The sequence below is a fragment of the Pleurodeles waltl genome, chromosome 10, assembly GCF_031143425.1.
Source record: "Pleurodeles waltl isolate 20211129_DDA chromosome 10, aPleWal1.hap1.20221129, whole genome shotgun sequence".
In the NCBI taxonomy this organism is placed as follows: Eukaryota; Metazoa; Chordata; class Amphibia; order Caudata; family Salamandridae; genus Pleurodeles; species Pleurodeles waltl.
In genome coordinates, this window is record NC_090449.1 from 890,759,935 (window position 1) to 890,904,113 (window position 144,179).

Sequence of the window (144,179 nt, forward strand, 5' to 3'; positions counted from 1 at the left end):
TAGGGAGTTGCCATCAACAACTGTGCACCTCTACTTATATTATTTATCTTTTCTTTCTTGTTACTCCCCCACATTGCAGCTTCAGGGTGGCATCTGTCCCAGAACCAGAGTCCATTGTGGCACTCCAGGGTGAGCAGTTAGCTAACAAGCTCCTCGTCCTCAAATATCTCTGGCTTCACCTCATTATGTAGTTTCACAACTTGCAATCACCACTCGCACCCATATAATCATCTGGCACTTGTCCAACAAGCAAGAGTTATTCTGTGGCGAGCAGTGGGCAAGAAACTCACATCTTTTCCAGGCAACAGCAGAGCAACAAGGTCCATGTTTTAAAGTAAGATTAGTCAGTTTAGTTGAAGAAAACTAGATACGACGATTTTAATGAAGAAGTGGTGAGGGACAACTTACTGCACATACTGACAAAAATATGGAGATTAACTATTCCAAAGGGGTGGAAATTAAAAGCCTACAGAGCATAGTTCATTCATCAAAGCAAGGTCTGTTTCAGTGATGTTCATGAAGGGTGTGTGATTACTAGACGAAGATACTTCAGGAAATATTGTGCCAGAGTTGCTGTTCATAGTCCTATTTTGCTGCACTGTAAGATTTTGGAGATTACTCCTGCATCGGTTGGACGTCATCCTAAGATCTTTAGGGCAATTGAACCATAAAGTCTATTTCCTAAGGACATTTGGTCTAGTTGATTGTTCAATAGTAGAATGCTTCCAAGGTCAATTGCAAACGAGTTGTCAATGGTAATTAATCCAGGGTTTTTCTGATGCCTCCAATTACGTTGGTCTAAATGTTGTACATAAAAAAATACTATTTTATTCTTTGTGCAATACACAGATTTTAATTACAGTAGATTAGCACTCTACAATTTGAATGGGTCTGCAAAATGTAGTTTTGAATAAATGTGCACACAGAAAATTGGGCAGGGGTTTTTCCTTTTCATGTGTCGTCAGGGTGCAGCAAAAGCATCATTCTGTTACTGTACCACATTGTCTAAAATATGTTCAAATAACTGAAACCCTTTCTGATCACATGCAGTGGTGTTAATGGGCTTTGAAATGTGCAATATATTTAATGCACAACGTTAGGAGAATCCAATTTAGCTCACACATAGGGTGTTTTCTTTCTTATGACAGCTAGAGTGCCACTTTGTTGAATGATGTAGAAGTTCATGAATTAAATAAACTAGTCTAGGAGGGAGTGATTGGTCCAATAGAATTTTCTGAATGCCTTGTCCTAATAGCATTGGTCAACAAAGCTGGAGATAGAATGATTTGTCTAGGTGTCAAACTTAGGGATCTCAACTCCTGCTTCTGGGTGTGTCACCAGCATATTTAAAAAAAAGTTAGTTGCTCAGCCTAGTTAGAACTGAAAGTTGTTTTAATGTGATTGATGTGTCACCTGTGTACCACAAGGTTTAGCTTCATCTTGAATTTAAGCCACTCACTTGATTTGTTACACTTCAGGAGGTATACATTTTCCTCTGCATGCTTTTGTTATTTATTTCTTAATGCCTTCAGCCTACCAGGTATTTCATGTTTTAAGATGATATTTTAATTCATGAGTAGTTTGTTTCTGAACTAGATAACATATTGAGAAAAGTGCTAGACAGAATGTATGAGGCAGGGACAGCAGTGAAGAAAATTAAATGCCAGACTGTATTTGGGACAGTTACATGTTTAGGGCATACTCTGTCTAAAGATGGTGTAAAAACAAAAATGATCTAGTGGAAGCAGTTAAAAAGGTCTCAGAGCCTAAAGATAAGGAAGAGAGAAAGTAAAGTCATTTTTAGGGTTGACTGAATACTATTGGGAATCCATAAATCTATAATCATCATTGTTGATCCACTAAGGCCTGTCTTAAAAACAAGTCAGAAGGTAGTCATACAAATATGGGAGAAGCTGAGGATGCTTCAACCCTCTAATGTTTTAAGGTTGGAAGGAAAACCTCCAAGAAGACCACCACAGAAATCACAAAAGGCCTTGGGGGTCACATTAACTTAAATTGTAAATAACGAAGAATGTGAAGTGGTATTTACCTCAAGTTTATTGCAGGGATATGAAAGTAATTACTCTGCTGTGGAACATAAGGCATTTGCCTGTTACGTGTCTATGTGGTTCACTTTTTTTTGTGTTGTAATTCTTTATTTAAAAAAAACAATGAAACATTACATACAGCATAACACGTAGTAAAATACGCAATCCTGGCGGTACAGACACAGCTAAACAGACATAGTTGGACATAATGGCAAGTTAGAGTGGACAGGAATACATTATATGTCCTGTATCAAGTCGAGGAACCTGATAGAACATCAAATGCTGTTGACTATATCATTGTGCGTCTGCCAGCAGGCTACCATGCCTTTAGGAAAAGTTGAATGCAAGGCCATAAGAAGGCCTAGGGGAAATGTATCCAACCTCCCCTCCAATTACCCACACAGAACTACATGGATTGTTGGTGATGTCTAGGTAGTAGGGGCAGATCCAGGACAAGGTGATAAATAGATAAAGTTCTCCGCCATTCCTGGATACCCGGAGTCACCGGATGGGGGAAGAAGGGAGAGGTGGGGGCAATAGTATACTTCTATAAGGAGTGATGTAGGGCCATGGGACCGCGAGAGGTGGGGTCTGAGACCTGGGGCGGGTAGGATAAACCAGGACTAGATAAAGGAAAGGTAGATAAGTGAACAAGAGAGAAAGAGAAGTAGAAGAAGAAGTAATGGTCGACAGGATATGAGCAGAAGAAAAAGAAGAGAGCGAGGAAGGGCGGAGGTGGAGGGGGTGCATCTAGTATGATAGAAAGCCGGAGTGGGTCCTGGGAAGTAGAGCGAGAATGAGTACTAACTACAAAGACAAACACAGCGGTGGCTACGTTATGAACCATACTTATGCTCATAAGGAGGACACAGTATTGGCCGACGATAGGGGAAGAAAGAAAGAGGGGTGGGGATAGCCAAGAGCAAAGAAAACAGCAAGAATCTTAAGTGCAGGCATAGGTGCAAACGGGAATAGGGAATGATCGAGTGGGGGAAATGGGGGGAAGGGTTAGAAGTGTTCGACATGAGTGGGAGGACAGAAGTAAGGGGGAGGGAGGGAGTAGAGGGAGGATCCTCCAATGAGATTGTAGAATCGATCCTGATCGTGGTTATGTGTGCATTCATGAGCAGCAGGGGATTTGGGCAGTGCGTGCATGTGTGGCCATTATGCAGGAGGGTAACCGTAGTGTGCCCCTTATCAGAGAACAAAGTGAGCATTCGATCCTCCAGGACAGAGAGGAAAGTGGCCTACGTCCAGAGGAATGTGTCCATCTTATCCTGGAGGCTGTAAATAATTTGTTCATGGGAAGCGGTTTGGTACATTGCAGTGATCCATTCATCATGGGAAGGGGCTGTCGCTGCGCGCCAGTGTCTTAGAATACACAATTTGGCCGTGGCCAGTGCTGTGTGTAGTAGGAGTAGTTGTGGGCGGAGAAGACCGTGCATATTGTTTGTATTATGTAGCAATAGAAGGGAGGGGGTAAGAGAGGGTGGCAGAGGTAGCGTTTCTCTGAGGGTGCACCCCACCGACTGCCAGTAAGGTTGAATGGAAGGGCAATTGTGCAGGATGTGGAGTAGGTCGCAGCAAAGGTGGGGGCAGCGCCAGCAGGAGGCATGAGACAGTAATACTGCAGACCGTAGTTTCTGGGGAGTCCAGTACCAGTCATGTAGTGTCTTGAAAAGATTGAATTTCAAGCGAGCCTCCCAAGCCTCATGATCCCTTACCTCAATTAGGTCAGCCCAATCCTCCATCTCATATTCTATCTGTAGTTGCGCCTGCCATTTAACTTTGAGAGAGACCAAGAGGGGGAGGAAAAACAAGTGGCAGTTCAGCAAGGTATGCATACCAGATATGACTCCTAGAAAAAGACCCCAGGTTTCTAAGTAGTGAAGTACTGGGGAGCGGGAGAGCTGCCAGGGACATGCCTCCATGCGGCGTCTAAGGCAGTTCTGGAGCTGTAGAAAACACCACGAGTGATGGGCGGGTAGATCGAATTTCTCCCAAAGATCAGTGAACGGTTTCAGTTGGCCATTGGTTAAAAATTCATCAATACGCAGAAGGCCTTTCGATCGCCACTCCTCCCAGTCTATAGCATTCCCCCCTATTGTGAATCCTGCATTGCCCCAAAGCGGAGCCGTGTCATGTAACAAGGGATCCACTCCCAGTAAGCGATGCTCCAGGAGTTCTGCATGGCTTGGATCATGGGGTTGATTGGCCGAGTTAGGGTATTCCCTGCACTGTAGAGCAGATTGAGTCCCGATAGGGAATGAAAGAGCGTTCGTTCCACCTTCTATCAAATGCCTTCTTGGCATCTATGGAGAGAGCAAAGGCCTCCTCCTGGGAGTCCCGTGCTGTCCAGAGGGCATGAAGAAGGGTACGTAGATTGTTCCTAGAAGAGTAGCCGGGGACGAAACCCACTTGCGTGTGGTGAATGAGAGGTGGGATTACTTTTTTGAGGTGCGCCGCTAGGATTCCTGCCAGGATTTTGATGTCCCCATTGAGGAGGGAGATGGGGCGGTAACTGCCGCAAAGGAGAGGGTCCTTCCCTGGTTTGGGTAAGACTACTGTGGAAGCTTTGTTGGAGAGTGGGTGCAAGGAGCCTGTTTGACCCGCCATGCGAATGCTTCGCATAGAGAATCCACTGTGTCTGCTCCCGTCCATTTATAGAATTCTGCCAAAAATCCCTCTTCCCCAGGGGCCTTATGATAAAGGAGTTTAGCTATTGCTTGTTCTATCTCTTCTTTACTGATATCCCCCTCCAAAAAAGCCCTACCTGCCTCCGAGAGGCTATGTATCAAAGAATGTGGCCAGTTTATCATGGTCTTCTACAGTTTGGGGAGGATAGAGGGTCTGATAAAAGTGACCAAACTCGTCCGCTATCGCCTGGGGATGTAGTGTGGTTAGTTTTACGTATTCATTGCGCTTTAGCTTCAGGCTTTAGGCCTTTGTGCACTTTGCCCTGAATATATTTTATTCATTTGCTGACAGCTTAGAGCCTCTGTGCACTTTGCTCTACATGCTTTTTATTAGGCTTCGTACTGTTATTTTTCAAATAGCCAGTTCTACGGTGTTGTTTTTTATTCATATCACACTGTTTTGCCTACTTCAGCACTGGAGTTCTCCATAACATATTTACTCTGTGCTTCAGTCAAGGATACAGTCTGGTACATTGCCGATAGACGTGGTAGGAGTTTAGACTTGGCATTCCTGCGTAGGGACATTTTGTGATCACAATGACATGTTAGTTATAAAATCACTTCCTTGTCCTAATACACGCAAGAGGGAGATTCCGACCAGGGAACCACAACTAGATGCTGACTGCCTCGTTGCAGATGCTGAACCAAGATCACAGGTCTTTGCTCAGGTATGAGGGCTGATGTCTCTACAGTGATTCTAATAGGCAAGCTAGAAGCTTAACATGCTGTGCTCTAAATAGAACAAGCAGAGGGAGAGTAGAAACTGTTAGACAATATGATAGCTTTGTTCTTATGTTTTACTCTCCTGGTGACTATTTCAATCCTACTGTGTTGTATTGTTCTGGTTATTGCGGCTCACGCCTTAATATCTAAAATACAGTCGTTTTATTAAAAACACTATATAAAACTTATACTGTCTTTGTCATTTGTATATGAGATCATATTGGAAATAAGAGAGTTGGTTTGGATCTGAGTAACCACGACTTCCCTGAGAAGTTCCAAAGATGTCATGCGCTCGGCTGCCAAATCATTCCTTCCACATGGGAGAAATGAGGCACTGCTAGTTAGCCGGAGCAAAAACCGAATTTAGGGTGACAGAGTTCTTTACACGTGGGTCAGACTCAGTCCCCCACACCGTTATCGATCCTGCTGCCTAGAAATCCAGTAGTCTCATTTAGAATAATGAGAGCCCACGCGACATGGCGCCGCCAACGTTTGGTCTGGCTCTAATGATTAGGTCCGACTGACTCTCTTGGTCTCATATATATTTTGACTCCTCGGTTCCGTATACGGAGACGTCCGTGGGGCTGAGGGTTTCCGCCGCCACGGCATAGGTGCTTCCTATTGCTTAGTGGTTGGTTGTTCAAGCTTGAACTTTGAAAGGAAAACCCCGATATTGGTGTGCCTTCTCTGACCTGGAGCTATTTTTTATAAAATGGCGAATCCTAATGTAGTGAATATAGCAATTAATATGCGTCACCCGCTCACGGGACATCTGTTGACACATGGACTGACAGTCCAGGGGGGTCCAGTCACTTTTGTGGTGGACGCCCATGCAGCCTATAGAACAGAACTTTTTTATTCTTGGGTCGGATTTCCAGCAGTGGACGGGGGAACAAATACTTTTCACGAATACACTGTTGCGAATGTCCCTGGACAATACAGGGCTTACGCTTATTTAGAAATACCTCTATCTTATCAAGAACACCATCATTGGCTTGATGGCGCCCTCCCACACACAGTAGCACAAGTTAGGTTAGGTCCGCTGAGTAATGATGGTCCTACCTGGCCTTTACTTGCTACATATACACCTCATCCTGCAGTTGCTCAATTGGCAGTGGTTGAAGTTCGTCGTTTATATACGGAATTAACGGCTACATATAGACGATTAGTTCAGTTTGTAATGCAGACACTAAATACGAATGCAGCGCGTGCTGCTCCAGCGCACCCACAGGCAGTGGTTCCGGTTATTAATCCGGCCACTGTACACTCTGTTATGGGTAAAGTACCGGCTAAACGAGAGGAGACTCCATTTTGGCTGGCGCAAAAAATGAATACGCTGGAAGCAGTATTTCCCCATACGGGACCTCAGGATAAACATAGAATTTTGACGATGTGTTTGCCGTATGGGATGGTTCCTCCGGTGGACCTTTGTAATACCTGGGGCACGGTGTTTGCCGCGCTCTACACTAAGGCACACGGTACACCGACATTAGCTAATTTACCGGATGTGCTTAAACAGATTCAGGATGAATATGGGGCTGCCCCTGCCTTAGATTTGGGCATGCAGTTGCTGGGCAATTTTTCCACAGTTTCTTCTATTATTTTGAGTAATCTCAAAGGAGAGGCAGTAGCACTAGCAGTGCGAATGCGTCTTTGGGATGTTCCGCTGCTTAATCAGGAGCGGGAGCTTCCGAGAATAATAGCGGAAACATATTCTAGTATTGGTTGTGATAGCCTAGGGGCTAGACCACAAAAACCCCAGTTACAGGGTAAAAATAATAAAGATAATGCTAAACAGCAACAACCTGAGGGTTCAAAAAAGCGCTGGGAAAAGAAACAGCAAACACCTAAAAAAGATGGTGGGCAGTCTCCGCAACCGGAGACCCCACAGAATAAGTATAATCTCAGGAATAGGGATACTTTGAAGACGCCTGATAGATATCAATATACTGATACACGGCAATCTCGTTCCTTTCAGGACTCCTCGGAAAAGAGAAATGAGAGAGGTGGGCGGTCAGAGCGGAGGACGGAGTACGTGAAACCGAGACAGGATTCACAACGCTCGGCGGAGGTTTCTATTAAACATGAAGAGAAACCGCTGCAACAAAAACAGCAATTTAAAAAGAAGAAAGTGGCAGCAGTCTCAGTTAGACATGCCGCTCAAGAAGAGAGTTCTCTTGACGAACAAGACATGGGCGTTAGCACTGTTAGACAGCGCGGCAGAGGTCACAATAGTTCGCCGGAGTCTTCTAGAGCATCTGGAGGTGAAAGCAACTGATGACTTCATACAAGTCGAGACGGCGGATATGCGAGTCTCTGATCCTGATAGAGTATATGAAGTGACTCTGCGATTGGAAGGGGACATTGACCGTATTATAAACGCCATTTTTTGGGACCATGTGGTAAAATCATGTGATGTTCTGCTGGCCGAACAGGATTGGCCTCCTGACTTTGTTTGCGACTGTCCGGTTGGGGAGGAGGTTATTACACCTTCCTTCTCACCACTTGCTCCGAGAGAACTAGCGGAGTCCTATAGTAAATCATGGGCTCTAGCACAGGCTCCCGCCTTGTATAGAAATAACGTGGGGTGGGACAGACAATCACCTTATCATGTAATTCCGATAAAGGGCGAACCTCAGCGACAACCGCAGTATCCTATCAAATTTGAAGCAAGGGCATCGGTTAGAAAAATTCTTACACAATTGGAGTATCAGGGTGTAATTGAGCCCTGTGTCTCGCCGATGAATAATCCCTTATTTCCGGTTGCTAAACCGGACCATTCATATAGGATCGTGGTGGATTATAGACATTTGAATAGTCATACACGCACATATGCAATACAGAATTCACACAGCGCAGCGCTTATGAATAATATAGTGCGTAAAAAATACAAGACAACATTAGATATCTCGAATTGATTTTTCTGCCAGAATATAGCGCCCGAGAGTCGGGACTATACCTGTTTCAGTGCGTTTGGCTCTCAGAATTTTTTTTGTCGTTTGCCTCAGGGGTATAAGAATAGCCCAGGACTGTTTTCGGCTCGTGTAACTGAAATGCTGCATGAGTTCGACCCTGAAGCGTTATCACATTTTGATGACATATATCTGACAGACGATGAGATTCTGCAACATCTAAGGCGTGTATCGCGCATTGTTGTGGGGTTTGCTGATATTGGCTATAAGTTTAATTTTAAGAAATCGAAGATTGCCTTCCTCAGCGTCATTTTCCTGGGATATGAGTTGTCGAGTGAGGGCAAGAGATTAGCGCTACATTTTTGGGAGAAATGTGCTTTATTGCAGCCTACTAATACGGTTCCGAAGCTCCAGTCATTTTTGGGGTTTCTGAATTTTGGCAGAACTTACATTCCTGATTATGCGACTCGTATAAAACCCTTATACGAGTTGATTCGCCCAAATTTTTCGAGTAGATTTTGGACGATTGAACATACACACATACTACGAGAATTACAAAGTGATCTCTTAGCAGTTAAACACTTACACACACGGGACAATAAGACACATTTAGTCATCAGGGTGATATCTGGGGCTGTTGGGTTTACTTATGTCACCTTTAATGAGGGGGAGACAGTCCCGATTGCATACAAGTCTCACTTGTATTCTGCTGCAGAACAACGTTTTGCACAGACTGAGAAAATTCTCACAGCAGTACAGATGGCTGTTATTAAAGAAAGACCGCTGGCCCAGGGTCAACGCATCGTTGTCGTTTCCCCAATTTCGGCCTTAGAGGCAGTTACAAAAGCGAGTGTTCCAAATTCGAAAGCTTTACACCTGCGATGGATACATTGGGCTACGTCTTTGACAGCCACTGATGTAGATTATGTATTTGACCCTAAACTGCAGACTCAAGAATTTCTTCAATATGAAATGGAATACCCTGTTCCTGCTGGTACATTGCCTATTGACCAATATCAGGTGGTCATGTATACCGATGGCTCTGCGCAACCAGCGGTTGGGACTAAACAACAGTATTCTGCTGCATGTGCGGTGGTGAGCGGCACTATAGAGGGGGACGTGTTCTGCCCCCGACATACTTATACTAAAACCTTGGGAGATTGCACGGCACAGCTGGCTGAGCTCAAAGCTCTATTGTTAGCATTGGAGCACGCGGATCCGGCAACTTTAACCTTGCTGGTCTGTGACTCCTACTACTGTGTTCAGTCTTTCAATGAATATCTACACTATTGGAAGATGAATGGGTTCAGAGATTCTAAAGGCAACACCATTAAACATAAAATGTTGTGGGGTAAGGTTGCGGATCTGAAGGAAACGCTTCCTAAAGTCCATGTTGTGCATACACTTGGACACCAGTGCGTTGGAATACACGTTGCTGGGAATACTTTGGCTGATGAAGCCGCGAAATCGGCAGTGGCTGTCGCCACTGTGGCCGCAGTGACTCGTTCGAGTACCAAACCAGACACAGAAATTTCGTCTGCCATAAAGGCTACGGTTGATGGCACGCCCTTTCCTAAAGGATTTCCTTCAAAATATAGTTACTGCTTGAATGGTGCGCTGAATGCTACTGTTACAATTCCAGGCATTGGTGTACGTGAAATTCCCAATAAAATTGAGAGACCTCGATTGATTTCTGCAGCACATGAGGGGGTGGCTTCTGCACATGCTGGGGTGGCTGCCACGATTTCACTTTTACAGGCTCGTTACTGGTGGCCTGGTCTCTATAAAGAGACGAAGCAATATGTCCTTTGTTGTGACGTTTGTCAACAAATTAAAGCATCGTCGGCTAGACGCCCGCAGCAGACGCCCCTTCTGATTTGAAATAGACCATTACAGTGTGTTTACTTGGATCATTGTGGTCCGCTGACACCAGATAGTGCATACAAATATATATTGGTTGCTGTAGATTCGTGCTCCAGATTTGTGTGGGTCTGGCCACAACGCTCGGCTGACGCTCGAACTGTTATTAAAGATTTGCGCATCTTTGTCGATATATTTGCAGTTGCGGCTTTTCATTCGGACCAGGGCCCTGCTTTTGCCTCTAAGGCATTCAGGGACACCATGGCTTCGTTGGGGGTCCAACTCCAATTCTCGTCTCCATTTCATCCCGAGGGAAATTCTTTCGTGGAGCGTTTAAATCGTGATTTAAAGCAGTCCTTAACGGCCAGAGTTATAGGTATGGGTCGTGGTTGGCTAGCCCACCTATATGGAGTACAGAGAGCACTTAATAACTTGCCTAGAAGGTCACTGGGGGGTCGTATTTCATATGAGTGCCTGTTTGGAACACGAATGTATGTTCCTGATCTAGATGGTTCTGGTGTGGAGGCGGCAGATACGCCCTTTGACATAAATGATCGTGTCACTGTTTTGCAGGATTTACAACAATTCCGTGAAGATAACTCTTCTGCCAGTGCTGCCTCCTCAGGAATTAAGGATGAGCCAGTAACACCTACTGGTTGGATACCCAGGATTGGGGATCTAGTGCGTGAAAAGGTCGCAGTTAAAAAAGAATTTGGTCCTTCTTATCGAGAACCTGTCCCTGTGTTGGGGGTGAGCGGCACGAGAACTGTGATTTTACCGCCGCTGCAAGGGGCCAAAGGAAATCGCTTTGTTTCCATTGATAATGTCAAGTTACAACATGTGGCCGATTCTGCACAGCAGACCAAGAGGGACACCCAGTAGTTCCGGAATCCCTCTCACTACTGGGGAAGAAGTCCCGCTGCAGGTGATTTTCACCGACACTGTTTCCTCTCCGAGCTTGGGGAGGGTGGATGATGATCTTGCGATTGTTCCACCGACGGCGATTAATATGGAATCTTTTGATCAAATTGCTGTACGTTCTACTGATGTTTCTGAACATGTGGTTTATAGTGTGCCACGGCGAGAGCCTCCATCTGCTTCTTTGTTCACAGTTGCACCTTTTGCTAGAACTGCTTCTGGCTGCTTCAACTACGCTGATAATGATGTGTCCGGCTCCTCGTCCTCGATGTCTTCTGTCCACGGTCCACGACGGCTGCTGGGTTGGCTTAAACGCACATATTTTGTTTTTCCTTGGAACTATTTTTGGCTGTTTTTGGCCGTGATGACTCTTTTATTATGGTTGGGATTTGTGGTTACTTTTTTTCTGATAATACATGGTCATTTTCTTCCTGATCGATCTGACATTGAGCACGTGGAGACTGTGTTAAAACCGCATTTTTCGTCTCATATGGTTCGAAGAGACTTGTCCACTGTAAACATTTCTGCAATACCAGTTCCGGATGGAATTGTGTGGGATAAAGTAATGTTTGATATATATGGTCCCACTGAATTGATTCAAATACCGTATGTCCTCAAATTATCAATGAATGATATTGTTATACCTGGCATTGTTTCTGATGATTGGGATGTGAAGACAGTAGATTCTATGCTAACGGATTTGCAATATTATACTGTCTATGACGATGATGATGCTTACCAGTTTAGAGATAATCATGGTGACATGTTTTGTTACACCTATTATGGCACCACTTTATTCATAGAGCTAGTAGCCCTAAGCCCATGTTTAATTATGTGCAATGGGAACATTGCTTGACTCCTCCACAAGGGAGTTCGAAAACGTATTATGATAAATTTGCATATTTTTCTGGGCATGATCAACGTAATGCTAAGTCCTACTATTTTAAAGTTGCACCGTATTCTAATAAGCAAATGTTATTGACCGATACTAAATTACTGTATTCCAATTTGTTTGTATCTAAACTTTCGGTCGAGGGATATGAATACTGGTTTAAAACTGTTGACTTGGAAAGTTTTTGGGGTTCGAAAAATTGGAAAATGCAAGGCAGGGACACGTTATTTAGAGCATGTATTATCCCTGTGCAGATGATTTTCCTCAATGACACAGGACAACAGACTAGCTGTTTGGGCTTAGCGACAATTAGGGAGTTGACTTTGCCTAGTATACCTGTCCCTTCTAAATAAAAAAATTGGCAGCACTATGTGAATGCTACTTTTAATGACTTTACACATTGGGTCCAGAATGGTACGCTTAACACTTCATCGTTACATCCAGGCGGGTGGTTATTATGGCCTGTAGACACTAATGTGTGTCATCAACGTTTTGTCACCTCTTCAGGGGGGTTCAGGACTAGTAGGGCAGACCCTCGTTACGTATCACCAGAACATGCTGATATTATAACTACATACAGTGTGGGGAAGCTTTGTCAGCAATGGTTGAAGTCATCCACGCTGGATGCAGTTAAGTCACATCTCACGTTACTGTCTAATGATACTGATTTACAAGATTTTTTGTCAGGTCCCAAAGTACCACGGAAGAAAAGGTTCTTATACGAGGTTTATAATGAGATTTAGAAGCTTTCACAACAAGAGGCTGCAGCCCGGTTGAGGCAGATTGATCAGGAAAATCTGATGCAGACTTTGTCTGTTGTTGATAATGGCATGCATACCCTTTCTGACCGTGTTTACACGATTGACAGCATTGTTTCCTCTGCCATTGACATTATTAAATCGGACATGTCTTCTTTATATCATGGGCAGAGTCAGACGCGGTCCATCATGCAGCTGGGTTGGACTCTTCAGACCTTGAAGGCGGGTCGCGTTCCATGGCAGCACGTTCGTGCCAGAGAGATCTTTATCTCTTTTAATTTGACTCGTCAACAACAACCGATGGCTAAAAAGGAAGCGACATATGTTATGTTAAATATTGAGAAATTAGAGAAACTGCCTTTCACGGTAGCTGAGATTCCGTCAGCTGAATGGTTGATACATGGGGTTATTAATTTGCCTATCTCTACTTTGCAATTTACTTCTTGTTTGAAGCACATTCCGTTGGGTAGATATGAACTATTGGGAGACAGTTACATACACGAGGTGTGGGACCTTCCCTTTCAGTACAGATGTGTTAATGGTTTGAAGGAGGTTTTTCTTAGCGGCAGCGAATGCGAAGCTTCTGTCAGCCATTCAATGGTTTGTAAACAGCTGTCCTTGCACGGGGCGTGTAACGCTTCGATTGCTAACTTAGCTTGTTCTCTGAAGGGAGTTCCAGTCCCGGTTTTTAAAAACACTTTCCAGGTGCTTTCTAACGGCAGTTACATTGTTCTTAACAGCGAACGCTGCTGTGGCATGCGTGCCGGAATAGTTTACATCGTCGTTGTCAACAAGGCCGTTACGTGCTGCGGGAATGTGTTGTTTCCCCCCACTCAATTTAGGGAGGTAGCGGACATCTGGCCTCATATTGCTACTTCCAAGGTTGATTTCGACAAGTTGAGTCGGCTAAAAGCTTTATTGTTTCAAAAGCATGTGGCCCTTACATCTGCTAGCGAGATCTACGCACTTCAAGTGGCAAGGTCATCGGCGGAGATACAGTCCCTTTTGAATACTAACTTTCCAAATCACTTCGGTGAACTTGTGGGACGTATATTTAATGCATCCAGCACTGCTGGTATTGCACATTTTTTCAAAGTCGTTGGTGTTGGTTTTGCCCATACCTTCTCTTCCATATTCGGTTTGATACCTTCGGCTATACATTCTATTTTCGGAAGCATTTTTGGGGGTTTCCTGATTACTTTGGCTTTATTGGCTGGAGTCTTGCTGTTGTTGCTATTTTTTCGCAATGGCTGTCCTGTCACGACGAGATCCTGTATTGCTGTTGTGAACGCATGATGCAGCATTTTGGAGCGACACTCCTGGGACATTTGGAGTGCGACTGGTCTCTGTCATTCAGACCGGTTTTGGATTGTGTGCAACCCGTGTTTCGATGCCTTTGGTGCTCGTTTGAACATGCACTGGCTCTCTGTCTCTCATTGCAGCGCCCTCCAGTGGTCGATACTGATCTGTTGATGTTCCCGATTAGGGCTCATTCCCAGACTTGTGTACTACGGATGCGCTTGCTTCGTGAGGCAGTTTATGAGATTCCCTTCCTGGAGGAAGATGGTATTGTCTCTTTCATAGGCCCTGCACGGGGTGCCGCCCTGAATGGTTTTGGGGCTTTGGATCACACCTGCTACATGGTACTTTGTGGCGTGGATCTTCCGATATTGACATATATCGAAGTGGAGGAACTCCTGCGTTCTATTGCTTCTATCTGACGATTGGATTTTTACGAAATTGACACTATATTGAATTTGGCTTTATGGTTACATGTTACCTAAATTTATGACTTTGTTGTCTTCTCACCTTGTCGAAATAATTGTTTTAGGTATTGTTTATATTTGGGGCATCCTTTTATATTATTGGAACCACTTGCTACCGACAAGGGGAGGGTGTAGTGTGGTTAGTTTTACGTATTCATTGCGCTTTAGCTTCAGGCTTTAGGCCTTTGTGCACTTTGCCCTGAATATATTTTATTCATTTGCTGACAGCTTAGAGCCTCTGTGCACTTTGCTCTACATGCTTTTTATTAGGCTTCGTACTGTTATTTTTCAAATAGCCAGTTCTACGGTGTTGTTTTTTATTCATATCACACTGTTTTGCCTACTTCAGCACTGGAGTTCTCCATAACATATTTACTCTGTGCTTCAGTCAAGGATACAGTCTGGTACATTGCCGATAGACGTGGTAGGAGTTTAGACTTGGCATTCCTGCGTAGGGACATTTTGTGACCACGATGACATGTTAGTTATAAAATCACTTCCATGTCCCAATACACGCAAGAGGGAGATTCCGACCAGGGAACCACAACTAGACGCTGACTGCCTCGTTGCAGATGCTGAACCAAGATCACAGGTCTTTGCTCAGGTATGAGGGCTGATGTCTCCACAGTGATTCTAATAGGCAAGCTAGAAGCTTAACATGCTGTGCTCTAAATAGAACAAGCAGAGGGAGAGTAGAAACTGTTAGACAATATGATAGCTTTGTTCTTATGTTTTACTCTCCTGGTGACTATTTCAATCCTACTGTGTTGTATTGTTCTGGTTATTGCGGCTCACGCCTTAATATCTAAAATACAGTCGTTTTATTAAAAACATTGTATAAAACTTATACTGTCTTTGTCATTTGTATATGAGATCATATTGGAAATAAGAGAGTTGGTTTGGATCTGAGTAACCACGACTTCCCTGAGAAGTTCCAAAGATGTCATGCGCTCGGCTGCCAAATCATTCCTTCCACATGGGAGAAATGAGGCACTGCTAGTTAGCCGGAGCAAAAACCGGATTTAGGGTGACAGAGTTCTTTACACGTGGGTCAGACTCAGTCCCCCACACCGTTATCGATCCTGCTGCCTAGAAATCCAGTAGCCTCATTTAGAATAATGAGAGCCCACGCGACAGGGAGGTGGGGGGGCGGCAATCGTGCCATCAGGGCCACGCAAGGCCAGAATGGCCAGCGTCACCTCCCTTTGGCAGAGTTGAGCAGCAAATAAGCGCCCGGCCTTCTCTCCATGCTCGTAGTGGCGACCTTTCAACCACTGAAAAGTGTATTCTGCTTGTGAGGTAACGAGAGCATTAAGCTCCATTTTGGCCTGTTCAAGGCTACGTCGGGTGGAAGGAGAGGGGGCTAAGGTATATTTGCGGGTAGTCTGGGCTATGCAGTCTTCCAGAGCTTGCTGCCTGTCACGCCTCTGGGTATTGGCAATGGCAGCATCCTTCATGAGTTGGCCCCTTATCGTCGCCTTCGCCGCAGCCCATAACAAGGAGACCAGGCCCTTGTTATTTAGTAGGTAAGTAGCGATGTGGGAACTGAGTTGTTCCTTCCCCCTTGGCGTTCGTTATCGGGACGTCTGTAGACGCCATGGCTTACGCCCTGGTGAGCCAGCATAACCAGAGAGTGGTCAGACAACACAGCCGGTAAGATCTGGGACTCCCTGATCGTATGAAGCAGTTGGTGGGTGATGAGGAAATAATCCAGTCTGGATTGGGTCCGTTGACCAGTGAGACATAAGTGTATTCACAGTCTGATGGGTGGAAAAGGCGCCATGATCCATAAGCCCATGATCCAAAAGGACGTCTCCAAAGAGTGCCCATTCCACATTATTGCCTACATCGAGGCCGCCCGTACGATCCAGGATAGCGTCTCGCGCTAGGTTCCAATCCCCACCAAATAAGTGCCAATGATCCATCAGTCCATGATCCAAAAGGACGTCTCCAAAGAGTGCCCATTCCACGTTATTGCCTACATCGAGGCCGCCCATACAATCCAGGATAGCATCTTGCGCTAGGTTCCAATCCCCACCACGTAAGTACTAGGAAGCTCCGATCTCTGTCAGCAACCGATTTAAAGAGAGGAAGAAAAGGCGTTTGGAGCCCGTGGGGACGTAGATAGAGCCAACACTTATCGTAGAGGCGCCCAATTTGAGCTTGGCGAGGACGTATCGTCCTTCTGGGTCAGACCACGTTTTGAGGAGTCTGAACTGTAAAGATCGATGGATTAGAATCGCTACCCCACATTTTCTCCCGGAGCCGTTGCCTTCAGAGCGCACGGACGGAGCTCCGCTGAAGAGCACTTTCCCTACCCAATCTCTGCGCAGCTTCTCTGATTCCGAGAGATGTGTTTCCTATAGAAGAACGATGTCTGCCCTCCTGGATCGCAAGTAGGATAAGACTTTTTGTCTCTTGATGTAGTGCGTTAGGCCGTGAATGTTCTATGAAAGGACCGTCAACTGAACCGTTGTCCCCATACTAAGGCTGAGTCTGTTGGGTCCTGGTGGACGTTTGGTCCCCTTTACTCTAGTATCCCAAAATTGAGAGGCCCTTTATTAGTGACAATTCCAGGGTGGGGGGGCAACAGGAGGAGAGGAGGGGGCTTCGGTGGGGACCCTCGGTCAATGAAAAGGAGAGGGGTAAGTGAGCCAGTCAGGAAGACAAAGAGGGAGAGACAGGAAAGAATGCGTGGGGGAGGTAGGATCGGGACAGGCAAATTCAGAATAGAATAGAATAAAAGAGAGTAGAGTAGAAGGCTAGAGAGGGTAGGGTGGAAAAAGGGGAGTAAGAGTGAATAGATGCAAGAGATGATATATGTAGCCGGGGTCCAATGGGAACCGAAGTAAGCACCTTGCTACGGTGAGTCCTATTAAACTGCGGGTCGGAACCTGCGTGTCCTGCACACCAGATGAGCACAAAGTGGGGGGGGAGACTGGAAGGGCCGTCGACAAACAGCCAGTGGCAGTCAGTGCCAGGTGGAATGTTCGGAACATTGCAGGGGTTACGGGGGCGTAGTGTGTTGGGGGCAGGAGGGGAAACAAGGAGGGAACTGGAGGTAGTCCCGCAATGGACGGGTCTCAGCAGGTTGCAGGTATGAAGGAAGGGGGCGTATATCGTGCAGGGGCCAAAAGCACCGGAGAGAAACCTATGAGGTCCCTGTGTCCAGACAATTAGCCTGTACTGGAAGCAACCCTGAAGGGGAAAGGTAACGAGATAGCTTTGAGCCGGGTCTACGCATGGGGTGCAGAGGATAGACATTTTGGGGTCCCAGGGTTTAGGAGATGGGGAGAGACACAGGGCGATGCCAGAGGGCCATCCCAGAATAATAGACGGGCATATGGGGGGGTGTGGGGTGGGGTCATGCGGACTCCTGGGCTGGACTCCATGGGGTGTTATCCAGTGGGCTACGACCGGGAGGAGTCACGGACAATCATGACAGGTGGAGGAGCCTTGTCAGAATGGATGCAACCAATAAAAGGGTCTATACCCAACGTCATAAACCTAACCATGATTCCAAAATATCTCGGGGAGTGCAGTGAACAGTGAACAGCCTAACCGAGGCAATCTTTAACCAGAAACACATAAGGCATAGAGCATATGCTATACCGCAGTGCCCTGCACAAGGACAGGTCTCAGAAATGGCGGAGTACGTCCAGTGAGTCATGTGTCGTAACAGCCCTATACGCAGAGGTAAACAATATCAGCAGTAGTGGTAAGAGCAATAACAACAGAGCCAACAACTTCCGTCATGACAGAGGTAGACATATATGGGAGAGATGGACAAGGTACTTAGCTGTCCAGTGGGTAAGTACTCGCTCCGGGCTATTGGATGAGAGATCCTGGCTACTTCAGAAGTTCATCATTGCGGTCGATCCGTAGGAGGTGTTGGTTTCAAGGGAGATCAGGATTCGTCTCTGCCTTGATCCTGGGTGAGAGCAATCACAGCCTGGAGAGCATGTTCTCGGCCCTTCTGTGATTTCAGCGATCGATCATAGGTCCTCCCCCCTCTTCTGCAAAGCACAGACCTACAGTAGGTGCTAGCCGGTCACGCAGGTGGGGGTGCTTCTCCAGATGCGTGTGTTAGAGTGCGCCTCCAGGAGATTTCCCCACTATGGAAAGGGGGTCGTGAGCCCAAAACCTTTGTGGCGCGGACCAGCAAACCATAAGACCCGAGCTAGCCCTATAATGTCACCACGGAAGCTCTGCCAGCTGCTTCCTGAGAAGGGATCTTCTGCCGGACCCAGCTGCTCCAGGGGTAACTGGCTGTAGTGTATATATTGTCTATGGGTCCAAGCTGAACTGGGGGGGTGCAGTTGAGGCAATATGCTGTAGAAGCGCACCCCCACTAGCATGTTGGGGACTCTTCCCGTTGCGAAGGACACCCTCCGGCGGACTGGAGATAGCGGCTGCTCGCTACTTGAAGCCGTAAGCCTACCTGGGAGTAGGGGAGGAAAAGGCAGGCACCTCCCTCCAATCCATTCTCCTACCTCCGTGAGCCTCCTGTGAGCTTGGGGGAGCTTCAGCTGGGCCCCTGGGGGTTTGATATGTGAGGGCGGGTCCGGCCCACCGATGCGCAGCCAAGCGCCATCCGCCTCAGCAGCCTCTCCCACCTTGTGCCTTTCCCACGCAAGAGAGTAATACAGGCCGCAGCTCCTCACATAGCAGAGGGCCACGGTACTCTTGAAGCCCCTCTGCTACCCGTGGGTGGGTAATGGGCCCCCCTGAACACTCACCGCCTGTGCAGGGTAGACAGCGCGTGGCAGGGGAGACACCCCATGCGATCGGTGGCCCCTCTGTGACCCCGGGCTCAATCCAGCGCGTGGAGCTCTCGATTCAGGCAGCAGTTTCTCTCTGAGGCCAGACCCCCCCCATGTGGTTCACTTTAAATTGTACACACTGACTACAAGCTTCACATCCAGGATGTCTAGATATTGGTTTTGATTAGAGGGTTACAATTTCTTAACAGAGAATGCTCTGGTACCTGAATATAGTTGCTGACTGATTGTCTTGCTTACCCCTCAAAAGAGAGGAGGTGGAGCAGGAGGTTTTTAATGATGTGATCTGAGCTGAAATTGTGAATAGCAGTGGGGAAGAGTGCAATCGAAGAGAAAAAGAAGAGAAAACTGACCACAAATCCAGAAAAGTCCAGAGATTTTTTGAAGTAAAGTCTTTATACATTACATATTCTACACTGTAATTTTTGTAAATTTTGGCATTAATCTGAAGAGATGTGTTGTAATGCTTTGCGTATTATGTACTAATTCTTGGTAAATCTATTTCCTAGTCTTCCTTGTCCCCATTGGCTTTCATTCCATTTCCATCATACCTGTCTATCCCTGTAGCATATTTTCCTTTCAGAATGTTGAAGTCTCAACCTCCTGAAAATCTATCACATCTGAAGCTATACTAATGGGACTGTTTGATGGTGTTATCTCAAATATTAAACCTTGATTTGAAAACTAATACCGGCACACATCTAAGGCCAGATCACAGGCCGTTTTTGGCTGGTGCTGTTACATGTCCTTGTGGTAAATATGTTAGTGCCTATTGTGCAAACATCTTTTACAACTGTATGATGAAAGCAGATTTGTATAGGTAGTAATGTATGAGCCACAACTATTTGTGCCTGTTTGTTGTGTTTTAGTTTGTTTTGGTAGAGATGTGCGTTGTTGTTTTTGTGTTACGCTTTGTGCTGTATTATTGAATTCTGGTGTACCATGCTCATTGTGTTGTGTTCTTTAATGACTATTTTGTTATGTTGTGCCCTATTATATTATAGCTGCTTTGTTATTTTACTTTGTGTTCACAAATGGGCCCAAAAAATCAGGATTTCACCTTTCTTCACAGAAAGAACTCAACTGATGCCAGCCAAGGGTCCATGATCTGGGAAGGCACCTCTTGAGGAACACAAACTCACTCTGGCAGAGGCCAGAAGAGTTCAGGCATGCCTAGTTGCAGATCCAGTACAGCAGGTCAGCTGGGCAGTTGCAGGGAGGCATCTGGAATTTGTTGTATCCCTGTGGCTCAGGCAGGTCAGCTAATTGACTCAATGGAGTCACTAAGGTTAGCCTGGGATGAAGGAGCAGATCCAGTCTTTCTTTTGAGATAATAAGGCAGTTCTCAAGCAGTACAGCAGTCCTCTGAGCAGCAGGGCAGTCCTCTCGGGGTGCAAGGCAGTCCTTGTTCTGTATTTTCCAAAGGTCCAGGAGTGTACTGATGAGTGGCTCTGGAGGTCCAACATTTATACTTGGTAACAGCCTTTGAATTAGGGGATTGCCTATACTACCCTCCATCTGGTTTTGGAAAGTTCTTCCCTTCATCTGTTAAGGCTCCAAGAAGTTTGGGGGAACAAACGACTAGTCTCAGGTTCCTTTGTGTGTGCTGGAGGCAAGCCCTTTGAAGTGTAAGTGGGGCAAAGCACAGCTCCACCACCAGTGATCCTCGTAAGATGGCCCATCCTGTCCACATCTAATCCTCCTCTGCATCACTGTCTTAAAGGAATGCACAAAGCCCAACAATAGAGCCATTGGTAGTCATGTGACCCAGAATACTCACAAAAGGAACAAATGGTTAGGACAGGAAACACTCTCGCTCATAAAAGTAAAAAAAGGACCATAAATCCATTCATTAAACAAAAAACATCTTCATCAGCCATTGTTGAAAGAGATGCTTTGACACCGCCCACTGTACAAAGGCTGCAAGCCCTTTCCTTGCTGTGCCCACTCCTTCCCAGAATTCCTGCCAACAGGTTTATAAAAAAGACTTCACAATCACGCAGGAATCAAAACACCATGCTTGTCTGCAACCAAGGGAGGAGGTAACACAGTCCCTGATCATAAACTGACTGCCAGCTAATGTAGATTTTTCAAGTATTTTATGATGGAAAGTCTTAATTCTATTAAAGACACGGAGGCGAGTATTATGCTTTCTTTTCCTGCTTTATTAAAACAGCAACCAAGAGAAACAGACCAATCCCAGGGCCTGCGAGCACGCAGCCAATGGGATTTAAGAGAACTAACATTAACCAATCAGTACACTATATTACGTGAGATATACCAATCCTGACTGCAGGCAGCCCTCTTTTCAGATTCGAGACAGTCAAGAAAAGGATTTAAATAAAGGTACAATACAACCAATTAAACAGATTGCCATGATTAGAGCAAAAAAGTCTTGAATTCTGTCCAGGTTAGGAGAAAGGGATGGATTGATAGTCTGATGAAGGCAGAAGTCCGAGTTCAATGGAAATTGCGGTGAGAGGACACTGTGAGGAGAAACAGCCTTAGTTGAATTAGGTTGCAGCGGATGCTGGAGCGTTGGTAGTAACTAGATGGGGTGGGAAAGAACAACGTTAGTGCAAGCGGTGGGATAATACTCGCCTCCGTGTCTTTAATAAAATTAAGACTTTCCGTCATAAAATACTTGGAAAATCTACATTTTTTGACAAGACGGGAGGCTCCTATTATGCTTGTTTAAAGCATGTTAACTACTACAGAAGATGCTGTACTAACAGGTTTACAATAAAAAGTACGAAAGGTAGCATCATTTGACCAATCTGCCGATCTTAGAATATCTTCCAAGCGTGATCCAGCCCAGAAGGCTTTTGACGCCATGGCGCCTCTAGCAGAATGGGCACCAAATTTTGAAGTATCAATGCCCGCTAGGGACATCACCCATTTGACCCAACGAGCTGAGGTAGGGGAAGATACAGGTTTATGGGGTTTTCTGAAGGAAATCAACAGTTGGGAAGCGGAAGATGTTCTAAGATCGGCCGTTTTTTGTTCATAAACTTTTAAACAGTTTCCCACACAAAGTTTCGGGTGATTTGGAAAGAAGGGATAGAAAACAGAAGTAATATTAGTTTTTGTACGACGAGAGACATTGAACATAACACCAGTAGGAGTGAAGTGACGAGCCGAAATATCTAGAGCTTTGACGTCAGAAAGACGTTTGATAGACACAAGACAAAGTAACATTGTTAGTTTGGCTGAAAGCATTTTCAAAGATAAGAAGTCGTTATCGTGCCATGAAACAAACATTTGCAAAACGAGATTCACATCCCATAAAGTGGAATACTTGGGAATTGGGGGATTGGAGAATTTTACTCCTTTTAATAGATGACAAATAACAGGATGTTCATCTACAGGTTTTCCGTTTATAAACGGGTGGTGTAGGGATACAGCTGATCTATAAAGATTGATGGTTCTGTATGATTTGCTGGCGCTAGCTTGGGAAGCAAGAAAGTTAGCTATTAGGGTTAGATCTGCTGAAAAGGGATCGCGTGATTTTCCCAAACACCAGCTAGACCAGATGGACCAAGCTGATTTGTAAGCCTTGGAAGTGCCTGGAGCCCAGGAATTGTTGATATAGGTTGAAGCCTCGAGTGAAATTCCTGGGTAAGATGAGGAAGACCTGAAACCTTCCAGGCGGATAGGAGAAGAGTTTTGTTGGGAATGAGGTCGTTCAGAAGGAGGGAGGGAAAGGAGGGTAGAAGTACTGGGAAGTTGATGGCTAAATCTAGGAGAGTGGGGTACCACACTTGGGCTTGCCACAATGGGACTACTAGAACTAGTGTGGCTCTTTGACGGCGAAGTTGGTTGAGGACTCTGTTTATCATGATAAAAGGAGGGAATGCAAAGTTTATTGCATGATTTCATTGTTGGAGAAATGCATCGGTCGCCAGGGCGTGCGGATCGGGTCTCCAGCTGAAGAAGCGAGGAAGTTGAGCATTCAAGTGGGAAGCGAAGAGATCTATCTGAAATGTTCCCATTTGCGGTGGATAGAGGTGAAAACTGAGGAGTGAAGCTTCCAGTCGCTGTAATCGGAAAGATGGCGAGAATACCATTCTGCAACTGAGTTGAGAGAACCTGGTAAGTATTCTGCTTGAACTGAAATTGTTTGATGAAGGCAAAATTCCCAAAAGCTTTTTGCTAGATCTGCAAGGGGCTTGGACTTGGTACCGCCGAGATGATTGATGTATTTTACAGCTGTAAGATTGTCCATACGAAGAAGAACGGAACAAGAGACTCTGTTTTTGGTGAAAGTTTTTATTGCAAAGGAGCCTGCAAGCATCTCTAAATAGTTGATGTGCAATAAAGACTCCTGTCGAGACCATGTGCCTCCAGTCGATATCTGTCCACACCTTGCGCCCCACCCTGCATCGGATTCTAATACAAGATCTGGGGCTGAGGCAAAGATGGTCCTGCCGTTCCAGGCTTCTAGGTGATCGAGCCACCATTGGAGTTCTGTACGGGATTCGAGGTCGAGGGGAATGAAATCTGAATAAGCAAGACCTTTGCGCAAGTGTCGGATTTTTAATCTTTGGAGCGCTCGGTAGTGCAGGGGACCTAGGAAGATTGCTTGAATCGAAGAAGAAAGAAGACCTACAATCCTTGCAAGAGACCTGAGGGAGAGAGAAGTCTGCTGTAAAGATAGGGTTATCTCTGATTTGATATTTTTTATTTTTGAGGCCGGGAGTTGTAGGAGGCCTTGAGAGGAATTGATTAGAAAACCTAGGAATTCCGTTGTTTGTGATGGGATAAACATTGATTTCTCGTTGTTGATTAAGAAGCCTAGATCTGATAGTAGTGAGATTGTGAAAGAGAGTTGGGACCGGAGTGTCAAAATATCTTGGTGCATAAGAAGGATATCGTCCAGATAGATTATGAGTCTGAAACCCTGAGATCGGAGAAGAGCTACAATAGGTTTCATTAACTTGGTGAAACACCAAGGGGCCGAGGAAAGACCGAAGGGTAGGCAAGTGAACTGATAGGTGCGATATTTCCATTGGAATTGGAGAAACTTTCTGTGGGAATGATGAATAGGAACTGTTAAATAAGCGTCTTGGAGGTCTAGACGAACCATCCAGTCGTTGAGGAGAAGCGAATCCCTTAAATGGAGAATCGTTTCCATTTTGAAGTGTCTGTAGACGACAAACTGATTGAATTGCCTGAGGTTGATGACCGGTCTTATTTTCTTGTTTTTTCTGATTACTAGAAAGAGGGGGCTTATGAAGCCTGAGTGGAGTGGACGAGCTGGTTGGATAGCACGTTTTTGAAGCAGATCTTGGATTTCTGAATCGATAAGATTTGACATTTCTTCTGAAAATCTGAGGGGAAGAAGAGGGGACGGTTGGAAGGGAGTTTCGTAAAGTTCTATTAAGTAGCCTTTGATAGTGTTGAGAACCCAGGGATCTGATGTAATTTCTTTCCATTTGTGGAGACATTTTTTTAGACTACCCCCTATAGAAAGATGGCCAGAATGTTGGCTTACCTGAGTTATTGTAGGACCTGAGATGGTTCCTTCCTCTGTACCCTCTGGCACGCTGGGGATAAAATTGTGGACGAAAGTCCTGTTGCTGTTGTTGTTGTTGGTAACTATAGGAGCCTCGGAAGCCTTGGTTCCTGAAGGACCGGCCTGTGGAGCGGCTTCTTCCTCTACCGGCCCTGGCAAAAACCTGTGAGTTAAAAACTTTTTGGATTGACTGTTGGGCTTTGTCTAATGAAGCAAAGGTGGTGATGTATTTGCTGAGTTCTTTGATAAAATTATCTCCGAAGAGTAAACCATCAGCTTTAGCTCCTGGGTCCATAGCTGCTAAGTTAGCCAGTTTAGGATCTAGTTTGAGCAGTAGTCCTTTACGACGCTCGTGCGTCATGGCTGCGTTCGCGTTTCCAAGCAAACAAAAGGCTCTCTGGATCCAGAGGGAGAGTTCTTCGGGGTCGATGGATTCATCATTCATTCTAGCAGATTCAGCGAGGCCGAAAATACGGGATAAGGGACCGACCAAATCAAGGACTTTGTCCTGGCACAGGGCCCAGGCTCTGTCCAACCCTTTACGGGGGTCTTTCCCAAATTTGGAGAAAAAAGTTAGAAGGGACGGATCTATAGACGGGGTGGCAGTAATGTGTAAGGGGAGGGAGGGCCTGGGACATTCTGAGCGAAGCTTGGCTTGTACTTGTTTGTCTAGAGGAAGGCGTAGTTTAGCAAGAATGTAATTTGCAACGTGGTCGGAAGGTAACCATTCGGTTGAGTTTGGGTGGTGAATTAGACCGGGGTCGAACATGGGGTTACCATCTGAATCTAGGAGAGGGGCGTGGGATTGATCGGATGATATTGACTTGGATTTTTAGGAGGGGGGGCCAATCCAAAAATTTGAGGAGTTGTCATCCTCATTATCAGAAGAAGAAGAGTCATTGAAGCCATCATCATCATCATCATCATCATCAGTGTCTCTAATGTCCGCAATCACAATTTTATGGGTTTTAGCGACGTATTTTACTTTAGATTTACTTTTAGTACCCATAATTTTGTTCCCCTCCGTACTAGGAGGCCTTTGAGGAACCTCGTCCTCCAACCTGTGTGAGCTTGGCTCACCTTCCATTAGCGCAGATGAGGCGTTAGCCTGATTAGAAGAAGCCTCCGAGGCTTTGCGCTTTCTGCTTTCCCCCGCAGAATGGGCCACTTGTGATTGGGACAAACAGGATGAAACTGTAGATTGGATTTGTTTGGAAATCTTCCCCATTGAAGCAGAAACTGCTTTTTTGACTGATGATTGAATAAAGTTATTTAGGTTAACAGAAAAATTCTCATCAGAATCATCATTTTCTGTGAAGAAGTTTGAAAATTCCATTTTGCTAAAAGGAAGGCAAAAAACTGGTAAGTAAGGGTTAAATAATAAGGGCAGACTCTGAGAATAGACGTCGTGTGACTCACCAGAACACCGGAAAAAAACTGTATAGAATGAGGCCAAGAATCACTGAAGCGAATAAAGGGCGAGGAACGGAGCTCCGTGGCAGTGAAATCGGGTAAACACTGCAGGCGTCTTCAGTAGAAGGAGCGCTTCCGAAGCAATGCGCTCATGAATGCAGAGAATGAGTTGATTTACGCTCGCGTCAGCCGGCGTTCACAATAGAACGTTCATGGCGACACGAGCAAGCTGAAAGGGAGACGCTGCGGGCGGCCGTTCTCTTCGCGTATGGAAGAGAAATGGCTAAAAATAGCCTACGCGCTGCAGGAAGGCGCGCTAACAAGTTTCCACGTTAAGGAAGGCCATAAAACATACACGCTTAAATGTTAAAACAACATATTAACACAAACAAGATACGATAAATTTATCCAAAAGTATGGAGCAAGGAAAGATATACTTATCTTGACTGCGAGCAGCAAGAAAAGAGGGCTGCCTGCAGTCAGGATTGGTATATCTCACGTAATTATTGGTTAATGTTAGTTCTCTTAAATCCCATTGGCTGCGTGCTCGCAAGCCCTGGGATTGGTCTGTTTCTCTTGGCTGCTGTTTTAATAAAGCAGGAAAAGAAAGCATAATAGGAGCCTCCGGTCTTGTCATAAAATTAAAAACAATGTCCAGCTCTCACGTAGAACGTCTACTGAAATAATTTTACATATACATCATTAAATTAAACAAGGATTCCCGAAGAGGTGTGAATATGTGGGCTACTTGCAAGGAAGGAGGCACGGGTTGATGCAAGTACTAAGAACACAAGAGATATCAGACCAGCACTAGGCAGAGTGACCAGCCTGATAAGGACCATAACTAGCACCTACAAACTAGGGCTAACCACAACAAAAAGCATAAGTTTTAATATTGTGCTGGCCCAGCTGAAAATGAATTGTGAAATCGAATTTTGAAAAGAAAAATGCACAATAATTCTATCTTCTGTTGATGACTTTAGAGGTTTAGACAGCACATGATTTTCATGTTACATCACACTCATGTGTTTACGTGCCCCATTTCTGTCATTAGGTACCAAACTGATCACACATGGCGCATAACTTTTCAGAGAAAATGATGTGATTTGTTACAGAACTCATTAATCTGTAAGAGAAGAGTAATAGGTAGTGTAGTCCTAATTGGGAATGAACTTGAAAAAGAAGTACTCCTATTTCAAGATAGGTGGCTTCTGAGTCCAAGAGTGACTGCGGCTTGTGAATGATGTAACAATAGAACTACAGCAAAAGCTGGCATTGACCGTTCAATGGCATTTTGCACCACAGAGGTCCATTTACATGTCGTCCAGCCCATTTCTCATTAACCAGGTCGATAGCTCAATATTTATGAAATAAATTATGAATATATTATACATATTTTGCTAAAAGGCAAATTGTGGGTAAAGACTAATAAACGTTAGCCTCAGCCATTAAGGCTTTTCAGGCCTGTTTTTACTTTCTTTACGCTTGCAAATTGAATTTTGGAAGTAATGTATGCTAACTGCTATTGGTGGATTGTAACCCAATAGAAAAACTGTATCTCAATCATTAATTTAACATAACAAGAGTAATCTTTCAAAAGTTGTTTTTTTAATGTAAAACCTAATATCTCTAATGTTAATATTGCTGGCTTAATTGAAGATATCTTGGAACAGAAATAGATCTCTTACTGCACCTTTGAGATAGAATGTTAGGGGCTGCTGGTATTGGGACTAGACTAACAATCTGTGGTTCGGTACCCAGTGGCGGGCCGCAAGCCGATTTTTGGTGGGATGGGAAAGCCCAAGGAAGAAATAAAGACACTGTTAAAATTCTGTGTTTGTCTTGTCATGTTTGAAAGGTAAAGGTCAAATGTCATACTATAACTTCTGACAAAATACTGCCTATTCTTTTAACACTGGATTGGCGTTTACTTTTCTTTCTCTAAATGCAAAGTGAAGGGAGTTTGTACAGTGAATTATGTGACAATTTTGCTAGAGTACAGAGAGTGTCAAAGGAAAGGCTGTAGGACATTGTTTTTTGCAACAAAATATAAATATGTATAAATGAACTGTATGTATTCAGCAGGAAGGAGAGCAAAAATGAAGCACTTTTTTTGTAATTATGAAGCATGCTGGAAATAGAGATTTTAATAGAATCAAAACAAATCAAGTCACTACTCAGTGTTACACAAATGATAAATATTCACAGAAACCTGATTTCCACACATAATCATTTGTGTACTCTTTAGTTTAATCAGTAAAACTGTGTCTGTGCAAAGTTAGTGGTCATTTCGATGGAAAATGTGATGTCTGTAAATGATGCACTACCACACAGATGCTTTAGTTACATTAAGAATTCGACCCTCCTCTCCTCCAATATAAGTAGGTGGGTGGCAAATGGTCATCGTTTTTTTAAAAGAGGTTGTGGTTCTAAAATGTTTGGGGACCACTGAACAAGAAGATTTGTTCTCTGCAAGGGCAGGGTAATCCTGGTGGAAGGGTTTACTATACAGAAGAGGTACCTGAAAGCTGAAAATAAGAGCAGAACAGATGCTGAAGACTGGGGCAGGATGCAACTGACGGTGAAGAGGAAACTGGACGTGTACTGGAAAAGACTGCAAAACAGAAACTAACAACACCACACAAAACAAACTACAAACAACAGGAAGGAACTATCAGAAAAGCAATAAACAAATCATCATAAATTATAGTTTGTACTCTATTACGAAAGTGATCTCTCTGCGACCTAAGAAGATCTTACAAGAAGGCAGGGAGCAGTTACTCTTATGGGGTTTTGGTAAAAAACAAGGAGAAAGAGAGCGGGGAAAGTCTCAAATCCTCAGAATCTCACTGGTACTCTCAGTAATAATAATCAGAATTTCAACACAACCACAAGAGAGGAAAAAAGGGAATAGAACAAGGAACTCAGAAAATAGGAACAGGGTGTGGGAAAGGTAGGACTGGGTTTTAGGAACAGGGACAAGACTGGACACAAACTTTGCAGATATGGGTACACAGAAATCCAGGAAACGGAAGTTACAACAAAGAAATGCAGAATTGGAACAACGAACACAGAACAAGGGACACAAGAATCGAAGACTAGGATTCTGTACACCAACAAGGGCAGGACATGGAGTGCGCAGACAGAACTAGACGGTGAGACAGTAGCTACATGGAAAAGAAGCAGGCATATCAAAGTAACAAAACAGGAAATAATGAGCAAGAAATAACGTAAGCCAAAGCATATAGAGTCAAGGTACAAGTCCTGAAAACAGAACAGTAAGTCATAGCCAGAGCGAGTAAATCCTCAGCAGTAAAGACTGTTGCGAGTCGCTGCACACTGAGCTCACAGAGTGAAAATAGCTGGTGTCACAGCTGAAGAGTGGAGCACAGGTGCCGGAGGGGGGAGGGAGGGAAAGCAGATGTGAGTCATCAATCAGGTGCAGTGAATCAGGCAACCACCAGACAGGAACTTGGAGAATGGAAGGCCATTCTCCAAGTTCTCCAGACACACTTGGGGCAGCAGGGAAATGAGGAACAGAGAGTGGAATGGAGCTGAGAGTTAAAAAGTTGCTAAAGAAAGTATGAGGTTGTCAGTATAGCTATAGGAGGCAGTAACAAAGATGCTGGACAGAGCTCTATCTCCTGGACAAGAAATACAATGCACTAGGATGGTAAAATGAAAACCAGGACTAGAATGTAATTGGTGAAATGTATGTATTGTGCCAGAGAGTGTTGTGACATGGTTACATCTAAATTATAACAGGCAACAGTGGTTCACTTAGGCATCATGAAAAAGAGGAATGTGATTATAAAACGGACACACTAGTCTCAAAATTGTTAAACATGTCAGGCTCCCTGGTTCTGATGTGTGCAGAAATCATAACAAACATCACTGAATTGAAAAAGGAAAGATTTGTTTTAAATAAAACAGTGTAAGCACAGACATTCAGTCTGGACAGCCGGGTAAGTCATTAACACCACAATTTGAAAAAGGCAAAGTGCAATGCGCACCCACTGTCAACGCAACAGCACAAATGATAACAAATAATATGTATAATGCACAAAGCTTTTGTATGGCAACAGACAACTATGAAGAATAATTAGATAAGTCCCATAGAGAATTCAAAACAGCAGTTTGTGTCTCTGTCTTGCTCTAGCAATCCCCAGGTGCTCGCTTACGATGTAGTGTGCCTGAGCAGCATTAGGCTTATGAGAGACGACATTTAGACATTCGGTGCATGGACACAGTCAAATGATACACACAACTTAATACGGAGATTCACGCCAATTTATAAAAATAACACTTACCTTTATATAATTTTAGGCACCAAGATCATCACAATCAGGTAAGTACATTTTGAGGTATGAATTTTTACAGGTTTGAATAACCAACACTGCAATTTCTGGAGCGGCAATGTTATCCTATAGAGGAAAGGCATATACTGCATACAGGTACTTTACAGCGACTTACAGGACCAATCTTCCGGGCTTAAGGTGAGTATGGGGCAGGGTCCAAGGCACCACCAACAGGTCACCCCAGGAGGCACTGGGGCGTCCAGGGGCAGAGGTGCTTTTCAGCATTGAGTCCCCTAATGTTATGCTATGGGAAAAGGAACATATAATGCATTTGGACACTTAGCAATGACTTACAGGACTGTTCTTGTGGAGTTAAGATAAACATAGGGCAAGGTCCAAGAAAACACCAACTGGTCACTTTGGGAGACACTGGGGCGTCCAGGTGCTGAGGTGCTTTTCAGCATTGGGTCCCCCAATGTTATCCTATGAGGAACCGTCCAGTTAGAAAGATGCTGCAAGCTGGGACTAGGGGACCAGTCCAGCTGAACCAACAAGGGGCTCAGGTCTCATAATGCTCAGGGAAGTAGTGACACCTTTGGTCCTCTTCTCAGGGCGGGACAGCCAGGTGCACAGGTGTCCTAAGGCATCAGGGTTTTTGTCACCAGGTCACTCGCTTTAGAGGGGGGCTGCACAAAGAGGCTGCAGGCATCGTCATGAAGTTCGCAGTGGGAAGACACAAGGTGGGCTTCGTCTCTGGAGGGTCTGTGGACCAGAATGGCACAGTTGGCCCACTTCAACTCAGGCTAGGGGGCACAAGTGCAGTGGTGCTTTCTGGTGTCAGGATCTGGCGGTCCAGATTCCTCTCAGTTCATCTGGGGTGCCTGCAGGGTGCCAGGAAGCAGCTATTCTACGGGACTTCTTGGGTCTTGGTTGAAGGCCGACAGCCCTCCCAGGCTTTTGTAGGCAAAGGCAGTTGCAGGACAAGTCGTCTTTGGCGCAATTGTCGAGGACAGAAGGCAGGCCAGCGGGGCTGGTGCCAAGTCATCTGTTGGTCTTCTGTTCTTGCTTTTGCAACTCTTCAGGGTCTGTCTTTATCTTTCAGATCAGCAAGATCTGATTTTCTCGTGCCAGGGTCTCCGTAAATACTGAGTTTACAGGTGTTAGGGGAGTGTAGGGTAGTAATCCAATGGGCTACTTAACCCTGGCATCACTACACCCCCTATATGACCACTTCCTGTGGGAAGTGGGCATAGCCCTGTCCCAGATAGTTCTGCTGTCATCAAGATGGCAGACTTTCAAATTTCGTGTACATATCAGGTAGCTCACCTTAGGGGTGGAATTGGGCTGAAGGTAGACATGCCTCTCTGACTTCTAATTTTCCCACCTGTCCATGTGCCAAGTGGACCCTGGGTCAGGGGGGTCAGCATCTCCTCACCTCTGAGGGAAGGCAGATATTCATACCAAAGGCAGTGGACTCTTTGAAGCCCCCTATCTTGGAAAGCTAATTCAAAGGTAATGCTGTAGGGAGGGGTGTGTAACACCCCTGCCAGAGCACGCTTTGTTCCTGACTGCCCAAGAGCAGAGGCTCTCATCCCTCGTAGTAAGAAACTTGTCTGTTGGTGGCGGGCTGGTTTAGACCAGTCAGCCAGCACACTAGTTATTGGTAGGTTTTTAGGGGGGACCTCTAAGGTGCTCTGTGTGTGCATGTATTAATAAGTCAATCACTGGAATCAGTGAGGGTTTATCAATATGAGATGTTGATACCAAACATCCCTAGTTTCAGTGAAGCCATCATGTAGCTGTGGAACTCGGATTGAATAGTGTCCAGCACATGTACTTTTAAATGGCTTCCCTGGTTGATTTTTTGTCTAAGAATCGACAAAGACATAGCAAGGGCATATCTGCTCTTGCAGGCATGACCACACATGTATTATAATGCACCCTGCCTTAGGGTTGGAAGGCCTGCTGTAGGAATGACTTACATATATTGCATGCAGTGTTTGTAGGCATGGTACACAGGCTGCGTGCCATGTTGTGTTTTCACCTTTAGCTGCACCAAGACATGCAGCCTGCAATCGTAGTCTGCATGAGCTTGGTGAGGGGTCCCTGACAGTGACATACCCCTTAAGGACCCTCTTTGGCACCCATGCGCTAGGCACCTGGGGTACATTTACTAGGGACTTACAGGGGTGCCAAACATAATGTCAATTGGGGGAACAATTGTGCATTTTTGGAGAAAGAACACTGGCACTGGGGGCCTGGTTAGCATGAACTCAGTGCACTTCAGTCAAAGTTGCCTCGAATACCAGGCAAAAAGTGGGGGAACTACTGCAACATAAGCCCAATCTCCAACAGCAGTCAACAACATTTCTACCCCAGAAGGGTAAAGGGATCTTATCAGAACTTGCATAGATACAGGGACATCATAAATGAGAAAGGAAAGAGAACCAGTAAGGGGGTGGGATAGTGGTGCAGTGCTGAATTAACCACTGAAAACCAAGAGGGAAGTACCTGGTTGCAAAGGTAATCAAGAGAGCATGCAAACAGTATGCATGGTCACCACAGAAAATAAAGAATGAATACTTTACTCTTTAGTGATTGGCTAAAAGAGACCATGTCATTAGAACAAGTTAGGGAAAAATCATTCTTGGAGGACAAAAACTGAACATTAAGCCACTTACCAAGAGTAAGTGTGGAGGGAGAAGAGGTAACAATGAACAATCAGCAATGAAGCAATGTTACAGCCCCCATCGGGTGTGTATGTAATAGACAAGCCTGAAGGGAAATGGTTGGGCTCAGTCCACTCCCAGGAGTGACAGGATGGGGCCCAAGCAGTGAGCAAGCCTGGAGTGGTGCCACCCAGAGTAGAATCGAAACAAACCCCCATACACTAACAGGGCACGCGTCTGTCCAAAGCTATATCCAGGAAGCGCAGAGGGAATCTTCCATGTGTGGCCGGGGGCAGCCCGTCTGGGCTGTGCACATGCGTGCTTAAACCACCTGGGAGAGGATGAGAGCAAGGCTTTAAACAGACAGCCTTCAAGCCTCCTGAGTGATATTACTGGGGCTGGGTTAAGCTGAAACAGTCATTACCAAGGAGATAAGGCAAGAAGGCTGGCAACCAAATAATGGGAAGAAGGGGGGCAAAGAATATAAAATAAAAAGGAGAACCCCAATACCATAAAAATGCTATAAAAGGAAATAAAAACAATGCAAATCAGAAACATAACATCAAATATACATGAATTAAACCGAATCAGAGAGAAATTAGGAAACACCTTGACGGATGGCATAGGAATACAACAAGCAAAGCGGTCATTCTAGTGCATATGTATGAGACAAAATGCATGCCCTACCTCACAAGAAGAATATCCTGCGGCAGGGGAACCGAACCAGTCATTGCCAAGGCAACTTGAATTTAAGAGTACAAAAATGCCTGAGCAGACCAGGTGGGGTAGTACAGGCAACAGCATATAATCAGTCAGGAGAATAGAATAAAGGATACGCAGTAAAGGACAAACTGTTACTGTTCTGACAACCCCAAGAATACAACAAGTAAAATAATCACTTCAATACTCATTCATCCGTGAGAGAACCCACCACGCATGGACCTTCAGAGGAAAAAGCAGATCTAAAGGAAGGACCTCACAATGTCTACATGAACACCACATTTGGGTTCAATGACAGAATCCTGATACAGAACACACCCTAAATAGGAAAAACATTTTGGGCAAAATTCAAATTTCATATAGGTGATGCTTCCATACTTAGGATGATATTTCTTTTACATGCTACCAAAGCTCAGGATAGTTCACAAATTAAACAATTTTTACTGTCGAAATTCAAAGTTATTTTTGCTAAATGTGTTTGACAAAAGCCAGTGAGGAATTGCAAAGCACAAATTGTACATTTAAATATTCAGACAATATAGTCAAAGTAGGCTTTGAGGTTTGTTACACTTTAATCAAATGCATCAAATTGTAGGTTCCTTTAGGCTTAGCTTAATATACTAGCATGACACCCATAAATGATGGATGAGTACTTGAAAAATGTTACATTATATCCATTCTCTATGACAAAAGCATGGACTTGCCCATAATCAACACATAGACTTATTCTATCTTTGTCTTTCTTGGAACCAAATAAAATGGGCACTCTAGCTGGGTAGGTTGATGGTTCAATGAACATTTTGCAAAATTATCCACCAAGCAATTATTTAGAACATATTTTTCTAAGATTAATCATGTGTTTTCCCATAATGAATCCCACCATCTTGTTGAATATCTATTTAGAAATCATAAGCATGTTTATCTTCTATTTAATAATTCAAAGTGTCTGCAAAAGCTTGAAATTCATGTGGTGTTAAATGTTCTTTCAATTGTATCATTTTTGTTTCCTTTAATACTGATGGACAGCAAAGGAGTAGGCTATTGGAAGGGCCATGAAAGGTTTTAGCTTCACAATTAATTTTGGATTATTATGTACAAATCACAACATTCTCTGAAGTCAAAACGAGGGGCAACAGTGATCTCAGCACCTATAATCTCTTGATCTGCATTTGTTAGGTGTGCCATTTTCATTATTTGGGTGTACGTGATGTGTCATGGGATTGGAGGTCAAGACTAATCCATCAGTTGACTGGATAGCTTTATGCAAATGTTCATAATTATAAACAAAATGTAAGCCCTAGCAAATCTGACACCTATGAAATTGCATGAACCCCACAATCAAAAAGCATTCTTACATTTAGAAAAAATAATTCAACTTAAACAATGTATGTAGACTTTAGGGCCAGACAGGTTTAATTAAGGATGGTCAAACCTTGGCTTTCCCAATCCATGAAAGTGAAGTCCCTTTTGGATTATCCTTTTCCATGTACTTCCTCAGTTGTGGACTAACAAATAAGAGGCATAGTACCACTGTGGGATAGTAACTGCCATGTGATGCATAATGTAGGAGCGGCTCGCAGGGTTTTGTTGAGGTGGGGGTGCGGAGGGGCGTGGGAGAAAATGAATTAAAAAGAAAAGAAAAATCACTTACCTGCTTTGCTCCTGTGCCGCTCCTCTCCCTTTGCTGCTGCAGGCACAGGTTCCCACCCTGCCCTGCACCTAATCCTGACCCTGCTCAGAGCAGTGTCAGGATTGGCTGGGAGCGCCCAGCCAGGGCACTCCCAGGCAGACTAAGAGCCTGTGCAGGCTCTCTCCAGCCCAGCAACCGTGTTGCTGGGCTGGAGAGAGCCCTGTGCGCATGTGTGTTTGGCTGGCCCGAGACGGCCAGCCAAACACACATGCGCTCTGAGGGGAGTGCACAGTCCACTCCCCTCTTCTCCTCACCCCCAATGCCCCACCCTTTTCACATGGAAAGGATAATAAACATAGTTTATTATCCTTTCCATGTAAAAGGATTTGCAGTGGTTGCTGCTGGCGGGGGGCGATGCTCCTCCACCCAAACGGAGGAGCTGCGCCTGGCATAATGCCTTTTTGTCACACTCATAATGTGGAACCTCCCCCACCCATTCCTTCTGCAAACACAAAATCAGTCACAGGGTGCTTCAGTGATTCACCTGTCAGACTAAACCCAGAGAACAATTCTGATTAGGGCAGGTGCTCTCCCATCAATGCCAACTTGATCTTTTACTTTGGGCCTGATTTAGATATTGGCAGATGGAATACCCTGTCACAAACTTGATGTATATCCTGTCCGCCGTATTACTATCTCCATAGGATATAATGGGACCGTAATACGGCGGACGGGATATCCGTCCTGTTTGTGATGGAGTATTCCCCTTGTTGAAGATCGAAATCAGGCCTCTAATACCCAACATGTCAACATGTTAGACACTCTCTAATGCTATAGCTTCTATCACCATATTTGTGTTCAAAATGTGTTATCCCGTGTTTGTTTCTCTCTCTCTTATTTAACTGAGGGGACTCAAATCCCTTCTTTATCTATGAGTTCCGGAGGTGAGAGGAGAGTGAAATCATACATGAGGTAACAAAATCAGAACTTTTCCACTTTCTCTCTTTGTGTCTTCCAATGTCAAATCAATCAACCCTTCAATTTCATTTTGACATTTGAGATAACAGATTTTGTATTTCCTTTGTCATATGATTTTAAATAGTTGGCATCTTGAACTTTTTCACTCAATGTGGTTTCATCTGTAACCTATTCAACTAAGGTATGTTGGTTAGTAATTCTTATTTTCTTTGCTGAATTTCATGAATTGTTGGTAGATCAAAGACTCCCTGAGTTAGGCTATCAGTATCTATGCAAACAATTGCCCATTCTAAAGCATTTCCTCATTGATTTATGAGCAGTAAGGTCATGTGAGCTTTTACACATAGATTTGTATCGATGAGGACTGGTCAGGCAGGAATTGTCCCTGCATAGTGTAGAGGCATGTGCTCCTGCTCTGAGTGCCCAACTACATGTGAAACTGGTATTGTGACTTGTATTTTGGCCGATCCAGCACACTAATCTAAATATGTCCTCAGGCCTAGGCCTGTTCATGGTAAAGTAAAGTTCCACAGTCTTTGTCTGCTTGGGGTGGGGACATGGAGTAACGGTTCTGGACAGAGCCTTTTTTGTCTAACCCAGAGAAGTGCAACATACCAGCTCCTCTGTGCAAATTGTGTGTATCCAGTGCTTGTCTGCGGAATGAATGCATGGCATATGTGTTATAGAAAGACTGCATGTCTAGAGTGAGTGTGTTTCTGTGACCAGTGGGCTCCATTTTATATGACCCATAGTTTAGCATGGCACAAGATAGAGGGTGGATTTAATCTTCCCCAGACAATAGAAGTGTATTGCCTATCTTCCTGTGGCTGAAGGGTGTACACTCCAAAACTGAACTGAGGAAGGATGGAGACAGTGCTACCCTTAGAAATGTTACTAGAACCTTTCAGCAAGGGATTGATTATTATATTTCATGAACATTGCTGCATGGTGGATAGTAGGTGAGAGAGGGTGGTTGTCATCTTCTAGGCAGGGCCTGCCCTTTTCTTTAGCTCTCATTACCACTTCACAAAGGTATATGACAGATTGGTTCAGAGATTTCAGACTTCACTGTGCTCTTGTTTTGGATATTCCTGCTTGGAAACAGCATCACCAGGAGCTGCTGTGAGAGCCATCACGTTGTTTAAAGACTGTGTCTGGACAACAGCCAGAAAATTACATATAAAAGGGAAGCACCCCAAACCAGTGGTAGAAATATCAGGACATATTGCACAAGAACACATCTTTACCCAGGTATGCAGTGTTTAGACCCTCCTTTAAGTTGATAAGAGGTCAGCCTTGGTGAGTATAGAGGATAGGAATATGGATGCTGGACAAGTACTCACTTCTGGGTTGTGGGTGGGGCTTCCAGGGGCAGGGGCTATTAGAGGCCAATGTAGGCACCAGGTTAATGTCTGGCAACATCTCCTAGTTGTTTTAGTTTCACTTTCATCAGTTTGTCACTCAGCAGTTGTGATCCCTCATTGTTCATTTTTACCCCTCATGTTGCCCACCCATCCTTGTCCTTAAACAGTAGATGCAACTCCCCTATCTGGAAAATAAGTATAAAAGTGGAGTCCAAAAACACTCCTGTTGTGAGGTTATTTTAGCATCTACACAGGCACTTTTATTTTAGCTCTTGACTTGTATCCTTTCACCTAGTACTTGTCATTTTTATTCCTCTTATTATTTTAACAAAGCTTCATTTTAGTGGAGATGCTTTTACCAGTTGCCCTTCTATGCAGAATTTGTTATTCATTTATTTGCACAACATTTTCATCCTGTGCTCAACCCAAGGCTGCCCACAATAGTTTACCAGGTATTGCTGGTACAAAAAATACAACGTCTACCCTACACAGAAAAATATGTGTTGACACATCAGGACAGTTCTTAGAACAGCAGATGTTTTATTATAAACACTACACTGCCCCACCACTTCAGAGGGGACATTCCAGCTAGACAGCCATCTCATGCTCAGCGTCTTCTCTTCATCCATGTGTGAGGACTCCCAGAAGACTAACAGACCTCTTCTCTACCTATAGCGCAGTTATGGGATTGGGTTTCCTTCTAGGGACTAGACAGGCAGATTAAGGCTAACATTGTTATCGCTCTCATGTAGAATCTTAGTAGTGTTGGTAGGGATTTTAGATTCACTATTGTGACAGTATGGTCGGATTTTCCTCCGTTTCACTTTTCTAGTCACCACAATAATAGTGTTGTGTTTCATTATCTGATAAGTGTGATTCATGCCTTTTTACATAGAATGCAACTGCTTAAATAAAACACATTGAGGGTCATTACGACCCTGGCGGACGGCGGAGAAGCGGCGGTAAGACCGCCAACAGGCTGGCGGTCTTTACCGTGTGTATCATGACCATGGCGGTTACCGCCATGGTCATCCGCCGGTTCTCCGTTCCGCCCACCAGGGCGGAGATGACCGCCGGGCTGGAGACCAGGGTCTCCAGCCCGGCGGGCGTCACTATAACGCCGGCGGTATTTGGACCCGGCTGACCGCCATGGATTTCATGCGGTTTGAAACCACCATGAAATCCATGGCGGTAAGCACTATCAGTGCCAGGGAATTCCTTCCCTGGCACTGATAGGGGTCTCCCCCACCCCCACCCCGACTCCCACCCCCCCACCCCCCTGCCACCCCCCAAAGGTGGCAGGACCCCCCTCCCCACCCCGACCCCCAACATAACATCACACATACACACACGACACGCACGCAGGCACCACCAACACACATACACGCACACACCCCGACATACATGCCAACATCCACACACACAGTCAGACACGCACACCCACATTCAGACATACATGCACACATCCATACAGATATACCTACAGACATACACACACTCATTCCCATACACACAACACCCCTGCAAGCATACACGCACTCACCCACCCCCTCTACATACACACACACATACCCCCATGCACGCACACAACACTCCCCCACCCCCCTCCCCTCACGGACGATCGACTTACCTGCTCCGACGATCCTCCGGGAGGGGACGGGAGCCATGGGGGCTGCTCCGCCGACACCACACCGCCAACAGAACACCGCCACGCCGAATCACAGGACGTGATACGCTGGGCGGTGTTCTGTTGGCGTGGCGGTGGAGGTGGAGCAACCTCCACTTCCCCGCCGCCCGCCAGTATGGCTGTTGGCGGCTCTCCGGCCGTAAAAGGACGGAGAGCTGCCAACGGTCATAATAGGCCGAGCGGCAAACCGCCGCCACTGGCGGTCTTCCGCACGGCGGTCCCTCGGCGGTCTTGAAAAAAGACCGCTGAGGTCAAAATGACCCCCATTGAGCCTGATTTAAGAAAAGTGGCACTGCACCCAGTGCAGCACCATTTTTTTTTGCACCCCTTAGGCCCCCCTCCAATGCCACCATGTGTGCGCTGTATCTAAGATACGGCGCACCATGTTGGTATTTAGGGGAACTAGAGTCAACAATTTTGATGCTAGTTCCAGGTTTTGCAGGATTAGCATTAAAAATGTTGATGCTAATCCTGAAAAGCCCATTGAGGTCCATTGTAAACAATGGTGTGCCTCCTTTTAACGCCTGCTCTGAGCAGGCGTTCAAAGTGCTGAAAAAACTCCAGGCCAATAGTTTTTATATACAAAAATATATTTTCTTAATTTATTTTAGAACCAAAGGTTCAAGATTTGAGTTAAGTACATAAAATGCAAGGTGCTTCACATAGGTAAGTATGGAACTTTGATTCAAAGCTGTAGTACACACAGTTTTAGTAAAAATTGCAATAAGCTATTTTAAAAGTGGACACTGCAAAAATCAACAGTTCCTGGGGAAGTTAAGTTTGGTTAGGTTTCTCAGGTAAGTAAAGCACTTACACAGTCAGTCTCCTGGGCATAGGCAGCCCATCGTTGGGGGTTCAAGGCAACCCCAAAATCACCGCTCCAGCAACACAGGGCCGGTCTGGTGCAGAGGTCAAAGGAGGGCCCAAAACACATAGGCGCCTATGAAGAATAGGGGTGCTCCGGTTCCAGCCTGCTAGCAGGTAAGTACCTGCATCCTCTAGGAGCAGACCAGGGGGGTTTTGTAGAGCACTGAGGGGGACACACACGAAACACAAAACACACCCTCATCGGCACAGGGGCGGCCGGGTGCAGTAGGCAAAGTAGGTGTTGGGTTTGCTATTGAAAGCAATGGAGTGACCCGGGGGTCACTTAGGCGATGCAGGCAGGGCACAGGGGGGCTTCTCGGGCCAGCCACTGACTGGGCTAGGAAGAGGGCCTCTCACTGGTCACGCCTGCACTGGAAGGTGGTTCCTCTCGGTCCTGGGGGCTGCAAGTGCAGTACTTGGTCCAGGCGTCGGGTTCCTTGTTACCAGGCAGTTGCGGTCAGAGGGAGCCTCTGGATCCTCTCTGCAGGCGTCATTGTGGGGGTGCAGGGAGGTCGACTCAGGTTACTCACGTTGTCGTAGTCGCCTGGGAGTCCTCTCTGTGGTGTTAGTTCTCTGGAGCTCGAGCCGGGGGTGTTGGGTGCAGAGTGAGAAATCTCACGCTTCTGGCGGGAAGAGAGAGTTCTTTGGAAGTTGCTAAAAAGTTGCAAAGTTGTTGTTGTTTTTTAATAGTGCTGCTGTTCTCTGGAGTTTCTTGGTCCTTCGGGTTCAGGGCAGTCCTCTGAGTCAGGTTCTTTGAGTCTGGAGACAGGCCGGTAGGGCTGGGGCCAAATCAGTTGTCGTCTCCGTCGTCTCTGCAGGGCTTTCAGGTCAGCAGTCCTTCTTCATGTTGTAGGTTGCAGGAATCTGATTTCCTGGGTTCAGGGTCACCCCTAAATACCATATTTAGGGGTGTGTTTAGGTCTGGGGGGCAGTAGCCAATGGCTACTGTCCTGGAGGGTGGCTACACCCTCTTTGTGCCTCCTCCCTGAGGGGAGGGGGGAACATCCCTATTCCTATTGGAGGATTCCTCCAATCTCAAGATGGAGGATTTCTAAAGGCAGAAGTCACCTCAACTCAGGGCACCTTAGGGGCTGTCCTGACTGGTGGGTGGCTCCTCCTTGTTTTCCTCATTATCTCCTCCAGCCTTGCCGCCAAAAGTGGGGGCAGTGGCTGGAGGGGCAGGCATCTCCACTAGCTGGAATGCCCTGGGGTGCTGTAACAAAAGGCATGAGCCTTTGAGGCTCACCGCTAGGTGTTACAGGGAGGTGAGAAGCACCTCCACCCAGTACAGGCTTTGTTCCTGGCCACAGAGTGACAAAGGCACTCACCCCAGGTGGCCAGGAACTCGTCTGGTTGTGGCAGGCTGGCAGAAAGTGGTCAGCCTAGCACTAGGAGTCAGACTGGTATTCAGGGGGCATTTCTAAGATGCCCTCTGGATGTATTTTACAATAAATCCCACACTGGCATCAGTGTGCATTTATTGTGCTGAAAAGTGTGATATCAAACTTCCCAGATTTCAGTGTAGCCATTATGGAACTGTGGAGTTTGTGTTTGACAAACTCCCAGATCATATACTCTGTATGGCTACCCTGCACTTACAATGTCTAAGGTTTTGCTTAGACACTGTAGGAGCATAGTGCTCAGGCACTTATGCCCTCATCTGTGGTATAGTGCACCCTGCCTTAGGGCTGTATGGCCTGCTAGAGGGGTGACTTACCTATGGCACAGGCAGTGAGAGATGGGCATGACACTCTGAGGGGAGTGCCATGTCGACTTAGTCATTTTCTCCCCACCAGCACACACAAGCTGTGAGGCAGTGTGCCTGTGCTGTGTGAGGGGTCCCCAGGGTGGCATAAGACATGCTGCAGCCCTTAGAGACCTTCCCTGGCAACAGGGCCCTTGGTACCAGGGGTACCATTTACAAGGAACTTATCTGTGTGCCAGGGCTGTGCCAATTGTGGGAACAAAGGTACAGTTTAGGGAAAGAACACTGGTGCTGGGGCCTGGTTAGCAGGGTCCCAGCACACTTTCAATCATAACTGGCATCAACAAAAGGCAAAATGTCAGGGGGTAACCATGCCAAGGAAGGCATTTCCTTACACATACATTATGCCTGGTGCAGGCATAATGTAGCGCAAAGGGTTACAAAGTTGTGCAATGCATGCATTGCGCCATTTTGTAAATTTGGCGCTGTGATTTTGGCCTCGCTGGGCCACATTAGCATAAAACAAACAACGCTAATGTGCCACAAGAAGGCACTAGGGGCTCTTAAATCTGCCCCATTGAACCAAATCCTGATTCTTTTTGTCTCTTCATGTATGAGATGTGTCTGAGTGAGAGAATGGGGTAGGATCTGTTCCACCACAACTTCTCTGAGGAGTATCAGAGTGTCAAGTGATAGGCTGCCACAAATCACCTTTACTGTTGGGTACTGGAGAGGTGCTACTAGATAGCTTAAAGGGTTAGGTGGACAGCTGTCATAAAGTGTGGGCTCAGACTCAGACCCTCAAACCCGGTGGTGCTGCCACCCAAAATCCAGCAGTCTCGTTCCTACAACGAGAGTCCTACAACACCCCACTTTGTTCCCATTGTGAGTCCTTCTTGACCAAGGAAGGGAGTGCTCCACAGAGTATGAGAAGAGCTGTTGTGTAACCAGGGTTGACATCTGCATGCCAACCAGTCAACCAGAGGTGTGGGACATCCCCTCATGTTTGCACAACTTGCTGGAGAAGCTGTGGGACTGCCAACCACCTTGAAAACTGCCTGTCTGCTCAGCGAGGGAAGGTGAGTAACTGGCCCTGCAGGAGGAGAGATTGTCCAGATGGTGAAGACTAGCTGTGTTCCCAGTGAGAAGTTCAACAAGAGAAAGTTGACTTGTGTGTGGGAGTACCCACGGTGCCAACTCGAGCTGAGAAAGAGTCTCCCAGCCTCCATGCATGGTTCATTTGGCAAACTATGTAAAGCAACATTAACTTTTATCATCAGTGTTTAATCCAGGATCTCTGCTCTGAGCTGAGGTGACTGCTGTTGCGTTCTTTGTCCAGACATCATTGTTGCAGCACGGACTTCCTCGATGGCCTGGAGATTGCAGCTTCTACCAGACCACTGATCCTGGGCTGCCGCTCTGCATCTCTGATGCGACCCTTGAAGTGGGGCTACTCCAGCACACTGAGCTATTGTCAGAAAACTCTGCCTTGTGACCTTGAAGAGTATGGGACATCCACACACAATGCTGAGCAGTGCTTTGCCCAGGCAGGTAACATGAGACACTGTATTCTATCCTTGAACTGCACAGATAAACCTGAACAGTGTGCAGCATGATCTTTTAGCAGGATACCACCGCACTGGGCTATTGATCATGCAGCCATTTTTTTAAACCTTTATTTTTGTGCTTTTATACCAACAAATACAGTGAAATTTGCCAAAGCAAACAGTTCAGAGGCTGTAAACTCAAGTCACATTCACAGTAATAAATGGCATTGGTCCATACGTTAATGATACTAGACATAATATCCCAGCTGCTGAATCACAAAAATAGGGGCAAAAGTCTGTATGTGTCGGGAAAGGTTCCCCCCTGTGGTCGTGGCCTGAAGCGGTGCCAATAGATCATGCAGCCATACTAGTGTACTCGCACCTGAGCCCAAACGTGCCTAATTCCCAATAAGTAAATGCCTAGCATAGCCGGGCGAGTGCTAGAGCCATAGCAGGGTAGTGAGTTCTTAACCTGCCTCCGCTGCAGTTGCGTAAATCAAAGCCTAGCCTTCAAAATGAAGAGGTATGTTTATTATCTCCAGAAATGTACAACATCAAATAAGTACATTTGGAGAGCAAAGATAACATCATTAAGCTCAGGTGGTATTTTACACATCTAAAATTGAGCAGTCCGCCAACACCCCCAAAGAGATCTTCATGATCCTCAAGGAATTGACTCAGGATCCTTCAGTAGACAATTTAGTGGAGGCCTCTATAGCCCATAGCAATGACTTGGCACATTTCTTTCAAAAGAAAATTGCAGACATCTATTTACACATTTCCGCCTAACCACTCCCACAAATATAGAGTGCTATACAGAGGATAACTTTCAACCTCCCAGAGTTACCTTTGCCTCCTTCCAACCTATAACTGAAGCCTAAGTCACTAACTATCTGCACACTATAAAATCCGGATCCCCTTTGGACCCTGCCCCCTCAGGTTCTATCCTCAGTCTCAACTATAATTTCACCTATTTTAAATGATATTTTTAATCAGATCTTAACTTCTGGTCTTGTGCCACAGCCCCTGAAACATGCAGTTGTTAAACCCCTACTAAAAAACCCAAGTTTGATCCCTCTCTCCTTTCTAACTATAGACCAATTGCCCTCCTTCTTATTGTATCAAAAATAATGGAAAAACATTTTAATAAGCAACTCACAGGCATCCTTGAAGACCACAAGCTTCTCCACCCTTCACAAATGGGATTTAGACCACAACATAGTACAGTCTGCACTGCTAGCAGTTGTGGAAGATACGCGGAAACTATTGGATTCAGGCAGACTTGCAGCCATTATTGTACTTGATCTCAATGCTGCTTTCGACACGGTGGATCATGATATATTACTTCAAAGACTCTCAGCAGTAGTAATTGAGGGTACAATGTTAAGATGGTTCTCTTCATTCTTGGAAGATGGAACCTTCCAAGTCCTGGACCGGACGTAACTTTCCAATACGCTCCCCCTTACTTGCGGGGCCCCTCAGGGCTCTTCGTTGACTCCCACTCTCTTTAATGTTTACATGCTTCCTCTAGCTAACATTGTTGACCCCCATGGTCTTTCCTTGGTGTCATACTCAGACGACACCCAGCTGGTAGTATCCCTCTCTAATACCAGCCACACCTCTCAAACCAATTTATCTGCATGTCTTGTGGATATCGTCAGATGAATGACTATCTCTAAGCTTAAATTGAATGATGAGAAATCTGAAATAATGATAGTTGGAAACCCAGCCCTTCTCAAGGCTCCTTCTTTGGCTCTTGAAGATTTTAAAAATTTTCCTTCACCTAAAGAAAACATAAAAAGTCTGGGTTTTTGGCTGGATTTGTGCCTTCGGATGGACTGTCAATCAAAAAATCTTGCCTCGTCTTGTTTCGGCGTATTAAGATCGCTGAGGAAAATTCTCCCATTTATTGCCAGAAGACTTATCATTCAAGCTTTGATTTTGTCTCCCTTAGACTATGGCAACTCCCTTTTCCTCAGCTCTCCAAACTATGTAACAAAGAGACTGCAGGTTGTGCAGAATGTTGCTGCTCGCCTGCTTATGAACACACCTAGACAGCTGTCAGCCAAACCAGCATTGGCTTCTCTTCACTGGCTCTCAATTAAGCAGTGGATTAATTTCACGGCTATCTGCATGATACACAAAGCCCTTCATAATAAAGGTCCCATGTTCCTTAGGAAGAGTATCAAGCCCTATGTCCCTCAGAGGGTCCTCGTCTGCCTCTCTGGTGACCATACCTCGTTTAAAGAAAGTAACTTGGGAAGGTAGTTCTTTCTCAGTCAAAGCTGCATATCTCTGGAATTCGGTTCCTCTGGATCTCCGCCAGGAGCAATTAGAATTTGCATTCCGGAAGAAGCTGAAGACATTCCTGTTCACAGCATAGATCTTGTGGAAGTCTAGCTTTCCTTTCAGCGCTGGGAAGCCTTTGGGTAGCCATGCGCTCTACAAATCCATTAAACTAAACTAAACTAAATATAGAAGATTTGTATTCAATTACACACTTTGGCAATTCATTTGTCAACTCTTATTACAGAGTACGAAGTAAAACTGCATCATAATGAAATTATAGCTTACGGGGCATGGTTGTGATTACTAAGCTTTTGGACTCTTTCTAAATAACATCCTCAAAGTCGGCCAGAAGACAACTCGATGAGCTAAAATTATTGCGACAGAGATCCGCAGAAAATCAGGAGTCATGTGGTCAAATCCCAGACTAGCTGCTCATGCTTCCATCCTTCCAAGGACTTTAAAAAATGTATTACTGAGCTGTGTAACAGTGGCACTTTTCACTTGTAGTGCTACAAAGCCGCCTGCCACTATATAAAAACAGATCAACTATTAATGCAGCACATTTGACCATAACTTTATTTCAACATTCTTTGTAAGGGGGGTGCTCTCTCTTGATTTTATTTTCTATTTCCAGGACTCAGTGACATAAGAGACACCCATTGATGAAAGTATTCACTGCAAGGTTGTCTCACACCTAGAAAGATGCAGCATAGGTAGCAGAAGTGCAAGAATTTCTTGGCTCAGAAGTAGATGGACGACATTTCAGCAAGTGCAATCTTGTCTTAAAGGAGGAGAAGGGCAGCACTGAAATTAGCTGTGCAATCTTCCTCAATGCACACAGAACAAGTAGGCCATCATTACATACATACACAACATCAATAATGTAGGCTTTTCACATGTAACCATACTGCACCAGATGTCACTTGTATAAGCTTCTTTCACTGGCCTTTAGGGCAGTATGGGAAAAAGCAGTAGAATCTAAGCTCATGCCATATACATAAGATATAAAGCACATGCAGCATGAATACCAGCTTCACTTTTGCATACAAATGCGCAGGGTGGGAGCAGTAGAACACAAGGCAGACGGAGAGTAGGTTTAGGGTGTTACACCCCCTATTAAATGTATTTTGAGATAAATAGTTGGGTGCAGGTGAATTCAGTTGGGTATTGTAGGACGCTGGCTCTGAATATACTACATCAAAATGAGTTATAGGACCTTATTAAGACTGTGGCGGCCTTTTTCCAAGACAGCCAAAGTCGCCACTAGACGGCCAGTGCTGGCGGTCTGCAGACCGCCATATTACGACTGATGGCAGCTTTCTGCCATTCTTTAGGAGGAAAGTCGCCAGCATTCATGCAGGTGGTCGGCGGTGCAGCGGCGGTTCCACCGCCAGTCGCACGACGCCAAAAGGACTCTGCGAGCCATAATATGACCTGTAATACGGCCTGGCAGTGTCCTGATGGCGGGGCGCTACCAGTGGTGGGAGCGTCAGGTCCCGTCCCCTCAGGGAGGAGCACCTCGTCGGACAAGGTAAGTGTCTTCCGCAAGGGGAGGGGGGGGTGAATGGATGTGTGTGAGTGTGTGCATGGATTTGAGTGTAACGGTGTTGTGAGAGTGAGCGCATGAGTGTAAGGGTGTTGTGAGTGTGAGTGAGTGAGTGTCAGGGTGTGCGTGTCTCTGGGAGCGTGTATGTGGGGGGTGGGGAGGTTAATACTAGGAGCGGGGATACTGGGAGCCTTAGGGGGTGGGAATGTTGTAAGGGAAAGGGGGTAGGGGGCTCTTGGGTAGATGGGTGGTGAGTGAGTCAGCTACCGGCGACAGGAATGCAAATTCCTTTCACGGGTACCCTTTCTGTTAGAGATTCCGTAGCAGTGCTACCGCCACAAAATCCCTGGCAGAAAAGTGACTCGTAATACTGCCAGTCTTTGGTGGACCGCCGGGTCGGAGATGCTTATCTCCAGCCCGGCGGTCCGACCGCCCTGGCAGTAGGAACGCCACACTCATAATATCGAGGTCTTCACCGCCGGCCCGTAGGCGGTAGGACCGCCACCGCGAGTCTGGCAGTCTGTAGACTGCCAGGGTCTTATTGAGGGCCATAGTGTGCACAGAGTCCAGGGCTTCCCCTGAGGTTTAACAGAGGCTAAAGTAGATAATACTAATGCTCTCTTTTGTGGTAGTGTGGTTTAGCAGTTAGGCTTATCAGAGGGTAGTGCAAAGCATTTGTTGTACACATTCAGACAATAGAAGATGCACACACTCAATGACTTAAATCCAGAACAATGTTTTTTTTTATAGCAAAAATATATTTCCTTAATTTATTTTTAAAACCACAAGATTCAAGTTGCAGTTAAGTACTTCAATAGATTTGTATTTCACAGATGTATCAACAGTACGTTTGAAATCAATAAGTTATACAGTTTTTGAAATATTGGCAATAATCTGTTTTAAAACTTGACACAGTGCAATTTCAGAAACAGCTCCTGCAACACTTACAGTTCCAGGTTCTGGGGGTTAGGAAGTCCACAGATTGGGGTTCAAGTTAACCCCAAACACCCACCACCATTAACACAGGGCCAGCCGGGTGCAGAGGTCAAAGTGTAGGCAAAATTAACATGGGCTCCTGTACAGACTGGGGGCACTCGGTTTCAATTCTGCAAACGAGTAAGTACCCTCGTCTTTTTACATACAAAGAGGAAAACGCACACACTCTCTCCCTCACTCTGTTTGGGAAGACTTCAAAACTGTTGGTTATTTCACTAAATAATGCACTTTCGTTTAGTACTCCTGCCAATCCACATTCCTCTCCCTTTCCACTGCCCCTTAAGCCCCTCTGACATGCCCTGCTTGTTGTATAATGTATTTAAACATTATGTGTGGGCGTGATTGTTGGGAAATCTGAAGCTCACAACCCCCAGCCACCAGTCTTACTGACAAAACTACGACCCTGAGACAGGTACAGCATACACAAGTATGTTATGGGCAACAGCAATGTAGGGTTATTGTCTAGGGCCCCTGCGGGTGCAGTGAAACTACAAGCCATACACTTCTATCCCACCCCGCGTTCCCTGTACAGTTCCAGTAATCTGTGGCGTAACAAAGGCCACTGCTGCCCCCACAGTGGAGGGGATCCCAAGCTCCAGGGGGCCTCTCAGCACTGTACACTGTGCATGGGTAGCAGGCTCCCTACTGGGTCCAGGGATGGGGGCCTCCAGGTACTTTGCAGGAGGAGCCCTTTGGTTTTGTTACGCCACTGCCAGTAATGTTCTGGAGAGAGGGGTGAGCTAGCAGAACTCAGACACCACGCAGGGGCACCGGGCCCAGACGTGGGAAGGGGCCCAACAGCAATAGCCCCTGGAGCACCAAGAGGGCACCTGCATATGCTTGCTGGATTTCCAAATGCATTAAAGAAGACTTTACATTTTGATTTGCTCGTGTCCCATTTGCTGCGCGTTGACAGAGGTAAACTGTCAGTCTGGTTTTCTGACAAATCCCTTGTTAATGATTACCAAATGGAGACTATTGTTTACGTTTCTTTAGTTTACTGCAAAGTGTGAGGATTTTGTAAAGTGACTACCTTGTTGTAATGTGAAAACCTTGTTGGAGTGAAAAGAAGGGCTATAGGGTGTTGTTTTCTTCTATACAAAACACACTTTAAAATACTTATAAATTAACAATACAAATATTTCACAATAAAAATACACAGGAATTCAGAAGTTAAGCATTTTTTCTAATTCTAAAGAGTGGTGGAAAAAAATGTTTTAATGGTGTCAAAACAAATGAAAACACTTTACTTGGTGATGCACAAATGACAAATATTCACCGAAACCCTTTTTCCACACATTATCGTTTGTGAGCTGTATACTTTTATCAGTAAAATTGTATGTCTGTGCAAATGTAATGGTCATTACAATAGAAAATGTGCTGTCTGTAAATTACTGTGGCTACCATACCATGCTGAAGTCATATTTTTTGCGACGGTGCACTCCTAAATGCAACCCCAGCTACACAACACATCCTTACTATTCTCCTGCTGAATGGGCTCGGCTGCTTTGTGACTGTTGCCGTTCAGGAACGCAGCAGGAACAGGTTTAGTATGCAAACAAGTTTAATTTGTGGTAAAAACAGGAGCCACCCTCAGCGCGTCCTGCTGGCAACAAGCCAACTGCTGATCTGCCTCCCCACGCGCTCCCCGTTCCACATTCCACCGCTCCACCGCCCCGTGCCCTGCATTCCACATTCAGAATACTATCAATTCATAACATTGCATCTCTCCCTTTTAAAACACACAAAAAAACAAAGAAAAAAAAAAAACTAACAATAAAAGATAACTAGACGCAAAATATACAAAACGTTTCATAATAAGGGTAGAGACCCTAACCAGAAATTATCACTCATCAGTCCTCAACTTCCATGGTAAAAACTTTTCCCGGGAAGATCTACGCAGAGACCCTTCCGTAAAATTCGTAGCTGAACTCTGAGCCTTGGACTTATACGAACTTTGGACATGTACCCTTGAATTTCCACTTTTACACACCTCACCACAACCACTTTGACCACTGGCACTTGGAGATGGGTCCTCGGATACCTTAACAATCTTCGACACATTCCACCACTGACCGCCATCAACCATGATCGCACTCCCACACACTTTTCTCACCTTAACAGGTTTACTGAAACCAGCATCACCTTTCTTAACAAATATACTTTTTGTAATACGCACTAAGTCTCCAGGGCAAAACATACGCAACTTAGTAGCTTTGACCGCATCGTATCTCTTCTTCATGCGCTGTTGTCCAGACACCACCTTTTCCCATCTGACCCCACCCTTCATTACACTCATTCCTTTATTTTTCAATGAACTTGCTAACCATGAAGGGAACAAAGTGGAAGTAGGTTTACGACCTCTTAACGCCTCAAAAGGAGACACATTAATCAAAGAATGAGGTGTGGAACGATAAACCCACAGCATGGTGCTAACCGCCTCTTGAATGTCATAATTGTTGTGTCTGGCCCATTTTATGCAATCCCCAACAACTCTATTCATTCTTTCGACCAAACCATTAGTTTGGGGATGATATAACGAGCTTTTCAAATGTCTAATGTCAGATTGCTGTAAAAAGAATTCCATTTCTGAATTAACAAATTGTACTCCATTGTCAGAAATAATGGTATTCGGGAAACCCTCACGCTTAAAAACTTCTTTAAGAAAATTGACAGCATTGGTCGCTGACAGAGTGGCACAAAAATAAACCTCTGGCCATCTGCTGTGATAGTCCATGAGAACAAAAGCATAACGCAAGTTATGAGGGAGAAAATTAAATGGCCCAATCATGTCAATGCCAAGCTTCGACCAAGGTCTATCCGGAACTTGAATAGGGTGCAAAGGAGGTGTACGCACCTTGAGACCCTTCTCAGCAGAATTGCAAATAGCACACCCACTAACCACTGCATCTACATCTTTATCCATAGATGGCCACCAATAACTCTCTCTTAACCTCCTTTTGGTCATAGTAGCCCCAAAATGACCTTCATGTGCTGAATTAATCAAACCAGAACGAATACCATAAGGTGGGATACATCTCTCACCCCTCAAAATTATCTGGTCTTCAATTGAAATCTCATCAGCAACCTTACAAAATGGTTGTAGAGGTAAAGAAATTTTTTTCTCTTTCGGCCAACCATTGGTCACAAATTCTTTAACTTGAACTAAAATGGGATCATCATGTACTGCTGTCTCCCAATCTGTTTTGCTAAAAGCCTTGAACGCAGGAAGATCCACACTGGCTACAAAACAATCCTCTCTATCATCTTCAGAATCAAATTCATCCAAGTCCTCAATGGGAAACCTAGAGAGAAAATCCGCCCTTACATTAAGTTTACCCAGTAAAAACTTAACCTCAATATCATATCGCAACAACTTTGTGGTAAGACGAGCAATGCGCTGGGTAGTATAATTAGTTTTGTCTCCACTCAGAATATAAAGCAGCGGCTTGTGATCGGTAACAATCACAAACCTTCTACCTCAAACATAACTCCTGAACTTTTCACTTGCCCAGACACACGCCAACTCCTTTTCAATGACAGAGTAATTCAACTCTGCTTCTCTCAACACTCTAGAAGCATAACTAACAGTCGCTTCTCCTTGCTTAGAATCTTGGACGAGAATAGCACCCAAGCCATATTTGCTGGCATCAACCATTATTTTACACACTAACTGAGGATCATATGGGCGTAGCTTTAGCATTGGTCATCTCAAATTTCACTAAATCAAATGTGTCTTGACAATCTTTGTCCCAGAAAAACACAACACTATTTTTCATCATATTAGACAAATACTTCATCTTGGAAGCGTAACTAGGAATAAACCTGGAATAGAATTCACACAAACCCATAAAAGAGCGCAGTTCATCCTTATTTTTAGGAGGAGGACAATTCCTAACAGCATCGACTAGACCAGGTCTTGGTTTGACGCCCTCAGATGACACAACATGTCCCAAAAACTCAATCTCCCTCTTCCAGAATTCACACTTTTGATCCTTTACCACAACCCCACTCTCTTCAAAAACCTGTAACACTAACTATGTTAGGTATTGTGTCATGTTCTGTCAGTTGTTTAGCAAAAATAAGTACATCATCCTGGGACACCAGGACCCCTTCAATATCCCTCAAAAGATGTGACATAATGCGCTGGAAAACAGATGCTGCTGAAGCAAGGCCGAAAGGCATCCTACGAAACTGAAAAGTACCAAAAGGTGTGTTAAAAGCAGTACAATGTCTGGCGTCTTCTTCAAGGACAACTTGGTGGTATGCTGAAGCCAAGTCAATTTTGGAAAACCATTCAGCACCATTGAGTTTACCCAACAAATCATTTATTCTGGGAAGCGGAAAAGAGTCCACCCATATCTCCTTGTTCAGACTTCTTAAGTCAACGCAAAGACGCATTTCACCACTGCGTTTGCGAGCAACTACAATGGGAGATAACCACAAACTAGACTCCACCGGTTCAATTACCCCATCTGATTGTAACTTTTCCAACTCTAATTTAAGATCTTCTCTCAGGCTGAAAGGGATCGCTCTCAATTTGTGCTTAATGGGAATGGTGCCCTGTTTGATTCTGATCCTATGTTTGAACCCCTTAATACACCCCAGTTTTTTCTCAAACACACCAGGGAAAGACTCATGTAAGATTTGCAGATTTAAACCACCACCATCTTTAACAACCATGACTTGCTCACTGGTACCCGGTCTCAGTACCATACCAAAGAGGCCTTGGTGGAACCAACCTAATATGTTAAGACCTCTTACTGCCACATATACCTTTCCCCAGATTCTGCGCCCTTTGAACTCCAAAATATCCTCAATGAATCCTTCAAGTTCTATCCTCCTTCCTTCATAGGAGACAGGAGCTCTGTCAGGAGGAAGCAATGTCCTAGAACCCCAAGTTTTCTTAAATAAGTCCGATGTCACCATGGTGATACGTGCATCAGAATCAACAAGCAAATGAAGTATCTTGCCACCCACAGTAATGTCTACGTAGGGGTCAATACACTCTTCAGGATTACCTGAAACAACCTGTTCATCCATGACCACAACAATCATATCACGGAACTGACTTTCCAAATTTTGATCTGTTACCTCAGTGGCTTCACACACACTGTTAACTTTGACATTCTTGCTCACATTACTCTGACACACTTTAGCGAAGTGGCCTATACGACCACACTTATGACACACCACATTCCTGGCTGGACATCCCTTAGAGTCTTTCGCATGTGGCAAATTACCACATCTAAAGCAAATATTTGTTCGTTTGAAAAATTTACTGTTCACAGGTTTATGTTCTTTCTGCGTAGAGACGACGTTGACAAAGGCTTTTTCTTCTTTCTTGCGTTGAATTGATCATTCTTTAAGTGATGCTTGAGCCATTTCAATGCTCTTAGCTTGCTTGATAACATCATCAAGTGAAGGGTCCCCCATCGTGAGTAGTCTTTGCTGGATATGTTTGTCAACACAATGTCCTATCAGCTGGTCCCTGATAAGTTGATCTCGGAAAGTGCCAAACTGGCATTGTGCACACAGTTTACGAAGTGCACTGACAAATTCATCAATGGATTCATTTTGTAACTGGGCCCTCTTGAAAAATTTGTGGCGTAAAACAACTAGACTCGGCTGTTTATCAAATCTCAGAGCCAGTTTTTTTACTGTTTTCTGAAATTCATCCAATTCTTCATTTTTCACAACTTCGACATCTGGGAGATGTTTCAGAATTTCACGGCCTTCAAAACCTAGAGAGTGTAACAATAAAAATTTCTTCCTCTCTGGTCTAAAACGTGAGGCCCCAATCGCACCCAAATAAGTCTCAAAAGCGTCGAACCATTGAGACCATAGCACAGGTGGCTCTCCAGGTGTTTCTAAGAATGGCGGGGGAGCAGTAACAGATTGCATAATGCAAGACACTTTGTTCTTTGTCTGTAATATTTGGAGTGAAATATAATATGTGGGGAAGAGGAAACAGTAAATCCTTAATATTTGATGGAAACGTGTTGAAACACAAAACAATTCTAATTGACGACTTAAGAACAAGAGAAATAATATGAAGGACCCAAAAGTTTGTAAGCCATAAAAACTCAAAAATAATAATAATATCTGCCAGTTCTATGGCCCAGATTTGTAAATAAAACTCCAAGGACAAGTGTGAAAATCGTGATTCAAAGCAAAGACGAAGATTCTTCTGTGTAAACACAGCAGTTGCTTGGATACAGAATAAATAATGAGTCAGATTGCCACGCAAACAGACGCTCGACAGACAAAGACTCTTCTGTGTAAACACAGCAGTTGCTTGGATACAGAATAACTAATGAGTCAGATTGTCACGTAGCCGGACGCGCGCACAGACTCTTCCGTATAAACACAGCAGTTGCTTGGATACAGAATAACTAATAAGTCAGACTGCCACGTAGACGGACGTGCGCACCCCTTCAGGTCTCGCGCTCTTTGATTTCAGTGCGTGCTCGAGCTAGCAGGTTGCTAGGCGCGTACAACTCACCGATTAAGAAACAGAAGTAAATGAAAATATCACCATGAAGAAAAAGGACCTCTGTGACCTCCGATGGCAGGATACAGTCTTCGGCAGAAAACGACTTCAACTCTTGAGCAGGAGAACGGGTTGAAAACTTCGCGTAGGTTCCGAGGTGGTTCCGGTAACCGCTCGTCGCCAAAATTATGTGGCGGTTCAGGAACACAGCAGGAACAGGCTTAGTATGCAAACAAGTTTAATTTGTGGTAAAAACAGGAGCCACCCTCAGCGCGTCCTGCTGGCAACAAGCCAACCGCCGATCTGCCTCCCCACGCGCTCCCCGTTCCACATTCCACCGCTCCACCGCCCCGTGCCCTGCATTCCACATTCAGAATACTATCAATACATAACAGTGACACTTGTTCTTTGTGTGAATCTTGGGATCCCCAGGAGTTCAGTGATGTAACATTGATGGGAGTACCACCAATACCACAATAGGGCCAGAGCCACTGTCTACTAGGGCCACATGATTTTTTACAGCACTGGGAGCTTGCTGTTAGTTCTGTCAGAATCCATCAGCTGCAGGAGTCAGGCTCCAAGCAGCACAATCTAGTGAAGGACTTGCAGGGCACAGCGAACGCCTCATCGAACACACTCTAAATGGCTGAGCAGTGCGCATGCTCACTATTGTAAATATAGAGTGTGCCATTTGGCCCTGGCTGCCGGACACCATCATAGTTCAAAGAGGAAGTAATGCTGGTGCTGCTAGGTGGCTTCTGAAGACAAGACAGTCACAGTAATCACAGCATTCATTCTGATAGGTGGAGGGCAGACACTGCCAGTTAGTAAAATAACATGGGCCTACTTAGAACAGAGTGATGGAACTGGAAAAATGAATCATTAGAGGGTTGTTTGTTTCATTTTATGCTAACAAAATGCACAGGTAACTTGAAACAACATTGTGGAATTGCTAATGCACAATTCTTCCTTACTGAAACTTAAGTTATCATTCTGACAGCCGTGGAAGCTGTCTAGAATCTCGGAAAACAAGATGTTGCTCCCCAGAGTGAGATATTGAGGGAGGTGGAACTCGAGTAACTGTTATACACAGTACTGCAGTAGAGTTGGGCGCGCCAACAAATTAACAGAGAGCGATGAGTTCAGGGTGTGCCCGAGTTTGAACTGAGCCAAGAGAACATTTGGCATGGAAATTGTGCAACAAATATGTATAAATAGGAGAAGGTGTCTGCAAAATTCAAAAAATTATATTTCTTTCACAAGTGATTCACCTTAATAAATTAGGTGATATCACTGCATTGGCAGGCATTTATTAAAAGTGATAATTTTTAAACATGAACTTCGAAACACTCATGCCTCCCCTCCAGCCCCCCCTCCCCTTCAGCAACAATACTATTACTGAACTAAGAGGCAAATCAGTTATCATGTGCTTCCTATATATTGGTATATTCTTATTTGACACGAAACACAGTGCAATCCATTAATTCAAACACAAGATACATTTTTATATAGCTCACATCCTCATGTATTTCAAGGACTTCTCAAATGCAGTAATGAAAAATAAGAGGCACAATAAAATAAAAAAATGCCTAGGATCACACAATTTGGTAAAGTGGACAAAGCCGGGATTGATCCCAGTGTTTTTGGTCTCACATTGTGCAATGCAGCCACTAGGCTGGGAATCCTTGTCTTGCTCCAGTTTGACATCAAAGTTTAATCTTTGTCTTCCATTCTTGGTGCATGAGTTTCATGCACGGGTAGCAGGCAGAAGCCACAAGAAAAGTCAGCCCATTTTGGACTTGAGGGCTCAAGAGGATCTTAAGCTGAATCAGAGATGACCATCTGGCTTGAGCCTTCAGTGGCTCAACCACCTCCATAGTTTACTCTGAGTATTATGTGCCCGAAATAAGCTTAGATGCTGCTGCCAGTGTGATTTCTGTTTTGTAAGCCATTTTGTACCTGTGATGTGTGTGAGGGGGACTTACACGGCTGCCAAATGCTGCACCTTGTGTGGGTGTGTTTATGTGTGTGTGGGTGGGTGGGTGTGTGTGTGTGTTTGTGTGTGTGCGTGCGTACACAAGCTTGTACTGTTGCTGCAGATGCTGCCTAAGCACTGTGCATGCTAGGAAACCTTGTATTGTTTCTGACTGGATCAGTATGTGTTCTGTGAACACGAGGGAAACGTGTACTCTTGCCTGTTGGAGTACCTGTTTTATGTGTGGAAATCTTGCTATGCGTGACTCAAGCTTGCACTCATACACCCAAGTGCTGTTCCTTGCACTTGTACCAAACCTGAAATGCTGCTTGCTTACTATATCTAAGAGAGCCTTAAATGGTGCTGGCCAGTGTCACATTCACTTTATATCTCTGAAGGAAGCTTGCAGTGGCCCAGCAGTACCACACGTGTTCCATGTCTTTGAAGGTGACTTGCACTGGCACTGAGTACAACCTTTGTTCCTTGTCTTTGAATGAAGCTTCACTGCCCCTGCAGTACCATATTTGTTCCATGTCTTTGAAGGAAGCTTACAACATCTGGCACTGCAGTATGACCCTTGTTCCATGTCTTTCAGGGAAGATTGTGATGCTGTTGACTGGTGCTGTATGTCTTATGCGTGTAAGCCAAAACTCCATGTGCGCTATTGCTGTCTGTTTTAGATTTGACCAAAAGACTGGTTTAGTTGTCTCACTAGCCTTAGGTTTTCTGAAAAATAATACATAACCTTGCATAGAGAAACGGTGCTTTAAGTAAGCCCACTTCAGTTATTCATCAGACAGATAGTCAGTCACATATTAGTTCAGGACTTCAGAACAACACACACAGTTGGGCAGTGGATCAGCCCTATTCAGCCATTGTCTAGTTGCTAATCACTGGTCTCGGATGTCTGGTTGTTTAACAGTATTTTGCCTGCTTATGATGTATTGCTATGCATGAAGAGAAGTCCAGCTTCATGAGATATTTCCTTCAGTTCATTCTGCAGCAGCTCACCTGCAATTGCAGACTAGTGCTAATTGAGTAATGAGAGTACCAGAAGCTTCACTGCCATTTTTACTGGTCCACGGCGTTCTAATGCAGAACTCCAGTTATCACTGCTGCAAGCTTCAAAACCATGTCACCATCTTGAAACAGTATTCTGCATACTCTATCATCCTTTACTGTTCCAAGATGGCAGATCAGTACAAAGCTTTTGTTTTTAATTGTTTTATTGAAGCGCCTGCCCTCCACATTTAAGTGGCATATTTTTTCTTTTAGTTTTCTTTATTTCTTTATTTATGGTAAAGTCAGATTATATGTCACAATTCTGAAAATGTCCCTTTTAGAAAGTTGATATTTTTCTTGCCCCAACCATTTGGTGCATGTAGCCTTTCTCCTGAATCACATGACTAGGTGTAGCTCGCAGTTGACCTTTGCGTACTGTGCTCAGACAGTGAGACATGGGGTAAAGAATAATCCATCTCTGACTTGATGAGGGGGCAGAGCTTTCACCTACCACACTTGCATATCACAAAGCCTCTGCCTCAGCATAATCACAAAGGATCTGACACTAGTACTTTGTGTCCACAGACAAGCTGGGTCCAGGCCAGGGAGGCATGGAATTCCAAACACCTCTGGGAATGGAAACCTCTAGAACCTTCTACTTCAAAGCTGGCACTGATTATAACTATTGGACTCTCACACCCAACTCTTCTGTATGCCTCTAGACCTGTGGAAGACTCAGAAGGACTGCTGTGCTGCTCCGCAAGAAAGATTGCTAATCTGCTGCCTTGCAGCCTAAGTGAGGACTGGACCTGCGTCTTGAACCCAGGGCCACCAGTGTGACTCCAAGGGCTAGTTGTCTGGCCTCCTGATCAGTGCCTTAGGGACAGAAAAGGCTCCAGCCACCTTGAACCTATAACACGGACTCTGCAAGCTGTGAGTCTTGGCCCCCAAGTAGTTCCACCCCAATCCTGCATTCTTGGAATCGGGCCTGAAGGTGCACTGCCAGCCCAGCTGTGATGTCATAGGCTAAACGGATGCAGCAAGACTCATCGCCTCCCAGCCTTGCATCAGGACCACCGCAGCAAGATGCATCCCCGATGCAGGACCCTGTAGCGCCTCGGAACCACCTTTGCGTGGCACATCCTCGACAGAAGGACCTCACATCTCAGCCCTGCAGTTCCTCAGAACCGCAGCTGCGTGACGCATCTTCAACGCAGGACCTCACTTCACAGCTCCTAGGAACCATCACTGAGTGATGCATCCTCGATGCAGGAGCTCACATTGCAGCCCCTCAGCTCCTCAGAACTGCTGCTGCACATCCCGTCCTCAACATAGGACCACACAGCCACCGATGCGAGACACATCCTCAGCGCGGAACCTCACAATGCTCTGCCAGCGAGCCTAACTTGGTCCCTGTATCTGGCCCGTGCTCCATCGTGGGCAACCTGAACTTGTGACTTTCTTCCAGTCTGGTGTGACCAGATAATCATATCTCCAGTTCTACTGATTGAATTTTTGTTGTTTTGGTCTCAAATATATTCAATTTTACTCTATTTTTCTAAATTGGTATGAGGTCTATCTTGCGTTGTGTTTTTACTTTATATACTGTCTGTGTGCTGCATAAATACTGTATACATTGCCTCTAAGTAAAGCATGACTGCTTTGGCCAAGCTATCAGAGGGTTAAGCACAGGTTAAATAGGGGTTTGTTTGTGTTTCACCCTGACATGCTGCTTGAGTATGGTCTCACCTCCCAGACCCGAATCAGTAATTCAATTTTCAACACTTTGGTAATGCTTTTTCGGAATATGGCTTTGAATTGCAGATACCCAGTGCAGTGAGTTGGAATACAATAGTGTGTATAAGAGAGTAGTAGTGAGTTTTGTTATGGCAGATGCACAGTCTGTTAGAAGAGGTTGAGGAGTGTCAGATGCAGCTGACAAACTGAAATGTCAGTCTAGTTAGAGGGCCCAGTTACTTTGCTTTTACTAGGGTCCATTGCAACCTAGCTACGCCATTGACACCATGTACATTTACTTACAGACCCCCACAGCCAAAATGGTCAAAAGGGGTCACAGAGCAAATGATGAAGAAGGAAGCGGGGAATAAAATGTTAGGGCATCCGTTTATACCAATGTCATTACCTGGCTCTAAAAGTAGAGAATTAGTTTTGCAAACTCCCTGCTTTTAGCACTTCCCAATACATAAGGCAGTTTCACATTGTTTTGATCAAGATTTGCTGAATTAGCAGTAGACCTCACACATACATATACATGTAGAAGTAATTCACAGAAAAACTTATGTTCTTTTAATGAGACTTTCCAAGCACGTGTACATGCCAGTCAACTTTTTAAGACGTAGGAAGGTTATTGGTGTACAGTGCTTCAAACGCCCTCTGAAGGTATTTGGAGTACTGGCAGCGGTTTCCCCATTTGGGAAACTACGGAGCATGTGTGCACTTTACAGCACCACAACCGATAACTTTGATAAGGACTGGATATAGTTTAATGCCCAATTCTCATGGTAGTTGGGGGTGGTCTTCTCCAGGGATAAAGTCAGAAGAATCAGAGGAATTAACAGCATGCTACTGTTGATGTCTCCAGATCTCCTTGGTGGTGAAATCATAGTCACAGTTTTGCTGAAAGAATTGGTGGATTACGACTCCATAAAGTGAAATGACGAGAGCTTCTTCTGACTACCACCATCTCTGCCAAGGATTCAGTTTGTTTATTGTGGTATTTTGAATGACACTTTATTGTGGGTGGAAGAAAGCAGTTAACCTGCACAAAGGATTCATTTCAGAAGAGGCTCACATTGTGCAAGGTTATGGTCTATAAAAATCCTTACAACAGCTGCAGAGGTATCTTCAGAAATCACAGGTCGCACTATGTGCTACAGATAATAGAGGCAGGGTCACCTATAATTATAACTAGCAGTGAGGTAACTCACTGCCAATACTTCTAAACCGCCACATTCTCCTGAGCTCTCGAGGCTGTCCATGTTTTTTGAAATGTTATTTTTACCTTGTATCTACAACATTTAGGAGCTCATTACGAGTTTCGCGGAGGAGATTACTCCATCACAAACATGACGGATATCCTGGCCACCATATTACAATTTCCATTATATTCTATGGTATTTGTAAAACGGCAGACAGGATATCCGTCACATTTGTGATAGAGTAATCCCCTTCGCCAAACTCGTAATGAGGCCCTAAGTCTTAAATATTGTGGAAATAGCAAAACAAAAAGGACCAATATGCAAAGAAAAAATACACTAGAACTAAAAATCAGATGACCAGGCTCCTAAAAAATAGCAAATTTCTTGAGACTAATAGTGCCTAATGGTGTGCAGAAATGCAGAAAGAAGAGACATCACCAATGAGAATACTGCATAGAAAGGGGAGGGCGCCTGAGACAAGTGGCACTGAAGCAATGAAATCTGGGGATGAAAAAGATGAGGGTGCTGGAGGTTGATGAGAAACTGGAGAGTGTCAGGACTGGATGCTCAGATTATGCTTCTCTATCTTTACTGCATTTTATGACAGCAGCCAATTACAAACAAGAAGATTTACAACTACATTCGCCATGGACACTATAACCCATCCATAGCCACATGCTCTAATCACCATGAATCCAGCCCTATAACAAGTGCTGAAGCATTGTCCAACCCCGTTCATCCAACTGGGTCCCTCCCCAAGAGGTGGTGGAAAACGTACAAGCTCATAACAGACAGGGCTTTGAGAAACAGGTGAGAGCCTATCTCAGCTCCGAATGTCCCAGACCGGAACTTCAAAGTCAAAGTTATGGAAATCCTGGAATGGTCACATTTATGAAAAAACGTGGTAAAGATCCCGAGAAGGGGCTGGACAGAACTTTGTACAATTGCCAAGATAAATTACTTGATATCTCCGGCTCTCCAACAAAGATTCTGTAGCTTGCTTTCAGGTGTAACAAATGTCTTCTCCCATAGGTCCAGACATTCTTGTGGGCTGGGCTCAGAGAGCAGTATGTCAATTGGGTAACACCAATTGTGCGATCTCAACAGAATGCAGACGTTTTATTTTTATGCATATTGACCCAAAATTGAACAAACTAGCCAGTCCATAGCCCAGGGCCCACTCTTCAGTGGACCATTTGTAAAAGTTCTGGCTAAGTACGTTTCCACATAGAGCACTCTGGACAAGGCTCAACTCTCTCTTAAGAAGGTCTTCAGGCAATCAGTTTTTGGCAGGGTTGGGTGATTCAGGGACACTCGTAGGGCCATGGTTTCTACCAAGGCTCCCAACAAGAGTACTCACCATATGGTCATGGAGGATGGCAGGACTCCGCCTCCAGCACTACTTTCTACCCCTCCCAAGCCTGTGGTGGCAGGAACTGCTTCCGCAGAGGAAAATACAGGGTATCGCAAGGATCCGGACAAGAGTCTGGGATTGCAGGTGAGAATTATTCCACTTTCCGATATGAATTTGGGGGGGCAGAACCTGTCTTTTGTTTTTTTATAGAACTGGCAAATGTTAAGGCAGGATATGTGGGTTCTAGAATCCATCCAGAGGTGCAAACTAGAATTCTACAACACCCCTCGACAGATGCACCCTCCCCAGAAGATATGTTTCTTCCAAAGCGAGCAGATTTTCATCTCCTCAGAAATTCAATTGCTCTTAGAGAATGATGCGATTTGCGCTACTTCCCCTCATCCCAATGGATTTATCAGTCCCATCTTTCTGGTGGAGAAGAAGGGGGATGGGTCTCGCCTAGTCCTGAAGTTGAAACATGTCAATGCCTGGATTATCTAAAGGCACTTCAAGATGAAAGGAATCCATCTTCTCTAAGAAATTCTTCAAAAAGACAGCTGGATGGTCCGTTTGGACCTCAAAGATGCATATTTGACAATCCCCATCTTCCCTCTGCATTGGTGCATCCTTCAAATCATGTGGCAAGGCCGTGGGTTTGAATTCAAAGTTCTCCCCTTTAGTCTTTCCTCCACTCCCAGGTGATTCACCACAATTATGAGTCCAGTGGTAGAATCCCTGTGGGCAAGAAGAGTACGCTTGATCATTTATCTCGACGATCTCATTCTGTTAGCACAAGATTGTCAGACAGTGATTTGTTACCTAAATTAGATGATTCGACTCCTCCAGGACTTAGGTTTCATAATAAATGCAAAGTCGATCCTGAACCCCTCTTGCATGAACTTCCTGGGTTTTCAGATAGATTCTGTCCTATCCGCATTTATCCTTCCCCATCAAAAGGTTCGAACGATCAAGACAGAGTTGAGGTCTGCTTTGTGCAGCCCAATGATATAGTTGAGATCGGTATCCCTGATCATGGGCCTTTTGGTTTCTTCAATTTAGGCAATGTTTCCAATTACTCGCCATTCCAGGGCTCTCCAGAGATTAAAAATTCAACACCTACGGAAGGGTCTCAAGTACTCATACCAAGTCAATCTGATGGAAGAAGCCAAGACGGAGACGTGGTTAGCTCAAACACATGGCCTCCTGGTATGGCAAAACAATATTTGGCAACTCCAGAGATAGTGATAGAAACGGAGCAAGGTGTGGTCCCATCTCCACAAGAGGCCATTGGTCGGAATCAGAAATGACTCTACATATCAACTGTCTGGAACTTCTAACAGGTTCCTTTGCGATGAAGAGTCTTTCCCCCTCAAAGACAGACTGCTGCATACTGCTGAAATAGACAACATCTCAGGGTGTGAGATATGTCAGCAAACTAGGTGGGACATAGTCTCATCTTCTGGCAGAGATTGCCAAAGATTTGTGGCACTTGTGCCTCAGACAACAGATAACAGTCATGTCAGAGTATCTTGCAGGCCAGCGGAATACAATACTAGCATTGCATTCTCACTATCTCAGGGATTTCATTGATTGGGGACTCCCCCAGAGATCATCTTCGATCTCAATCGTCTTTGGGGTCCATGCAGTAAGATCTGTTTGCCTCTCATCTCAATCATCAGATCCCTGTCTTCTTCAATTGACACCGTGATCTGGAGGCTCAAGTGACCGATGTGTTCCTGTGAGATTGGACTCTATTTCTGGGTTATGCATTTCCTCCATTCCTGATGATCCCCAAGATTCTTTCTCAAGTGAGTTGACAGAAAGTGGGAAGTACAACCTTGGTTCCTGGTGATATTGGAGTTTCCTTGTGCCTTTCCCGTGTTGATCTCATTCCATCATAAGCCATTGCTGGACCCAGCAGGCTGCCCTCATCATCTGATCCACTCTGGACACCTCTCGCTAGTGGCATGGAGGGTTTCCAAGAGAGGTGGTGTTTGCTAAGAGTTTTGCAAAATGTTGCTGCCTATATCAGACAGGGCTGGTCTGATAGCACCCACAAGCATTATGCCTCATCATGGAGAAGGTGGTGTAATTGGTGCAGTGAATGGGGTGCAGATCCCATTGGAGCAGACTGTTATTTAATGATCAATTTCCAGTCTTCCCTGGTGACCGCTGTATTGGTTAACAGATAGGTAAATAACTGCAGATCGGTGATCTCTGCTGGTCACCTCCCAGTTGAAGGTAAACCTGTTGGTGAACATCCAGTTATTTTTTAACCCATGCAGGGGATCACGATGTCCAACCCCACTCAACCTAGATGTTCGGTATCATGGGATGTGAATCTTGTCCTCAATTTCCTTGACCCTTGGACAGACAATAAATAGTTTTGCCGTAAACAACTGTCAGCTTAACTTACAATGTTACTCTGTTTGCTCTATTGTAAAAGAGTTTCAGATGTATGGGCCCTTGGCATCTCTGGTTGAGTTTATTTTTCCAGGAGGAGTTTGTTTTTTCATTACTAGAAGAAACTCCAGATTGGTTTCTTACCATGCATTTCCTGATAATGGAAAATTATTTGTATTCCAATGCTTGAAAGTGTATGAGGCATGTACTAGTGAATTCAGACTTTTAATCGTCTTGAAGAAACAATATAAATCAGTGACAGCAGCCACTTTAGCCAGATGGCAGAGATAGGTATTGATACTTCCGTTTTTGGGGCTAATTCAGCTAGGGGAGAAATGGCTTCCATATCTTTTGCTCTGGGGTCCCGTCTTAAAGCAGCTGATTGATCTTCAGAATCTACTTTCAAGACTTTTTTATAACAAACATATTGTTGATGTTGCATCAGTTGTGATGGTACAGCTTTAAATGAGCATAATCAGAGCCTCAGGTCCTAACATAAAATAAAAAAAAATTCTAGCTTACAAAATAAGAATTTTCAGTTCTATTAAGGTGAGGATTGACCCACTCTGGCTTGCTATTATCTATTCATGAGTTTATGATGGTGGACGTATGTAATATACAAAACATATTGTTGTATTTGAATTATTTTATATGCCCATCCTGTTTATGGGAATGTTGGCTTTCCTTAAATGAACAGTGTTCATGGCGATTGTAAGTATTTGCTGGTTGACAGCCTTCTGCAGGTTTGGGTGACTGACCTTTCCAGGAGAGCGGCTGTTAGCTCGATGTGAAAGAATGTTCCTTCTAGACCACATGAAGTGGATGTTTCAGAGGGATGCTCGTTGGATCCTTCCTTTGAATTTTTGGTTTGGAATTGTCAAAAGCTCAATGTTTTTGAGTCGCCGATTTTTGATTTGCTTACATTGGCAAAGAAAGAGGACCTAAGATGGTGGTCACAGCTATTACAGGGCTGCTTCATGGTAAATGGAGCATGTGACTGTGGATGGGTTATAGAGTTCATGGGAAATGCATTTTTAAATGTTCTTGTTTGTAATTGGCTACTGTCAAAAAATGCAGTAAAGACAGAGGAGCATAATCCTCACCTTCGTGTCAATAGAATTGAAAAATGTTATTTTGTAAACTAGAAATTATTTTTTACCATGGAGAGAAGAAGGTAAACATAGGCAGCTAAGACAAAATAGACCACTGTAATAGTATCCTAGGACATTGCAGGACTGAAAAAAAAGAGTGAAGAGGCAAAAAATAGAATAGAATATAAAGTGTGAAAATAACATGTATGATACAAAAGAAACACATATGGGAATAACCAAATAGGGAAGAGAGGAAAAAGAAAAGGACAAATAGTGTGTGAAAGGAAGAAGACAGTGGATGGTGAGGAGCATAGAGTTTGGTAAAACAAAAAAGCAGGGTTGCAGGGGAGGAGAGAGAACAAAATTAATCTTAGGAAGGACAAGTGATAACATTTTGTGCAAATTCAAGGGCAAGAGGAAATGAAAGAGGGAAAGGAAAAAGTAAAAAGGATGAAGAAGGGGAGTAAAAGGGAAAAGGATACATTGAGGCAAAGGGGTTCATGTATTGAAACAGAGAGTGAGGAGAACGGCCTACAGGCTTTGGGTCAATACAGAGTAGAGGGAGGTGTGGGCAAAGGTCATGTGATAATGAAGACAGGAAACAAGAAAGATACTAACACGAAAGCCATCCCCTGCTGATGTTTTACAACTGCCCAGTCACAGTGAGTTGATTGCTAGAAGTCTGCGTCTGCCTGGGACAGTGATTGCCAGAGCCCATTCAAAAGAAGTCATTAGAACACTTTAAACAACGAGGAAAAAGTGAGGTAGACCATCAAGGGATTATTTAACAACCAGGGAGTGAATCAACCACCCTGAAGGTGTAAAGGCCGTGCCCATCTGCCACTCTCTTTCGTACAGTCAGCTTTATTGCTGCTAGTAACCTGTTATTCCCCTGGGCCTTTGTGTAGCTGCTTTCCAAGTTAATTTAGATGACTCACAGCCAGTGCGGAAATTGGGCAAAATGCACTCCTGAACCCATAAACTAGGGGTCGTGGTGTGGCGGCGGAAAGGGAGGGAAGTCAAGAGTGGCCGAGATTGAAAAGCAGAGTTTGATGGTCAATTTATACATTTTATTTTTTTTAAAAACATCAGCTGCACAGAAATTGGAAACAAGGACATATGTGACAGTAAATCAGTTGTAGATTACTTAATTGGTCACAAACAGACTGCATTAAAAAATATCTTACAGAGTTAAGATACCTGCTGTACAGATCATTGTGTACAATTTTGAGGGGATTAGGATAGTGGAAAGATATCTCTGGTGGTAAATGCAGCTCTGGAGAGTTCAGTGTTTTGCCCAGTCACTGTTGTGACACAAAAAGTAGCCTAGAGGGTCCATGTGCCTGCTGCAAATCACACTGTGTAACAAGTAAATCACACATTTGTATTTTGTTAAAATAATTAAAGGGCTACTTCTTTTGACACTGATATCATTTTGTGACTTCCAGTTCATAGGTTGCAAGCCTTCTGTTATAGCATCTATCTACCAACATCAAGGCTCTGCATGAAAAGTGTAAATCATGGTTTAGATTCTTACTCTTTTTTTCTTAATCTGCTGTTATTCTAAGATTGCAAAGAAGGGTCCCTCTCTGAAGTCATAAAGTCTTATAAGCACACAATCACTGTGTTACATTTTAGATCCTGACTGCATTTTCTGCTCACCATTCACTCTTAGCATGCAATGTCTACAAATACAGATGACGTGATACCTACACCTTACCCTCATTGTCTTATGCAATCTTTCTTGTACCTTGATTTTCACACATTATGATTTATTGTACTTCCTTGTGAGATGCAATGCACTCTGACACCCTACCACCATACTCTAAGAGAAATATTGCAGTCATACAGTGCAAGCACACCTCTTACACAGGGATCTGAAGAGAGTTAAAAACCTGCCTCCAAATCATAGTTTCTCTTAAGTACTTGTTAAGTTATAGCAAGCTGTGCCCCTTTGTTGTCTACCATTGCATTTGAATTGCATGTTAGGCTCCAGATTTCTCCCAGCCAGGATGATATTTGAACAAAAGAAGGGCTAAGAGCCCTTTAAATCAAGTCTTTGTTTGTGCCAGTGGCCCTGGTTATAGTTAGGTGAAAATATCAGTTAAAATATATTGTTTTAAACTAACTATTATTCTCATCCCCGCCATGCACAGTGCTGTCATCGATGATGTAATTTCAGATGTTTCAGTGCTGTTATCAATGGTGTCATAGAACATGTCATGAGTGGTGTAATATGTGAGGTAATTAGCAGTGTATGGCAAGGGCGTGAATTATAGTTAATGTAGGGCAAGGGTTATAGTTCTTGAAATAACTATAACTGATTAATTTCAGTAGTTTTGTTTGTTTTAACTGATATTTTCACCTAAATTTGATGTCCCTTAAACCATAATGTTTTCTGTGAATTTCTAAGGCTTTTTTAAAATAAAGTGAGATATTTTAACAATACCAAACTATAGCATCTCTTTAACCTTTGTTTTTTTTCAGTGAATTTCTATTTTTTTAAACATAAAGTAAGATGTCCATAAACATGCGCTGCATGGGTTTGGGCTCAGGGCCTGGCCTACGCCAGACCTGACACTCAACCCCCTGCTTGCACCCCACCCCCTGCTGCACATAGCATTTGGATATGTGCAAAAAGGGTTGTGCACTCTATCGCCCCCAGTGTAGGGCATGTGGTTGGGTGTGGGGTCTGGTCTGTGGCAAGACCCTGCACCTCACCCCCCACGGGCGCCAACATTCCCTGCTGTTGTCCAGCCACCTGCTACGCACCACCTTTGGTCATGCATAGCAGGAGGTTGGGTGTAGGGTCTGGCCTTTGGCCAGGCCACGCACTCCATCACTTGCGGTGCCTATCCTTCCTACTGCCCGCTGCCTTCGGACTTGCACGGCATGGGGCTGACTGACTATGCCATGTTACAATATAAAGGGTGTCATTTTAAGTAAGGCAGACATACTGAAAAAACCTGCCAATGGGTCAGAAGATCAAAATAAAAAAGTGGGTCTATTGACTTTATCAAGGGCTCAGCATATTAATATATATAAAGTAGACCTATTATCTATGCCAAAAAGTCACCAATAATTATAATCAAATGTATTTTATATAAATTCACACATTTCAATATTTAATAAATGTGATTGCCATAAATGTCTTTAATAAAGCCTTATTAAAAAAATCAACGTCTTTTAGTCTTTCTTTGAACCTTTTTCAGGCCAAAAAGTACAGCTATGGAACCAGCACAAGGGGTCCCTGCAATACAGCTGATGAGCATACAGCTCATGTCGGAGTACTGTAAAAAAATATGGTAAGCTCTTCTGGGGTCATGGATTTTATGATCCAGGAGACTTACTGTTTTTTTAATGTTGCTTGGGGAAGAGTGCTACACTCCCTGCAGCCCTGCAGAGCATTATTGGTCACCTCTTGTCTGGAGCAGTGAATAATAAATGAATGGCTCCCGCCACTCATGTATTATTTAGTTTTTTCTTGTTTTTTATGTTTCTTTGGGTGCCCGGGTGCCCACCATTTTTTAATGTTGGGAGTAGTGGGGGAAGCCTTAAGGTCCCAGCCCCTGCTGGCTCCCCAACCCGTGCTGGCAGGAGCCAATGACTTTTTTTTACTGTGAATGTCCAGGTGCCCACCTAGGGCACCTACAATATGTCGATAGTTGGGGGCAGCGGGGAGAGCTCCAAGGCCTTTAGGCCTGGCTCTGGGATGGGGTCCCTGGGACACTGCTTGGATCAGGCCCTGAGGGAAGGGTATATATAACCAGTAGCCAGTCGCCACTGGGTAGTTACAGGTAGGACCACATTTCCATTGGAAAACATTTTTTGATTAGCTTAGAACTTTGGTGCCCTTTGACATATCTTCAAAAAACTTTCCAAAAAAGTCCCATTCACTTCAACTCCTTCCTGGAAAGTTTATATTTTTTTTTAAAGAGGGCAAAGGTCACACAAAAAGTCCTTTCTCTTGTGCTATGGGGAAGCAGCCAGGGCTGAAAAGCGAGTCCTGATTTAGAACATATGAGCACGCACAATGCAGATCAGCTGATCAGCATATGTGTGGATGTGCGCACATGCCAGAGCCGAAAATCAGCCGTAAAACTCAGATTGTGAGCAGAGGTGCTTAACCATAGTCTTTCTGTATGGTAGTTGGAGTTTAAGACCCTTTGGAGATGCAGAGTCCCATGAAGAGGCTGTAAGTGCAGCATTGGATCCTGCTCTCTGTGTCCCGAAGACTACAATGAATCAAGCAGCTGGTATAGTGGGGACCCTCTTTCCTCAGGGCCACACTACAACTGCACTGTCAGTACCACTGATACCTTCACCTGTGGTCTCTGACAAGCCTTGGAGTGCTCACCCTCACTGTCCTGAGAGTGAAGTGAGGAAACTGTGCACTTGGACCAGTTTTCAGAGCCATAGTAGGACAGTCCCCAGGACACCAGTGGCAAAGGATCAAAACCACCTTGGTTTTGGCCCAATAATACTGTCTGCTCTGTGACCCCCGTAAATGGGTCTAACAGGTACAATTTATAAGATGTAATCGCCATTTGGTAAATGAATTCTGATAATTCTTAGATCTCCGCTACATCTTGTGGACAGATGGGGATGAATTTCTGCCCATTCACATGTATTAACGATCCTCCGAAATAGAAGCCCTGGGCAAGATGGACATCAATTCACTAACATGTCAGGGATAGCAAAAGTGATGTCACTCACAATCTGACCCCCAAAATATCACTGAATTGAGACGTTGTCCTGCCTTTAGTCCCGCATAGATTCCTACTTGATGCCAAATGGGTACATGAACGGCAAGGAGAGGCAAATAACGAGAAGTAAACAGGGCACCAAAAGCCTTAGAAACATTCTATACCTAATACTGTCTTCTTGATTTTAGAGGCCATTGGTTGCAAACACTTTGTCATGCGTACCAATTGTCAGCTGCAGTACTGAAGCAACAGAATACAAACTCCCTGATCGAGAGACTGTCTAATTTCACTTGTTCTACAGATAATTAATATTAAACATAGCAATCAGAATGGCCTCCTAGAGAGACTGCCACCATATTGACACCTGCACTGTGAAAGTCTGTAAACAGAATGGCCTACCAATCCCTGAGCACCATACGTGAGGGTACCAAAACGAAACCACGTAACAAAATGCATGGAAATAAAAGGGACAGGTTAACAATGATCTCCACAAAATACACTGTCCATCTCTGAAGACACATTGGCCCTCATTCCAACCCTGGCGGTCAGTGATAAAGTGGCGCTAATACCGCCAACAGGGTGGCGCTAATTAGCGCCAAATTATGACCATGATGGAAACAGCTCAGACAGACAGCCACTTTAACAGGGCGGAATCAACAGGCACCACGGCGGTAACCGCCTACAGCCAGGCGGAAGACAATGTTCCACCCACTGTATTAAGACATGCCAATCGGCCACCTTTTCCGGGGCGGTACCAACGACATCAAAAGCTTAGCCGAAACACTGCACAGAAGGGAAACGATTCACCTGTGGAGACTCTGGGAAGAACCACGCCGCCATGGAGCCCGAGTTGCATGTCTTCCCCATGCTCTTCTACGTGCTGCTCCACTACGAACACTAACGACGGCGAAGACAACCACGGTGAGTTCAGCCGCCTAGCACACAAGGGAGGTGGGGAGGAAAAAGAGAGTGACACAAACACGCAACACCCACCCCCCCAAAACCATACACACAAGCAGCTGCAGTAACATAACATATTGACCCTGTACCCCTTCAGGAATAATGCAAGGACAACTACAATAGATTAAAGCGAGTGTAATAAGATAAATATTGTAGGAATACGTGCATCCAAATAAAAAAGTATATACATATGTACAAATCAAGGGACAGTGCCCAGTCCTCAATGTTCATGAGCCACAGGGCCACATCACAAGGTCCAAGGTCCCACCTCACTCCTGCAACAACACGGAAAGAACACTGCAGGGGCATCAGGTCGAAAATAGGTAGGCACCTCAGGGAGATGGGGAACGGGGGGCACAATGGTACAAAGCCACTGGTCCTGGAGGGGGCAGCATGCCCTGTGCTCTGTCCTGGGGAGTGCGAGGCCACAGTCTCTCGAGTAGATGACTTCTCCACTGGCTCTGGAGGAGGCAACATGCCATGTGCTCTGTCCTGGGGAGGGCAAGGCCACAGTCTCTCAAGTGGATGACTTCTCCACTGGCTCCGGAGGGAGCAACATGCCCATTGCTCTGTCCTGGGGAGTGCAAGGCCACAGTCTCTCGAGTGGATGACTTCTCCACTGGTTCTGGCGGGGGTATCGTGCCCAGTGAGCTTCATCCTGGGGAGGATGGGGTAAGTGGATGGCTTCTCCACTGGTTCTGGAGGGGCATTGTGCACAGTGATGCAGATCTTGGGGAGTGCAAGGTCGCACAATAGCCCATGGATGCAGGACTACACACTATCCGCCGGCGGAGATGGCTATTCAGTGGTGGCAGTGGTGGTGCTGCTGCTGGTAGTGGTGAGGGGAGGCTCCAGCCCATCCCCTGCAACCTTGGACGGCTGCCCACTGGGGCTGCTACTGCTGCTGGTGGCGGTGCTGCTGGTGGTGGTGGGGGGGAGGCTCCAGCCCATCCCCTGCAGCCTCAGACGGCTGCCCACTGGGGCTGCTGCTACTGGTGGTGGTGCTGCTGGTGGTAGTGGTGGGGGAGGCTTCAGCCCATCCCCTGCAGCCTCGGGCGGCTGCCCACTGGGGCTGCTGCTGCTGGTGGTGGTGGGGGGAGGCTCCAGCCCATCCCCTGCAGCCTCGGATGGCTGCCCACTGGGGCTGCTGCTGTTGGTGGTGGTGGCGGTGCTGCTGGTGGTCGCGGTGCTGTTGGTGGTGGTGGGGGGAGGCTCCACCCCATTCGCTACACCCTCGGACAGGTGCACCAGCATGGTTGGTGGTGGGGGCTCCGACTGAGTCCCAGCACCAGGCCCCTTGTCCTTACTGGCAGCAGCTGGGGATGGCTCCTTGCCCCTTTTGGCAGCAGCTGGGGCTGGCTCCTTGTCCTTCCTTCCTGCAGCTGGGGCTGGCTCCTTGCCCTTCCTTCCGGCAGCTGGGGCTGGCTCCTTGCCCTTCCTTCCGGCAGCTGGGGATAGCTTTTGGCCCTTCCTTCCTGCAGCTGGGGCTGGCTCCTTGCCCTTCCTTGAAGCACTTGGGGCAGGGACCCTTTCCGTCTCGCTGGCTGGTGGCCGGGATCCTTTTCCACTTGGAGTTGCTAGGGACACTACTGTGCCCGTGGGCTAGGTGGCTGAGGTGCTTGCCTGGGTTTTGACCACCCTGTCCTGACGTGAGGGACGGGGGAGGGGGAGGGAAGAGGTCAATGTTGGAGAGAAAAAGCTACTTAGGGACATTGGGGTGGGAAGAGGGAGAAGGTTTGGGAGTGGAGGAAGAGGGAGTGGTTGTAGGAGGTGTCAGTCTGCTGTGTTTGGGTGCAGGTGAATGTGCTGGATGCTGTTGTGAGGTGGATGGCTGTTGGGTGTCTGAGTGCTTCCGTTTGTGTACTTTGGGAGGAGGGGGCACAGACACAGTGGGAGAAGACACAGGGGACGTGTGCATGGATGTGGGGGAGATGACTGCCAGTGAGGGGTGTGTACTGATAGGTGTGCTGGAGATGGTGGTAATGGATGAGGATGTAGTGCATGCAGGAGTGAGTGGAGACGCTACTGGGAGGGAGGTGGACGATGAGGAGGGGGTCACAGTGGAGGCAGTGGATGTTGCTATGTCTGCATCTGGATGGTGTTTGTGTGAGTGCCTGTGGGATGAAGTGTGCTGCTTGTGTTTGCCAAGTCCACTCTTGTGTGTGATTCTGTGTGCATGCTCATCTGCCTGTGTGCTTGGGATAGGTTGGGGTTGAGGGGAACGGGATTGGGTGGTGGAAGTTGGAGGGGGGAGGGTGGAAACAGGGACAATGGCTGCCATCAGAGAGGAGGCCAGAGACTGGATTGATCTCTGTTGGGCCGGCAAGCCAGTGTGAATGCCCTCCAGAAATGCATTGGTCTGTTGCATTTGGTCTTCCAGCCCCTGGATGGCATTCACAATGGTTGACTGCCCATCGTAGATGGATCGCAGGAGGTCAATAGCCTCCTCACTCAAGGCAGCAGGGCTGACTGGGGCAGGGCCTGAGGTGCCTGGGGCGAAGGAGATGCCCACCCTCCTGGGTGAGCAGGCGCAGGAAACTTGCTAAGGGGCTGCTGGGATGGCGGTGCTGGTATGGGGGTGTCGGCTGTACCTGTAGCTGGGGTGGGCACTGAGGTGTCCACCACCACCAGGGAGCTTCCATCAGAGGAGGTATCCGTGTCCGAACTGTCCCCTCCAGTCTCCGCTGTGGTGCTCTCCTCGCCCTCCGTCCCACTGGTGCCCTTACCGTCGGTGGATTCGGCCTCCTGGGTCCTGTGGGATGCAGCTCCCTCTGTCGCCGGTGCCTCTGCTCCTCCACTAGATGATGCTAATGCACATAAGGACAGGGTGACAAAATAAAAATGGAGGGGAAGAAACAAAGCATACACTTTGTCAATGACGGCACCAACACCACCAATGGCATACTCAACACACAGGGAACAGTCCTACGCACTGGCCAATGCACTACCCGTCACAATGCTAGGCACCACCCCATGGATAGGGACACCTAACGTCAATTGCAGCATACCTGAGACCCACAGACCCCTGCCTAGTAGTGGATGCCTGCTAGCTTGGTTGGAGGACCTTCAAATCAGAACCCTGCCAAACATGGGACCTACTCTGCAATGTCAGGCCTGGCCTAGGGGCACCCACAAGGCCCCCACCTGGATACCACCCCACCAGGCGTAATTTGTATTGAAAGGCACTGTACTCACCCCCTTGTTGCTGCTGTGATACCCCCAAGAGCCCATCCAGCTCCTGATAGGACACGCCAGTATGCGGGCCATCAGGGGGGTCAGGGTTCGAAGGGCGCCCCTTCCTCGTTGGGAGGCCATCCCCAGCTGGGCCTCTGCCGTCTTCCATGCCCAGCATCTCAGGTCCTCCCACCATTTCCGACAGTGGGTGCCCCGCCTGCCGTAGACCCCCAGGGTCCGCACCTCCTTGGTGATAGCACGCCATATGCCCTTCTTTTGATGGGCGCTGACCTGCAGGGAAATACACACAGGGAAAGGTATTAGTCCGACCATCCTGCCTGTTACACTCATGGCCCACCATGCCCTTTCCCATCCCCATTAGCACAGACATGGCCCAGCATACATGCTGCACGCTGCCCAGGGTCAATCCACCAACGCCCCCCCCACACGACGCCTTCACACACAGCACTCCATGCATTCATTGCCCATGCATCGTACTCACTGTGTACTCACCTGTTGGTCTGGAGGTCCATACAGCAATCGGTACTAGGGTAGGACCCCATCCACCAGTCTCTCCAACTCCGCCGAGGTGAAGGCAGGGCCCCTTTCCCCAGTCACACGATCCATGGTCGGTTCCAGACACAGGTCACAGCAGCACATGCAGTGTAGGTCCTCTCCTGTTGCAGGTCAGGTAGTAAGTGAGTGAACAGATAGAAAATGGCGGTCACGTCCGCTGCGGTGCATACCGTGACCCCCGGCGTACATCACCATTGGCCACTGTACCCTATAGGGCCCAATGACAACTAATGAGGAGTTGCACGGCAGTTCTCGACCGCCTCCCACAACGGCGCACAACGTCAGCGGAATTACCTCACTTCTACCTGTCCCTCCATGAGGACAGGCGGACGCCATTTCAGGGGGGTGCAGGCCATGGACCCTAACCGCATCACATTACATAAATTCACATTTTGGAACTATCACACCTAAATAATGTTACAATCACAATATGCATAGAACTGTAGTGGTTGCTATGTACAGATAATGACCACCTGCTCACTCTTTTGCCCCATAGATTGCAACCACAGTGGATGAATAGGAGATGGAGACATCCCCCATGGTGGACTTGGCAACAATGGAAGACAGGCACATCACCTTCACCTATAGACTTGACAGGGCCACAATCACGGAGCTGTGTGCCCAATTGGAGCCTGACCTAATATCTGCTATCCATCACCCCACCGGGATCCCCCCTCTTGTGCAAGTGCTATCTGTGCTCCATTTCCTGGCAACTGGTTCTTTCCAAGTGACAGTGGGCTTGGCAGCAGGAATGTCACAGCCAATGTTCTCAATAGTGCTGACCAGAGTGTTGCCTGCCCTGATTAACCACATGTGCAGCTACATCATTTTCCCCCAGGTGGAGGATTTGGTCACAGTGAAAGCTGACTTCTATGCAATGGGACATATCCCCAACATCATTGGGGCAATTGATGGAACACATATTGCATTTGTCCCCCCAAGGCAGAATGAACAGATGTTCAGAAATCGAAAGACTTTTCACTCCATGAATGTCCAGATGGTGTGCCTGGTGGACCAGTACATTTCCCACGTCAATGCTAAGTATCCTGGGTCTGTGCATGATGTCTTTATCCTGAGGAATAGCAGCATCCCAAATGTGATGGCCCAACTCCAGAGGCACAGGGTGTGGCTAATAGGTGAGCCCTGGTTCCCACCTAGTGGATGTTGGTGTATGGGTATGTTGTGGGCCCTAAGGGTGAGTGTGTGGCTAACATTAGTCCCTCGATATTTGAAGGTGACTCTGGTTACCCCAACCTCTCATGGCTAATGACCCCTGTGAGGAATGTCAGGACAAGGGCAGAGGAACGTTACAATGAGGCACATGGACGAACAAGAAGGATAATAGAAAGGACATTCGGCCTCCTGAAGGCCAGGTTTCGTTGCTTCCATCTAACAGGTGAATCCCTGTGCTACTCACCCAATAAGGTCTGCCAGATCATTGTGGCATGCTGTATGTTGCACAACCTTGCATTGCGCCGCCATGTGCTTTTTCTGCAGGAGGAGGAGGCTGGAGATGGCCGTGTGGCAACAGTGGACCCTGTGGACAGTGAAGATGAGGAGGCAAAGGATGAGGATGAGGACAACAGAAGTGCAATCATTTGTCAATACTTCCAATAACATACAGGTAAGACTGTGTAACTTCACATTTCATTTACAGTTTGATGTGTAACAATGTCACTTGCAGGCTGTGAATTCCTACTTCTATGCCCACTCACTGTATCCTTTGGCATCTCTGTTTGCAGATGTTGGTGCCCCACTATTGCTCCTGGTTTGTTCAGTGCAGCCAACTACAGGTCTTTCCTATGTAAACATTACTGTACAGTTGAATTGCAATGTTTGAACCTTGTTAAACGAATACATTTTTAAATCATTTGACATACACCATACTTGTATTTTTTCTAAGTGTGTTTAGTGCAGTGCTCTGAAGAAGAGGGGGTAGTGCAATGGGCTGGTTTGATGATGGAGGAAAGTCCAGGGTAGAGTCCAGTCTATTTGTATCACAGGTGCAGTGTCCAAGACAGTTCAAGGTGGACAGGGTGACAGAGTGGGACACAAGGGTGACAATCAGGAGAGTCTTATTTCCTGGTGGGGTCTTGGCAATAGTCTCTGACTTTTCCCATGATCATAGTTTGTGGGGTGGTTCACCTTCTGCAGGGGGAGGGGTGCTGGTGGCTTGTTGGTCCTGTGGCGTGGCCTCCTGCCCACTAGTAGAGGGCTGTTCAGTAGTCAGGCTAGTGTCAGGGGCCCGGTGGTGTGCCACTGCCTCCCTCATACTGTTGCCCATGTTTGCCAGCACACCTGCAATGGAGACCAGGGTGGTGTTAATGGACTTCAAGTCCTCCCTGATCCCCAGGTACTGTCCCTCCTGCAGCCGCATGTTCTCCTGCATTTTGTGCAGAATCTGGCCCAATGTATCCTGGGAATGTTGGTAGGCTCCCAGGATTGTGGAGAGTGCCCCCTGGAGGGTTGGTTCCCTGGGCCTGTCCTCCCCCTGTCACACAGCAGTCCTCCCAGCTTCCCTGTTGTCCTGTGCCTCTGTCCCCTGGACCGTGTGCCCACTGCCACTGACCCCAGGTCCCTGATTGTCCTGGGTTTGTGGGGTGCCCTGGAGTCCCTGTAGTGGTGGACACACTGCTGATTGATGTGTCCTGGGGACAGAGGTATGGGCCCGCAGGGTGGGTGGTGTGGTGGTGTTTCCTGAGGGGGGAGGCTCTGTGTTGGTGTGGGGCTGTGCCTGGGTAACCGACTGTCAGCAGGTACCTGATGGGCCAGGTTGGTCATCCAAAACCAGGCGAGCAGAGCTGCTGTCATCACTGTGGGCCTCTTCTGGGGGTGAACTGGATGTTGCTGGCACCTCATCTCCGGTGACATTGGCTGCAATACCTGTGGGGATGTAAATGCAGTGTTATTGTTTCTGTGTGTGACATCTTGTGCATGGGTGGGTTGCCCTCTACGGTTGTTATTTCCCTGGCAGCTTTGCCTTGTGTGAGTTGTTTGGTGTGCTAGCTGATTGTCTCCAGTGTGCATGCTTTAGTGATAGGTGTCCATGCAGGGCTGTGAGGGGTGTCCATGCATTGGTAGAGCATGCAGGGCTTAGCATTGGGGTGAGTGAGATGTGATGGTGGGGTGTGTGGGAAGTGGTGGAGTGATGTTAGTGAGGGTGAGGGTGAGGGTATGTGATGGCATGCAGGTAGGGGGGTGATAGAAATGGAAAGTTGACTTATCAGAGACCAGTCCTCCTGCTACTCCTGCCAGGCCCTCAGGATGCATGATTGCCAAGACTTGCTCCTCCCATGTTGTTAGTTGTGGGGGAGGACGTGGGGGTCCACCGCCAGTCCTCTGTGCATTGAGTTGGTGTCTTGCTGCAATGGAACATACCTTCCCCCACAGGTCATTCCACCTCTTTCTGATATCATCCCTTATTCTGGGGTGCTGTCCCACGGCTTTAACCCTGTCCACGATTCTCCGCCATAGCTCCATCTTCCTAGCAATGGATATCTGCAGCACCTGTGATCCAAATAGCTGTGGCTCTACCCAGAATATTTCCTCCACCATGACCCTCAGCTCCTCCTCAGAGAATCTGGGGTGTCGTTGTGGTGCCATGAGTGGAGTGTGAGTGGTGTGTGTGAGGGTGTGTAGGGTGATATGTTGGGGTGTGTTGTAAGGTGCGTGGGTGGTGTACAAGTGATGGTGGAGTGTGGATCTGGTCTTGTCAGTAGTTGTGATGTCAGTCTGTTGGCAATGGTTTGTAGTCGTAAAGGTTTGTGGGTACTGTGGGTGTGTGTTTTATAGTGGTGTGTGTGTGTGTGGGAGTGGTGTGTGTATGTGTTTCAGGTGTGTGTAGTTTGAATTGTCCAATGTGGTGCTGTTTTGTTAGTGTGTGTGTATTTTGAGCGCAGCGGTATGTACCGCCAATGGTTGTCCGCCGTGGTGATTTGTGGATCATAATGTTGTGAGCGTTGTTCTTTTAGCATAAAGGTGTGGGTTTTGCTACCACCACTTTATCACTGACCTTTGAGCTGGCAGATTTGTATGTGTGTCTGAATAGTGACGGATTGGTGTGTGTGTGTGTCATAATATGGTTAGCAGATATCCGCAGCGGCAGCAGTATGTTGGCGGCAGTCGACATGGCGGTAAGTGGGATTTACCGCCAATGTCATAATGAGGGCCATTATATGCAAATACAGAATATAAACTGATTATGAGATTAATCCTGGACCACTTGAATATGGCACCCACTAGAACAATTAACAAAACTTAGAAGCAAGACTGTAGCAGCACTACTAAGTCAGAATACCTACCTGCAAAAGCTTCAGAGGGGCCTGTTTCAAGTGCCTTTGAGTATTCACATTACTTCTAGTTCAGTGTTTTTTACATTTTGGACTCCTGTGGAACCCGAATAATCATTGCTTAATCCCTGAAACCCCTAATGAATCATTATTGGAAGTCGGGGACCATGGCATAATATTTTCAATGATTTAAAACACAAAACAATATGTAAAAAATACAGAAACAAGCATTCATCAAACAAATTCAGAAACAAATGTAAAAATAATCTGAATGTCAATTTTAATGGGAAGGTTAAAGCATTTCAAGGAGTCATCTTGTATTGAGATTTATCATTTAACAGGCATTGTTTTCCTGTCGTCTTGTAGTGGAATATGTCTGCTCTACAACTGGTTTGTTTGCCCTGACCTGCACTCCTGATGTATTTCCAGTGAAGCTCTGTCATTCACTTGCACATAAACCTCTCTCTTGCATACGCTGTATTCCTTTAACTGAGTTTGTCTTCTGGCCAGTGCTCTAACCTGATTGGGAAATCCATGTCCGATTACAGAGTACTGAGCAGAGTGTGAGACTCCAGCAGATGTAGCTTGAGGGTTCCCTAAAACAGGGCCGCACATTTACAGATCTATTCGTATTTGCTTTGTTGCAAGTAGCAGGCACGTAAATTTAAGTAGTGTGCCACAAGTACTGGAACTTAAATAAGTGGTTTAGGACATCAAAATTATTCTTTGGGTGCTGGTAAAAACACGTGTTTTGCCTATATCGGTTGAGGGCCAGATATTTGCGTGTTTTGCCATGCAGCATTAACATTCCTGAACGACTCTCAGCATTAAATAACTCAAATCAGTATGGATTGTGATGTTACAGTTTAGGGAAAGAAGCACTGTCCAAAAACACATTACTAACTCAGTTGCCCTGTTCGCAAAGCTGCAAAAGAGGTCTGATTCTCTCGTAGGGCAAAGAGCAGATCCAAAGGGTCTGAAGCTGAGCACTCACTCCAGGTCTATTAGGTCGATGTATCATCTCTAGAACCAAAAAAGATTGAATTTACACGTTGAAGCTCTGAAGTTGGAGAAAATACTTCCTCTTTACAGGACACAGAAAACAAATTCTTATGTAATATATGAATTCAAGGCAGGACATGGCCACGGAAGATGGCTGACAAAACACATTCCTGAGCGGCTCTGCTCCAGCCCTGCAAAATCCTCCATAAATCCTGGTACCATTAACCCCATCGTAGACGAGAAGTAACGGGGACTCCTCCTGGTACCCTGCTGTGCTGCTGAAACTGCGGGTTTGACGAGCGATGCAGATCCTGGGCACAAAAAAGAGACAGGCCACATTGATGCTGTCCACTCAGTGACAGACGTGACAGGTTGCTGGTTGCACTGATGGGGCTACAGATGCCCAGGTGCAGGAGTCCTTGCAAGCGGAACTCATGGTGGCTATTCAAGGCTCACATACAGCACTGGAGGGCAAAATCGAGATGGTGGCTATCGAAGAGAACTTCCTCTGTGCTGATCTGCGCAAGGTGTCTGATAAGGTGCGTGTTGCGGAGGGGACAATTGCAGAGCTGCAGTTGGAGATCACCACACTTGATAGAGCGTTCCGTATTAGTAATTTACCTGTACTTGGACGCTCTTTAGGCCGATGAATCTTTTGGCTAAGTGGGACTCTCTTCACCCGAGATCAGTCAATTTAATCAAATCAATAATCAATAACGAACATAAGCAATGCCCTGAGCAACATAACACTTAACAATTAATCCAGAATACATTTTGGCGAACCCTGACCTTTCCGTCAGGAATAACCACACCAGTTTATTCAAAGTTAATGAATTTATTTCCCTATATTAACAAAGCTAGCACAATATAGATGTGTCTTAACACCAAATGATAAACATAAATGAACATTAATAGCTGTCCATATCGACGAAACAGGTGCAATCTATGCAGCATTTGAATAACAAGGCATTCGATAATAGCAATGCAAATCACTAAAACTATAATCTGTAATGAGCTAATTGCATACATTTAGTCAGCATAACAAGGTCTCAAATTGCATCGTGCAACAAAAGGAATCCTCATCTAACCTCAAATTAACATCGGCATGTGGGACTTCATGCAAAAACAATTTAGCAACATTAATTTAGAAAAACTCTTAACTAGGGATCTTATCAAAAATCAGCAGTTGGTTACCTAAAAGAAACACAATGCAATTGTACAATTTCCTTTCATATTTACCAATTACAATCAGCATTCAAGGAAGTCTTCGTCTCACAGGTACCGTTTCTCAATCAGCATGGGACGGGGCAAAGGGGCAGGAGTGGACGGGGCAGTTGCCTCACGGCGGCAAGATAAAACTAATACTTCATGCAACGGGGCAAATCAAAGTTAAAGTCTCTAGGGTAAGAATCATTTAAGTCTCTTTCTCTCGATTAGAGAAAGCATCAAAGTCTCTTTCAAAATGGCGTCGCAGCAAGAGGGGCCATAGCTGCAATGTCCTGTAAAATGGCGGGTATCGGGCTGGTAATGGCTACCTTCTTCTCGTACACCTGGTTTAAATAGACAACAGTTCAAATCCAGTAGGGTCTTCCATTGAAGGGTTCATAGGTTAGCTTCAAATTGTCCAATCAAAAACAACAGTTCTCAAGCTTTTACTTAAGCATACATTATCCTTGGAGACGGGTACGCAAGTTGCAACATTTTATACCAATTAACTCACTTTCAGAGCTTCCATTGTCCGCACCTGCAGATTGACCTTGGAGCAAAGAGAAAAATGCCAGGCTGGCACGAAACCTTAAGATAAGCATGTGAACGTTCTCAGTGGAAAAGTACAGCTTCAAGCAAAAATACACGTTTAATAGCACATTGGAAAAATACGAGCATCTAAATCGTGAGACCAGGCAACTAGGCCGAAGCCTGCACTAAAGTAATGCTAAGCTAAAACATTTCAAACAAGCAAATCATAGCACACGTTTATGATTATGTCGGATTAGTGCAATTCTAATACATCACGTTATATAAAGCACGCTTATAAATGTTGGCAAACTACTCTGAGGGCACCTTTTGTCCCCGTACAATCTTTATTAATTCGGTTAAAGTCACACATGATTATTGCAGCACTACGTTTAAGCACTAATAAATGTAAAACCTTCATTTCAGCTTCATCAATCCCTCCTCTGATGACTACTTGTCATCACACAAACTATTCCCACAAATTTTATTCCATTAAAATTCTGTCAGTTCTCTTTTCCTTTTAATTCCCCTAGTTTTCGCTTTGTATTCTTCTGCCATTCTTTTCATAATTTTCTCTTCCTTCCTTCTTTTAATTCTTTCCATGATCATTAATATTCCCCTTTTTATTCCCCAAATTCCAAATATGCAAATTAGAACTATTAGAATTCCCTGTATTATTTTTAGCAATATTCCATTCCAAATTCCCCCAATCCAATTTCCCACTGAAGCAAGTCCTTTTCCAACCTTCTCCCACACTCCTGGTTCTTTCAATTCCTTCAAGTCTGCACTCTCTTTTGTTAGATTAGCAAGCATAGTTTTAATTTTCACACTGTTGTCGGGAATATACGTGCAACAGTGTCGTGCACCAAGCATTTTGCAAACGCCGCCATCCTTTGCTAAAAGAATGTCTAAGGCAAGCCTGTTTTGAAGAGTCATAGCTCTTTCCGCTGCAAGTTCAGCATCTATCAGGATTATAGCACCTGAAAACTTTGTCAACATGTTATCCACTATAGTAGACAACTTTCTTATTTTGATGGAATTCAGCACAACTCCCAACGAAGGAATCATGGCTCCAAATATATCTCCTACCACAGCAGCTGCGGTCTCTCTTTTCTGGATACGATGGGATCCAGATGTCTTTGGAATCATCGATAAGTCATCCAGTTGATAAACCTTTGGGAACACTATACCCAAATAACATCTCCCCCACCATCCCTTTGGAAGACGATAATAGGCATTATATCCACAAATGTAATATACACCTGGTATGACAGGGTCAAGTCCGTTCATCATGAATGTCCATTTGGCCTTAAAGATAAACGTATGTTTACACTCACTCGCTCCTACAAAAATGTTATCATAATAAGATTCACCTCGATATATACAAAATTTCCCTACATGCCAAGCATCTAAAGCTATTCTCCCCTGTGTCTTTATTGCGGCAAAATCATAATTATCTACTGAAGTCCTCTTATGTAGCTCTTTTTCTAATTTCGCATTCATTTGTGCCCTTCTATCATCTGTGCGATCTAAAAAGCTTATTTCTACTGCAGAGAGCGAGCAGGTAAGGTTTTCCCTATGAGCGTGAGCCGTTTCAAAAGGTTGCATTGGCTCAAAAAATTCCCTCATTATTTTTGCATCCCAATCTTTAGCAATCTGGCTTAGCTGCGCTATTATAGGAACATATGCAAAGGTAACATCATAATTCGAGTAAAAATACTGTATGTTAGTTTGACTATAAAATCTAGACATTACTATACTACATGTAATCCCGTATGTAAGAGGCATGTGGTGATAAGTCACCCCTTCCTTTACTGATGTCGGTATCTGTGTACACACATAACAATCTTTCGCATCCATAGTCTCAACATATTCTGTTAGCAAGCAATAGAAAACATTATACGAAAGTTCTTTCTTATCATGCAAGTGTCTCTCATCTAATTCTAGTCTCTTCAATGCTGTTAGTTCAGTGACAGTAACAGGAGCAAAAGTAGAAGCATCAATTTTCTCATCCTCACCCTTACCATGCATTCCAAGCACGATTGCCATTATTATTAGTACACATGCAATTACCAAGCCTACACACACATATTTACAATATTTCTTTCTACTGTTTTGCGTCATGATCTGTATAGAATCAGAGAGCTAGAAGCACCTATAAAGAAACTATTTAGCAATTCAGTTACAAAGCTGAACGAGCGCGATGTTCACACAGTCTTCTTCATGAGGCCAGTCACTTATCGGTTAGCAGCATTTGTCTCAATTCGGCAATAACTCAGTCTCTATTCGGCAATAACTGTTTTTTTTTTTTTTTTTTTTTTTCCAGTTAGCACGTTGTCTCAAATCGTGTTTAAGAGTCAATCAGGTTTTCAAAGTCTTATCAAGTTAGCAAATGTCTCATCCGGTTTAGCAATGTCTCAGCTGGTTGTTTGTATCACGTTAGATTGTAGCAAGCAATGTCATTTATTACCCTTTCAATCGACAGAGTCCATAAAACTTTTCTTTTCTATTGGTATCTCTTCTTCTTCGTTCTCGAGGCTTAGAGATACAAATTCGTCAGTCCAATCGTCATTGACTACATATGCCCATTCTGGACCGGAATATCTCCTGTTTGGTATCCTTTTCCTTTTCAATTTTGCTTCTCTTTTCGATTCTGCCTCACTGGTACTTTCCTCTTTGGCCAAGTCTTTTCCTTCACTTGAGGATGGTACCACAACAGTCACTTCCTTTCTTTTCTCTTTCACTTTTGGCCTTTCTCCGTCGTTCAAATTTTCTTTAGTCCTTTGTTTTATTGGTGATATACTTAGTCTCCTCTTTGCACCGTGTCCATTTGATGGACCTGCGACCTTTTCTGTGGAAGCTTGAACTGCTTCGTTCTGTTCTGCCTTGTCCCCTCCTTCTGGAGAATCAATCACGTTCTCTCTTTCTTTTTCTGTATCATCTGCTTCTGGGAAAGCCCTCCTCTGATCAGGCTCTCCTGTTTTTCCACCTCTTTCGAGCCCTTTGTCACCGTTACTTTCTTCTGACTCTTTATCACTTTCAGCTGCTTCAGGCTCTTTGTCACCTTCAGCTGCTTCAGGCTCTTTGTCACCTTCAGCTGCTTCGTCGCTGTCTGAACTTTCTCCTTGGTCTTCCCCAAGTGAGTCTGTTGCTTCGTCCCCAGAGAATATTTCTCTCTCTCCTGTTTCTGCCTGTTCGCTTTCCGTTTGGTTTTGCTCTGTCTCAGCACTCAGCACTGTCTTATCAGGCACTGGTAGTTTCAGCGCTTCAACTTCCTCATCTGTGGGACACAACACTTTCTTTGTGTGACTAGCGTGAATCCAGTTGGGAACTCCCGCACACTTCACAGCGGTAGTGGTCGTCAGGATCACTTGGAAAGGGCCTTTCCAACGAGGTTCCAGACACGACTTTCTCACGTGATTCTTTACCACGACCCAGTCACCTGCTTTCAGTGTGTGTCCTGGACCTTGGATCGGTGGCAAGGTGGTTGCTTCCACCTGGTGAGAGAAAGAGCGAACCACGTCAGCCAGACCTTTGCAGTAGTCTAACACCATATCATCTGTAATATTCAAAAGCGCGTTTGCGGGAACTGCAGGAAGTCTCATAGCCCTGCCCATGAGAATTTCGTGCGGAGACAATCCAGTCTTTCTATCAGGGGTGTTTCTCATTGACATTAGCACCAAGGGCAATGCGTCAGGCCATTTCAAATTTGTCGATGCACATATTTTCGCCATTCTTGATTTCAATGTACCATTCATTTGTTCCACCAGTCCTGAGGCTTCAGGGCGATAGCTACAATGCAGTTTTTGCTCAATGTTCAGCGCTGCGCAAAGTAACTTTATCACCTCGTTATTGAAGTTACTTCCCCTATCTGATTCTAAAGAGATCGGGAATCCGAAACGTGGTATTAACTCCCTCAACAATAGTTTTGCAACTGTAAGGCTGTCATTTCTACGTGTGGGGTATGCTTCGATCCAGTGACTAAAAATGCACACAATCACCAACACATACTTCAGACCTCCATGCACAGGCATCTCAATGAAGTCCATCTGCATTCTACTAAACGGGCCACTGGCCCTGCCACTGTGGCTCGCGTTCACAACTGTTCCCTTTCCTGGGTTCATCTGCTGGCAAATGACACATCGATGGCAAACTGCTTCTGCAGCTTGACAAAATCTGGGGTTAAACCAATCAGTTTTGAACAATCTTATCATGGCATCTCTCCCTAGGTGAGCCTGCCCATGATAGAACCGCGCAAGCTGTGATAAGAGACTATTTGGCAAAACAAATTTTCCCTCATTTGAAACCCATAACTCATCTGGTCTCTTTATACATTGTGATTTAATCCAGGAATCTCTTTCATCCTCCCTGACGTTATTCTGTAATGCTTTTAGTTCATCTATTGTATCTATGACCTTCAAGGCAAATGCTTCAGCTGGTTCGAGTTCTGGTTCACTTATCGAATTCCATTCATCCCGGAATAATATACAGTTCAAGGCACAAAATCTTGCAACTTGATCTGCATATGCATTTCCCAGAGAAACATAGTCCTGTCCTTTTGTATGAGCACTACACTTTACCACTGCGACTTCGGCTGGCATTTGAATGGCGTGTAACAATTCCCTTATTCTCTCCCCGTTTTTCACTGGGGATCCTGAAGAAGTCAGGAAACCTCTCTGTGACCATAATTGTCCAAAGTCGTGCACAATTCCAAACCCGTACTGACTATCAGTGTAAATGGTGACTTTCATCAATGCAGACAGTTGACATGCTCTTGTGAGGGCTACAAGTTCTGCTACTTGTGCAGAATAGACTCCTTGAAGCCAGGATGCTTCCAAGACACCTGTTACAGTACATACAGCATATCCGGCTTTCAAAATTCCCATCCCATCTCTTAGACATGAACCATCAACAAAAACAATTTGGTCATTTTCATCAAGCTTAGTATCCTTAATGTCAGGTCGAGGTTTTGTGCAAAATTCAGTCACCTGAAGGCAGTCATGCTCGACGTCTTCAGCATTCTCAATTTCAGCATTTTCACCAGGAAGCAAGGTTGCTGGATTCAACGTAGTGCACCTTTTCAGCTGCACATTCGGTGAGCCCAGAATTATCGTTTCATACCTTGTGAGTCTTGCTCCAGTCATGTGTTGCGTTCGGGAGCGGGTCAAAAGTATCTCAACTGAGTGAGGGACCATGACTGTCAATGGGTGTCCCATCACTATTCCTTCACTCTGAGTGAGGCTGATACCAACTGCTGCTACGGCGCGCAAACACCCTGGAAGTGCTGCTGCGACCGGATCCAAAGTAGCTGAAAAATACGCTACTGGTCTGTTTATGCCGCCATGGGCTTGAGTCAAGACAGACAAAGAACATGCATCACGTTCATGACAAAACAATGTGAAAGGCTTTGTGTAATCAGGCATACCTAAAGCTGGAGCCCTGCACATGCATTCTTTCAATTCGATAAAAGCATCCATCTCATCTCCTTTCAGCTCAATTTGATCCAAGGCATCCTTCTGGGTCAGCTTCAGTAAAGGCTTTGCTAGAGTTGAGAAGTTGGGAATCCACTGACGACAGTAGCCCACCATTCCCAAAAACTTCCTCACTTCCCTCCTTGTCTTTGGTGGACTCATTTGAAGTACACTCGTTATTCTTTCCTTCATTATTCTCCGTGACCCTTTCTCTATCTGGTGACCCAAGTATTTCACTTTCTTCTGACAGAACTGCAACTTGGAAGGAGACACCTTGTGTCCGTTCCTTCCCAAATGGTTCAACAGAGCAATGGTATCGGCTGTGCAGCCACTTTCTGTTTTAGATGCGATCAGTAAGTCATCGATGTACTGTACTAGGGTTGACTCGAATGGCAATTCTAATGCTTCCAAGTCTTTCTTTAGAATCTGATTGAATATTGACGGTGACTCAGAAAACCCTTGAGGAATTCGACACCAACTGTACACTCTGTCTAGGAATTTGAAACAAAAGAGAAATTGGCTGTCCTCATGAAGAGGCACCGAAAAGAACGCTTGTGACAAATCGATGACTGAGAACCACTCAGCATCGCAAGGGACTTGAAACATTATCACAGCTGGATTTGGTACGACAGGGCAGCATTTGACTATAATGTCATTTATTTTCCTCAAGTCCTGTACAATTCGGACCTTTCCACTCGGCTTTATTAGTCCCATGATTGGTGAATTACATGGACTGCTTAACACTTCTTTCAGTACTCCCTGCTTTACAAATTCGTCAATGAGTTGGGCAACTTTCATGAGGGTGTCTTGTGCCATGTGGTATTGTGGGGTCTGGGGAAAGGTTGCATTGGGCTTTACAGTCACTTTCACTGGTTCCACTCCTTTCATCAATCCCACCTCTTTCCCTGTCATATCCCACACTTCCTTTCCGACTGTTTCCCGTAATTCAGCTGGAATATCTTCTTCAGTTATCATCGGGAAGAGACAAATCAGAGGATACTCTTCATCAACAGTTTCCATCTCACCCCCCTCTACACTGTCCTCTTCTTCCCCATCACTGCTCGTCTGAATTTTGATTCCCTCGTTCGAACACATAATCGAACAACCCAATTTGCACAATAGGTCTCTCCCTAACAGTGCTATCGGGCTTGAGTCACATACCACAAATTTGTGTAACCCTTGATAGTTACCAATGCTGACTGGTACCGGATCTGTAATTGGGTTTGTCAGGTGCCTGTTTGCTACTCCCACCACTTGAACTGTTCTCCCTGAGAGTGGCAAATTTGGTACTTCAATGCTCTTAACAGTGGAACGTGTGGCTCCTGTGTCAACCAAGAATGAGACACGATGACCCATTACTCTTCCCTCCACGTACGGACCCTTTTGATCCACTTCCAAGGATGCTGCAAGCACACAATCTCCTTCCTCTCCTGAACTTTCACTCTCCCATACATTGTTTATTCCACTCTCACTGTTTAAAGGGAACTGTTGTACGGTGCCATTTGTATTCATTACCTGACCCGAGACCTGTGGAGGAACCATCACTTGCTGCTGACTCATTGGTGCCAAAGGGATTTGCATTTGCTGATTAGGTACCATGGGTAACTGCTGTTGCATCGGCTGCATTTGCGTTATCTGCATACGGGGCATCTGCATCTGCTGCGGCTGCATGGGCTGTAATCCCTGCAGCTGATTTATGGTCTGAAAATTTGGGTTTGGACCTCTCATTTTCGGTCCCCTCATTGTCTGAAATGCATTGACATCATTGTTTTGCTGACCAACACCTGCACCTTCCTGCACCACCATCGGGCACTCGCGTTTCCAATGACCGACGATTCCGCACACGTGACACGGCATCACCTTTTTCAATGCCTGCACACCATTCGGAGTCACAACAGTGTTCAAATCCGGACCATTATTCACAAAACCTCCTCTGCCTCTGCCTCTCGCCTGTGGCTGAAACATCATATTTCCCTGCAACTGCGGCTGCGGTTGCGGTACCTGCTGTTGGAACCCTTGCAACCCTTGTAAACCTTGCAGACCTGTCTGAGCTGCTTTAAGCTGCATCATCATCACTTTCTCTTTCAACCTTTTCTGCTTTACTTCAATTTCGTCGCTACAGTATTTCACATAATTCAACACTTCATCAATAGGTTTCGACTGCCAACAAATCAAATGCGACTTTATCATCTGAATTATCTCTGGTCTCAGCCCTTCCACAAATCTAAACACAAAATGAAGCATGTCCTTCGCCTCTATTGTTTCCGTGCCACTGTAGTTCTTGAACGCCTTCAACAACCTCTCATAGTAACTATGAATCGACTCTTTAGCCTCTTGGGCAGTTCGATCGATCTTCTGCCAATCCACATTCTTCGCGGCAACCTTCGTTTTCAAATGCTCAATCACCTTATAGTACAGGCTCATCACCATAGGTGATGGTGCACCCGTATCCCTGTCTCTCTCTGGTTCACTTGTCGGCCAACCTACAGCTCTTTTGCAATCCTCCCACAAATCTGCCGGAACCACAATCTCAAAGAGAGTGTTCAGGTCTTCCCAGAGACATTTTGCAAGCTTCACAAACCTGTCAGTCTGTTGATACCATTCAATCGGTTTCTCTCTCAGTTTGGGAAAATCATCCGTAAAAGACTGAATGTCGCTTCTATGCCATGGTACATGTATTAATTTTCCCCCTGCTGTCTCCCTCATTGGTAACATGGTTACTGCATCACTACTCTGTGGTCTTTTCTCGTTGAGCTCTGGGACACTGTCTTTCCTCTTTTCCTTTCTCTTTACCCATCTGCTTTCCCATTTGTCTAATCACCTCAACACTTGTGCACTCTGCAACAATTCTCTAAGGTGCGCCTTCATGCCTGCTGACCTCATGTGTTCAAAATCCGTGGTCCCGAAATCCAACCTGTAGCTCCTGCTCAAGTGTTTCGTCTTGTCTATGTCAACCCCGTTTTTGTCAGCTATTTCTTGCAAGCTTCTATGTACCTTGTTCACTTCTCTCGTAATCCTGGGACATAGATACCTCAGCTCTTCTTCCGAGTAGGACTCTAACCTATTCACACCCATAGTCCCTTCCACCAATTCTTGTGCTTCCATGTTCAACCTGACCCTATTCAGATAATCTTCTCCCTTCCCACTGGCTGAGCTTTGTGTGGAATTCAGACTGTTAAACCACTGTGTCAGCTGTTGCGCATTCAACCCCATCAGTGTAGCATTCACATCGACTGCCATTGATGGTTGCGGCAACTTTTCAGTGTTCGATGTTAGAGGTATTATCAGTGGGGGGCTCGACCTCACCACTGTCGACGGAGCACATATGGGACTAAACTCCATCAAGGACCCAGATCCAGTTGGTTGAGCCGCTATCGGAGTTATCCCTGGAGTGTTTTCTATGCACCTCCTTTCTGTCCCACTCTGCAGCATTGATCCCTGACCGCTCATTCCTAAGTTAGGCTGACTGTACAAAGGTACCGGTGGACCTACAGTAATGGGTAGTGATATCGCATCTGGGTTCTGTCCATTCCCCATGTTCTGAGACATGTTCATTCCCACACTATGGGTCATCATTGCCGGCATGCCCATCTGACTCCCCGTCATCTGAGCATGTGCGTTTCCCCCCTGCATCTGCTTTTGAGGCATCAAAAACTGGGTTGATTCAGCTTGTGCCAGTGTTGGGTTGTGACCATTCTGTCCTCCCATTGCGGTTGGATGTAGAATCATTCCCGTACTGTTGTCACTACTGTAGTACCTTGGGACCTGCGGCTGATAATTTTCTGCTGGTTTCAGTATGGGCACATCTGGATATATTCTCCTAACCTGCGGTATCTGCGGGGTGAACAATAAACTCGGGTCCTTAGACCCCGATGATGCTCCTGAACTTTGAGTTTCACTGTTCTGTACCGGTGCCGGAGGAGCAAAACTGGTACTTGGACCTTGTCCACTCTCTGCATAAGGTGGTGGACGGTCGTTCAGCAATTGCATGATTAACTCCTCATCCTCTAACTCCTCTTCTCTTCTCAACTTTTCCTCGTCCTCTCTATCCTTGGAACACCTCCTGTTTGTCTTACAGGTAGCTTTCTTACCTGTCTCCTCTTCTTCCTTAGTAATTGCAGGAAACAATTTTATCCCCTGCAATACATCTGACCTCCACACCTTCTGTGCATTATCCCACCTAGCGTCCGCTATTGTCTTTTCTACCTTCCTTATCCTAGTCTCGAACTTGTTTTGCTGCTGCTGTCTAGCCATTAGTTCCCAAATCGCTAGAGCCTCAAACTGTGCTGGCCTTGGATGTACCTTCATGTCGTACATCGCAAATCTCAAATTCTCTAAGATCCTTATATTGAATGTCCCATGGATCGGGAACGCTACGCTCCCATGTTTCTCTGTCAGCTTGTGCCATTGCTTTAGCCAAAGGCACGGAGCTACCCCCTTTTCCTCCATTACAATGTAAGCTGGTGTACCTTCGGGTGGCGTCTCCTCTCCTACGCTCGCTTTAATGTAAGACTCTCCCTTCATCGCACTCTTTAACGCTTTAAAAAATTTCATTTTCTCGTCTTTTATTTCACAAAGTTTGTAATCAATAGGTGACTTTAATTCCCGGAATACTCTTCGCTTGCCTTTCCCCTTCCAATCGAGCCCCACGGACTGCGTCCAATCCGTGCGCGACCCTTCTCTGCAACCAACCTATCCCAGCGCGGCTCCTAGTGACGTCACACTCACACACTGCGGCTGACAAAGCCTCGCGGCTAGTCCTCCTTCACTCAGCTCCTCTCGTAACAACTTCTTGCATGTATCGCGAGCTACCAAAAAAATAATAATAAAACAGATCTGTCGGTTTACTACAGGAAGGGTAACACAATCGCTTCAGGACCTTAGGGATTTTTCACTAGCCTCGGCAGTTATTCCATCTTTCTCGGTCCCCACGTTCGCAAGCAAATCTGACCCGCAGACTGCTCTCAACTTGTCAGTGATCTATTCTAGTGTACTTAGAATTTGTCAAAGCCCGAAGTCGAAGTTTCTTTCACTCCCTTAACACACGTACCGACTTGTTGACCACGCCCGATCAACCTACTAAACCGACCAGACCACAACATAAACAAGTGTCTCATACACTTTTCAACATACTCCGGAGTCTCTTGACCTCGCAGGGCCCGTCTCAACAACAACAACCACGTGGACCTTTTTATGCACTAAGCGCCACATGCACATGAAGTTCGACGACTTCCCTACTCTCACACTCGGAGTCGCACCTCCGCTATTTCTATGAAGTTCGACGACTTCCCTACTTCTACACTCGGAGTCGCACCTCCGCTATTCTCTAAAAAAAAAAATCCTCGCAACCTTTTCACACAATCTGCGGCAATAAGCTGTGCAAGCGCAAAATCCTAACTTCACTCATACCATCACTAGTACCGCCAACGCTGATCTCACACCTCCGTTCTCTCCATTCGCAAGCTCCGAGATCCCGGGAAAGTCGCGGGGGACTTAGCCCATCATCATTCTGTCAATCTGTTTTACCCAAGAAAAATCTAATTCAACTTCTCGAGTGGGGTCTCAAAGGGCGTAACCGTTAATTCAACACCATGTACTTTAAGAGTACGGGGTCCCAAAAGGCGAAACCGTCCTCTGCTACCATCTACTGATAGAGCGTTCCGTATTAGTAATTTACCTGTACTTGGACGCTCTTTAGGCCGATGAATCTTTTGGCTAAGTGGGACTCTCTTCACCCGAGATCAGTCAATTTAATCAAATCAATAATCAATAACGAACATAAGCAATGCCCTGATCAACATAACACTTAACAATTAATCCAGAATACATTTCGGCTAACCCTGACCTTTCCGTCAGGAATAACCACACCAGTTTATTCAAAGTTAATGAATTTATTTCCCTATATTAACAAAGCTAGCACAATATAGATGTGTCTTAACACCAAATGATAAACATAAATGAACATTAATAGCTGTCCATATCGAAGAAACAGGTGCAATCTATGCAGCATTTGAATAACAAGGCATTCGATAATAGCAATGCAAATCACTAAAACTATAATCTGTAATGAGCTAATTGAATACATTTAGTCAGCATAACAAGGTCTCAAATTGCATCGTGCAACAAAAGGAATCCTCATCTAACCTCAAATTAACATCGGCATGTGGGACTTCATGCAAAAACAATTTAGCAACATTAATTTAGAAAAACTCTTAACTAGGGATCTTATCAAAAATCAGCAGTTGGTTACCTAAAAGAAACACAATGCAATTGTACAATTTCCTTTCATATTTACCAATTACAATCAGCATTCAAGGAAGTCTTCGTCTCACAGGTACCGTTTCTCGATCAGCATGGGACGGGGCAAAGGGGCAGGAGTGGACGGGGCAGTTGCCTCACGGCGGCAAGATAAAACTAATACTTCATGCAACGGGGCAAATCAAAGTTAAAGTCTCTAGGGTAAGAATCATTTAAGTCTCTTTCTCTCGATTAGAGAAAGCATCAAAGTCTCTTTCAAAATGGCGTCGCAGCAAGAGGGGCCATAGCTGCAATGTCCTGTAAAATGGCGGGTATCGGGCTGGTAATGGCTACCTTCTTCTCGTACACCTGGTTTAAATAGACAACAGTTCAAATCCAGTAGGGTCTTCCATTGGAGGGTTCATAGGTTAGCTTCAAATTGTCCAATCAAAAACAACAGTTCTCAAGCTTTTACTTAAGCATACATTATCCTTGGAGACGGGTACGCAAGTTGCAACATTTTATACCAATTAACTCACTTTCAGAGCTTCCATTGTCCGCACCTGCAGATTGACCTTGGAGCAAAGAGAAAAATGCCAGGCTGGCACGAAACCTTAAGATAAGCATGTGAACGTTCTCAGTGGAAAAGTACAGCTTCAAGCAAAAATACACGTTTAATAGCACATTGGAAAAATACGAGCATCTAAATCGTGAGACCAGGCAACTAGGCCGAAGCCTGCACTAAAGTAATGCTAAGCTAAAACATTTCAAACAAGCAAATCATAGCACACGTTTATGATTATGTCGGATTAGTGCAATTCTAATACATCACGTTATATAAAGCACGCTTATAAATGTTGGCAAACTACTCTGAGGGCACCTTTTGTCCCCGTACAATCTTTATTAATTCGGTTAAAGTCACACATGATTATTGCAGCACTACGTTTAAGCACTAATAAATGTAAAACCTTCATTTCAGCTTCATCACACTCAGGTGGCAAATGGCCACAGTCAACTCTAAAACTGCACAGTTGGAGATTAGGGCTGAGGATACAGAGGGGACATCACGCCACAACAATGTACACTTGTTGAGGAGTTTTGTAGAAGGCTAGATTAAGGACCCACTGCAGCCTACTGGGTTGTTACCCTACTTCACCACTGAGAGGGCCTATCGAGCGCTGGTGGCGCCTAGGCCTGTGGCGCCCCATTGAGCCATCATAGCCGTGCATCCTGAATTACAGGGATAGGGTCTATATCCTACGGGTGGCCAAAGAAACTAATAATTCTCATTATGAGAACTATAAGATCTCCATGTATCCAGACTACACACACAAAGTACAGGGCAATCGCTAGTCTTTTTTGGAAGTTAAGGGCAAGCTACGCTTTAAGGGCCTCCGATACATGCTCCTTTAACCAACCAGGTTGCAGGTGATCTCTGGGAGGAAGTTTCATTTTTTGACTCACCGGAGGAAGTGTGGAGGTGGCTCGAGATGTGGGACAAGCTACCCAAGGACAAACGGGGCCATAGAGATGGAAAACTCAACTGGTCCAGGGGGAGAATGTGAATGGTGGACCTCAGCAGACTCTGGACGGTGCCCTGGTGCAAACAGATGGTACTATTGCGCTGACACTCCAGCCTGAGCCACTGGAGGAGACAGAACCAATCCAGACAGTGGAAGTATCCTTGCCAGACACTAATAGCTGAAGAAGACCCTGCTTGATTCTATTGGGCTGTTCGGCATGTGTACTTTTATCACTTTTGTAACTTGCTTTTTTCCTCCTTTATTGTGCGGGAGGCACGACATGGGAAGAGAAGTGCAGTCTTGATTCACTGTTGTTTTTATATCCTTACATGGAATATCAGGGGACTGCAAGATTACACCAAACGTTATAGAATGCACTCGTACCTCGAGCGCCATGGGGTTCACATCGCTTGTCTACAGGAAACGCATCTGATGGAACAGAAGTCTAGAAGCTAGTGAGAAAATGGAGAGGTCATCTCTTTTGAACCTCATACTCCTCCAATGCCAGGGGAGTGGCAACCTGGGTGGCCCCTGGAGAACGGTTTTGGCACGTGTATAGTGAGGCGAATGTGAAGGGGTCACATATGCTACTGCAGGGCATGCTGGATGGTAGGGACATTACTATTTTGAACACCTACGGTACGGAAATTGACGATCTGCAGTTCTATTAGACAATGCAGGTGTTGTTGGATGTTAGTGTGGGCTTACCATCAGTGTGGGCGAGAGATTTTATTTGTGTCTTGGATGATAATAGGGATCATCACCCGTTGTGCCTGGGGATGAAACCACAAATGATGGAGTCTTTTGACTTGGTTATGCACAATGGAGGGGGTTCATTGATTGCTGGCGTACCCTTCATCCACAAACTCAGGAGTATACGTGTCATTCTGTGATGCATAATACCTGCAATTGTTTGGAAATGGTTCTTATAAGGGGGTTGTACCCGAGTTCCATACAGAAGGTTGATCACCTGGGGAGGTATCATTCAGATCATTCCCAGTTCTACTTACTATGTGTTAGGGGGTGCTAATTGCACTGTGCACCTATGGTGCATGCCTCCCAACCTTCTGACGAATGTCACTAGTAGGGAGATGCTGGGAACAGAGCTTTGACAGTACCTAGAAGGAAATTGGGGGTCCACAGAAACCTGGGTAGTTGTGTTTTTAGGACGGTTAGGGGCGGGCTAGTAGTGTTTTTAGGGCAGGTGGAGGGTCGGTGTATTTGTGTTTTTAGAGCACGTGGGGAGCAGGATAGTTATGTTTTTAGGGTGGGTGGGGGCAGGGTAGTTATGTTTTTAGGGCAGGTGGTGGGGGGTCAGAGTAATTGTGTTTTTAGGGTGGGAAGGGGGTCGGGGTAGTTATGTTTTTAGGATGGGAAGGGGGTCAGGATTGTTATGTTTTTAGGGAGGGTGTGGGGGCAGGGTAGTTATGTTTTTAGGGTGGGTGGTAGGGGGTCAGGTAGTTATGTTTTTAGGGCAGGTAGTGGGGGGTCGGGGTAGTTATGATTTTTTAGGGTGGGTAGTGTCAGAGTAGTTATGTTTTAAGGGCGGTGGTAGGGGGCCGGGTAGTTATATTTTTTTAGGGCAGGTGGGGGGGTCAGAGTAGTTATGTTTTTATGGCGGGTAGGGAGGGGTTGGGTAGTAGTGTTTTAAGGGTTGGTGATGGGGGTCGGGGTTCTTGTGTTTTTAGGGTGGGTGGGGCGGGTAGTTGTGTTTTTAAGATGGGTGGGGGCAGGGTAGTAGTGTTTTTAGGGCGGGGGGTTGGGGTACTTGTGCTTTTAGGGAGGGTGGGGGGCAGGGTAGTTATATTTTTTGGGCCGGTGGGGGTGGGGTAGTTATGTTTTTAGGGCCGGTGGTGAGGGATCAGGGTACTTGTGTTTTTAGGGTGGGTGGGGAGGGGTCGGGTAGTAGTGTTTTTAGGGTGGGTGGGGGGGCGGGGTTCTTGTGTTTTTAGGGTGGATGGCAGGTCGGGTACTTGTGTTTTTAGGGTGGGGGCAGGGTAGTTATGTTTTTAGGATGGTTAGTAGGGGGTCGGATAGTTGTTTTTAGGGCAGGTAGTGGGGAGTCGGGGTAGTTATGTTTTTTTAGGGTGGGTAGTGTTGGTTTAGTTACGTTTTTAGGGCGGTGGTAGGGGGCCGGGTAGTTATGTTTTTTTAGGGCAGGTGGGGGGTTCGGAGTAGTTATGTTTTTATGGCGGGTAGGAAGGGGTCGGGTAGTAGTGTTTTAAGGGTGGGTGGTGGGGGGTCGGGGTTCTTGCGTTTTTAGGGTGGATTGGGCGGGGTAGTTGTGTTTTTAGGATGGGTGGGGGCAGGGTAGTAGTGTTTTTAGGACGGGGTCGGGGTACTTGTGCTTTTAGGGAGGGTGGGGGGCAGGGTAGTTATATTTTTTGGGCCGGTGGGGGTGGGGTAGTTATGTTTTTAGGGCCGGTGGTGAGGGATCAGGGTACTTGTGTTTTTAGGGTGGGTGGGGAGGGGTAGTAGTGTTTTTAGGGTGGGTGGGAGGACGGGGTTCTTGTGTTTTTAGGTGGGTGGGGGTCGGGTACTTGTGTTTTTAGGGTGGGGGCAGGGTAGTTATGTTTTTAGTATGGGTAGTAGGGGGTCAGGTAGTTATGTTTTTAGGGCAGGTAGTGGGGAGTCGGGGTAGTTATGTTTTTTTAGGGTGGGTAGTTTTGGGTTAGTTATGTTTTTAGGGCGGTGGTAGGGGGCCGGGTAGTTATGTTTTTTTAGGGCAGGTGGGGGGGTCGGAGTAGTTATGTTTTTATGGCGGGTAGGGAGGGGTCGGGTAGTAGTGTTTTAAGGGTGGGTGGTGGGGGTTCTTGTGTTTTTAGGGTGGGTGGGGCGGGGTAGTTGTGTTTTTAGGATGGGTGGGGGCAGGGTAGTAGTGTTTTAGGGCGGGGTTCGGGGTACTTGTGCTTTTAGGGAGGGTGGGTGGCAGGGTAGTTATATTTTTTGGACCGGTGGGGTAGTTATGTTTTTAGGGCCAGTGGTGAGGGATCAGCGTACTTGTGTTTTTAGTGTGGATGGGGAGGGGTCGGGGTAGTAGTGTTTTTAGGGTGGGTGGGGGGACGGGGTTCTTGTGTTTTTAGGGTGGGTGGGGGGTCGGGTACTTGTGTTTTTAGGGTGGGGGTCGGGTAGTTATGTTTTCAAGAGGGGTAGGGGGTCGGGTAGTTATATTTTTAGGACAGGTAGGCGGTCGGGGTAGTTATGTTTTTAGGGCAGGTAGTGGGGGGTCAGGTAGTTATGATTTTTTAGGGTGGATAGTGTCAGAGTAGTTATGTTTTTAGGGCGGGTGGGAGCTGGGTAGTTGTGTTTTTAGGACGGGTAGCGGCGGGGTAGTAGTGTTTGTAGGGCAGGTGGAGGGTCGGGGGACTTGTGTTTTTAGGGCAGGTGGGGGGCAGGATAGTTATGTTTTTAGGGTGGGTGGGGGCAGGGTAGTTATGTTTTTAGGGCAGGTGGTGGGTGGTCGGGGTACTTGTGTTTTTAGGGTGGGTAGGGGGTCGGGTAGTTATGTTTTTCGGATGAGTGGGGGGTCAGGGTAGTTAAGTTTTTAGGGCAGGTGTGGGGGCAGGGTAGTTATGTTTTTAGGATGGGTAGTAGGGTGTCGGGTAGGTATGTTTTTAGGGCAGGTAGTGGGGAGTCGGGGTAGTTATTATTTTTTTAGGGTGGGTAGTGTTGGGTTAGTTATGTTTTTAGGGCGGTGGTAGGGGGCCGGGTAGTTATGTTTTTTTAGGGCAGGTGGGGGGGTCGGAGTAGTTATGTTTTTATGGCGGGTAGGGAGGGGTCGGGTAGTAGTGTTTTAAGGGTGGGTGGTGGGGGGTCGGGGTTCTTGTGTTTTTAGGGTGGGTGGGGCGGGGTAGTTGTGTTTTTAGGATGGGTGGGGGCAGGGTAGTAGTGTTTTTAGGGCGGGGGTTGGGGTACTTGTGCTTTTAGGGCGGGTGAGGTAGTTATGTTTTTAGGATGGGTGGGGGGTCAGGGTAGTTATGTTTTAAGGGCGGGTGTGGGGGCAGGGTAGTTATGTTTTTAGGGCAGGTGATGGGGGGTCGGGGTAATTGTGTTTTTAGGGTGGATGGGGCGGGGTAGTTGTGTTTTTAGGATGGGTGGGGGCAGGGTAGTAGTGTTTTTAGGGCGGGGGTTGGGGTACTTGTGCTTTTAGGGCGGGTGAGGTAGTTATGTTTTTAGGATGGGTGGGGGGTCAGGGTAGTTATGTTTTAAGGGCGGGTGTGGGGGTAGGGTAGTTATGTTTTTAGGGCAGGTGGTGGGGGGTCGGGGTAATTGTGTTTTTAGGGTGGGTAGGGGGTCGGGGTAGTTATGTTTTTAGGATGGGGTCAGGGTTGTTATGTTTTTAGGGAGGGTGTGAGGGCAGGGTAGTTATGTTTTTAGGGTGGGTGGTAGGGGGTCGGGGTAGTTATGTTTTTATGGCAGGTAGAGGGGGGGTCGGGGTAGTTATGATTTTTTAGGGTGGGTAGTGTCAGAGTAGTTATGTTTTTAGGGCGGGTGAGGGCTGGGTAGTTGTGTTTTTAGGACGGGTAGCAGCGGGGTAGTAGTGTTTGTAGGGCAGGTGGAGGGTCGGGGGACTTGTGTTTTTAGGGCAGGTGGGAGGGCAGGATAGTTATGTTTTTAGGGTGGGTGGGGGCAGGGTAGTTATGTTTTTAGGGCAGGTGGTGGGCGGTCGGGGTACTTGTGTTTTTAGGGTGGATAGGGGGTCAGGTAGTTATGTTTTTAGGATGGGTGGGGGGTCAGGGTAGTTATGTTTTTAGGGCGGGAGTGGGGGCAGGGTAGTTATGTTTTTAGGATGGGTAGTAGGGGGTCGGGTAGTTATGTTTTTAGGGCAGGTAGTGGGGAGTCGGGTAGTTATGTTTTTTTAGGGTGGGTAGTGTCGGGTTAGTTATGTTTTTAGGGCGGTGGTAGGGGGCCGGGTAGTTATGTTTTTTAGGGCAGGTGGGGGGTCAGAGTAGTTATGTTTTTATGGCGGGTAGGGAGGGGTCGGGTAGTAGTGTTTTAAGGGTGGGTGGTGGGGGGTCGGGGGTACTTGTGTTTTTAGTGTGGGTGGGGTGGGTAGTTGTGTTTTTAGGATGGGTGGGGGCAGGGTAGTAGTGTTTTTAGGGCGGGGGTCGGGGTACTTGTGCTTTTAGGGCAGGTGAGGTAGTTATGTTTTTAGGATGGGTGGGGGGTCAGGGTAGTTATGTTTTAAGGGAGGGTGTGGGGGCAGGGTAGTTATGTTTTTAGGGTGGGTGGTAGGGGGTCGGGGTAGTTATGTTTTTAGGGCAGGTAGTGGGGGGTTCGGGTAGTTATGTTTTTTTAGGGTGGGTAGTGTCAGGGTAGTTATGTTTTTAGGGCGGTGGTAGGGGGCCGGGTAGTTATTTTTTTAAGGCAGGGTGGTGGGGGTCGGGGTACTTGTGCATTTAGGGTGGGGTCGGGTAGTTATGTTTTTACGACGGGTGTGGGGTCAGGAAAGTTATGTTTTTAGGACGGGTGGGGGGGTCGGGGTAGGTATGTTTTTAGGGTCAGAGGGGCCGGGTAGTTTTTTAGGGCAGGTGGGGGGTCTGGGTAGTTATGTTTTTAGGGCAGGTGGGGAGGGGTCAGGTAGTAGGGTCTGGGTGGTGGTGGGGGGTCGGGGGTACTTGTGTTTTTAGGGTAGGGGCAGGGTGGTTATGTTTTTAGGGCAGGTTGGGGCAGGGTAGTTGTGTTTTTAGGACGGGTGAGGGGCAGAGTAGTAGTGTTTTTAGGGTGGGTCGGGGTCAGGATACTTGTGTTTTTAGGGTGGGTGGGGGTCGGGTAGTAGTGTTTTTAGGGTGGGTGGGGGGACGAGGTTCTTGTGTTTTTAGGGTGGGTGGGGGGTCGGGTACTTGTGTTTTTAGGGCGGGGTCGGGTAGTTATGTTTTCAGGAGGGGTAGGGGGTCAGGGTAGTTATGTTTTTAGGACAGGTAGGGGGTCGGGGTAGTTATGTTTTTAGGACGGGTGGGGGGTCAGGGTAGTTATATTTTTTGGGCGGGAGGGGTCTGGGTACTTGTGTTTTTATGGCGGGTGGGGAGCGTGGTAGTTGTGTTTTAGGGCGGGTGGGAGCGTGGTAGTTATGTTTTTAGAGCGGGTGTGGAAGGGGTTGGAATGGGTGTCTTTTTAGGGCAGGTGGGGAGGGGTCAGGGTAGTTATGTTTCTAGGGCGGGTGTGGAAGGGATCGGGATAGCTGTGTTTTTAGGGCGGGTGGGGAGGGGTTGTTGTTTTGACCGCGTTGTGCAGGCATGCATGGTTCGTGCATGCATTGTTCCATCATACAACCCACCCTAGACAGTCATACACTTAAGGCCTATCAACAGTGTCTTTACAGGGGGGTTGACCAGTCTGGGCAACTGTTGGCTTGGATACCTAAGCATGAGCAGGACATCCCACCAATTCTGAGGCTTCGGGACAGGGAGGGGCAGTTAGTGATGTGTCAGCAGGACATACTGACTCCCTTGGTAACCCACTTTCAGATGGTTTATCAAGTGGATGATGAGATCCACCCTAATATGATAGAGGGGTTCTTTGATGGGCTGGCCATAACTCGTCTTTCTTCTGATAAGGCAAGCAACCTGTACTAGGACCTTACGCTAGACAAGGTCAGGGCTGCACTCCGGGATCTGAATGGGGCCAAAGCCTTGGGGGAAGATGGTTTCCCTGCCAAGTCCTATCAGGCCTGTTCAGCCATTTTTGGGGAAGAAGGGCTGTAGGTTTTCTTAGAGGCCCAGAGACTAGGCATCCTTCTATTGACTATTCCTGAGGGGATAATCTGTCTCATGTTGAAACCTGGGGGGGGGGCCCTGAGGATCCTTCATCCTATAGACCGATCATTATGATCAATTGTGATACAAAAATTCTGTGATACAAAAATTCTCTGTAAAGTGTTGGTGAAGCAGTTGCAGGGTGTCATCCGGAGATTGATTAATGATGACCAATTTGGATTTATGCCCTCCCGCAGCATGGCCATCAATCTAAGGTGTCTCACTCATTTTATACATGAAGCAGCTGGCTCAGACCTCGAGATGACCCTGGTGTTGATGGACATCGAGATGACATTTGGCATGGTTAGGTAGAACTATCTCAAGCCGGTGCTCCGGGAGATGGTAGTCGGGCCAGTCTTTTGGGAGCAGGTCCAGTTACTCTACACAGGACCTATGGCCGGCGTTAGGGTGGGAGGAGAGGTGTCGGAATCATTGGCAGTGGGGAGGAGTATTCAGCAGGGATGCCCCTTCACACTGCTTCTATTCGCCATGGCAATTGAGCTCCTGGCGGTTCTGTTGCACAGGAAGCTGGAACCCTGGGGAATTCAGGTGGGGGACTTTTGTTTTTGTGAAATATATTTTTATTGTTAACAATTACTGCCATACAAATATATATCATGTTATAACATAATCAGGTTCTCGTTATATTCACAGATATCGTTGTTATTAGCCCAGATGATTTTTATTGTTTTGGAAGTATTACATCATGTTATTCATATTAACTGTGATTCTCGGTAGAGCTACTTCAGATTCGGTGCACCGATCCCGCTTGTCTACTTTTCCCCCCAAATGTGTGTGTCATAGAATGATTTAAGTTTTGTGTCCACAGGGCAGGCTAATCTTGTGTTAAACCAAAATTAAACATTAAACTCAAACTTGTTGGCACTGTGTAGAGCAAGTAGCTACATTCGCTGGAGTTTGTCATGCTTGGGTTTCACTTGTGAGTGGGAAATTGTTCTACGCTTACTCCCTACATGCCCTGTTGGCTGGGCTGCCTTCAGTACCCTGTGTATGTCTGCCTCCCAGGGCTCCCGGTTGGGTTCGGCTGTCATTACAGTACTGGTTCCACCGCTGGTCTTGCTAATCCACTAATAGGTCACTCTCTAGTGGACCTGAGATCTGCCCCCTGTCTTCCTGACTACATAGGCCTCTATTTGCTGGCACCTCCGTGGGTGTTCCCGTCTCCCTCATTGTGTCTTCCCAGCTTGTCACTATGCCCTCCCATTCTGGCGCTATTGGGTTCTGACGCAGCCCTCTCGCCTCCTCCCTCCTCAGAGCCTGCAATTCAGCCCTGGACCATTTCGACACGTCTCGTTTCCACCCGATCAGCAGGGGTCGTCCCGGGCCTTCCACCCTTTTGTGATCAGCCTCCTGTAAAGGACTAGAGCCAAGTCCAGAAACCGCCCTCCCACCTTCCCCTGTGGGCGTCCCCTCCCAAGACCCAGCAGGCACATAGCGGGAGTCGGGGATAGGGAAATCTCGAATACTCTCGAGAGATCAGCCATTACTGCCCCCCAGCCCAGCTGAATTTCCGGGCAGTCTCATACCATGAGGTCATAGTCAGCGTCAGCGACCTCGCATCTCGGGCATACTCCAGGGGTTCCGCCATATATTAGCGTCAGTCGTCGCGGTGTGAGGTACGTCCTATGGAGGTAATTATATTGGATATATCGCAACCGTGTGTTGCGGGAGACCCCCGAGGCCAGGCCAACGCCCTGTTCCACTCTGCGTCTGAGAGTTCTCCACCCAGCGTTCTTCCCCATCTCTCCCTCAGTGGGAATAGCGGGTCCAACCCTTCCTCAACTTGGACCCGATACAATTTAGTAATTAGGTGGGCCTCCTTGCCCGCAGTCAGCAGAAAATGTAACACCTTATGAGTAGTAGGCTCAGCGTTAATCGTGTCCCAGTGCTTTTTCAGGGTGTGTTCCAGCTTACGGAACAGCAAGAACTGTCCCCGGGGAACCCCTCCGTCTATAAGATAATTGGAAGACTTAAGGACCGCTTCACGGAACAGTCCCCCAGTTGTCTCCACTCCTGCCCTCTTCCATGGTCCCAGTCCCGAGCTCCCCGGGGTGTCCCCACCTGGTTTGAGCGCAATAACCGATAATGGTAGCTCCGGGGAATATGGTGGGCCAACACCAACCTTTTTTGCGCATCTCTTCCAACACGACATCGCTACTCTTGTCATCAGGCTATCCGTCCGGGGGGGCGATCTTCCTATTTATCATACGTGCAATAATCCGACTTGCATCAATCACTTTATGGGTGGTGCATCTGTCTAACTGACCTCTACCGGCGAACCACCCAGCTACCCATTGTAATTGGGACACCAGGTAATAAGATTCAAAATCTGGGGCGCCCAGTCCGCCCAGGTGGGATGGTCTGCAGAGAGTTGATAGCGGTGTGCGCTTTGTTGGCCGTTGTCCCATATCAGCTCTCTCAGTAGAGTATTCAACTCGCGGAACCATGCCGAGGGGATCTGCAGGGGTAGGTTAGCGAAGAAGTAAAGGAGGTGGGGGAGCATGATCATTTTAGACAGTGTTATCCTGGCCATAATCGTTAATTTAAGGGATTGTCAGAACCCAACAGAAGATCGCAAGGAGCGGAGTGCTCTACCTAGGTTACCCTCCCGAAGGTCTGCCATGTCATGGAATACTTGTCTACCCAGATACTTGAAGGTGCGTGGGGCCCAGTTCACATCCTCAGGGCAGGTTGTAGGGCGTTCATAGTTCGGCTTTATGGGGAACATATATGTTTTGCCTCGGTTGAGGCGGAGTCCTGACAGCGCCCCAAAGTCTTCTAAAGTCCTCAAAGCCCATGGGATACCAACCTCCCCGTCTCTAATATATATGAGCACATCGTCCGCGTATAGTGATATGACGTGCTCAATGTGTCCCCACTCCACTCCTAGGCCCACCCCATCTCTGCGAATCCGGGCGACCAGGGGCTCAAGAGCCAGCGCAAGTAAGAGCGGGGACAGGGGGCATCCCTGTGTTGTTCCCCTGCAAACTGGATAGGTGTCAGATATTGTCTTGCCCGTCTTCACTCTCGCCAGAGGGGATGCATACAATAAGTCCACCCATTTTACCCAACTCTCACCCATTCCCATTCGCACCATCACTGCCCTCAGGTAATCCCATCTGATTGAATCAAATGCCTTTTCGAAGTCTACCGCTAGTAACACTCCCGCTGGGGGCTTCACTTCGTTGGGCACGTGTAGAATAGCAAAGAGTCGTCTTAGGTTTAGGGAGGTGTTACGATTCGGAACAAATCTGTTTTGGTCCTCATGTACGAGTGTGGGTATATGGGCTAGCAGACGATTGGCCATGACCTTACTGAGTATTTTGAAGTCGCTATTTAGCATTGACAGGGGGCGGAAGTCCGTCACTGATGCCTCCTTGGATTTAGTTTTGGGGAGTGGAACCACCAGGGCCTCTCTTAGGGAACCCGGGAGCACCCCACTCTGTAGTGCCTCCGCATACATGTCCACTAATTGGGGGGCGAGCTGTGTCTCAAATTTTTTAGAGAAGTCCATAGGGAGGCCATCCGTCCCTGGTGTCTCCCAGAAGCCAGTTGTGCTATAGCTTCTTTGACCTCCCCTAGGGTCACCGGCCCCCCCAAAGCCCTCCCTACCTTCGGGCGCCAGGGATTTCAGCGGAATCTGATGTAGATAGTCATCGAATGCCCCTACTTCAATTTCTACGGGCTTCCCATACAGTTGGGTATAGTATTCCCTGATCGCTTCGTTTATATGGCCTGGCCTAATTCTACAATCCCCTTCCTTGTCCAGCACATTTGGGATGGGTTCTCCGCCTCCCCTGGGCCTCACCAACCACGCCAGCATTTTCCCTGATCTACCCTCTTCCGATTGTAATGTGGTGAAATATTTTTGAATATTGTGGCATCTAAGTTGTTCTTCGAGCTTGGAGTGGTACCTTTTTGCCTAGCGATATTTCTCGCTCTCTTGTGCTTCTTCTCCCAGTCCCAGTTCCCCTTCATGCATTTTACTTTTCTAGGTTAGTTAATTCTCTTTCGAGCGAACCTCTTACCCCGATTGACTGACCCAGACAGTAACCCCTTGTCACCACTTTAAGTGCTTCCCATTCCGTGGATCTAGAGGAGGCAGATCCCCCATTGAGCTTAATATGGTCAATTAAGTGTTGTGTCAGGGCTTCTCTCTACGCCTGGTCCTCAAGAGCCCCAGGGGCCATTCTCCACAACGGGATAGGAGGCCTCTCTTCTGTTGCCCTCCCTGTTAATAGTAAGGGGTTATGATCAGATAGAGTGCGCCCTAGATATTCCGAGTGGATCACTCCCCGTGCCAGCACTGCGGTACATACCACTCTGTCAGTTCTAGTATGGACCCGATGCAGACCGGAGTAATACGAGTAGTCTTTGTCCTTCAAATGTTGTTCTGGCCATATATCTACTAGACCCCAAGATTCCAACCACTCTCTAAGTTTGCTGGCTATCTTAATTGTCACTGCCCCTTGCAGAGGGGGCGTGGATCTATCCAAGTCCACATCTATTACACTATTGAAATCTCCCCCAACCAGAAGCTCCCCCCTCTGACGGGTGAGGTGACTCGATAACCGTGACATAAAAGGGGCCTGATCCTAATTGGGTGCGTATATACAGCTCAGGACTATCGGGGTGCCATGCAACTTCCCTTCCAGGATCACAAACCTTCCCTCGCGGTCTATATTGGACGAATCCACATCAAGGGGGACCCCTGCTCGTACCCATATCATTGCTCCCCTTGTGTATGCTGAATATTCCGTGGCGTACACCTGCCCCCTCCATCTATGTCTTAGTTTTTCTGCTTATCCCGCTGCTAAGTGGGTTTCCTGCAGCATTACAATTTGTATGCCTCTCCTTTTTAGGTATGATAATATTATATGCCGTTTGGCCGGGGTGCCCATCCCCCTGATGTTCCATGTTAGTAAGTTGTATTCTGCCATGTTGGTGTATACGGCCATTGGAGTTTATCCCATACTACCCCAGATAACGGTCCCCCATTGCAATCCATCGAATTTCTGATGTATTTTAAATCCATCTCCCACAGTGCCAACCTAACTAAAAATTTCATTTCCAACTCCCCCTCCCCAGGGCACCTCTCGAACGGTAGGTAGCCAATAATCTTGTGCAACAGTGCATCTCATTTAAACTTTTAACTACAGTTCTCGCCAGTCTGATTGAACAAGCGAGATTCCAATTGGGGTTAAGGCCATGCTCAGAGGGGCCTCTTGTATGATTGTTTCTCAATGCCTCAGGGCTCACTTGTAATTTTAGTTATTAAAGGTCGTCTGCTGACCGCGGGGTTACCTCCAGGGCCCTCCCCGAGCATCCCAAGCCCCCGGCTGAGGACCTCACAGTGTCATCCGATTTGCCTCCGGAGCACTCCAGGGGGGACCCCTCTTCGCTCACTCAAGCCGCCGCTTCCAGCGCCGCTTTCCTGCTTTTTTCCTTTTGTTTCTGGGTAGGCGCCAGGCGAGGACGACCCCGGGCGCGCCGCCCAACAGGGCCCCGATGTGATCCGCTCTCATTTGATTCTTCGCTCACTTTTCGACCTGGCTGGGTTCCGCGGGCCTCTAGCCACTCCCACGCTTCTTCAGGGGATTGAAAGAATGTGGTTTTGCTGTCACACAACACTTTCAGTCTGGCTGGGTAGAGCAAAGAGTACTGGATCCCCTCCTCCCTTAGGCCCTCTCAACTGCCATGTATGAGGCACGCTTATTTTGGACCTCCAATGTGAAATCCGGGAACAGTGTCACCTCTCCGTTCACTACCTTGAATGGGCCCGCCTCCCTTGCTCTCTGCAGTAGAATGTCTCTGTCCCTGTAGTGTAGCAACCTAGCGATCACCACTCGGGGTGGGCGGCCCGGAGCGAGAGGCCTCAATGGTACTCAGTGAGCTCGTTCCAGTGTAAAGTAAGGGGTTAAGCAGTCCGGTGCCACAACTGTGCTCATCCATTTCTCAAGGAAATTCACCATATTAGTTCCTTCGGCCCCCTCTGGGAGGCCCACTACTCGTACATTGTTCCGGCGGTTTCTCCCTTCTGCATCTTCTGCTCTTTGTTCTAGACGTGCTACTCTGCCCGCAAGACTCGTCACCTCGGTCTGTAGGTCTTTTTGTTTTGACACTAACTCTGCCAGCGAATTCTCCGTCTCTTTAACTCTGTTTGATAGTTTGTGGTGGTCCGCCCTCAGGTGCCCAACTTCAACCGCCACCTGATTGATGTTGTGTTGGAGCGTTGTATTTGTATCTTCAGTGGCCCCTAATATTTTGTCCAGGGTGTCCAGTACGTTAAGTTGCGGCAGGTCCCGTAAGTCCCCGCCTCTTCGCTCGGAGGGCGTTATATTGTCCATGGTTCTAGACCTGTGTCGGTTCTTGGGGGACACTGAGCGCGTGAGTGGTCGCTTCTCCAGGAGCAATGCGTTGTTCAAATTATTCTGGCAATCACGTTGTTTCCCGTATCCTCTTCCGCTAGGCCCGTTCTGGCCAACAAATTGTTCATGGGGAGCCTCAGAGCAGTCAATGGTTGTTTTTACACTTGGTTGCTGGCTTCCGGCGCGCCCGGGGCGCGTCTCACCGGGGCGGGGGGCTCTTTAATGTATGAGCCCAGGTGTTCGCAGTCTTCATGCACAGTCCTTTTATTCACTACATCTATGCCGGCCGGGCTAAATCCTGTTCCGGGCTCCGAGGCAGAGTCCCAGCTCCTCCCTCTATCTTCTGTCACTAGGTGACTCCCTGCAGGATGGCCTGAGCGCCCCCACCAGCACGCCCCGGAGTACGGCGCGGGCGTACCCCCCCCCCCACCAACTCAGCACTTCAGGGTCCCCGCTCACCGGGAGGGTGTCACCACCTTATTGTTACTGTGTGTTGCCAGATTTGCCCTCCACTCCACGTTCCTTAAGGGTTCACTCCCCAGGTTCGGACATACCTCATTTCCTGGCACAGGCACCCCTGGTGCTCTTACCTTGGAGCCCTACAGTTTTTTCAGTGGTTCCGAGATTCCAAATTCCTGCTCCTCAGTCCTTTGCAGGGCCTTGGATGTTCCTCCACCTCTTGGGGAGTTGTCAGCTCCCCCACCCGATGTGCTGGGGGTTCAACTTCCTCTCCCCACGCGGGGGGCATAAGCTTGTGGCAGCTGCGCCCTCCAGGCTCTCAGTTCTGCCCGCGATTTGCCGCAGGCACTCACAAGGGTCGGGCCGTGCCCGCCCCTACTCCGCACAGGCGCCTCCGGCTCCAATCCTTAAGCGCCTTGGGGCACTCCCCGAGACGCCGCAGCTCCGTTCTCTCGGGAGCTGCCCGCTCCAAATACATTTCAGGGCCGTCGGGGAGTCAAAGCCCCCGTCCTCGACAGGGATCCGTCCCAGCCTCCAGGCCGGCTGACCCAAGCCGCTGGGTCCGCACTCGTTCCGCCGCCACCCGGGCCGCCGCAGGCCCTGGTCCAGCTCGGACCGCCTCCGTACTTCAGTCCCCAGCTCCAGCCATGGGCTGCAAGCACAGGAGCCCACCAATCTGGCCCAGCCTCACTTCAGGGCACGGACAGAGCTTAGTGATCCATCCGCTGATCCCCACAGGTCCCACACCGCAGTGCAGGCATCGATTGTCCCTGAGGCCGGCGTGATATAAACGGATGTTTTTAGGCCCCTCCGGAGCGAGGGGATTATGCGTGCACCATTTTCGGCTTCCTGGCCACGCCCCCCAGGTGGGGGACTTGATGCACATTGTCCCTTTGTATGCAGATGACACTTTGATATATATTCATACACCTAAAGAAGCACTACCTGTCCTGTTGAACTACTGGGAGAGGTTTGCTCAGATGTCTGGTTTATGCATCAACATTAGGAAAATGTTGCTATATCCCCTTGGAGGGTTGGCTGTGTTTCTGGTATATCAATTGCCGGATCTGGATATATAGCTTCTGGTATATTGGTATCAAGATGACTAGAATGGAAGAGGACCATTGGCACGTTAAGGCAAAGAGGGTGGTAGAGGGCCTCATCAGGTTGGTCGAATTTTGGAATACCTTGCCGTTGTCGGTCATAGGGAGGGCGGCAATTGCTAAGATGGTCTTCTTTCTCCGGTGCTTATATTTGGTACAAAACACGATTTTCCCTTTCTCCACCCACTTTTTTCGCACTTTAAATAGTCTCCTCATCTCCTTGGTATGGGCAGGGAGAAGCAGTAGAGTGGCACTGCCTGTCTTAAAAATCGGATTGGAGGAGGGGGGCTGACCCTTCCAGATATCCAACTTTATTATTATGCAGTATATCTGCAACATGCCGCCCGATGGTTGACGGACACTGACAACTTGAAGAAATGGCTCTTACTGAATATGATTGGTGATGATAGGCTACTATGCATTTAAATGAGTGGGGCCGTGTGGCTGTACCAATACCTTACCTGGTCTGTCATACTGCACATATATGGAAATCAGTGGTGAGAAACTGATCTGTGGAGCACCCTTCGACAGGGAATTATCTATCTGGGACCTTGAGCCCTTTCGATCTACTGACCTTGATATGTCCATGGAGTGGTGGAGAGAAGTAGGATGCCTCTTGGCTGGGGATTTGTATCGGGCGGAGGTCTTCCTCAGTTTACTGGAGGTCAAGACACCTTTAACATGGGGAGGCCACTTCCTAAAATATGCCAAATTAACGAACACTGCGAAGGGGGCCACGTTCATACACCTGGCGTGGCAATGCGCAAGGGTATGGGATTTCTGGAAGGTGGTGGTGCCACACATTGAGGAAGCAGTGGGAATCGAAGTCCATCTGACCCCAGACCCCTGCCTCTTGGGTATGGTGGTGAATCCTAAGTGAGGCACTGTGGGTTCGAGATATGTTGGAATGGGGAGTGGTGGAGGAAAAGCACACAAGGCTATCCTGCACCAATGCAATGATAATAGATTTAGCAGCCTGGGGAGCAAAGCTAGATTCACTCAATGAACATAGGGGGTCATTCTGACCCCGGCGGGCGGCGGGAGCCGCCCGCCTGGAGGGAACCGCCAGAAGACCGTACCGCGGTCAAAAGACCGTACCGCGGTCAAAAGACCGCGGCGGTCATTTTGGGTTTCCCACTGGGCTGGCGGGCGACCGCCAAAAGGCCGCCCGCCAGCCCAGTGGGAAACACCCCTCCATGAGGATGCCGGCTCCGAATGGAGTGGAGGATGTGCGACGGGTGCAAAGCAGACACTGAAATACAAAGTGGGGCCCTCTTACGGGGGCCCCTGCAGTGCCCATCCTGTTCCTGGCGGGCGGAACCGCCAGGAACAGGATGGCGGTGAGGGGGTCGGAATCCCCATGGCGGATTCCCATGGGCAGCGGAAAGTCGGCGGTACACCGCCGGCTTTCCGCTTCTGGCCGCGGCTGTACCGCCGCGGTCAGAATGCCTGGCGGAGCACCGCCAGCCTGTTGGCGGTGCTAACGCCGACCCCGGCCCCGGCGGTTCTTACCGCCGGGGTCAGAATGACCCCCATAGTGACTTGGAGCTGGAAACAAGCCTTGGTGATACAGTGTTATTACGTTGTACAGCTCATTCCTGAATAAGTGAGCTGACATGTCAGGTGGGAATTACTCTGATCATTGTTGGGTCTGTTCTGTATGTCGTCCTGGCACATGTGATGTTTCTTGCACAGAGACAGTTATAATGCAGTCTGTACTGGGGGGGATGATACTCACACTTGCATTCAAGCACACATTTTTGTAACTGTTTTTCCTTGAACAAATGCATAAATAAAGGTTTTACATAAAAAATACAAATTCAAATGCATTTTTTTTTAAAGAGTGAGAGTGGTTGAGAAGCAGTGGTATGCAGTGGCGACTGCAACTAAACGGGGACTGGTGTACAGTACAGTGGTGGAGAGTGCAGTGTTGCAGAGTAGTAGAGTGTCAGTGCAGTACAGTGGTGCAGAGAAGAGGGCAGTGGCGTACAGTGCAATTGTTTAGAGTGCATTGGCGCAGAGTGCAGTGGCATAGAATGGCATGGGGTAGAGTAGCGTAGAGTGCAGTGGGGTAGAGTGGCATACAATAGAGTGGCAGAGAGTGCAGTAATGCAGAGTGCTGCAGTGTCAGAGTGCAGAGTAGACTCACGTGGCATGTAGTGGTGCAGAGTGGAGTATTGTAGAGTGGTGCAGAGTAGAGTATAGTGCCTATAGTGCAGTGGCGTAGAGTGCAGTGATGCACAGTGCAGTGGCATAGAGTGCAGTAGTACAGAGTAGAGTGGTGTAGAGTGCAGTGTTGCAGAGTAGAGTGTCAGTGCAGTGGTGTACAGTGGTACAGAGAACTGTGGCATAGAGTACAGTGATGCAGAGTAAAGGGCAGTGGCATACAGTGCAGTTGTTTAGAGTGCACTGGCGTAGAGTGCAGTGACATTGAGAGGCATGGGGCAGAGTAGAGTGGCATAGAGTGCAGTGGAATAGTATATTGTTCAGAATATAGTAGTACAGAGTAGAGTGGTGTAGAGTATAGTGGCGGCCAGTGCAGTGTTGCAGAGTAGTGTTAGCATGCAGTGGCGTGGAGTGCATTGAACTAGAATGCAGTGGTCAGAGAGGCGTAGAGTGCAGTGGAGTAGAATAGATTGTTTCAGAGTAGAGTGCAGTTGCATAGAATGGAGAGGTGCAGGGTAGCGTGCAGTCGCATAGAATGCAGTGGCACAGAGTGCATTGGCGTAAAGTAGATTGTTTCACAGTGGAGTAAAGTGGCTTGGAGTGGAGAGGTGCAGGGTAGAGTGGCATAGAGTGTGATGGCATAGAGTAAAAGAGTGTCGTGGCATAGAGTGCAGAGGTGCAGAGTAGATTAGAATGACATACAGTGTATTGATGTAGAGTGCAGGGGCATAGCCTTGTGTGTTACAGAGTAAAGTGCACTAGCATAGAGTGTATTAGCTTAGAGTGCAGTGGCGTACAGTGCAGTGTTGCAGAGTGGCATAGAGTGGAGTTGTGCGGACGAGATTGGTGTTGCCTAGACTGGAGTGGTATAGCATGCAGAGGTGCAGAGTGCAGTGGTGTAGAGAGGCGTAAAGTGCATTGGCACAGAATAGAGTGGTACAGAGTAGAGTAGAGGCATAGTGTGAAATAGCATAGAGTGCGATGGCATAATGTGGAGTGGTACAGAGTGGAGAAGAAAAGATAAGCATAATACTCGCCTCCGTGTCTTTGATAAAATTAAGACTTTCCTTCATAACCTACTAGGAAAATCTACATTTTTGTCCTGAATTTTGAAGCTTTGTCCTGAATTTTTTACAGTGCTGTCCAGACTTTGCCTCAATACAGGTGGTCAACCTAGTCTGCACCTACATTACGTACGGACTTTCCAGTTCTTTCCTGCTGCAGAGACACTTTGCATCGATTTCAAGTCTCATGAATTTTACAAAAGGTTTGCAACACGCTCGTCTGTGAGCTGCTCAGCCTCACATTCATCTTGAAAACACTCCACTGATGGTTATTATCAAATTAGTGAACTTTTCCACTACTGGGCAACAACATTTACTTCTAACCGCGACCACAGAAGCCCCTCGCTGCAGGAAAAAATATATCGTGAAACATTAACGCTTCCCAAAATAAAGTGCTGGCAAGTGGATGTACGTTTAGGGTCATAGTTACTCATCAAAAAATATCACACTGCCACGAGCCCCAAAACTCGTGCTAAAGTATCTGTGATGTGCAGAGGCGCTGGAACGAGGGGTGCTGAGGCGCAGGGCAGATGCGGCAGCACCCCTCATTTTACGGAAGAAGAGAAGATCAGTAGAACAGAAGATAAATCTGCCTTTATTTTGCAGCATTTTTTACTCCAGTGGAAAGTGAAATGTTAGCTGTAATTAAAAATGAAACCACTGAATCACTTTCTTTTTCAAAAACCGCTCATGTTTTTATTTACAATGGACATCTCTGTAAATTTATATGATAGGAAAATATGAGCATTTTATTACTTGAAACTGATAACGTGAATGGGAGAACAAAGTTAGTTCTCGGTTTCTCAAAACACAAAAATGCAAAAACTATCTTCTTCTTGGTTCACAAAGCATATGCATATTTGAAAATTAGGTTATTATTTGAAGGGCGTAGAAACCCCACTCAAGCAACAACCATAATCCTTGTCAGAGTGAACCACAAAATTCACTAAAGGAACCTGTGCTTAACCGTCTAGTAGCTTGGCACAAACGCAGTCGGTCTTAACTTAGAGACAATGGTGGTCATTTTGACTAATAGGACGGAAGCACCGCCAACAGGCTGGCGGTGCTTCCAGCCCTATTACGACCGCGGCGGAAGCGCCGCGGTCGCACCGCCGGGGCCGGCGGTTTCCCGCCGTTTTAGCCCCGGCGGTGATAATCCGCCAGGGCATTACCGCCAGCCTGTTTCTGGCGGTTTGCACCACCAGGAAGAGGCTGGCGGTAAGGGGTGTCCTGGGGGCCCGTGCACTGCCCATGCCATTGGCATGGGCAGTGCAGGGGCCCCCTAACAGGGCCCCGGACAGCTTTTCACTGTCTGCATGGCAGACAGTGAAAAGTGCGACGGGTGCAACTGCACCCGTCGCACGGCCGCAACACCGCCGGCTCCATTAGGAGCCGGCTTCTATGTTGCGGCCTCATCCCCGCTGGGCCGGCGGGCACAAACCAAGTTTGCGCCCGCCGGCCCAGCGGTAATGTCATAATGGGGGCCGCGTGAGTGCGGCCGCATTGGCGGCCGCACGCCGGTTACCGCCTGGCGGGCGGCGGTAGCCGCCCGCCAATGTCATAATGACCCCCCTTGTGTAGTTATGCAGCACTCAAACAGCAATAAAGTGAAAACATAGCCCAAGAGAAATCCTGCACTATTTAGAAATATAGAGTAAAATTTCATAAATAAAATGACAGCACAACAAACAAAATTCCAATCAGTCGAACCGGCATTAAGAAGTTTAAAAGTTTTCACGGAAAATAGCCCTTAGAAGAAAATACAGCCAATTAAGTTTATCTGGTTGGGCTGGACCGGGACAAAGTCACAAGTTCAGGCCAACCACAATGGAGAGCAGACCAGGCATCAGACAAAGTTTGGCCTGCTGAAATAGTACCTTGTGTCCTTGGAATCGAGAGGTGACATCCGTGTCATCCTGCCTAGCGCTGTGTCGAGGCGCTGTCAAGTAGGAGCTGTGATGAGTGGTCCTACATCGAGATTCATTGCGCTGGGTGAGTGCTGTCGAAGCCAGTGATTTCGAGCTGCAATGCTGGCATTGAGATGCATACTCTGAATCAGGTCAAGAAACCACTTGTCTGGGGCTGCATTGCGAAGGATTGCATCAAGATGCGTAGCTCTGGTTCGTGCTGGTGAAACCGCCAATCAGGAGCTGCAATATGAGGTTTGGCGTCAAGGTGTGGTGAGCTGTGTTGGTTCAGATGAGGCCACCAGCTGGGAGCTGGCGATGCAAAGACTTGGTCAAGATGCATCACACGGCTCGGTTCAGATGAAGCTACCAATGAGGAGCTTCTTGCATCCCTGTGGCTCAGAAGAGCAGGCCAGCTGATTGAACCTGACAGACATTCTTATATTTCTAGGTTCAAGCAGCAATGTAGGCCTCAGACAGCAGGGCAGTCTTCAAACAGCTTAGCAGTGCTCAGGCAGCAGGGCAGCCCTGCGGCAGCTGGGCAGTCCTTCTTCTTATGGAGTCTGCAGGTCTAGGAGTATTCTGAAGAGTTGGTTTCATGTCCAATAATTATATCTGGTGCCAGCGTAGAAGTGGGAGAAACATCTAGACTCCCGCCCCACATCTGGTTCTGGAATTTCCTTCCTTCCCATACCAAGTCGCCAAGATGTCTGCGGTGACAAAAGGCTAGTGTGAAGTTCTTTGTGCAGGAGGCAACCCCTATTGAAGTGCCCCCTTCTGTCTTGTCAGGATGGCCCATCCTGCCAACCCCAAGTCCCAATTTGTGGCACTGTCTGGGAGCCAGGAAACAGGCTGCGGGCACCAAATAGTTAAGACTACTTTACTAGGGACTTGCAAGTAAATATCTTGTGCTAATTGGGTGTAAGTCAATTTTACCATGTTTAAAGGAGAATGCACAGGCTTTTTGGCACTAGTTAGCAGTTGTAAAGTGACAAGAATCGTAAGGCCAACAAAAATGAATTCAGAAAAATAGGAGGGGCGAAGGCAAAAAGTTTGGGGGAAGGTTGACAGGTTTAACAGATCTTAATTGGAAGAGTAAAAGAGGCATACTGCCAAACAAATGTGATGGAAACAAAGAGGGTCAAAATGAACCTAGACACATCAGTGCACTGTGAGTGATGGATACCAAAGTAAAACCTCTATTCTTTTATAAAACTCTTTCACAGGCATTTCCTCTTTCAGTGGAAATTGGCCCCATTACAGATTAACAAATCGGTGTATTTTGTGGTATAAATTGTGCAACCATATGAGATTCAGGGACAAATTTACTAAGACTTTGCAGTGGATTAGCATCGCGAAAATGATGCAAGCCGATGGAAAGTCAAAGGGTACCTTTTCAGTACAAACCCTATGATTAACATCACATATACACCTTTGCACTATGGTACAAGTGTGTGTGCGCTGGTGCAAGGCAACCACAAGTGGGTCAGTGTACTGTTCTGCTCTCTCCCTTTCATAAATTTGTTGCTGCGCTGCACTGTGTGCAAACAGAGTAAATCCACCTCAGTGTGTATTAATAATATATTCTAATGCTCTCATTCCAAGTTGCATGCAAATATTGGAAAGCAAAGTTGCCAGAGGAATACATGTTATCAAACCATGTACTTTTTCCACATGGCAAAGTTACCTCCCCATTTCAAGTAACACAGGTTGGAAAGAGGGATAACGTGTGGTTTTAGTGTTACTGCATGGTGAAATTGCATGGTTTGCCTCATCCAAATGTGCAAAACACCAAATTGGAACCTTTATTCACTAAGTCCAAATACTATTTGGTCTGCACTTGGATTGTCAAAATGACCACAAACAATTATTTGCATCTGATTTGACATTTTCATCAAGACTCAGAACGAGGTCCGTCTCTCTACATGTTATGTTGTATGTATTACACAAAGGGTAATACACAAACACTTTGTGACCTTTCTTGCAGTTGCAAAAAGCATGAAATAGATTATATACGGCAGAACGGCAGCAATTTGCAGAGTGTAAGTGGCTCATTTCTGCGTCTCAAGACTATGGTCACCATAAAGAGCAGACTGTGGTCTCAATAACCAGAGCACACTCCCCCAATGTCCCTTGCATAATGGAAAACTCTTTGTGTAGTTTCAAGCCTTGTTCCTGTATGGCTCAGTATTTACAAGGCCAGCACATGGCAAATCTAAACGCTGAGATGGAAGTCTGCCATGATATGCAGACATGTATCCAAGCTTTGAGTACTGTAGACACTGAGGCACACATTCAATTCCTGATTGATTTTTTTTATAAGGTGGGTCAGGTTTGCCTCACTGTGCACAGCAAAGTTGCGCAAATAAGGCAATCTTCAAAGTGCAAAGTGGGCGGTAGTTTGCAGCCCAGTTCAAAGCATTGAGCTGCAATTCTCTTCGGGAATGTGGATGGCTATGATATCTCAGCCTTCCCCCAAACTGTCTGCCTTTCACCTGTGCTGTTGATATTTCCCCCTCACTTAGAGGCTTTGTGGTCTGAGAAAGGTCATCAACCCACTGATGCACATTATCATTTAAGATATTCACTGGTGCTCACTTGCTCGTAAAGAGAATGCTTCTGATCTCTCCATTGGAAATAGAGAACCAGAGTTCCCAGATATGCACAAAGTGTTGGGAACAACTTCTAATTAAAAAAAACATGTACCTCCAATTTGAGACACAATTTTAGAAAATTCAGGAAACTATTTTTAAATTATACTCCTGCAAAGGTATTGCAAATGTAATGTGGTTCTACAAGTTAACTCATTGCTAACTTTTGTGCGATCTGCAGATCATGAGGTTAAACACCGACAAGGCCAACTGAGCATTTTCTGTCAGAGTATTCTTTGTGGAATAGTCATCAATGCTAGTAGACTCATATGAAACTCTACGTGGAAAACACACTATTGACAGTATACATTATTTATTCTGATTTGTCCACTAATGTGTGCCACCAGTAAGGGCCTTTAGCCTATGTTCTCGAGAAGTAACAAAAAAGCTCCCAAGGAAATTCTGATGTGAAGCCCAGTTCACTACTATATTGCCTTACAGGCTTAGTTACTTGGCCTAAATTATATTTGAATAATGGTCAGGCAGTATAGCTTAACATCTTCTTTATTAATGATTGCTTGTAATACACCTTTTAAAATTAATCATTGCACATCTATCAATTATCTAATACATATTTAAACTCTTGCACCAATGCATTTTAGGACACCTGGTCCCTTCAGCAGTGGGCTGTGGTAATCATGCAAACCATATTTTTCCACCAAGGTTGTGCTGCTATTGTCTGCCTACACGCCCTTCACCCTACCCCATTGCCCCTTCCTTTCTTGTCCTTGTCGCAGTGCAAGCACCACATGTCTAGAGAAGATGAGTCTCGGCAAAGGTCACTTTAACCCCCCAGTCTCCAGCTACATATTAATCCTCCCAATGGCATCTGTATTTTCAACTTATGCTGCTGTCCCTAAGTGTGGCCTAAGGCCAGTCAAACACTCACTAAATTTGTATCTCCCTTTCACCTACCAAGCTTCAATAGCCATCCTTAAAAGAAAAAAAAAACAGTGGTAGCATTGGAAGATTACTACATGTGGCCCTGTTTGAGCACAGCCATGCAATTGCTTTATTCTCTTATGTGTCCTGTACCTTCCCCCCAAAACATACTCTGATAATGTTATCGGAATGCAGACCTTTTAAAAAATTCTAAATAATTAAATATAAGCAACATGATGGGGAATCATCTAACACAGGAAAAAAGCACAGATGATGAACTTAATTCCTACTTGATATGTCTCTGAATATTGTCAAAAACTGAGTCTGTGGCTATGGATATTATAAAATGAAGATATCTGAGTAAGTCTATGCAATGTCAAGCATAAGTGACTGACCAATTCTAGGCACTGGCAAGAACAGAGCTCTGTGTCAATGAACATGTGTTACCATTTTCAAAGCAATGATGTATATGAGTATTGGGTATTATAATTACTGATTATGAACAAGTATGCATGTTATTAACCTATTCACTGCGGGCGTCGGCTTCCCTAGTGTGGGTCACGACCAGTGGCCGACACCAGGGAGGGGGTTAAAAAATCCTCAGATGAGTCGCATCGGCTGATTTTTTTAATTAAAAAAACCCCAGGAGACACGGAAGATCTTCTTTGTCTCACCCGTGCTGACGTCATTATCTGTTTTCCCCACCGGAGCAGGAAGTGGCCTTGTGGCCACTTCCTGCTCCACTGAGGAAAATAGGCTTCCCAATGTTCAAGGTAGAGGCCAGGGATTTCACTTGGGGGGGTCGGCCCCCTCGGCAAATGGGTGCCCCCCTAGGGCAATTTTCTTTCTGAAAGGTAGGTTTATCCCAGGGGGGGGGGGGGGGCACGATCGTGCCCTCCAAGGGGTGTAAAAAGTTTTATTAAATAAAAAAAAAAAATTGACAGGGGGTCGCCCATGAGCAGGGCGACCCCCTATGGGGGCAATATTTTTTTTTACAGCTGTATGGTTTCCCTGGGGCCCATTATGGCCCCCAAAGAAACCATACAGCTGTTAAAAAAATATATAGATCTATATATGTAGAAAACATATAGATCTATATATGTAGATATATCTATCTATATATAGATATATCAATCAATTAATATAGATATATCTATATATAGATATGTATATATATAGATATGTCTATATATAGATCAATATATAATATATATATATACATATATATACATATATATATATATATATATATATATATATATATATATATAGAGAAAGCGAGAGAGAGCGATCACTTTTGTCAACATGTGTGTGGTTTCCCTGGGGGCTGTGATCGGCCCCCAGGAAAACCACACCCACATATAAAAGTGATCTCATTACATATATATTTATATATATGTATATGTATATATATATATAGATATATAGATAGATATATAGATATATGTATATATGTATGTATATATATATTCGCCACCAGTTCTCTTGCAGGTGCAGCTTGCGTCTTCAAAGCAATGCACATACTTCAACTGACGCGTTTCAACTGTAGATTTTAGACAGCAATAAAAAAGTCAAGTAACTCTTGTAATTATGTTTCTGCTAGAAAAGGACCTGACGTTTGTCCAATGGCAGTTTTGATGCAATAATGTAGTGCAGAAGGTTTACCTACTGCAAGGATCAAAACTGTATTTTATGTTAATAGCTGAGTGGATAATTAAAGCCAGCCATTACCTGCGCTATAATACAAATGAAATGTATGTGCGAGGGAGGGTGAAATGCACTTTTGCTGGGTGGTAGTGAGGGAATCGGAGGGGGATGTAATGGGAGTGGGAGAACCAAAAATGATTGTTGGACTGGGCGCTAGAGGCGCTAAAGACTGTGATGACTTGTATGTGACAAGGTGAAGTAATAGTGTGTCTTTTTTGTTTTCTGAGTATCTTGAGAGGACATGCTTATTGAGGGAAAAAGCGAAGGTAAGGTGATCTCTACTGAGCAGGTATCACACGCACACCCACCAGCAATTTTGTGACTGTCTACATAGGCTAGTTGTTTAGAGCAACAGTTTAGCCAGTAGCAGATATAGCATCTCATTGGATGACTGCTGCTCAAGCCCTAACTCGGGTTATAGAGGAAAGCTCTGATGTCGGATCAGAGACCGAGACAGCAGATACTGAGACGGCATCTGAGGGATGGAACAATGGCACATACTCTGGGAATGATTTTTTCAGTCAGAGGAGTCCCATTCGATAACTCCTCTTCCAGTGATTATGAGGGATGTGATGAGGACAGTCCTGCTGTCCCTTCACAAGCACAGTCTGTGCAGTGGGACAATAGCGAGTTAGCCCAACCCAGAGAGCAGGTGTTTGCCGTGACAAGCACAGAGAGAGTGCTCTCTTGGGAGCTTCCCATTTTAGTTCAGCCCCAAATTCCACCGCCCAAATCTTATTGTGGAGACATCAAAATTATCTATCACAAAACAACCTGATTTTATAAGGGAGGCACCTGCGTTTTTGGTCTTGGGCTCGGCGACCATATAGAGAAACCTACCAAACCCAGACATTTCTGGAAGCTAGACATCCGTGGGAGTCCACAGAGGTGTGACTTGTGTGGATTCCCCAAGGTTTTCTTACCCAGAATACCCAGCAAAGCTGAAATGTTGAATAAAAACTCTTTTTTTTCTTGCATTTTATTTCTGTCACACAAACTACACTTTTTCCCCACCTGTACTGCTAAAAACGCTACCCCACTTGAGTGCCTGTACCTAGTGCTTGAGTCAGGAATGAATCACCCCAGGGTCAACAGTTGCTCTCATCTAAGGGCCAACATTGACCGTTGTGTGACCTACTCCTGAAACAGGCACTAAGCCTACCCACACAAGTGAGGTACCATTTTTATTCGAAACTAGGGGGAGTGCAGGGTGGAAGGAACTTTGTGGCTCCTCTCAGATTCCAGAACTTTCTATCACCGAAATGTGAGGAAAAAGTGTTTTTGTTTGGCAAATATTGAGGTTTGTAAAGGATTCTGGGTAATAGAACCTGGTGAGAGTGCCACAAGTTACCCCATCCTGGGTTCCCCTAGGTGTCTAGTTTTAAAAAATGCACAGGTAGGTTTTCCTTGGTACCGGCTGAGCTAGAGACCAAAATCCACAGCTAGGCACTTTCCAAAAAACACGTCAGTTTTTTAATGTAAACATTTGATGTATCCATGTTGTGTTTTGAGCGTTTCCTGTCCCAGGCACTAGGCGTACAAACACAAGTGAGGTACCATTTTTATCGGGAGACTTGGGGGAATGTTGGGTGGAAGGAAATTGGTGGCTCCTCTCAGATCCAGAACTTTGTGTAAAAATGTGATGTGTCCATGTTGCGTTTCCTGCTGCGGGCAGTAGGCCTACTCACACAAGTGAGGTACCATTTTTATCGGGACCCTTGGGGGAACACAAAATAGCACAACAAGTGTTATTGCCCCTTGTCTTTCTCTACAGTTTTTCCTTCCAAATGTAAGACAGTGTGTAAAAAACATGTCTATTTGAAAAATGCCCTGTAATTCACGTGCTAGTATGGGGATCCCAGAATTCAGAGATGTGCAAATAACCACTGCTTCTCAACACCTTATCTTGTGCCATTTTGGAAATACAAAGGTTTCATTGATACCTATTTTTCAGTCTTTATATTTCATCAAATGAATTGCTGTATACCCGGTATACAATGAAAACCCATTACAAGGTGCAGCTCATTTATTGGCTCTGGGTACCTAGGGTTCTTCATGAACCTACAAGCCCTATATATCCCGCAACCATGAGAGTCCAGCAGACGTAACGGTATATTTCTTTAAAAAATCTGCCATAGCTGGAAAAAGTTATAGAAGAAAATGTGTACGGAAATGGCTCTTTTTTCACCTCAATTTCAATATATTTTTATTTTAGCTGTTACTTTCTGTAGGAAAACCCTGAAGGATCTACACAAATGGCCCCTTACTGAATTCAGAATTGTGTCTTCTTTTCGGAAATGTTTGGCTGTCCGGGATCCAGCATTGGTTTCACACCCATTTCTGTCACTAACTGGAAGGAGGCTGAAAGCACAAATAGTAAAAATGGGGTATGTCCCAGTAAAATGCCAAAAGTGTGTTGAAAATGTGGTTTTCTGATTCAAGTCTGCCTGTTCCTGAAAGCTGGGAAGGTGGTGGTTTTAGCACCACAAACCCTTTGTTGATGCCATTGTCTGGAAAAAATACACATGCTTTCTTCAGTGGTCCTTTTTTCCATTTTTTACTGCAAAAAACGAAATTTTAGCTGTATTTTGGCTAATTTCTTGGCCTCGTCCAGGGGAACCCACAAACTCTGGGTACCTTTAGAATCTCTAGGAAGTTGGAAAAAAGGATGCAAATTTGGCATGGATAGCCTATGTGGACAAAAAGTTATGAAGGCCTAAGCGCGAACTACCCCAAATAGCCAAAAAAGGACTCAGCGGGGGTGAGGATTGGGAAGGTCCAGCAGCTAAGGGGTTAAGTGTAGGGCTTTGAGTGGGCTGAGATGTTGACTGATCGGAATTCTTATTGATTCTCATATTTTTGGGGATCACAGCTCTTGGGAAATCTAGGCTTTCGGAACATACCTTTGGGTGAAGGTGGGTATTTTCAAGATCACCGCTATGAGATACTACTATCAAGAGAAGTGCCCCGAGTGAGCATACTTTCTTATCAAGAACAGATCACTGAGTTTATCAAGTTATTGTCAAGAAAGAGGTCTGTGTGTTTGCATTATCAAGCAAGAAACCATTGAATTCTAAAGTCTGAACCACTTGTAATAATTAAAACAAGAACTAAGGAACATGTTAAGCCTGTGGTGCAGATCCTTACAAGGTCCACTCATTTTAGTGGACATACGTTTACAAACAGTGGGATAGTGTTCCAGAATGTTCATTATTGAAATAGCAACTGCCAGTCTTCAACATTACTCCACAAACAGATTTTTTTGCTCCAGGGGCTTTCTTCAGTACTGCTGCACTAATTAGTCACCAAGCTCCTGAAATGCTCTGAGTGTCAGCCCAAGTCACCAGGTCTTCTGTTACTTTGTCCTCAGACCTGAATATTCTTATGTAGTTTCCTTTGACAGCACCCACTCAGTAGTGTCCCTGACCCATAAAAGTGTAGTCAGGCTTCCGGTCCCCAGCCAGCCTGACAGCACTTAGGCCCATATTTATACTTTTTTAGCGCCGCATTTACGCCGCTTTTTGATGCAAAAGCGGCGCTGACTTAAAAAATACAATTGTATTTTGTAACTTTGCGCCGCTTTTTCGTCAAAAAATGACGCAAATGAGGCACTAAAAAAGTATAAATATGGGCCTTAAGTTGTAGATGGAAGAGTGACTGCCGGTGCGCGAAGCTCCTGCTCAGAAGTCTGTGGCCGGTGCAATTAAACGTCGGCCTTTTTTAATTCACTACCAGACACTCTGTGCACCTTTTTCTGAGTCTTGCGCATTCCTGCTTCCTCCATGTGTAACAGTTTGTTCGTCTTTATCTTCCTCTGTATTTCCGATTTGTGTGTTTTTCTCTCACTTGCTCTCGTAAAATATCTGATGTGGAGAAATAAGTGCCGGTCCCCAAAAATACGTGCTGGTGGCTCCCGCCGGAAACCACCTGCTCAAATTAAGCACAGAGCCTATAGCTATAAATCTCTTCACAAGTAGCATCGAAAAATGTTTAAATATATACTGCATTTTCATTGATCTCGGTTTAGGTATAATAACCACCAGAAACTGATTTGGATGGAGCTCCCTCTATTCTTAACAGCACCTCCAACTAGCTAGCCGAGATACTGGCGCAGGACCATGTAAGGTTCATACAGGGGGCCCAATCCACTCCATAGGACAGAAAGTACGCTTTTTTCCTTCGTATAGATTTTGCTTAGCTTTATCCGGGTCAGATATGTGCGATGCACACAATTAAAATTAATCATTTTAAATCTGGCGTTAACTGAAACTCCTTTCACTAAGGCACAAGTCATGACACGTTCTCTGTATATAAGTTGCTTTAAAGGTCATCCTCGCATGCCACTCTGGCCCTCAATTCTAATCTAACTCTATCCACTTTTAAGGCCCTATAGAATAGGGTTACCTACTGTTGCTTGTTGCCACGTTAAGGACCACTGCAAGAGTCTGTGTCGGGGTGGGGGGTCAGGAAACCCAGTCCTAATCTCCCTGGCCGTCTCATAAGCTTGGCATACTGTACAAATTGACCTGCTTCTACTTAGAGCTCCTCCTGTACCTCCAGAAATTAAATGAACACCTCCCTGGGTACAGTGTCCTCTATCCTCCATCCATCCCTCCAGCCTAACACCGACGACTGTGCTGATATGTTTAAATGGGAGGGAGTTTAACCCATGAATCGAAGTACCCAGCAAACGGTGGACGTTTTAGGACTCTAGCAGCTATCCTCTCCCAGACCTAAGCATTTTGTCTCACTATGTAAGGGCAGTCATCAGGTACCACAGATGCTTTGATAAGCAACTAAACTAGTGGTGCATCATTAAAGGTCATTCTCAACAAATGTTTTCCCAGTTGCCCTTCCTCTGGCACTCACTTTTGCTGTGTGCTGCATGTGTGCTCCGTAGTATCAGCTGAATAGGCCGAGACCCCCATCTCCTTGTCAAGTAAAGCATGTCAGCCTCTCTCTCCAGCCCATACTAATGAAATCAGTAGGCTATTCCATGTTTTAAAAGTGGCAAGAGGCAAGGCGCACAAAGAATTCTGCAGAGTGTAAAGGCATCACAAAAACCATTTTTGCAATTGCAGCCCTCTCCAGTATAGACCGGGATAACGTATCCCAAAACCATATTGATGTCTGTATCCTCTCAATGATCCATCTCACGTTATACTTGTATTGTTTCTCTGTTGTCGATGCTATCATGATTCCAAGGTATCTAAACGTATCCACCTCCCACTTTAAGCCAAGTGCTGGCAGCTGGTCCTCTAGACACCCCACCAAAACATCCAAGGAAAACATTATGACTTTTCATCTATGAATTCTCAACCCTGCTTGTCCCCAAATTCATCTAGGTAAAAAAGCAGTGTTGCATCAGATTCCCTAGGTCGTTTTATACAAAACAAAGCATCATCCGCATATAAGGAGACTACATGGTTTGAATTGCCCACCATAATGCTCCAATCCTCCATCTCCCTCCAGAGTCGGATTGCAAAAGGCTCCAGTGCCTGGGCAAAAGCCAGCAGGCAAGCGGGACAACCCTGTCTGGTGCCACTTACACCAGTCTGCCAGTATCGTCTTCCCACTCCTAGCCCTAACCCTGGAGTCTGTGCACTGTAGTCAAACTCGGGAACAAAAGAGGGGACCAAATCTAATATGCCTCAGGGCCTCTTCCTACCTAAATTTCAACTACAGGGAGTGCAGAATTATTAGGCAAGTTGTATTTTTGACGATTAATTTTATTATTGAACAACAACCATGTTCTCAATGAACCCAAAAAACTCAAATATCAAAGCTGAATATTTTTGGAAGTAGTTTTTAGTTTGTTTTTAGTTTTAGCTATGTTAGGGGGATATCTGTGTGTGCAGGTGACTATTACTGTGCATAATTATTAGGCAACTTAACAAAAAACAAATATATACCCATTTCAATTATTTATTATTACCAGTGAAACCAATATAACATCTCAACATTCACAAATATACATTTCTGACATTCAAAAACAAAAACAAATCAGTGACCAATATAGCCACCTTTCTTTGCAAGGACACTCAAAAGCCTGCCATCCATGGATTCTGTCAGTGTTTTGATCTGTTCACCATCAACATTGCGTGCAGCAGCAACCACAGCCTCCCAGACACTGTTCAGAGAGGTGTACTGTTTTCCCTCCTTGTAAATCTCACATTTGATGATGGACCACAGGTTCTCAATGGGGTTCATATCAGGTGAACAAGGAGGCCATGTCATTAGATTTCCTTCTTTTATACCCTTTCTTGCCAGCCACGCTGTGGAGTACTTGGACGCGTGTGATGGAGCATTGTCCTGCATGAAAATCATGTTTTTCTTGAAGGATGCAGACTTCTTCCTGTACCACTGCTTGAAGAAGGTGTCTTCCAGGAACTGGCAGTAGGACTGGGAGTTGAGCTTGACTCCATCCTCAACCCGAAAAGGCCCCACAAGCTCATCTTTGATGATACCAGCCCAAAACAGTACTCCACCTCCACCTTGCTGGCGTCTGAGTCAGACTGGAGCTCTCTGCCCTTTACCAATCCAGCCACGGGCCCATCCATCTGGCCCATCAAGACTCACTCTCATTTCATCAGTCCATAAAACCTTAGAAAAATCAGTCTTGAGATATTTCTTGGCCCAGTCTTGACGTTTCAGCTTGTGTGTCTTGTTCAGTGGTGGTCGTCTTTCAGCCTTTCTTACCTTGGCCATGTCTCTGAGTATTGCACACCTTGTGCTTTTGGGCACTCCAGTGATGTTGCAGCTCTGAAATATGGCCAAACTGGTGGCAAGTGGCATCGTGGCAGCTGCATGCTTGACTTTTCTCAGTTCATGGGCAGTTATTTTGCGCTTTGGTATTTCCACACGCTTCTTGCGACCCTGTTGACTATTTTGAATGAAACGCTTGATTGTTCGATGATCACGCTTCAGAAGCTTTGCAATTTTAAGAGTGCTGCATCCCTCTGCAAGATATCTCTCTATTTTTGACTTTTCTGAGCCTGTCAAGTCCTTCTTTTGACCCATTTTGCCAAAGGAAAGGAAGTTGCCTAATAATTATGCACACCTGATATAGGGTGTTGATGTCATTAGACCACACCCCTTCTCATTACAGAGATGCACGTCACCTAATATGCTTAATTGGTAGTAGGCTTTCGAGCCTATACAGCTTGAAGTAAGACAACATGCATGAAGAGGATGATGTGGTCAAAATACTCATTTGCCTAATAATTCTGCACTCCCTGTATTTATACACCTATTCCTACTGATTGGTAACACTCTCTGTGTTAGTTAAGGACTGTTCTTAGGTCTGGGTTGATTGTGTAGCTGTGGGTGAGCGACCTATTGCTTACCAAATATATTAAGTGGACTTTGGATCAGCCTCCTTAAACCAGATTTTCTGTTTTACATGATGAATGAGCACGGTGAAACAACAGAAAAAAAATCCAAATAGCTAGCAGCAGCTAACAATACAAGGCATAATTAAGAAGGCTTCACACTGTACAGACCACAAAATCTTTTCAGAATATTTAGACTACAAGGCAGGGAACTAGTGCCCTCATCTTATCCCTTCCTGTCTTTAGTTCAGTAGATAACGTATGGTGCCTCAAATTCAAAGTAACGCTGTTAATAATTAAGCTTTGGCAATACTTTTAGACCTAGCCATCCCAATATAGCATTTTTTTATGTTCTGGATTTGTTATTGGGATGACCTAAAGGAACAGCTCAATAGTATGTGTTCCCTTTTATCAGCCCCCACTCCATCATGACACTCCACAACCTGTGGGGAAGCTCAAAGTATCATAATCTTTTTGCTGCTGCAGACTAGCTTGATTATTATCTGCTATAGCACCAAGAGGCACTTTAAGGTGAATGTCAGCATTTTTCAAGATCATTTGCACTATTTTCTAACTTGCACCTCACTTACTCCATCATTGCTAAACGTCTGTCAAGTGGCCATTTTTAGTGGGATTTGACATTCAGTGGGGGCCAGTTTGGGTTTTTGCTACCAGTGCTGAAGTTTGTGGTCTAATTCTCCCTCGATACCCTGATCTCTTAGAATTCAACTATGCAGGTTTATTTTAACCAGTCCCACAAATTATAATAAACTAAATTATACAGGAAGACTAAAATTAGACTGTTCAATGGAGCAGATTGAGGGCATGTTAAAATACGAGCCATGGGTAATGGAAATTCCAAGTAGTTTATTTAGTAAGGGAGTACACAGAGAACAACACCGTCCGATCCACTGCCCGATCCTAACTGCCACTTAGCATGACTACATTCTGCGTTCTACCTCTACATTCTGCGCTTCTACATTCTACACCTTACCAACAATTACCACACACCTTCCCCCATCAATAACAGGAGAATTACCTCAACATAAATAAAGATACAATATAGATATACAATATGAGCACAAAATTGATATACTCTAACCCATTACATAATCTTCAAAATAAGATGGAGCCCTTCTCACTCTCTCACTGCGCCGTAAAACTTCTACTTCACATACATGCTCAACATTATCATAGGAAGGATCCTCACTTGCACCATGTATGTTTATGCTATCCATACCATCCATTAAGTAACCATTGCATTCTTTGTTACTCTTCTAACTGTTCCCCACATTAACTCCACAATCCTCTTCCCTATATAATGATACTTGCCGTACCTTCCATACCTTACCATCCTCCAACTGTACAGCATTTTTAAGACTTTAATCATTCTCAATGGTTCTGACCATTGCGGTTTCCCAGTTACAACAAACCCAGGTATCCTAACCCGAACATACTGTCCAACTCTTAATACACACTTTCTCCTCATTCCGTTATGATACAATCTAGTGCGCATTTGATAACTCTGCACTTTGTCCCTCAATTCACTATTATCTGACACACCAAACTTCTTACAATTCCTCTCCATCAACCACCATGGCACCAAATTCGCAGATGGTTTCTTTCTTCTTAACAATTCAAAAGGCATTTTTCCTGTAACAGAATGAGGAGTTATCATGTAAGACTACGGCATGTTTTGTGAGGACTTTTTCCATGAAATCCCCGATTTAAGGGCTAGTTGTATGATTTATTTTATGACCATATTAAATCTTTGTACCTGACCATTAGAAGAAGGATTATACAAAGCTAGTTTCACATGTTTGATACCATTCCTCCTTAGAAATTCAGCCATTTTTTCAGATATTATTTGAACACCACTATCCAACACTAAGATTTCTGGCACACCTTCCCTCGCATATACATCCTCTAAGAATTCTACTACCACATCCATAGTAATTTTGCTTACCATCCTTGCTTCAGGCCACTTGAAAAAATAGTAAATTAAGACAATGGCATACAACTCCTTCACTCCTAAGGTAGAAAATGGACCCATAAAGTCAATGGCCAGTTTTCTTCAAGCTCTATCAGGTAATTCAACAGACACTAATGGCACTGAGCACGGTTTGGCATTTAATCACTCCGAGCACAAATCATACAATTTCTCACAAACCTGTCAACCATCGAATCAACACCAGGCCACCAGAAATTCTCCTTCACCTTCCTTTTGTTGCTCCACATACCACCATGGCCAACATGACTCTTTCTTACTATTGCATCACGTACACCCTTGGGTGGAATTATCTTGTCACCTCTTAACACTACATCATTCCATAGGCTCAATTAATCCTTCACTTTGCATAACACTACACCATCACCTCTCATCATGCATTCACCAGGCCAACCATTCGTTATATATTTTTTTATCATTTGCATTTCAGTATCCTTCATCGTGTTTTGCTCCCATTCCTATTCCGTTATCATTTCTTGTTCCAACTCTGCATTAGTTCCTATTCCAAACAGAACATCATCATACGTAAGGGCTCGTCGCCACTGTTAAAATATGAGCCAAGGGTAATGGAAATTCCACAAAGTTATTTAGTAAGGGAGTGCAAGGAGAACAACGCCGTCTGATCCACTGCCCGATCCTAACTGCCACTTAGTATGACTACATTCTAAATTCCACCTCTACATTCTATGCTTCTACATTCTACACCTTACTAACAATTTCCACACAACTGCCAAAGCAAACTCAATGGAATCAATTCACAAAAGCATTTATGAGTGCTACTACAGGAGTACTTTTTGACATACTCTGAGGAGACGTCTTTAATCTGCCCTGAAACATCAAATTCCCCATTAGCAAAAGAGTAAAGAGGGGATAGACCTTTTTTATTTGTACTAACTGTATATGACTATTCCCTTAATATAAAAAGAACAAGTGATGGACGGAATGATGAACAATGTCAAACATTCACCCCCAGTACAGAGATCTGGGCCTAAAACCATTGTTTCTTTGCTTCCCATGCCATTCCAGTTTGAACCCAGCCATATGCAAATCAGTCTTGACCCTATTCCCCATGGGAACAGTCCAGTCCGAACTGCCAGGCCAGGTCTTCCCTGGACTGGAAACAAGCATCCTGGGACCGGTTTCGGGGTTTCACCCCTCATCAGCCAGGCTAGCTTGAATCCAGTGGCCTGGGAAGCACAGGACCCACGTCTGACAATCAGGCCAGCAATGGGAACTTGTATGGCAGCTGCCCGAAACTGTGCAGCCTACCTTCACAAACCATGTAGATCACAGTAAACAAGTCAGTACACAGGACACTCTTTTCTAACAATCCCCACAAAGTATTCTATTGAACAGCTTGTGGCCACAACATTAGGTTCTAACACTGTCATACCTAAATGTACCAAAACAGTCTTCTGTCCTTTTTACCCCTACCAATATTGTAGAGTGACAAACTAGGACCTTGGGGTGTGGCTCCTACAAAACAAGATATTTGAGGGAAGTGTGTCAGACATTGAGAAAATGGGGCTTAGGGAACTGAGAGATATAGAGGGGATTTTTGCAAGAGTGTAGAATAAAGCAACCTGATCGCTAGGCTCAAGACAAAACATCTGTCAACAATGAGGTGAAGCAACCCGTCAGCACTCCGTCCGTGCATCTCAAGGAATGCTTGTTGCATCGCCCCAATGGCATGGAAAGATCGCTTTTCATCTTCAGAAAGCAATGTAACATGAAATAACAAACTTGCTAAAGCTGGACATAATTGAGAGGGTCCACCCTGTGGGTCTCACCCATGGTTGTCACGCCAAAAAGGGACAGCAAAGAAGACATGTGCATCTCTTCTGATATGCGGCAACCCAACAGAGTGATAGAATGAGAGGAGACTCCTGGGACACCACATAGCTGACATGATAACCCAACTGAGCACCACTAAGGTATTGACCAAACTTGACGTGAAAAAAGGATAGCATCAGATCGAGTTAAAGGAATATTGCAGATACATCGCCACTTTCTCCACACATGTAACTCTTCAGATAAAAAACAGTTGAATTTTAGCATTTCATCAACAGCCGAGATCTTTCAAGACATCATTCATCCGATCATCCAGCCAGCCTCCAAGGCTAACTACAGTGATGACATTGATTTTTGGATGCACAAGAGAGCATGACAATGCACTCCTCAAGTGTGTCAGGTACTCACCCAAGGCTGGACCCACACTTAATGCCAGCAAATGTGAATTCCACAAGACACGTCTTAAAATTTTTTGGCCACATCTTCTCTGAAGACGACTTCCAAAAGACGTGAGTATTTTGTGATCTTTTCTAGGATGGCCAGCTATTGTTCCAGATGCATCCTCAACTATGCCACCTTAGGTGTGCCATTGTGTGACCTGACAAAATAGAAGGTGGAACTCCAGTGGAATACATATAAAGTTTTCAAAGCAACAAAACAGCAATTGAAACTGCAATAGTGATCGCATGCTTTAATCCCAAAATTCACATGGAAGGCACAGTGAATTCCAGCCTGGAAGGGCTTGAAGCCATACTAGCACAGCACAGTTGATGCCTGGGTGCACGAGACAGTTGCACACACAAGCAGGAGCCTTTCAGATTCAAATGAGCCTACTCAGAACTGGAAAAGGAAAGTCTTGCAGTTGTCTGGGCATGTGAACATTTCCATATTTTTCTCTATGGAAAGCATTTCATCTTCGTCAAGGATCATAAAGCCCTACTAAGCATAATTGGCAACCCCAAAGCAAAAATACCACCACAAACTAAACATTGGGGGTTGCAGTTACAGGAATAAGACTATGACATTGTTCACAAGCCAAGGAAGGAACACAATCCTGCTGACTATTTCTCTAGAGTCCTGCTACAAGTGAAACATTCCAAGCTTTCAATAGCTGAGGAATACCTCCACTTCATTCTACACTCCAGCACACTTCCTCACTGTCCATCACTCAGATTGCAACCACCACCTAGGCAGATGAATAATAGCAGTGGTGAAATGACTAATCAACACACAAATGTGGAACGTCAAAACAAAGAAAAAATGTTCCACAACGTTCAAGAAGAGCTGGCAGTAACTAAAGAAGGAATCGTTCTCAGAGGGCCATGGATTGTGCTCCATATAATCTTATGACAGAGGGCCTTTAAACTGGCTCATGAGGAACATACTAACATCGCAGCCACTGAAAGAGCTTTTCAAGCAAGGATGTGGTTTCCGAAACTAGATGAGAGTAGAAGATGAACTGAGAGCTTGAAACATCTGCTCCTGCCTATCGCTAGTTACGACTCAACATCCACTAACAATGTCAAACCTCCAGGAAAACATGTGGGAGCAGGAGGCAGTCAACTTCTTCGCCCCTCTTCTAAACTGCAAATATCTATGTAGAGGCTTAATGGATGAACACTCTTGATTTCCCTTGGTCAAGAACATCTCACTATCAGGCAATGAAAAGGTAACAGGAGCACATATTCGCAACCTAAGGAATTCCAAACATTTTTAAATCAGACAATTGTCTACCCTTCACCGGCAGAGAGTTCAAGGAGTTTCTGGGCCTCCGGGGTGTGGAGCATGGATGGAGCACACCGCTATGGCCACAGGCCTATGGCGAGGTCGAGCACTTCATGAGCACTCTCAAAAGGACTGTCCAGAGGGCCTCTGCTGATACAATAACAACTGTTATTGACTTACAGGCTGTGTCAAGTTCTAAGCACTTACAGAACCACTCCTAAGTCAGCAACTGGAGTGAGCACTGCCATTCTTGTTTAGCAAACTGTCTGCACAATGCTTGCTCATTGGCCAGTGGATTCACAAACTACAAGCCACCGACACTGCCAAAAAGGAGAAAACTATAGCCATGCAGACATTGAAAGAGAGGCATGAGACACGTCACTGAAAAAGGGAGATTGGGTTGCGGTCAGACAATGACAATACAGGAAGATTGACACTCCGTTTGACATGAAACCCTCTTTGCAAGTAATGGAGTGTAAAGGAACCATGGTCACAGCCAACAGGCCAGGTACATCCATCACACATGATGTGACATACTTCAAGCGGGCATGTCAACCATCACAGCCACAAAGCAATGACAAAGGTCCGGCACCTGAACCTCCTCAGCCTGCCAATCCCAGACAGGAGAGAAGAAAAGAGGGCAAAGCTGATTTTCCACCAGCAGGTGCCTCGATCTCTACACGTCAGATACCTTGGCATGTAGGCTGACTGAAGAGATCTAAAGCTGATGGCTAATATTGACCATAAATTTAATCTAGGGGGAGGTGTAGAGAAGGACCCTAGGGTGAACCTCCTACAAAATGAGACGTTTGAGAGAAATGCGTGGGACATTGGGAAAAGGGGTCTCAGGGAACTAGGGGACACGGTGGGGATTTTTACGAAAGTAATGCAATAAACCAACCTTGTGGCGAGCCTCTTGTGTCCGCCTTGTTATTCTCAAGATGTGACAAACACTATCCCTGACACACTTCGGCCCACCAAAAAGGTGAACCCAGGGCCTATCTGTATTATTGTGCCTGCAGTGATTAGATCACCTGCTACTCTTCATATGAACATTCTCAGGAAAGATGGTCCCACCAAGCTGAGTGTAAGCACAGCAATAGGCGTGGAACTTGATCCAGATGTTCATCAACCCTTATGTATTCTCAATGTGCTCAACCCATTCCATCATGGACCCTGACATTCATCCATACTTGTACTGGACTCATTCTTTGATTGTTTCCTATGGATATTTAAGGAAACCTAACCCTCTCAAAAAAGCCTTGACAACAGGATTTCTTGCTCCCAGTAAGCTACTCTGTTTTGACCTCTCTTATCCATTCCTGCTTTCTCAAAACTTTTATGCACAGTTACCTGTGAAATTTTCCTGAAGAGTGTTGTGGAACATCTCACATTACCCCAACTGTTTCGTTTCTGTAGTCCTTCCTGAAAGCTTACACTTTCTCATATTTGATGTTCTATGTGATCTTACATTCTCATTTAGCCCTAAGACCCAAAGTGAAGACAAGACACTCTAGGTGTTTGGGTATAGTGGGGGCACAATGACTGCCTAACCTCGATGATAGTGTAGCTGTAGGAGGATACTATGATTACCATAGGACATGCATCACACACACCCGCAGCCCTCAGAGTGCAAGTTATTGTGACCAAAGACATCTGCCATCTTGAAAATTATCAAAGTGGCTAGGGTTGAGGTGAAAACTTTTGCATGGTTGGGTGTTTGCAAGAATCATTCCCACCCACTAGCTTGTACCAGGCGTAAATGTGGCATCTCCAGACACCAACTTCAGTACACTCATGGATCTTAAGAAGATCAGAAGATGATTAGACCAGCTATCTGCAGCCAGAGAAAAGCATTGAAGGACTGGTCCTGCTCTCTCTTGTACCCAGGGTAAAGAAGTAGACTCCAAGGGTCATAAGACTGGCCTCCTGTTAAAGCTACAAGAACACAAGAAGCTCCAAAATGTCTTTTTCTTGCAACTACCCAGCTGACTAGTTGTAATCAGGCCTAAACTGAACCCTGCTGTTTGGCCACTGCCTAACACAATGTGAGTTTCTAAGTGCCTTTCCTGAGTTCCTGTGGGGCTTTACAGGTCTACACATGTGGTGAATGGGATTTAAAGGTCTAAAGTCAGAAGGTAAAATCTTTAACCAGGACAGACCTGGTTGTATCTGACCCACATGCCACCACAATTAGGGTCAAATTGCACCTAGGTTCCGACCCTTGTGACTATTGACTATCATTGACTCGTTTATGCTTCTTTGCACTATTTCGACTTGAAATGTTAAAAAAATTATATCTCCAGCTCCCCTTGTTGGATATTTGTGCAATTTTGTTTATTAATTTTCACTCTATGTTTCTCATTTGGTTTGGGATTGTTATTGTTTTGCATTTTGACTTGACTACTGTTTTGGTACTACATAAATACTTTCCACATTGCCCTGAGGTAAGTTTGTCTGCTCTGTGCCATAGCTACCAGCAAGTTGAACTCAGTTTAAGTTAGTTACTTTGAGGGTCACCCTGACAAGGGTTGTGATTGTTCCTTTAGATGGGTAATTTCTCACCCCAGAAAATAACCCCAATTTCTGAATTTAAGCTAATGTAAAGGCGGCTTGGAAATGTGTGTGTTCCTTTAATTGTTGAAGTTATTTGAAGCTTCTTGGTGGTAAAAATGTATTATTTTTTAGAGTTAATGTAAGGATGTTATCAGCCGAGTTGCAGGGTGCACCTTCTTTATGGCCAGTTATAAAAATTGCAAATGTAACAGTCTGACCGCTTATTACTGACATACTTATTTTAAAAGTACTTGTTTTATGTTAAACGCTACATATTTTTGCACGTTTTTCAGCAGCCTATCTTCTACTGTATGTAAACCACTTTTAACATATTAACTTACATATTCCCAGTGCTATCTGTCTCAGGTTGGAGTCTCGTAGCACTAAATGCACGTCACTCGAATGTGAAAGACCACGAAAATTATACAATATTTTGTTCATTTTATCCACATCTATGACTCTGCCCCAATACTCACTGGCCCTGTCCCCATTGCAATCAGGCTCACATTTCCCATACCTGTTTTTACTGCACTTCGACCACCGATTAACAGGTGCGCTTATCTCTTTTGCAGTTTAGAAACACAATAATAAAACCCAAGCTTTACTCTCTTCAAATTCCCTTTAACTTGCCAAGCTGTTGTGTGTGTGTGATGTCACAGCCCCAAGAGATCTAGGCACCAGTACTCTTCAGACATACATATTAACATATATAGCCACTGCTTAATTTGTAGATAAAAAGGTGCTGGTGCCCAAAGTCCTCCTCTTAAACACGCGGCTGCTGCAATTAAATGTGTGAATAAGGTATACTGAGGCAGGTAATCCTAAAGCCATCTCGGGCCTCTTCAATCCATATAAAGACACTCCCTGCCCCCTCAGCTCACTCTTGCAGCTTTCTACTTTCTCCCTTTGTGACGCTTTTTTGTTTTTCTCTTCCTTCGTCTTTTCCATATGTGTCTTTTGCTCGTAGCAAATGCTTGAGGCAGAAGAATAAGCCCGGGCCCTCAAAAATAAGTGCCGGTGCTCAGCACCGGAAACAAAAAGCACAAATTAAGTACCGTATATAGCACGTAATATGGATTGATAGGTAGACAGACAGATATAGGCACTCACAGGGTCGTTGATACACGTAAAGGCGCACAGAACTACATGCGCTGTTTAAAACAAACCACGCGGTGCCCTGCGCCAGTATTGTTGTGCAAGTGGATCTCTTCTGCATAAGTAAGGAGGTAAATGTAGGTTGGAGCCCTCAGGTCACTTCATTATTCTGCGGTAGCAGAAGCCGCACTTAAATTACTGCTCCTGAAACATTACTCCCCGGGGATAAATTATTAATCCTTCAAAACTTTCGGAGCCCCTGGATGTCTTGTTTTGTTTTCAAGCCGCTTGCAGAGGGAGTTCAGAAAAGTAAAGCGGTGTTTCTGCGGGAGGCAAATATTAGAAATAAACCGGCAGCCATGTCCAAGCGAAGATATGTGGAGCTCAAAATCTGCCAGACCATCAGCTGCACCGCGCCCGTTTCCCGCAGGCGAAGGCACCGTGGCGCAGCGGGTACGTACCTCGTCATGGCTGCTTCTGGGGCTTCTTAATGATTTCTATGCTGGGGTCCTCGGGTGCGTGTGAGGTTTAAGGTGCGCGTAGGCCCTTGTGACAGTCTGACAGAGCCCCTACTGGTAGCTCGGAGTGTGAGATGCTGCTATACTGTTCGAAAAGACGACATAAGCAGCTGTGTATAAAAGAACCCTTGTGACAGTCTGACAAAACTCCTACTGGCAGCATAAGAACACCCTGTTAAAAACATAAAAAAAACCTGACGTGACTTGTGCACCTAAATCTTAAATATGTAAACGTGGAACATTTCATTTTCACTTTTGTATACTGGAATTTTGCAGATTTTACGTGAATAATATATATATATATATATATATATATATATATATATATATATATTGCCACTGATGAAATTTGTACAGCCAAATGTGATAGCGCTGCTACACTGTTGACTATCTAATGTGCAAGACCTTTTGTGAATGATATATACGCATTTATCGAGGTTTAATTGAGTATCCTACAAGTAAAATGTATTGTTAGTATAAAAATAATCTGACCTCTTTCTATCTATGACAACCTGCACAGACCTGTGACTTGTACAACTTTAGATAATTTATGGTATTACATTTCGATTAATGTTTTGCTAGGTCAAGCGCACAAGCGCTCTGACCTGTTGTACTCTATCTGTCGACCACGCCCTCCACACGCCCATTACTATCACTTGTTCATGGGCTTGCCTTTAAAAAATCCTTTGTTATCACTGGTAAATGCTTTCCATTTCTACCTCCGTGGGGCTGATTTGTTATCGCCTTGGCCATCAACCCTGTTACATGGATAATTGCACTTTTGCCGATAAGTTTGACTAGGAGCGAACTTCTTTTTCCTTTTGTGTCTCTCCTTCACGCTCATGCTCATGGCGGCTGTGACGCTTTGAATCGGCTTGCTTATGTCAACTGTTTTACTTTTCATTGTCAATTTATGTGGCAAGAAAAGACCAGTTAGGAATTTACAGCACTAATAGATCTAACTCGAACAAATGCAAGACCCATTGCATATTAACTGCTTGTTTTTGTAAGCCAATGAATGCTTCTAAGTGTTAAGGAGCAATGTAACCCACAATGTAAGTTATATATGTGAATAATCAGTACTCCCTAACCCCCCACTGTACACTCTTGAAAGCCTTTAAGCAGTTCCAAGACCAAATATACATATACTTCAGTTTAAGTACCTTTAAAAGGGCCCAGAACTCTCAGGTTGAATGTAGTGTGCTTTTTGTGAGCAATTGGATGTATTTTACTCCTTATGTTCAGGGCCATTGGAATTATGTGATAGGGAGTACCAAATTATGCAACATAATGCAGCAAATTTTGTGATACTATTACTTCACAATTTTGTATGTCAAGGTTTCACTTCATTAGGGCCAGTTTAACATTCAGATACATTAAAAAGCACATGAAAGATGACCAGTTAACTTTTGCTTAGCGTCTTCCACTGTGTGGCAACGTGTTGCTGTGATTTTAGTAACTTTCAGTTTGTTTGTACTAGAAACTACTTTTTTTGCTAAAACAGTAGATTATGCAGCAGGTGATGGATTATGTGGCAAATGCAGCTAATCCATAATAATGGGGAAAGCACAGCAGTTACAGGTTCATATAATTCCAGTGGTCCTGCTTATAATTTATGCCTTCACATCCTTATCTGGTTTGTGCTCCCTCTTCTCACCACTTTTATATCATTTTTTTTGGAACAAGCTCCTTCACCCTTTCTTTTTAGGTCTCGGCTAGACAGTGCTTGCTCTGTCTCTTGGAGACATATTGTATATATTTTGTCGGCTTCAGCCCGCCCATAGGCTTCCCATTTATTGGCTCCATTGTCGCTCTCCTATTCTTTCTCCCCATTTGTCCATGGCATGCATTTGTCATTCCTCTTCCTGTGTTTAGCCCTTCCCAAGAGCAGGGGCCAAGTACTATAATAAACGACTAATCACCATTTCAGTGTCTGTTTTAGGTACTGCTTTTTTCTTTGTTGAAAAGTAGTTCACACGATCAGTCCTATTTTCAATCGCTCCAAGCTAAGCTCCGTTCCTGTAAACAGGCCTGTAAATCTTGTTCTTATCTCCACATTTGCTGTGCATTCAAAGACCAAGATTGAATGTCAGATGCTGTTTTTAAAGGGTGCCTGTTCTGGGCCCCCACCCCCTCCCTCATCACTGCTTGTTTTGCTTCTTTTCTCAACTGGCTCCCTTGTGCACCCTCCTCCATGTTCCTTTCTTCCTTCCTCGCCCATGTGCTTGCATCCCCTGACCCCCCTTGTTCTTTTTGCTTCCTCTTTCCCCTACTTGCCACTTCTTACTGTCTGTTGCTTGCCCCCACCCAACCCTATTGTTGCTTGTTTTTTTTTGCTTGTTTCTGTGTCTGTTTTTAAGAGGGGTCAGATCGCCTCCTTTATAAGCTCTGTTTGCACAAATCACTACTCCTGGACCTCTGAACTTGCTCGCCCTGCCAGTCAGAGGCTGCAGACGATGCATTTGAGAAACTTTAGCTACAGCTTTGGCTCGCTGATCACCTGTGTGTCAGGCACTGATCTCTTTGCCCACAATGAGAACTGAGTGAGCACCTGGCTGCTATTACTGGACCCTGGTGTACTTTAAGTGGAGATTGTGGCAAAGTATCTTATGCAAGTGTATCTGAAGTTTGAGAAGGAGTAATGCATCTTGTTGTGCCATATGATTGGTTGCACTGTGGAATTACCCTGGTGAAATAGTGGGTGAATGCTCCTGCTCTGGAAATATCTTTACCTCTGCCAGGTGTCCAGCTTTGTAATGGAAGTGGCCACTGCAGAGGTCTTTGTTTTTAACTATCAGGTCACATGTCCAACTCCCGACAGGGCTACGTCAACCTTTCCTCCTTGTTAACTTGTTTGATCCCCAGCTGGGCCGACTCAGTGTTTCATCATACTGAAGTTGATGAAATCAGTACTATTGCACTCTTATTACAAAATGTTTATACCCCAAGTTTTTAGTGTTTTAGTGTTGCATAAAAATGACATTATCCTTTAGACATACTTATTTTTATTTTTATTACGTGAACTGTGTGAGAGCATGACAAATTGAGCACCCCTTATTTCTAGCAAGTTGTTGTGATTGGGAACATGTTTGTTCTATGTGGCACCCACCGTTTTAGTTTGGTCACTAAAAAAAAAAGGTGCCGCTATCATTCTGTATGTGCGCGTAAACACATAATGGTGCATTATTGGGGCTACAGAATGATGCTACAGCCAACAGCAGCTTCATTATTGTGCCTTTTCTTTTTGCCACAATAAACAGCACCGACAAAAGAATTGCGTTTTACAGATGTAGTTCAGAATCATCAAAAAGGGCTGCCAAAGACTCTATCTAGTTCTAATTTCCCAATTGATTTATTTTCACATAATTTGTGTTTTGCATTGAGGTTGTTTCAACATTCTTCAGGGCAAGGTAGAGCACATAACAGATGTTTTAACCAATTAATTAAACTATGGATAAATTCCATTGACATTGCCAAAGGCAATAGCGCTCAGATTTCCAAGATCTATTGGCTTTACCAATGCTTGTTGAAAAAGTTATTTTTGGAGTAGCCGTCATACACATAAATGTTCACATGTACAAAGCACCCCTCCTCCAAACAGACAGACAGACAGCCAGACATACACACACACACACACTCACTTCCCCCTTCGCAAGCAGTTCTGTTAAGCACTATTACAGCGATGCATTGTAGTTTTCAGCAGTGCCTGCACAAAATGTGGGTCACTGTGTGGTCTCTTGCTGCTAGAAGTGGTGACTTCCACTAACCATCTCAGCAGTTATGAGAAAAGTTGTCTCGCAGGCACCCAAACCCTTGTTTGTGTATGTTGAAGGAGCAGTTTAGCGACTGTCAATCTGAAAACAAGGGCTGTTTTTTCCCCTCAATACACAGGATGCAGCTGCAAATCATGGGCAAATCCACATTTTCAGCAGCCCTGCTTTCACATACAGAGTATGGGAAAAAGATGTGAAAAGCTGGCTATATCCCACAGTGGTCCATGGTTTACATCAAGTCTGTGATGGTCTAACCATTTAGTCCAAGCTCACATGTCTGTATGTCCCTTCTAGATGTGCCTATATTTATGTGCTTCCCCCAAAACTTGGAGCAGAGTTATAGAAATAGGAATAACCCACAATATTCGAGAAGTTTGATGATTCACTAATCTATATCCAGTCTTTGTATATTTGGGTCAAGTGATTGTGAAAATTGTGGTAGTTTTGGCAAATGGAGAATGTCAGTGCACATGTGTGAAATACATTGCTGATTATGTGGCCAAGATGGTGATGGGAGCGGAGGCTCGTTGAAAAGCTCTGCACAATGCCCCAGCAAATCCTTCAAAATCTGCATAGGTCTGGTGGTCTTTGCTGAAATTTATAAGCCAACCTCCCAAGGTGGAAAAGGATCAGCTATGGTGAAGATACAGTGGGCACGTTCGGTGCCACATCTGAAAGTCTCCCAAAATGAACGGGAAATGTAGCTGTGTGATTGAGACCGCAGTTATGAGAGCCGGCAGTGTGGTCAGATCCATAGTACGGGCCTGCCTTGCCAGGCACCCTGGAGGGGTGGATGCGGCCGCCCGACCACATACCCAGACAACAAAGGAGAAGCAGCAAGAAGGGGAGGCCTGGAGGATGGTGAGGTGGGAGCAGCGCACTGATGGGACCGTGCGGGCGGCTGCAGCAGTGAGAGACTGCGGTGTGATCGAACCTCCGGACCAGGCTTGCCCAACTGGGCATTCTGGGGAGGAAGTCGCGGCCACCTGAACACACGCCGGAGCGGCACAGGAAACATGACCTGCTGGTGAGTCGCGCGGCCAGAAGGTGCGATCAGGATGGTGGTGAGAAAGGAGCAGCGTGCTGGTGAGGCCGTGCGGGTTAGACGAGTGCCGCCCCTGAGGCCTACCGCTGTCCACCTTCATCTGGGGTGAGGAGGCTTGTGGATTGCCCTGTTAACAGGACATAAGAGATACTGCCTAAGACAGGTCAACAGACCGCCGAGGCCAAGGACCCGGGCCAACACAGGAGTGACAGTCAGGCACCATTTGGGCGGTAGCCGGCCTAGACCAAGAGGTGTGCTTAAGTCCTGGAGGATGGAGAGGGGCATCTCAGCTCCAGCTGGCAGTAATAACACAAAAAGACAGGATTCAAGGAGCCATAGCCCAGAGGAGTTCATGTGAGCCACAAAGTGCAAGTGTGAGAGTGGCAGTTTCCTGCTGAGGAAAGGGTGCATCCGGATGAGATAGTCTGAAAGGTGAATCTGGGGTGCCTTCCTGAGGGGCAGAACATGAGCACCTGAAGAGACAGTTCGAATGGTGAATATGGCGCAGACCACTCTGTGGCCCAAATGAACAGACCCCCCATCAAAAAGGTCGAGGGAGCCTGTGAAATATTAATCGTGGGGTGGTGGTCGTCCTCACTGGGTGCGGCACTGAAAGAACAGGTCAGGCACTTCTGGCCTGTGATGCCTGTGTCCTACAAGTACAGAATCAAAAGACATGACATGGAAGATGGGGGACATAGAGAATCAAGCCAGGAGGAACAACCTGCTCTTTGTGGGCTTTCCTCAGGGTATAGAAGGCCCAAACATGCAACACTTCCTTAGAGGATGGATAAAACAGACATTACCAGCAGACAAACTTTCATCCTGCTTCATAATAGAAAGAGCTCACAGGCATTGATCAGCAAGCCACCACCAGGAGCCCCGCAGAGATCGGTTATAGCTCGATTCTTAAACTACCAGGATAGAGATTTGATACTTGCAGAATCCAGGAAGATGGAGAAGATAATACGTGACAACGCTGTAATACAGATCTTTCTGGACTATTCTTGTGAAGTTCACTGGCAAAGGTGCACTTTTGATGCAGTCAAAGCAAAGCTCTGTGCACTACAATTGCAATACATGCTCCTATTCCCGGTGAAATTGAAAGTAATATACCAAATCAAAAAGTACTTTTTAGACACTCCTGAGGGGGCCTTGAAAGATTTCAGTAGGGGAAAAGCGAAGTGACTGAGCACGGCCACAGCGGGAAAAGGTCTTTCTCTACTGAGCCGCGAATGTCCAAGAGGAAGGAACAGTATCCCATTAAACCTATGAGACACTCGGGCCGGGGTATGGCCCAATCACAGCTGCGCCACACCTCATCCTCTTAGGAGTAAGAGGGGGACCCTCTACCACCACAAAAAGAAGCAAGGTAACCACAAAAAGAAGCAAGCCCCCACCAGCGAACCTCCAGAAACGGACCAGGAGGCAACTCTAGACTCCTTGCATCCTCTGGCACAAGGTATAGACAGACTGGAAAACATGCGCATGAATTCTCGGGTCTCCCCTCTGGCCATTGACGTGCCTGATCCAGCTACGGCGAAGTAGATCACCAGAACAGGAAATGTAATTCTGGGGCTCCAGTGTAAGGTCACGCTTTATCCTATAGCTCCAGCCCCTGCAGGTTGAGCTGGTAGACAACAGACAGCACTGATTTTGGTGCAGCCCTCTAGTTGGGCAATTTGCCCCTTTAGTTGAACTGAGTTGTAAGTTTGGGTGAATTAAAGTGGTGGGGCAACAGACCTGC